Source organism: Aquarana catesbeiana, linkage group LG01 (genome assembly GCF_042186555.1).
Source record: "Aquarana catesbeiana isolate 2022-GZ linkage group LG01, ASM4218655v1, whole genome shotgun sequence".
NCBI classification, from domain to species: Eukaryota; Metazoa; Chordata; class Amphibia; order Anura; family Ranidae; genus Aquarana; species Aquarana catesbeiana.
Window position 1 is genome coordinate 580795515 of NC_133324.1, and position 144179 is coordinate 580939693.

General features: G+C 43.5%; 1 protein-coding gene and 1 long non-coding RNA gene across 3 annotated transcripts; both read right to left on the reverse strand.

Moving 5' to 3' along the window:
• Positions 1 to 7694: 7694 nt before the first annotated feature.
• Positions 7695 to 87896, reverse strand: LOC141106924 (17-beta-hydroxysteroid dehydrogenase 13-like). Its single transcript, XM_073597852.1, has 7 exons — positions 87499 to 87896; positions 31351 to 31458; positions 28188 to 28319; positions 24352 to 24458; positions 22228 to 22365; positions 9643 to 9759; positions 7695 to 8593 (listed from the first exon to the last, which is right to left on the reverse strand). Exons 1-7 carry the CDS (start codon positions 87706 to 87708, stop codon positions 8503 to 8505), a joined length of 903 nt encoding a protein of 300 aa, XP_073453953.1. The 5' UTR covers positions 87709 to 87896; the 3' UTR covers positions 7695 to 8502.
• A 24302-nt stretch (positions 87897 to 112198) lies between these two features.
• On the reverse strand, positions 112199 to 114298 carry LOC141106841 (uncharacterized). Of its 2 annotated transcripts, none has more exons than XR_012235747.1 (2): positions 114097 to 114298; positions 112199 to 112332 (listed from the first exon to the last, which is right to left on the reverse strand). It is a non-coding gene; the product is annotated as an uncharacterized lncRNA (long non-coding RNA). The 2 variants fall into 2 exon arrangements; XR_012235746.1 differs by having other exon boundaries at positions 114059 to 114298.
• Positions 114299 to 144179: the final 29881 nt, after the last annotated feature.

Sequence of the window (144179 nt, forward strand, 5' to 3'; positions counted from 1 at the left end):
TCCACCACACCGGTTGTGATCCACTCATATGGAGCCGCACTCACCAGAAAATATTGCCTTGCACTCTCATGCTTGGTGTGTAGGCAATATTAAAGCCCCCCCCCCCCCCCGGGGGACTTCTCAAGATACATGAAGTTGCGATCACAGCAGATGGAACTCTTCAATTAACAGCAATCCTCATCGTGAAGAGGTATACCGACATGAAAAGAAACAGTGCCTCCAATAGTGTGATAACGTTGAGAGCATTTATTGAAATACACACACAAGGTCTTCTATCATTGTACTCACATTCTTGCAATTTTAAAGGCATAAAAAGTAAGCTCTCTGTGACAGATAATGGCAGTGTACTATGGTCAAGGCGGACCCGGGATGCAACGGTTAGATCTCACCCCTCCCCTCGTTGGATCCTTAGCAATACGAGGTAGTCTCAGCCGACCAGTGTCACTGTCACAGGGAGCTTACTTTTTATGCCTTTTAAAATTGCAAGAATGTGAGTACAATGATAGAAGACCTTGTGTGTGTATTTCAATAAATGCTCTCAACGTTATCACACTATTGGAGACACTGTTTCTTTTCATGTCGGGATACCTCTTCACGATGAGGATTGCTGTTAATTGAAGAGTTCCATCTGCTGTGATCACAACTTAATTCATCTTGAGTAGTCCCCCGGGGGGCTTTAATATTGCCTACTTACCAAGCATGAGAGTGCAAGGCAATATTTTCTGGTGAGTGCAGCTCCATAAGAGTGGATCACAACCGGTGTGGTGGAGAAGACCTTTATAGCATTGGAAGATTGTTTTTCAGAGTCACTTTTCTGATGCACAGTACTTTGCATGGACTTTTCCTCAGTTTACCTATATAATATTGCATGGACTGTTTATTCATATGTATTATTTGTTACTGTTTTTATACTCTCCTGGTCACTAATGGAAAGGTAGAGTCATTTGGAAGTATCACGGACATTACATTGGTATAGCAAAATCACAAAATGTTGATGTATTCCATTTCACTAGCTATCACTACATATAAATCTTAGAAGAAAACCTGTTGGAGTCTGCAAAAGACTTGAGACTGGGGTGGAGGTTCACCTTCTGACAGAGTTTGAGCTATTTTGCAAATAAGAAAAGGCAAAAATGTCACTCTAGATGTGCAAAGCTGGTAGAAATATACCCAAAAAGACTTGCAGCGAAAGGTGGTTCTACAAAGTGTTGACTAAGGGGGCTAAATACAAATGCACGCCCTACTTTTCACATATTTATTTGTAAAAAGAATTGAAAACCATTTATCATTTTCCTTCCACTTCACAATTATGTGCCACTTTGTGTTGGTCTATCACATAATATCCCAACAAAATACATTTCCATTTTTGGTTGTAACCTGACAAAATGTGGAAAATTTCAAGGAGTATAAATACTTATTCAAGGCACTGTATGTGCTCTGGTACTGATTAAATGAGACAACTTTGGTAACATTTTACCCGTGGCAAACAGAAAAATATATTTCTTGCTCATACATCACGGGACACAGAGGCTTGGTAATTACTTAGTGGGTTAGATAGTACCTTCAGGTGATTGGACACTGGTAACCCTAATTACAAGAGGAGTTCCTCCCCTATATAACCCCTCCCATATGGAGAGTACCTCAATTTTTTTGCCAGTGTCTATGGTGGTGGGTCACATTGAAGATGTGCTAAGAAGAAAGCTCTGTTTGATGGTCTCTGCGAGGACCTAGGAGCTATACAACTGGATCCATACCTTGGGCCAATACTAAAACACTTAAGATGGATGGTACCTGGGCCTCATGATAAGAAGAAACAAGGTTTTGCCTGTAATGTCTCTCCTTGGAGGTCTGGGCTCTGGGATCCAGGCTTTGGTGTACTAATATAACAGGGGCACGAAAAGTTTCTGGCAGAGTCTTCTACAGGTCCAGGGAAGAGGATCCTGTGAGTAGGAACCCAGAATCCTGAACGTTGACAATGCTACCCGCCGTGATGGGTGAAGGCTGACAATCCTAAAGTTTACACATTATGGATTATCTTCTTCGAGTAGTTTGTATGTCTTACCTGGTTTCCGCCACTAGAGGGAGTAAGAGACATACTTGGTGTATACTTACATGCTTTCCAGGATACATGCTCAGTAAAGCTGGTCTAAGAAGCCGCTTACCTCCTCCACTGCAGGCTCTGCCACATAAACTGAAAGGGGGGATCCCACGCAGTCCTCAGGTGGTCTCCTTCTCCCCCTTCACCCCGGTCGCTGCCATGATGGTCCTATGTGCGCGCGCAAGGGGCGCGCTTTTTCATCCGGGGTTGGCGGGGAAGGAGGGGGGGGCGTGGTTGTGGCGCCGTGCGGTATGCACGGTGCACCAGCGTGCGGGCACAAAGCGCTCTTTTTTTTTAAAGCCCAGGACGCCAGAGCTCCTGTAAGCGGTGGGACACAGAGCTGTGGGCAGTAAGCATCTCTTTGGATTGGATCCAGGCAAACCTAAGACACCTACTCGGCATCAGGTTGTGCAGTTTGTAGCTAATGTTTATATTGTAAGACTATAGCACAACAGTGATTGCACTTTACACTAGTACCTCTGCTTTGCAGCTTAGGACTATGTCTCCTCGTAAGAGGGCTTCAGGGGGAGGTAAAGAGGCACCAAAAAAACACCGCCTACATCTAGGGGTTCTGGACATGCCTGCAGGATACCATCCCTCCCTGCAAGACTGGAGGCAGCCTCACAGGATGAGTCTGTACCCCTGTCAGGTTTTGCAGCCTCTCCCAATGCTTCAGTCCCTGTTTATGTCACAGAAGACGCTTTGAAGGCTGCATTGGATGGTTTAGAAGGAAGGATTACTACCTTTGTCACAGCTTCCTTAAAAAATAGCAGAAGAAGGGGTAGATCCCCTCCCTCTGCTTTGGGTTCCCTATCGGATGAGCATTCTGATAATGAGGAACTATCCCTATCTGAGGATAGGGATCAGGTGCAGTCGGACGAATCAGGGGAAGAGGAGAAGCTCTCTTCTACCTCCCAGGCCCTCAAAGCGCAGGTGCAATACTATACTGAACTGGTGCATTCCACATACAGACTGCGCTCTGCTGAGGCTGCCATTTCCCCTGTTTCCTCCCTGAGGTCCCGGAAATCCCCACAGGCTGCGTACGCCTTCCCAATTCATCCTTTACTGGATGAATTGTTGTATGAAGACTGGGGTCACCCAGATAAACAATTTTCTCCTCCTAAAAAGTTTTCTATGCTTTATCTGGTAGAGGAAAGTTTCACCAAGAAATGGGGACTCCCAGCCATAGATGCGGCTGTTTCTTGTGTGAATAAGAGCCTGACCTGTCCTGTGGACAATGCTCAAGTCTTTAAGGATCTAACTGACAAAAAGCTGGAAACTTTATTTAAAGCCTCTTTCTCTGTGGCAGGCGCTGTGGTCCAGCCTATGGTCGCAGCAATTGGCATGTGCCAGTTCCTCAAGGAACAAATGAAACAGGTGCTTAGCCTCCTTTCCACTGAGGAGGCTGAGGTTTATGCAGACCTTCCTAAAGCCTTGTGTTTTTATGGTTGATGCCATTATGGATTCTGCTCAGCAAGCATCTCGCTCACTCTCCTGCTGGTACACATGTGCAGGTCCCTTTGGCTTAAACATTGGGCAGCTGAGGCTTCATGCAAAAAATATTTAACTGGGTTCCCTGTTTGGGGATGATCTGGACAAATATATCCAGAAGATTACTGGGGGTAAAACCATGTTGTTACCTGTCAAAAGGAAGAGTAAACATTCTTCATTTAGAAGTTCTCTGTCCCCAGCCCCTGGAGCCTCATCCTCCAGGCAGTGGCGATGGCCTCCCCAATCAAATACTAGGGGAAAGGTCCAAAGTCAACCCCAAGAGCAAAAGAAACCTTGGGGTCCAAGATCTGGTAAACAGAACCCCAAAGCCTCCCTATGAAGAGGCGCCCCCGCTCGGCCGAGTGGGGGGAAGACTGCTGCAGTTTGCAGGTGCCTTGCGGGCAGAGATTCAGGGCAGATGGGTAGCCTCCATGGTGTCTCTGGGCTACAAGCTAGAGTTCTGGAAGCTTTCGCTATCTCGTTCCCTAAGGTCAAGAGTCTCCAGGGATCCAGAAAAAAGAAGGCCCTTACTTCTGGCCTTAGAACGTCTGTTATTCCAAGGAGTAATTATAGAGGTGGCCCCGGGAAGAGATACGGAGATGTCAGAACTATTCTGGATCTAAAAGACCTGAATCAATTTCTAGACATTCGTCCTTTCCGCATGGAGTCTATCCACTCAGTAGTCTCCACCCTTAAGGGAGGAGAATTCCTGGCATCAATAGACATCAAAGATGCATATTTGCATGTGCCAATATTTCCCGCTCACCAAAAAGTCCTAAGGTTTGCGGTGGATCGGCGCCACTTTCAATTTGTGGCCCTTCCTTTTGGTCTTGCTACCGCTCCTCGAGTGTTCACAAAAGTTCTAGCCCCACCCCTGGCAAATCTATGGGCTCAGGGCATAACTGTGACAGCTTATCTGGACGATTTGCTGCTCATAGAACAGCCCGTAACACGCCTAAGCCACAATGTGCTCTGCACGGTAAAGTACTTAGAGTACCTAGGCTGGGTCCTTAATCTAGAGAAATCCTCCTTGCAGTCCCTAAAAAGGCTGGAGTATTTGGGCATGGTCATAGACACAGCCAGAGTGGCAGAGTGTTCTTACCCAAATTAAAAGCAAGGGCCATAAAGATTTGGTCCGGGTAGTCACAACAAGGAGAAATCCCTACATCCGACTATGTATGAGACTATTAGGGAAAATGGTCGCCTCTTTCGAGCCTATCCCTTACACCCAGTTTCACTCGAGGCCTTTACAAAGCAGCATCCTCCCTGCCTGGAACAAGAGGGTTCAAGCCTTGGATCTTCCAATGTGCCTATCCCCAGGGGTGCACCAGAGCCTCAATTGGTGGTTACTGACCAAGAATCTTCTAAAAGGAAATTCGTTTGTCCCAGTTACTTGGAAACTCATAACCACAGATGCCAGCCTAATAGGCTTGGCAGCAGTTCTGGAAGAAACTTCCACACAGGGAAGATGGTCCAGAGCCGAAAGGCTCTTGCCCATCAACATTCTGGAAATTCGAGCAATTCATCTAGCCCTCAAGGTCTGGACTTTCAGACTATAGGGTCATCCTGTCCGGATACAGTCCGACAATGCCACGGCTGTGGCTTATATCAATCACCAAGGAGGCACCAGGAGCCTGGATGCCCAAAAGGAGGTGAATCACGTTTTTTTCTAGGCAGAAAGGCATATTCCTTGCCTGTCTGCAGTCTTTATTCCAGGGATAAAAAATTGACAGGTGGATTTTCTAAGCCACCAGCAGCTGTGTCCAGGAGAATGGTCTCTACACCCCGACATATTTCAGACCATATGTCAAAATTGGGGTACCCTGGATGTAGACCTGTTTGCGTCCAGGTTTAACAAAAAACTGGACAGCTTTGTGTCAAGAACAAAGGATCTGCTAGCACTAGGGTCAGATGCCTTAATGATTCCATGGGATTGGTACTCTCTGATCTATGCCTTTCCTCCAATTCCGCTTCTTCCGCTGTTCCTTCAGAGGATCAAAAGGGAAGCAAAGTCGGTTATTCTGGTGGCCCCGACTTGGCCCAGACGACCTTGGTATGCAGAGATCGTAAAGATGGCAGTGGGAAGACCTTGGGTTCTTCCGTTGCGTCCAGATCTACTCTCACAAGGTCCAATATTTCATCCTGCCTTACGAAGTCTGAATTTGACGGTTTGACTGCTGAGACCCACATTCTGAAAAGCCGTGGGCTCTCGGAATGAGTCCTTTTCACTCTGGTTAATGCTAGGAAGCCGGCCTGCATGCTCATCCACTACAGAATCTGGAAGACATATGTTTCCTGGTGTGAACCCAGGGGGTGGCATCCTAGAAAGTATTGCCTTTCTTCAATTAGGCATTGAAATGAGGCTAGCTTTGAGCACTACCAAGGTCCAGATCTCGGCCTTATCAGTATTCTTTCAAAGGCCACTTGCCTCACATTCCCTGGTCCGGGCCTTTGTTCAGGGGGCACTGCGCTTGAATCCACCAGTCAAACCTTCTGTGTGCCCATGGGATCTGAATTTGGTTTTGTCTGTTTTGCAAGAACAACCCTTTGAACCATTGCACCATGCTTCTTTAGATCTTCTGACAAAGAAACTGGTCTTTTTTGGTAGCCATTTCCTCGGCTAGAAGGGTATCAGAATTAGCAGCTCTTTCTTGTAAAGAGCCATATTTGATTATTCACAAAGACACCTTTTTTACCAAAGGTGGTTTCAGGATTCCATCTGAATCAAGATGTGGTCCTACTGTCCTTTTTTCCAGATCCGCGGTCCACGGAAGAGGAGTTGTTACACTCTCTAGATGTTGTAAGAGCAGTCAGTATCTACCTGCAGGCAACCGCTCAGATACGAAAGACTGATTGTCTGTTTATTCTGCCAGAAGGCCCCAGAAAGGGCCAGGCAGCGTCGAAATCCACTATTTCTAGATGGATTCGGCAAGTTATTATTCAGGCCTATGGTATAAAGAAGAAGATTCCTCCTTTTCAGGTTAAGGCACACTCAACTAGAGCGGTTAGTGCTTCATGGGCAGTGCATCACCAGGCCTCCATGGCTCAGATCTGCAAGACTGCAACTTGGTCTTCAGTCCATATATTCACTAGATTCTATCAGGTGGATGTAAGAGGGCATGAGGATGCCGCCTTCGGGTGCAGTGTGCTGCAGGCAGCAGTATAGGTCCTCTTGTCTGTTGGTGGTCTATGTATTTTCTGATCTGTGTCCCCCTCCCCTCAATGTGGGCATTGCTTTAGGACATCCCACTAAGTAATTACCAAGCCTCTGTGTCCCCTGTGATGTATGAACAAGAAAATAGGATTTTTAAATACAGCTTATCTGTAAAATCCTTTTCTTGGGAATACATCACGGGACACAGAGCTCCCGCCTTTCTTCGGGATTATACGTTGGGGTACTTATTGCTTTGCTACAAAACTGAGGTACTCTCGATGTGGGAGGGGTTATATAAGGGAGGAATTCATCTTGTAATTAGGGTTACCAGTGTCCAATCACCTGAAGGTACTGTCTAACCCACTAAGTAATTACCAAGCCTCTGTGTCCTGTGATGTATTCCCAAGAAAAGGATTTTACAGGTAAGCTGTATTTAAAAATCCTATTTTCTTTCGCGCTTTATAGAAAAAGGGTTTGCTATCTGAATATCTAATGACAAACGGATACAAACATGATAAAAATTGCATTTATATACTTTTCTGACAAATTTAAAAAAAACATCAAAACGCCAAGAGTTCAAAACTTGCAAAATGCCTAGATTAGTGAACTTTGTAGGATTTCTTTTTTATGTTCATCCTCTTTGGATGCTCTGTGCAGCAACTGTGAAGCTCTAAAATGAATGTTAAAAATGGCCCTTCAAAATGTGTACCTCAGGGTAAAGATCTGCTATGTGCCCAGCTAGTAATCATATAGACATATATAGTACTGTTTTAATCACAAGAAGTGGCAAAATAGATTTTGTTGTGTGTCATAACAAAGGCACCTATGCTCTGAAAATAACAAATTCAGACAAAAATAATAAAAATGAAACTTTCATATTCAATGCATCCAGTTTAAACTATTTGATGGCAAAAAGTAGAACAAAAAAACAATATAAAACACATGCATATATTATTATCTTGAAGGGTTTATTGTTAAAATATACATGGTTATAGGGCATATCTGTTTTGTTTTAAATCAGTAAGAATGTTATATTACTGATGCACTATGAGAAAAATGAAATATACACAAAATGTTAAAAAAAACTACATTTGCTACTGCAAGAGAGGAAAGTAAGCCAAGTAAATCTGAATCAAAGAATATACAGGACTATTCCCTTAACTCTATATGACAGTGTGTGGCTAAGCACCAGCACTGTCACAAATGAGGAAGGGGAGTGAGTCACATAGGCCCCCTACCTGGAACTACTACCAGGTACTTTTTGCTTGGAGTTAGCTGGAATAATGAGGAATGGAAGGTGAGTATATCCACAGGCAGTGCCGACATGGGAAAAGCACAGTTTCATATAAAGGCAGACGGCTTCTGCTGTGTTCTGCTGTGTTCTCACTCATAGAAAACTCATAGTGCTCTGGAAATCCTTTGTTATTTGTTGTTTATGTGTGAAAGATTGTGTATGAATACCAAAAATGTATGTAATATCAATTTAAAGACCTATAAACTAAAAAAAAAGGTAAAACTAATCTGACCTAAAAGCAAAGTTTTCCTTTAGACAAAAAACAAGATAAGATTATTGTTTGCTGCATAATATATGTAATTGCTTTAAGGTGTTTCTATGAACAAAATAATATGGCACATTATATGATAAATTTGGCCAGTATTAACAAAATGCAACATATAAATTGTTTATTGTTTGTCTATGGATTACCTAATTTTGTTTAAAAAATATCAACATTTTGTCAAGAATCTTAGAACTTAGAAGTTATTTGGTCTTGGATGCACTTCTGAAATCAGTGCTAAACTTTACATCTTGCATCTTGTTTATCCTTTCTATTACCCTCTGAGGAAGAAATCTGAAAAAAATAAGAAAAAACATTATATTTTGTAAATAGCTAGGTGATACATACTAATATTCATCCCTTAAGGAGAACTCCCATCTTAAAAACCTCTAGACGTAGATGAAATAACTGTAATTTATAGTATACATTAAATTTATCTTATGGTCAGTGGGTCTAAATATCAGGACCTAGCACATATCTGCTCTTAGACAGAATAAGCTGGCACCGTGCAAGTCTATAGAGATTTTGCCAACAACTGGCTTTCTGCAATGCAGTGCCATGAGAGCATAATTATGCAACTTTCTGATCTTCAGGCCCAAAAACTTCTGGATTTGGAGAATGGAGATAAACGAAATGCACATAATTAAGTGTACTTCACCCCTAAAAAGCAATGTTTTAGAATGCGGGACCCTTGGCTGATGTTGAAAAAGCATGCCAAGCACCCCCATTGACATTTATTATAAACTTGTATTGGGCAGCAATGCAAAAGAAAGGCCTAAACATCTCATATATTTTAGGATTAGCTTTAGTGGCTAGTCATCTTCTGCCAATCACCCCCCCCCCCCCCCCAACTCCATATGTTTTTTAGTCTAGCACTTTGCCCAGGAGCTAAATTAGTTGGCTTTTGGGCTTACAATCCTTCTACACAGCACTCAGTAAGAGCAATATGTAGCGGAACACTGCAACAAAATACTCCCACATTGTATTTACAAAGGAAGTGCTTGAGACATCATAACACTTCCTGTCAGTGCTGACCCAGTTCCACCCAGCCTTCTCCTGCAGCAAAAGATCATTACAATAGTAAACCACTGCTTGCTGATAGCTAGCGTTAATTCACTATTATTCATAATCTATTGGTGAAGAGGCGCATGGAAGGGCTGGATCAGGAAAAAAAAGGGTACAAAAATATGAAATTTTCTGTTCCCCCAAGTTCCAACACTTACATTATATGCTCTGAATGAGTTTGTGTTTTGAGATTGATGTGTTTATTGCATGAGGGTCCAGTGCTCACTTAAGCGAGTTCAATGGTATTCAGTATTTTAGTGATCGCAATCTTAACTTACTTTTCTAGCACCAGGTAGTTTTTCACGTAAGAAGGAACAAAAATCATTTTCTTATTTGTTAGTATTCCATCCACAAAACTCCTAGAGACATCTTCAGGTTTCAGTACAGGCCATAATCTGGAATTTAGAGAGTGGAAATAAAATTTCTCCTCAAAACATGCTAGGTAGATAATTTAATAGCTAATTTTAGTTTTTGGGTGGATGCTAGTTGCGTATAACTTAAGCGTTCAAATGGCAAGTTCCCAGCTCACGGAGCACACAGCAGTTATCACTAGGCAATCTCGTCCTCATTTTTTTGGATTCAACGTAGTTTATATTTGGTGAATACATCAGGCATGAGACTTTCATACAAGCAGCGATAGGTTTCAGGCAAAGCTCTGTCACTTCCTCCCATTTTCCATGTGCATCTATTGGCCTCTGAGGCAGTCTATCATAGTTACATAGTAGGTGAGGTCGAAAAAAGACACAAGTCCACCCTATGTGTGTGATTAAGTAGATCCAGTAACGATTTATTTCTAGTTGGTGCATCTACAATCTGACCCATAAAATTGTCCTGCAAGACATTTAGGAATTGGCGAGCCTTAGATGAATGTGTGGTTCCCTCCGCCCATTCTATGTCTGGATAATTAAAATCCCTCATTATGATAACACTTCCCATCCTTGCTGCTAATCCAAATTATAATCGGAGATCTCCCCTTCCTCCCTCAGGTTAGGGGGCCTATAGCATACTCCCAGTATTATTTTCCCCTTAGCTTCATCCCTTTGGAGCACTACCCATAAGGATTCCACCTCCTCCCTAGCTCCCTTAGTGATGCCATCTCTCACATTCACTTGTACATTATTCTTGATATATAGGCATACCCCTCCCCCTTTTTTGCTCTCTCTATCCTTGCGATACAGGGTATATCCTTGAATGGTTGCCAGCCAATCATGAGAGCTGTTGAACCAGGTCCCTGAAATTCCTACAAAATCATAGTGATGGCCCAATGGAAATGTATCGTGGGTGAGAAGCGGTCAGGCCCTAACACTGCGTGGAAGTATTAGAGCTTCGTCCATTTATAACAGTTTGGCAATCAGGCACAAAGGGGTTTAAGAAAGCTGATGCAGGTATATCTGCTAGCAACTTTATTTTTTTTAAATTAAAAGGATATATATAAGTAGCTTCTTAAAGCAGACCTTCAGTATTTTTTTTCAGCTTTCCATCTATTAAATCTTCTGCCCTTGTTGTTTTAAATTCGGATAGTAAAACATTTTTTCTGCCAGTAAATACCTTATACAGCCCACTTCCTGTTTCTTGTCTGACAAAAAGCCTAGGCTTATGACATCATCCACAGCTCTCTCTCACTCTCCTGAGAGTTTTCCAGGAAGGGGGGGGGGGTGAGTCATAAGAAGGCCAATGAGAGCTGCAGAGCTGGAGGTTTACCACTGTGTGAATCCAGGAAGTGAACAGGTAGCAGCTTCAGCTTCCCACTGTTAAAATGAATGCAGCCAGACTTAGTGGAGGGAGATTTCTGCAGCATATTTGGCAAGTACATAATCACAGTATTTATAAAATAATATGCAAAGTGGTTGGAAGGAAGCTTCAGAATGGCAAAGATGATTTTATTACAAATTATGTGAGCAGGCTGCAGTTCCTCTTTAATTTCTGTGTTAGGGCAAAGGCAGGATGTCATTGCTGGCACCCGTAGAGATATAAGAAAACAGTAAAAAAAAAAGTCATCTCTCGGAAAAAAAAACCCATAATTATTAGAGCTTGAAAAATTAGAAATGACAGTGTTCAACTTATGGTGTGTTTCCCTCCCATATGCAAAACAGCTACAAGCACTTTCACTATAACCATGTATGATATGCAGGAACTATGACAAACAACTGGGAAATGTGACACATGCAATTGCATGTCATAGCTCATGAATGGCTTACTAGCTGCTCACTGGTGTGTGTAGGTGCCCCCTTTCTGTTTGCTACTGACCCAATATAACTGTATATAAATATTAAGTACCTGTAATAAATAAATATTCATAAGGAAACATTTTGTAGCTGTTTAGTATGTATATAATTTGACTGGCTGCAGGGCAGGCACTACCTTAAGCGCCAGGAGAGGGGGTGGTAGAACCTGAATCCCCAGCCATTTGTCGGGTATTCGGATTTTTACAGTAGCACTATAGCAGCCAGGAGTGTGTGTACTTCAGTAAAGCAGACTGTCAGCTTTCCTGTGGAAGTGATACAAGCGGCTGTGAAGCCACCTATCACTTCCACCACCGCCGTGATGTGCCACCCCCGCTATGGCTAGGAATTTGTTAAAGAATTTTCTTGACTACAATTTCAGAAAATGCACCTGTAAGGCTGCAGACCTGCTGCAGTCATAGTGGGTGTCTCTGGGAAGGGTGGCGGGAGCTCAGCAAACTGACCTCCGTCCACTCAGCCTCCCTCCTGTACACAAACCAGCAAGTGAGGTGTAGGACGTCACTTCCTAGACCGGGATCAGTGCTGGGGAAGCAGCTGATGGAAAACGGTCTGTGTTCCACCAGCCACAGTGGATCAGAGAGGAGACATTCAGGGTATAAATAGAACCTGTCAACTGTATGCTATCACATAGGGGGCTATTGGTCCCCTATATCAGGGGTCCCCAACCGCCGGGCCGCAGACTGGTGCTGGTCTGTGGCCTGCTGCTGACTGGGCTGCACAGCAGGAGATGAGCAGCGACCGTGGTCTTCACTGGGCTGTCCTGCTGTGTGGCCATGCAGTGTGTGCTCCCCCTGCTCCTCTGCCCACCCGGCTGATTAATGTCATCCAATCAGCAGGGCAGGAGGCCGGAGGAGCTGTAGATCGGAATGTAGAGCTCCTCACGCCCCCTGCCCTGCTGATAGGATGATGTCATCAGGTGGGCAGGGGAGCCGGAAGAGGACACACAGACTGTTCATTGCCTCTGCCCTGCCAATGCTACAAGTCCTGTGCACTGCAAGGGAGGCAGACATTAGAATGGGGAACTGCAGGGCTTTTTTTCAGCCTCTGGCACAAGCTCTGTGCTCACCACTATCTACTACCCAGCTTCCCTGTGACAGCGCAGCTGAGTTAAGCCAGGATATCTCCACAGTTTTCCCTGCCTATGCACTCAGTGCAGAGAGAAAAAATGCACAGCATTTGCATCGTTCATGTCAGTGAGTGATGCTTTCCTTTGAACTGCAGCAGCTCAAAGTAGAGCACTTAGGAACCAATGACCTGCTCTAAATCTTGCCAGTGCCGCAACAGAATAGTAGAGGTGAGCACTGGTGAAGGCCTAACTTAATATTTATTTTAGCATAAAAGTCAATTCTTCTTCTCTGTTGATGGTGGGTGCAGAGGTGAACTGCAGGCAGGGTACAGGGGTGAGCTGTGGACAGTGGTGTGCAGAGGTGAGATTTGGACACGGTAAAGAGGTGAGCAGTAAATAGGAGGTGCAGAGGTGAGAAATGGGTGTTGCTTTTTTAGAGGAAAAGTTGTACAATTTGGACTGGGGAAGATTTTTACCTGGTAGGGAGGGACAGCACAGCATACATACAGAATAGCATACATAGATCATTGGTTTAACAATGTCCCTCTAACCCCCACTGTAAAATTACGCCACACCCACTCGATGACACAGACCACATCACTACTTCTCCTCTACCCAATCCCCCCTCCTTCCAGTTTGAGTTCCTGCACCTAGTCTATGAGAAAAAATATCCTGGAGAAGTGTCATGTCAGAGAGAAAAGGGGGAGGGGTAGACTGCAGGGGCACTGTGATGGGGGGTGGCTGTGATTGCTAGGGGCACTAATAAAGGGGACTGCACTGTAAAGGGGCACTGTAATCATTACAGTACCCTTTTAGAGTGCAGTCCCCTTTACATCACTGCCCCTCTTTACATTACAGTGCCACCTTTACATTACCGTCGCCCTTTTCATTACAGTGCCCCTTTTACAGAGCAGTCCCCATTTACATTAATGTAAAAGGGGACTGTGCTGTAAAGGGGCACTGCAATGTAAAGGGGGGCTGTGGACAGACTCCGTGAATAGCCCCTCCCTGGGAAAATTGGCTGCCGTGAAACTGGTCCCTGTACCAAAAAGGTTGGGGCCTGCTGCCCTATATGATAGTAATAAAAGTAAAAATAAATAAATGAAAAAATATATGTAAAAATAAATAATAAAACCAAAAATGCTTTAAGTATATAAGGAGACATATAAAAAAATTTCAATTTTTTTAGAGCCCCCCACACACACACACTCACACCTGCTTGCGTTGGGGCAACTACGTATGAAAACAGCGATTGTCCTACACATGTTATATATGAGACGTGCACGCCAGAGTGAGAGCAGTAATTTTAGCACCAGTGCTCCTGCGTAACTCTAAACTGATGACCTGTAGGGGCTTTTAAAACGCTGTGGGCGCACGCAATTGTAACTTTTGACATGGTATCTATTTACTCAGCACAACCTCATCTTTTATATTTTACCAAAAAAATTAGGTAATAAATTGCATTTATGTGTCCAGAAATTAACTTTAATGTATTTTTTACTGAACAGTTATGCTAATGTCACGTCAAATAAAAAATTAGAACTACCAACATTTTATTCTCTAGAGTGTCTGCTTTCAAAAAAACAGAAATACTTTCAGGGCTTTCAGGGCTTTAAGTAATGTTTAGGCCTAAAATTATTTTTAAAACATTAAAAATTAAAAAGTAAACAATGGCCCAAATACTGCCATTGTGGAGGAGGTGGTGGGACGATGGTGGGGGTGGCAAAATGCACCTTCGCCTAACTAGACAAAAATCCTTGCACTGGCCTGGACTGGCAGCCAAGGCCAAAAAAACTGTACAAATTATAACTGTTATACCGCGTACACACGGATTTTCCGAGGGGAAATGTTGGATGTCAGGCTGTTGGCGGAAAATCTGACCGTGTGTATGCTCCATCGGACAATTGTTGTCGGACTTTCCACCAACAAATGTTGGCTAGTATGTTCTCAAATTTTCCACCAACAAATGTGTGTTGTCAGACTTTCTGATCGTGTGTGCACAAGTCCGTTGGACAAAAGTCCAAAGTACAAACACGCATGCTCTGAATCAAGGACGAGCTGGAAGCGCTCGGTCTTGTAAAACTAGTGTTCGTAATGGAGATATCACATTCGTGACATGGCACATTATGAAATCTCTCAATGCAGCGCATTCGCTTCTTTTTTATAATGATATAATAATGAAGCTGCTTTGCTGCTGATATTCACAAATACGTTCTGACAAACGTATTTCTTTTTTTTTTTCTAGTGATCTCCAGAATAACATTTGTTTTAGTTTTGTGTGTCAAGTTACCACCACACCATTATTATCTTGTACTTTTTAACCTCAAAGATACAACTATGTTGGTGTCCCTTGTTAATTTGACATTGTATTTTTGAAATGTACGTGCCTACTCGCAAACAAACTGTCCTTTTTGAAGTAAAACACAAAGCCAAGTATTTGTCAAAACAAAAATGTTTAATTCAATAGGGAGCACAAGGACATATCAAAATAAAGAGGAAGGCAACGATGGAGAAACAGTTGGAATTGGTGAAGCCTTTGTACCCCAGGGCAGACATTAATTATTTGACTATCCAAATTGGTAACCTGGGGTGTCCATTTAATAGGGAGCACAATACAGTCCAGGACGCCGAGAGATCGGGAGCAGCAGCAGATGACATATATATCCAGAGGCTGTGGTCTTCCAACAGCCTGTGTTTTTTGCCAGACCACACCGAATCCAGGCCATCACTCTCAACACTTCCTTCCAGACTTCCTTCCATGGTGGGTGGGGTGGCTGTGTTGTTGGAGGTGGCAGAAGAGCATGGTCCAACTCACAGAGGTGCATTTGACAGGTGAGTTCACCCCTCGTCCCCTTCTTTAGGGCCTGAAGAATTATTTCCTCGCATATATTGCACTGGTCCTCCTTCATCTGTTTTAATTTATTTCCTGTCAGGCATCCACACGCCTCCTGGCCATCAGGGGGTGTGCTAATTGCCACTGTAGCATGGTGAAAAAAAAGCAGCCGTGGCCTACTCCCAGGTTCCTGAACTTTCTGGCCCTTTTGGTTGGAGGGCAGAGGGGAGGAACCTGCAATTCTGTCAGGCTGCTTGCCACGGCCTCTTCTTGGCTGAGGCTGAGACTTTCCTGTGTATGAAAATGGTACATAGTTTTAGGTTTTTGGTCATCAATCACACACAATTTTGAGCATGACTGTTGCAAATTGAATGTTAACAAATAGAAAAGTCTATCATTCTGGCCCCAGCATTTTTCATTCTTGTCCCAATCATTTTTGGCTACTACTGTCTATTGATATGTAAACCACTTTGTTAAATCAGAAATTTGTGATCAATAACATCTAGTTAACATCATTCAATTTTTGACAAGGAATATGTTCAACAATGCTATACCTGGGTCAGGCTGGGCTCCTCCATATCTTCTTCCTCGGTGGAAGGCCCAGGGTGGACCTCAGGAGCCTCAGCTGATGTTGAAGGAAGTGTTGAGAGAGATGGCCTGGGTTCCATCTGGTCGGACAAAAAAAACGCAGGCTGTGGTAGTACCACAGCCTGGGGACATATACGTCATCTACTGCTGCTCCGGATCTCTGAGAATCCTGGACTTTCTTGAGCTCCCTATTATATGTGCTCCTCAGGCTACCAATTTTCCACTTCCGTCGGATACACAGGCTTCACTAATTCCAACAGTTTCTCCATCGCTGCCTTCCTTTTGTTTGAATAGTCCTTGCATTTTACTTGCCAGAGACATGGCAGCTCCCTATATTTTTCTATAACCTCTGGCAGGAAATCTGGGGCCGTAAATTTATTAACCATTTAATCTGCAAGACACAACACAAGACAAATCCTAATGTCAGGCTAAAGTCTCCTAATCTTGTCCCAATATAGGCCTCAATCTATAAGCAGTATAGGCCACTAACCACTGATGCAACAATTTACAATTGTACCTTTGTTTCAACATCCCTTTCAATCTTCCGTCCTCCACTCACAGATCGTACCTATGGTCCGTTACAGCGACTGCTTGTTATGCTTTATATACACTGCGCATGCATCAAACTCCGCCCCTGTCCTTATTTCTAGTGTATTCTCCGCCTCTTCTCTTTTGGGCCAGTGGGAGAGCAAAGGGCTGAGAGTCAACAGGTACGTGCTAATAGCAGCAACGAGGAAAGCCCGGAGCAAGACAGTCCCCGATCCAGGAGGAGATATAAGGCCTCAAATATGTCCTTTGAAGAAATGGTGGAGATCTTAAAGAGGACAGACAATGCACTTGAAAGTGCACTTATAGGGCAAAGTGGATTGGCCTTTCTGAAATAATCCCCAGTGTGTCAGCATGTGCTAGCTCCCAGCTCCCATCATGGGGGATCAATGGACTTGTTTCCGGGGTGCAACCCCTTCCTCTCGCTTACTTTAGTTTGGAGGAAGGGGTTGCACCCACAAAACGCATACATTGATATCCCATGATGGGAGATAGCACATGTTGACGCACTGTGTGTTTTGGGGCTTTAGCAAAATAGATGTAGGGAAAAGACACACATTTTAGGCATGTGATCATGAGGGAAATCCAAATTTGGAGTCCCAATTTGTGTGCATCTTTAAAATTTGGCTTTTAGAGGGGTGAGCTCACAAGATCAACACAGTTTTGACATACTAATGTCTCATATGGCCTTCGCTTTAGCAAAGTCAAACTTTGTAAGTTCCTGAGTTGGGGATGTGTATGTTATGTTTTTAAACATGCCTGCTTAGCCACAAAAAAGGCAAATTAATGTTAAACATACATGTTATACACAAAGATGTTGGTTTGTTCAAAAACCGTTTATAACGCTCATGTGAATGTGCTTGGAGTAAAATGTTTTATACTCAACAATGTGTGGCTTCTTATTTCAATGCTCAATACCAGTGTATTTGTTAAGTTTGTGTAGTTACAGTGACAATGTGCTGTAAAATGTGCCAAAGTTAGGCCATTTTAGGGACTCCAAGCAATTAATTCAAGGAGTTGAAAAGGATGAATATTTTTATCATTAATTCATTACATACATTAACAACAATAACATTGTGTGTGTGTGTGTAGCAGACCCACAGCACAACATAATAGTTAGCTGAAGAAGAGATTGTCACCTCATGTATCAAATAAGTTATGTTTGCCCTATTGAAGAAAATGGCCAAAATTAAAAGGCCATTTGAGAACCTAGGAGACAGATAAGAAACACAAACAGTAATTCAAATGAAATATGAGTTTATAAAAAAAAAAAAAAAATATTGCACATCCGCAACATTTTGTTGTAAAGAAATTGCCCCTCTACCCACGAAGTACTCTACATATTTTTGCTTGAGTTGACGCTTTGAGGGGGGTGAGCCAGGACGGCCACTTTCAATAGCTGTCATCTCTGCGGTATCTGATGCAAAGTCGGCCTCAGTCAAAACTGAGGGCAGATAGCTGGCTGCATTCTTTCTTAGGTAGTTGTGGAGAATGCAGCAGCTCAACACAACAAGGTTCAGTTTGTATTCGGCCAGGTTGATGGATGTTAGGAAGACCCTGAACCGGATTGCCATTATACCAAAGGCATTCTCCACCACTCTTCTGGCACATGACAGCCAGTAATTAAAAACCCTCTGCTCTGGGGTCATGTTCCTCATGGGGAACGGCCTTATGAGATGTTCCCACAAGCAAAGACCTCATCCACGACAAATACGAAATTGAGGCCCTTGACATTCTCCTCCGGAGGTGGCAACTGCAATGTGCCATTTTGGAGACGCCTTCAGAACTCGGTCTGGGCTATCATTCCTCCGTCAGAGTTTCTGCTGTTCTTCACAACATCCAGGTAGAGAAACTCATAATTGGCCAACACCACCGCCAACATCACAATACTACTAAACCCCTTATAATTATATAAAAACAGTAGTGATCCTGCGCTACAGCAATAAGATATTATGAAGTCTAAAAAGTGATGAATAAATGAAAACAAATCAATTAATAAATTAATCTAGGGACACTTGGAATAAATAATCATAAAAAATGATAAAGAAGTCCATGCAGCATTAGAAAATCCTCTTCTAGTCAGGCATCTTTCTAGTTAATAGTTTTTCCAAAATGCTTTCCTAAAAGGGCTGGGTTATCTGCAAATCCTTATGAGTGAGAGATATACACAATCCAGAAAACGAGCTCACAGAACTCTCACCTCAATTTCTTGGATCATCAGCATGTATCTCTATTAAAGGATTATTTCTGCTGTTCCGACGGCTACCACCAGGGGGTCCTCCATTCCAGCATATGTTGTATCTATGTGGAAATTTATTCATCACTTTTTAGACTTCATAATATCTTATTGCTGTATTGCGGGATCACTAATGTTTTTATTTACTTTGCTTGTGTGATGTGAACACTACTAGATCCTGCTGCAGATAGATTTCATTGCACCTTAACTGCACTCTATTGCACTTTGATTGTTCACCACAATTTTGCAGTGGTTTTATTTGAATATATTTGCATATATTGTATGGTGTTTCTTTTTTACTTTATTAGTTATTTTTGAACACATCACAGTAGCGCAAAGGCTTTTTATTCAATTACCCTTATAAATATAGTAGTAAGACCCTGAGTTGGGTGGTGGTACGATCCTTACATGCTTCCCATCTATAGCACCACCACAATTGGGAAAATCCCACTGGTGATGAAACTGGGAAGCCACAGTCTGCCATTCCTGTGGGTTGGAAGGAAACTGTAGAGTCAAACAAGAAAAAAATCATTAGAACTTTTGCACATAACATTGCAAGCAGATTAGACACAAACATTCTTGGCCAACATAAGTATAACATTTATTGAAATTAGTATTTAAAGACAAAAGTATAAGGTCAACTTATTAGATTCCTCACCCCCTCTGGTGGCTCACTGGAAACATTTTAAGGTGGGGGGGGGGGGATGGGTAGATGTTTTGGACAGGTATCCCTCTCCACTCCATTGAGAGCTGAATGCATAAATAGTGTTTGTTACTTTGGCCAGCCCCTCCTTACACTATTGGCAGCCCACTGGACAGGTAAGAAGTGTCATAATCCAAAAATATGAATACACACTGTCCAAATTGAAGCACATTTTTACATTCTGCAATTAACTATCAAGATAATAGGAGAAAAAAACTTTAAACAGTACCATTTGAAAGTATTCAGGCAGGCCCTTGCACTACATGCTTTGGTGAATTCATCCATAAATATGAACACAAAAAAGGTAGGCATAGTGTGTATGGGTTTGGCAAAGTCAGCAGATAGAGTATTGGTATCGGTTGACTTAGCAGTTGGGGGGAGGGAGGGTTCCAAATTAGTTTGGGCCCCAAAAAAAAAGCCTCTTGCACTTGCCTGAATTTAAGGCCAACAATAACATTTGGACACATTTTAGGGGGTGTTTATGGAAAGCACTAAAATGTAGCTGATAAAAAACATTATTAAGTTACTAGGCTAGGTGTGTATGGGCCCAGGTTAGCATGCTGGGGAGGTTAGTGAAGGCAAATATGCATGAAGGACAAAAAAGGAGCATTAAAAGCTTACAGCATATTACAATCATGGTAATTATGGAATGAAGAAATTAATACAATACATTAGCAAACATTAAATACATAGAATGTGATGCTAAAGGATAAAACTTACCTGCATATAGTCCTTCTGCAGGACTTGAATGATGGCAGAACAGGTCTCTGGAATAATGATTCCCAGAGCCTGGGGGGAGATCCCAGTCATGAACTTGATGTCCTGGAGACTTCTTCCCGTCGCCAAGTACCGCCAGGTGGCGACGAGCCTTTGCTTGGGAGAGATGACTTGCTGCATGCAGTTAACCTGCTTAGTAATATAAGGGGTCCGTCATCCGGAGATGATTCCTGAAATCATCAGGATTATTCTCCTGGAGCTCCTGCAGGAAAGGCATATGACAGAATTGGTCACGATTAAGCAACCAATGCTTGGTCCAAGAACTCCTTCTCCCTCTGTTCGTGGACTGGATTTGGGTCAAAGCAATAACTCCAAGCCTAACAACAGCACGATCTCTCCGATGAGAACAACACATGGCTAGTAAACGAACTGCTGCTCAGAACGAACTGACAGAACGCACTGAAAATCAGAAAGGACCTGACAAGCACGATCTGAAATTCAGAAACGACCAGACAATCACGCACTGAAAATCAGAAGCAAACTATAAATAGAATGCACTGAAAAACAGAAACAACCTGACAAGCATGCACTGAAAAAACAGATACGAACCGACAAGCACATCCTGAAAAGCAGAAAGGAACTGAAAAGTACGAGGCTGAAAAGCATGAATCGTCATTCACCAAACTTTTACTAACACGAGATAAACATGAGATTAGCAGAAGGAGCCCAAAGGGTGGCACATGACTATTGTACTTCCTTTTTATCGGCTCGCCATACGTCTTGTACATCACTACATTCAAAATTGTTGGCCAACATTTGTGTGACCGTGTGTATGCAAGACAAGTTGGAGCCAACACCCTTCGAACAAGATTCCACGGTTTCGTTGTCGGAAAGTCCGATCATGTATACGAGGCTTTAGTGTTCCACAACTACAAAGGAATTTCCTGTTCAGGAAATTTTTTTTTTTTTTTTTTTTACTGAAAGACTTGTCTTTAGCTTCTTTATAGAGAGGTGAACCCTGCACTCCCTATCTACATCAAAAACCACATAGCTAATCTCAGACATGGTGAGGGGTACCTAGACAACCCCCCCCCCCCCCCACTCCAGCTCTTCTGAACGCTATTCCCCATACCCTTCTTCTTTCATCTAAACTCCCACACTATTCATCTCGTTTCCCCTTTTTCCATTTACTGTACTCTAGGGTGTTGTTTAAAATTCAAAAAAATATGGAAAGTATAGGGGAAATATGACAGTTGCAGACTTTTTATACTGGTCACAGACTCTGTAAGATCTACACAAGAAAATACTATCATAATGAGTTGGTTTACATCCAAGGCACACTAATGAAGAGGAAAACCATTGTAGCAAACTCTGAAGACGTATTTACACATATTTGACCACTCTCGTTATCATCAGATAATGGGCATACCATGAGATTTTAGGGGGATATCTATATAACAATGTACAGTATTTGTAAGTACTATATGATGCTATGCATTGTCATTGGCAAATTTTCTGGACTGCCTTTTAAAGTATTTATTTAAAAAAAATCTGTACCAGACCCAAGGGTTTTAATTTTTTTTTTTTTTGCATGAATGATGAAAATATTTGCAAAGCGATTTTTTTATTTTTTATTTTTATCAACAGACCCCTAAGTGACAGAGTATCCCTAGATAAGTGAAGCAAACTAAATTCCTGGTTAATAAATGTAACACCAGGAACCCCTGATGCTTGCTTTTAGGTAGATGACAAATCATTTTTAATCTTTACAAAGGTTGACTTTAAATGCAATAAATAAAATACCATTTTTAAATAACTGCTTGAAGTTGTCTTATACAATGTCACCATGGGTGCATAAGATGTAAAGTCTTCATTGTTTACTTGTGGTGTGGCACTATGTGTACATTATATAACAGTGTCAGGATTCTCACCTTGTACTTGGCTTTTGGACAAATCCTGTGTTCACGAACACTGGACATAAACAAGAGGTTTTAATACCATCTTTTCCAAGGGCAGCAAGTTCTGCAGTCATACACTCATGAAAGCCAACAGCTCCAAATTTGCTGGCACTAAAACCAAACATATAAAAAACTATTTGTATTTGCAGACATTTGAAGAAAATAATATTGTCGATGGCATTAGTACTGCCTTCAGCTTTAATAAACTCTAATTGAAGGGCACGGTAGTAATGCACTTAGGAGGTGGGGCTATATGCTGCACATTCATGCATAATATGTCTTCTGGATTGACTAGAACTGGTCATCGTTCAGCCTGGAAGACTGAGCGCATCTTTTGGAAAAATAGAGGTACTTCAGAGGATGGCTCCAGATTAATAATGAGTACTGAAGCCTCAGCTGCCCTGCCTGTGGGAAAAGAAAAAGAAAAAATGTTTTTGAACTCCATACAAATCTTTTAGTTTTGCATAGAGTGGGTAAGTGTTAAAAAAAAGTGCCTTCATATTTTGTTGCCGTATGTGCTCTGTTGGGACTTTCCTCCTCACTTCCACTCACAGAAACAAGAGGAAATAATCATAGCAAAGCTTCTAACCCTTTCCCACTATTTTTAAAATTGGAAAAAAAAAAGTTTTATTAGGGGTTATAGTTTGTGGTTCTAATTAAACAATTTGCCCTTTGAATTAAGAATGACTATCATCTAGATTAGGTCTGGTCCATCTACTAGCTATGAGAATTTTGATAGGCCTGTTATTATTTCATGCTTGTAGGTCTATACTGCTTCAATGGAAATCTCTTCAGGCCCCTACTTTAGACTTATGGAAGTCTGTGGTTAATAAAATGATAAGCATTGTACAAATTCATACTGTATGAATCTAGAGGTTGCCCTAATACATTTTCTAAGGTATGGGCCATCTGGACAGAGTCCGGGCATACTGTCCTAACAGTAGTGCCCTGTAATTAATTCCGTCTTGCTCTTTCTTATCTTATACTGATTAAGCTTGGTATAGTGTGGGAGAGTTGTCTCCTGACTTATGCTTGGATCACATCAGCAGCTTCAAGTAAGGTTCCCTTAGGCTCGATTCACACCTATGCATGTTGCTTTTGAGCGTTTTTGGAGGTTTTTTTTTCATGCTTGGCACGTTTTTGAGCAGCGTTTTTGTAGCGTTTTTGCCGCGTTTTTGCCGCGATTTGCGTTTTGCGTTTTTTTTTTTTTTTTTCATTTTTTTTACAGTCTTAAAAAAAAATTACAAAAAAAAAAAAAAACGGCAAAAACGCACCAAAAATGCACCAAAAACGCTGCAAAAACGGTGCACTTGCGTTTTTGATGCTTGTCCATTGAAATCCATTACATGCAAAACGCTGCTTTTTGCATGAAAAAAAGTCCCCGACCCTTTCCAAAAACGCAGAGATACAAAAAAGCATTGATGTGATTTCTGCAAAATACAAAATGCATCAAAAAACGCGCTAGTGTGAATGGAGCCTTAGGTTGGTTGCTAATTACTTAATCTGTGTACTTGTTTTATTTTTAATTTGTTTTCTCAAGCCTGGGTATGCCCAATAGGCTTTGTTTTGTAAAACTTACCTTACCTATCATCTGTGCCATGAATGGACAGCCATCCTTGACCTGAGCAGACCTCTTCTAGCTAGAAAGGATCATTATACTCAAGGTGAATTGTCAATCACTATTTTTTCCTTCAGATAAGGCTGGCATCAAGGCATTTTCAAGTTTCTGACTACCGTCTTATTTCTGTGGGTGCCTTTACTCATTCCAATGCATCTTTGGTATTATTAGCTAACATGATTTTTTCCATAAAGATTTCTATTGAACACAGAAACAGATGCAATTTACAAGTATTACTGGTGGCAAGCCTGTTACACAAATATGCAGAGGAAATACAAAAAAAGAATATAATTCTAATTTTTGAGTAAGCATAGATGAGACCTAACAGAGCAGAGCTAGAAATTTCTACTGCTAATGTAATTATAAGGAACACTTGCTAGAACTATAGTTTAGGGCACACATAATGTCCAGAGCCTAAGCAACCCATAGTTACCATATTTTATTACAAATATTGTGAAACTGGAAGAAAAGTCACTTACCAGTAGTCTACTAAATATGTTAGCCCAATATGACCGCAAACAGAAGCCACAGTAGCTATGTGTCCCCGATTTTTTCTCATCATTGCAGGCAAGAAAGATTTGGTAGTCTAAATTTAAAGGTTGATAAATATACTGATTTCAATATCTTTTTCTAAAATGTATACAATTAAAAACACCTTGACTAAACAACACCCATAAAAATGTTTTTGAAATAATAAAGTATATAATTTTATTTTACAGAAAACTTAAGGCTTTTTATTTTATAAAGATAGATGTGAAAGTGATCAGTCAGTATGCTTTCTGTGCTTCCTGCTTAGTAGTGCTGTACAATGGTTGTGTCTTAAGGATAGCTGTACATGGCCATTTTGAGACTGTTGACTCCCTACCTGCATCAGTGCAGTTCAAAATGGGAGTAAACTCCCATGTATGATGTTTACCTAGTGCCTCTAGATTATTGATTTATTTACAGAGAAATTTCCTTATGTGTTTCATCTACTCATTTGCTCTGGGGATTTAAAAAGATTTTACTCAATAATGGAGATATGGGATATGACATATATTACTTCCATTGCATATCCACCCCTATTAGAATGTTAAAACATACTTTTTATTAAAACCCTTTTTAGAACTGTATATCATTAAAAATATTTACAATTCTACCATGCCCATCTATTGTGTGTAACACCCAACACAATTTAGCATGCCTGTCTAAAACTTATTTTGCAAATTTTTCATATATTCTCTATTCCTCTATATCCTCCATTCCTCTATTTTGTTTATTTAGGAGTTCTGTCATTTTCCAGGTCGTCAGTAAAAAAATGTGCTCGGTAAATTTTTCATGATTTGTCAGTAAAAGAAATGCAGCGACATGCAAGGAAAATAAAAAACAGCATATTAGCTTGCACATGATTGGATGGTAAAATCATCAGAGCCTCCACTCATTTCAGATCTACCCCTTAGATTTAGAGTGACTACACTTCCAAGTGCACTTTCAGTGCAAAGTGGATTTGCCTTTCATAAATAACCCCCTTTGTGTCTCACAAGACACTTGCCGCATGACTCTGCACATGACCATCTGCACATGTCACTACTGGAATTCTATTTGAATATATACATGTGTGTGATTGGTTATTTTGAAAGAATACAAGTGTCTGGCTGATTCTGAAGCCATCACCTTCCTTTGTTATTCATGTTTACAGTATAAATAAAAGGAGCTGCTCATCCTAGGGAGGATTCTGCTAAGCTCAACGTGGTACCCCATCTATGTCTGTGTTACTTGGAGATATACAAGCGTGCTTTTCCCGGCAATATACAAGAGAGCTGTATTTGCGCTTTAAAGTGCAAAGAAATTATTTGCTTATAGGAGAAGCTTAAATTTTCCAGGACAGTTTACATGAAGGAATTTTAATGTTGTGCTGCATTTAGCATTTTTTTCAGTTGCTGTCTGAAGATCCCCAGTGCAAATGACCTTGTTGGTATACTAAACATTAATGCCCCTTTCACATGGCAGGGAATTTGTCCACTGATCCCCGGTGAGCAGGCGGATGGCTGGTCCATGTATGCTCCGCTTACGCAGAGCGGACACAGACACAGCTCGTCCTCCTCTATGGGCCATCGAATGTAAGGGGACTGCCTGTCCCTTTACACTTGACAGCCATCCGATCCACTGGACAGATGGGGAAAGGATCCCCCATCTGTCTGTTTTTAGTGAATAGAATCGAATTGCCCAGATTGTAAGCTCTAATGAGCAAGGCCCTCTGATTCTTCCTGTATTGAATTGTATTGTAACTGTACTGTCGGCCCTCATGTTGTAAAGTGCTGCGCAAACTGTTGGCGTTATATAAATCCTGTATAATAATAAATTGTCAGCTGGTGTCAACTGACACGTCTGTTGACATCCGCCGCTCCATAGAGGGCAATGGATGGTCCAGTCGGGTCTGCCTAAAAAAATGGACAGGAGGACCCAAATTGTCCGCCCCTGTGAAGGGCCCCTAAAGCGGAACTGAAGTCCCACTGTAATAATCAGTGAGCATAATCAGTGAGCAGTCAGATTTTTATTGCAGGAGACATGCAATCTGCCTGCTTGCTGTCTTCATCAGAACTGTTAACTGAGCTGCGCATGCAGCCTGGGAAATCCAGGTGTCAGGCTGGATAACAGCTTAGATGAGGAAGTGGAAACCAACAAGATGGCAGAGGGCTTCTGAGGGTTATGATTAAGCACAGTTTAGATGTGTGAAACGCGTCTACGTGACTAAATATCTGCTGTCCTGGTGTATCCTGCTGATTTTCAATAAAGGCATGTTTTTGGAATCTTTGGATGTGCAGCCATTTCTTCTTTTTCCAAGGGCTTCTTGTGGGATGCAGAGCAGACCGAAAGTGATGTAATCGGGATGTCAGGGGGTGGAGCTATGAATTTCAAGGCTGCCCAAGCCTCTTTCTCAAGCTCTTGTCATCTGAACTTTTCAGGCTGCAAGTTGTAGGAAGAGGCTTCAAATTACAGATGCATGAGCCAACCATTCAGGGATTACATACAAAAAGTGCAATTTCTTCTTCCCATGTGAGTTGCTAATTTGCTAGTGTTTCTCAGTACATTTAATGCTGCACTTAGTGTGGTGCCCCCTGGAGTGTTCTCTTGGTTCTGCAGGTGTATCCATCCAGTTTTTCTATTCTAGTCTGTGGTTCCCTGTTGTTGTGAGACTGTCCATAGAAAATCAGTGAGTTTGTTACTTTATAGCAGTATTAAACCCAAAAGCAAACATTTCTTATATTGCAGCTTACCAATTCTTAGATGTGATGGCTGCATCAGTTTTCTTTTTTAGACTTTCCTTCTTCTAGTTTCATCTGGTGATCCAGCCAGTAAGCCTGTTGTTTTTCAAAAGAACAAGCTCTCTACCAGATGTATCAGTTGCAGAGAGGAGACAAACCATTTAACACTGACAGGGTTGTTTACGACGATCAGCTTTTATTTATCTATGTAAATCTTTAGTCCCAAAAGAAAAAAAAACGTTGCTGTAACTGATTGGCTTCAGTGTGTTAGTGTATTTAAATATGCTAGCAAATTTAACACTCCACTTTCCCCAGACTGCCAATGCGGCTGTCTGCTGTTCCTCCTTTTCTCATTCATCCAGGGTGGGGGCACTCTAATACAGGAGGTGTGTTGCTGTCCAAATCAAGTGGAAACAGAGGGAAAAACTTAAAAGAACAAAACTAATGCAGCCACCATATTTAAGGATTGGTAAACTGCAATATAGCAGGTTTTTGGGTTTAATACCACATTAAGAAAACAAAAAGACACTGAGGGGCATAAAGTACAGAGACTTTACCTACCCTCTGCTTTGCATGAATGCCAGGCCATTCTGACAGCTACCCAGAAGTGTTGGAGTATGCCAGTTCACTTGCCTATCTTTGAACCCCTGTTGGCTAAGTGTTATAAAGGGTTGCCCCACTGGCCAATAGAAATGTGCAGGAGGCAGGAAATGGCAAGCAAGATCTGACAAACCCTGGAAGTGCCAGAGCTTTTCCAATCAGAGCAGCCTGCAATTTGGGTGAAGCAGTAGGTAATGAAATTGGCCCAGGCTATGTCCAGGCACTTTTGGGTCCCTGCATCTTATATGTGTCATCATTTTATTGTTTTCCTAAAGTAACATTAAGGTAAACTTTTACAACCTTCACACATGATGTGCACTAAACACATGGGCACATCAAGCAAATCTTTTTAAGGTTTGAACATTTTTTTGTAATCAGAAATTTTAGAATGTGCTATTAATGCTGTTAAGGTATCACAAAAAACAAAAACAAAAGATAAGTTGAATTTTGTTTAAATGTAATATACGCACCCAAAAATGAGCAAGGATGTTGACTTCAAATGTCTTCTCTATTTGATCATCTTTTAAGTTCAGAAATTCCACACCAAACACCACTCCAGCATTATTTATCAAGATATCCACATCTCCGACTTGTGACTTGACCTTTGTAAGACATAGAAATGAATCTGATTACATATATACTGTACATATATATACACATATATATGTATATAGACAGTATCTCACAAAAGTGAGTACACCCCTCACATTTATGTAAATATTTTATTATATCTTTTCATGTGACAACTCTCAAGAAATTACACTGTGCTACAATGTAAAGTAGTGAGTGTACAGCTGGTATAACAGTGAAAATTTGCTGTCCCCTCAAAATAACTCAACACACAGCCATTAATGTCTAAACCGCTGGCAACAAAAGTGAGTACACCCCTAAGTGAAAATGTTCAAATTGGGCCCAATTAGCCATTTTCCCTCCCCGGTGTCATGTGACTCATTAATGTTTCAAGGTCTCAGGTGTGAATGGGGAGCAGGTGTGTTAAATTTGGTGTTATCGCTCTCACTCTCTCATACTGGTCAGTGGAAGTTCAACATGGCACAGACATAAACCCTTTTGAGCATCTGTGGGGGCATCCTCAAATCGAAGGTGGAGGACTGCAAGGTCTCTAACATCCACCAGCAAAGTGATGTTGTCATGGAGGAGTGGAAGAGAACTCCAGTGGCAACCTGTGAAGCTCTGGTGAACTCCATGCCCAAGAGGGTTAAGGCAGTGCTGGAAAATAATGGTAGCCACACAAAATATTGACTCTTTGGGCTCAATTTGGACATTTTCACTTAGAGGGGTACTCACTTTTGTTGGCAGCGGTTTAGACATTAATGGCTGTGTGCTGAGTTATTGAGGGGACAGCAAATTTACACTGTTATACAAGCTGTACACTCACTACTTTACATTGTAGCAAAGTGTCATTTCTTCAGTGTTGTTACATGGAAATATATAATAAGATATTTACAAACATTTGAGGGGTGTACTCACTTTTGTGAGATACTGTGTGTGTGTGTGTATGTATGTATGTATGTGTGTGTGTGTGTGTGTGTGTGTGTGTGTGTATATATGTGTATATATATATATATATATATATATATATATATATACATATATACACACACACACACACTATATTGTCAAAAGTATTGGGACATCTGCCTTTACACTTTAACCTGATCACCACCATTACTAGTAAAAAATGCCATAAAGCTTTCCCCTATTGTGTAGACGCTATAACTTTTGCGAAAACCAATCAATATACGCTTATTGCGATTTTTTTTTTTTTTTTTTTTTTTAACCAAAAATATGTAGAAGAATACATATCGGTCTAAACTGAGGAAAAAAATTGCTTTTTTTAAAAAAAAAAAAAATTGGGGATATTTATTATAGCAAAAAGTATAAAATATTGTGTTTATTTCAAAATTGTCGCTCTTTTTTTGCTTATAGCGCAAAAAGTAAAAAACGCAGAGATGATCAAATACCACCAAAAGAAAGCTCTATTTGTGGGAAAAAAAGGAGGTCAATTTTGTTTGGGTACAGCGTCGCACGACCGCGCAATTGTCAGTTAAAGGACGCAGTGCTGTATTGCAAAAAATGGCCCGGTCATTGAGCAGCCAAATCTTCCGAGGCTGAAGTGGTTAAGGAACCATGCCTGTTTGGATTCATTTGTCTGCCACCTGCGATAACCTTTGTCCTGTATTCTGGTTCCCTATCATCTTTTCATCTCTGTTATGTCTCAACCTGACCTGGTGAGACTCACAGTCCTTTCTGCCATTCACCCAGTCCACTCCTATGCTGGGGTTTGTAGTCCTGGTCTACTTCTTCATTCATCCAGTACACTCCTGTCATGAGGTCTGCAGTCCTGGGGCCTAGTTCTATCTGCTGAATCCTTCTACTTGCTCCAATTCCATGTTCCAGCCTGCTCCAGTGTTCGTCTTAAGTCCCTCTCAGCAGCACAGTTCCTGTCTACACTGCTACCACTAGCACTCCCCTGCATTAGTCTTAACATGTTAGAACATGGTGAACCTAGTGGTCATAACCTGCGGGCAGCAAACCTCCCTGAGGGGATAACTAGAAGAACAGTGGCTGGCCCTTAGACTCATGGATCTTATGTCACCTGATCACTTGTGGGTTCACTCTATTCAACTTCATGACAGGGTGCTTAGTGTGTGATCCAACCAAAGCTGCAGAAGCAGGCGTAAGTTAAAGTGATACTAAAGCCTTGTTTTTTTTTTTTTTTTTTGTTTAAAATTTACAAAAATGTCATACTTACCTGCTCTGTGCAGTGGTTTTGGACAGAGCAGCCCAGATCCTCCTCTTCTCGGGTCCCTCACCGGCACTCCTGGCTCCTCCCTCCTGCCCCCACAGCAAGCTTCCTGCTATGGGGGCACCCGAGCCACTGCTCTCTGTCTCCATTTAGACACGGGACCGAGGCTCGGCCCCGCCTCCTCTCCCCTCATTGGCTCACTGACTTTGATTGACAGCAGTGGGAGCCAATGGTGCCCCACTGCGGTCCCAGCCAATGAGGAGAGGGGCAAGATCACTGGATCGAGATGGGCTCAGGTAAGTATTGGAGGGGCTGTTGCACACATAACAATTTGGACTTTAGAACCACTTTAAATTCTCAAGGCAAGATTACTATTTACAAAACTGTGTTATAATAAAATATTTTGCCTGTATATATTAGATGCTAATCTACTAAAGACAAATGGGGTGTTCACTTGGCAAGGAAATTTTCTTATAACTATAAAATATTCAAAATAAACTGTATTTTTGCTTGCACATAATTGAATGGTATAAGTCAGCAGAGCTTCGCCTCATTCACCAAACTATGGGTACATTCCCTTGAAAAGTGAACAGCCTGTTTGCCTTTAGTAAATCAACCCCTGAGGCTGGTCATATGTTATACAATTTTCTTGTAAAATTTTCCTTTAGATTTTCCAAAACCATATAATATGAGGTCAAATCTAAACACTTCAAATTTGTATGCAATCAGGCAGGCCCTGGCACTACATAGTTGAAGGTAAATCTAAAGGAAATTTAACAAAAACATTGTGTAATGTATAGCCAGCTTTAGAGTATTATTATATGTATAGTTTGTAATTTTTTTAAATATATATGATAAAAATTTACCTTTTCAGCTGCAGTGTAAATATCATTCCTCTTACTGCAATCCACTACATAAGCATAGGCTTTTGCTCCCAGTTTGCTACATAGATCAGCGGTTTCTTCCACACCTTCCTATTGGAAGTCAGGAAACAGAAATATTTTTGCTGTCCATTCATTAGTGTTTCAATTATTTTGATAATAATAATCATATTTTTTAAATTGCAAAAATTCACAACCACATTGAATTGAGCTTTTATAAATTACTGGGCTTATATCTTATTGTAATTGCCTACATGTATAGCTAAAAACAAATCCAGACCAATAGCAAGTTGAATTGGAAACTTACATTTTAGTTATAGGCCAACTAATTCGGCAATCATTTTGTCATTACATATGGCACGGAAGTAATATATACATAATTTTGTTGGGGATAGATAAGGCTTTCCTGCACAACATTGCCTTGCAAAAAATATATTTTCTTTTTTTTTTTACAAAGTGTTTTATTAATATTCAATCCGACAGATAAACTCAACAATTAGATGGTTACTTTGCATGTTGAACAAAAACAGATCAGAAAAAAAAAAAAGATGTGAAAGATCTGCAAATTCCAAGGACGGCATCACGTTGCAGCAAATAGGCAAATGTCACTATCCAAAGCTTTTTGGGAATCAGGAGTACACTGCATAGTGCATAAGAACAAAAATGTCCAAACATAGAACTGAACGCAGCTAAACACAAAACCTTATGGTCGATAAGTTTGCATGTAGAGGAAAATACAATACAAAATGTAGAATTAATATCACTGTAACCATCTCAACACCTGGCGGCCTAATATATTTAGGAAGTAAATATGGAAAATGAAACTAAAGGGAGAAAAAGGTGAGGGGAAGGAAAGAAAGCCAGAAATAAGAAAAGGGGGTAAAGAGGAAGAGTCCACAGAGTGTGGAGGGATGTGTTAAATCAAGAGAAGTGTGTTAATAAATCTGGAAAGTTGGATATATGTAACTCATGGTTGCCAAACCCAAAGAAATTTATCATGTGTATCTGAAAGGATAGCCGTCAACTTCTCATTTACCATAATATCATTCATATCGTTTTTAACCACCTCAAAACTGAGTACAGGTGTTTTCCATGCCCTCGCAATAGTTAATTTAGTTGCAGTAAAAAGATGCAGAGCTAGTTGACGATCCCGACGAAACGATTCCACAATCGGTTTGCAAAGAAGAGCTTTGTAGGGGTCCCTTTTGAGATTGATATGAAATAAGTTGCGGAGAAGAGTGTAGACTCTGACCCACAATCTGCATACCTTCAGACAAGACCACCAAATATGTGCCATAGTGACCTCTTGTGAACATCCCCGGAAGCAGAGAGGAGAATAGGTTGGAATAAAACAGGCCAGCCTAGCCGGTATATAATACTACCTGTATAGTACTTTGTAAGCATTCTCCAATATAAGAAAATGTTTTGAACACTTAGAAAGTACCATAGTCATGATCTGCCAACTGCCACCCTAGTTCGCTCTCTCATTGAAGATGATAAGGTCTTAATAGTGTTTTTTTAGAGGAGATTATCGATGAGTACATCAATGAATCAATGATATCAGGCCTGGGGAGTGAGGTAAGGCTCTACAGACGCTCTCAAAACTGCTGAAGAAAGTGCCTCAGTTGTAGGTAGCTATAGTGTTCTCGCAGGGGAATATCATAAAAAAGAATGCAGGGTATCAAATTTAATATCCTAGCAGGGGTAAAAAGAGAATGAATATCAACAAATTCATTGTCAGTCCACCAGGAAAATTGTTTAGGGTTTTCATAACCCAGTGGGAACAGTGAATGAAGCAAGTGAGGTAAGGGGATGAGGAGAAATCAAGCCCGCAGAGAATTTTACTGCATTCCACAGGCAGAGGGAGTGAGTTAAACAAGGTCATAATGTGGCCAGACAATGAAAAGGAGGGAACCAGAGCAGAGAGGGGATAGGTATAGGATAAGAATCCACAAGATCAACAGTGGCCCACAGTTGCATTTGGTACATTTCATGGAGGTGGGATAATGGGGCTATACTCGCTGCTGTACAATACGCTTGTAAGTTGGGGACTGAGAAGCCACCGTTGATCCTACGGGCATGTAAAACCTGCTTACTAATTCTAGGTCAAGTGGATCCCCAAATAAACTTGAAGAGCTTACGTTGATGTATACGTAAAATATGTGAAGGGACTGAGACTGGTAAAACTTCGAAAAAATAAAGCAGTTTCGGAATGTAAGACTGACATACGGCCTGCAATGATCCTAGCAAACCAGGACAACAGGGGATGAGTCCAGGAAGACAACATGGCAGTCAGTTTTCTGAACAAAGGTGGAGATTTGGCCTGATACAATCCATCATAAGTCGGAGTAAGACTGATGCCTAAATAACGCAGAGAGGACAACCAATGAAATTGAAAAGCCGTTAGGTCAGAAGGAGAAACAACTGACATTGCTTTTGGATGCTTTGACATGAGGTCCAGAGAGGGACGCAAAAATGTCTAGAGAATTATTTTATTTTCTATACAATCTAAAGACAAAAACATGCAGCAAAACAAAAAAGTATTTTGTTACCGTTCTGATTTACAATAAAATTACATTTATTTTTAAACGTATTTTTTATCTAATGTAACAAAAACATTAAAAAGAAAGGAAAAAAGTGTACATATGAAAGCTATATAAATAAAAAATGAATCAGCAAACAAATAATAGCTAGAGCAGGGGTAGGCAACAAGTGGCACGCAAAGCCTCTTTTGCCGGCACTCGACTGCCTCCCCATCAGCAGAGCAGAGCAGGGAAGTGTCTGTGAGACACAGCTTCTGCTGCACTAATGCATTCCAATCTCAGAATTCCCCACCCTGCACTAAGAGGGAGGCACTGTGCCCCCACACATTGTAAAAGATGGGAAACATTATTTGGTTCTCTAACTTTGCTGTAGCTGCGAACATCAGCTCTTGTGATGGGGGAGAGATTGGGTGCAGTTCTGCTGGGGGGGGTGGTCCCTGTTTCCAGGAGGAGGACTGTAATTGGCCACTTCTAAAGCCAATCACAGTCCTGCTAGCCCCACCCACCATCTGGAGGAAGATGACTCGCTTGGTTGCCATTTCCAATTTCAGAAAGAAGGGATTTCACTGTGATTGAGAAAACCACAATCAGGTGACAGTTTGTGGAATTACTTTTGAGCGTCTGGGAACTTTGTTGAAATATATATATATAATTATGTGTGTGTGTATGTGTCACTAACTACTGACCCCTGTTGTGGATTATTTAAAGCATCCCCTATAAGCAAATAATTCCATGCGCTAATAAGCACAATCATAGCTCTCTTGTATAATGCCGGGAAAGCGCGCTTTTTTATCTCCAAGTAACACAGACAGACGCTGGTATCACGTTGAGCTTAGCAAAATTCTGACTACAATGATCTGCTGCTTTTATTTATACTGTAAACATGAATAACAAAGGAAGGTGGTGGCTTCAGAATCAGCCAATCAGACACTTGTAATCCTTCAAAAGACCCAATCACACACATGTATATATTCAAATAGAATTCCAGTAGTGTCGTGTGCAGAGCCATGCGGCTAGCTTTTTGTGAGACACAAAGTGTCTCACAATTTGAACACTACTTACAGGGCTCTAAACACGATCGTGTGCACATTCCCACCGCTACCAATGACGCGAGCCATACTCTATCATGGCTCATTGGGCCATGATTTTTGTATGGTAATGCTATTGTTCCCATGTACACAGATCCGTTTGCTAGCAGCGTTAATGCAATCGCCATGAGGTGACCAGTCTCTTGGTGAGGCATAAACGGTCATCCCTAAAAGAGCAAACAGATCTGCCGGGAAGGTTTCTGCAGCCAATGGTCTTCCATTACACAAAACTGACAATGGGGGACATCTGACAACATACATTAATAAAAATTTCCACAACACCCCTCAGCTCTGCATCATCTACTCCCAACCTCTAAACTCGGCGTCACTTATTTCTGAACCTTTGCGTCACTTACTATTGAACCCCTGCACTCTGTGTCCCTTTAAGTCACAGCCAGTATTCTATTCAGTGCAATGAAAATCACGCCCAACTTTTGCTGCGGTGCTCCATGCCACACTTTTTCTCTGCTGCTGCTGCACACAGGCCCACTGCTTTCAGAAAATGCCCCTGACCTGAGTTCATCATTGTGCATACATTCCAGATGCTTGTATGTGACGTCACATACAAGCACGTAGGCTGGAATGCGAGAGGCAGATCAGCGTGGATGTGTGTGCAAGGACAGGTAGATGTGTCTCATCTCTGCTTCCTTGCACCACTCTGCATATCCCGCATATCATAGATGAGAAGAGGATACAGTGGTGGGGCAGATGAGCGGGGGGGTTCAGCGGTGGCACAGAAGAGCAGGAGGGTACATTAGTGGGGCAGATGTGCAGAAGGGTACAGTGGTGGAAGAGATGAGAAGGGGGTTCAGTGGTGGGACAGAAGAGTAGGGGGGTATAGTGATGGGGCAGATGAGCAGAGGGTTACAGTGATAGGACAGATGAGCGGGGGGGGTTCAATGTTGGGCCAGATGAGAAGGGGGTTACAGTGGTGGGACAGATGAGCAGGGGGTTTAGTGTTGGGGCAGATGAGAAGGGGGTTCAGCGGTGGGACAGAAGAGCAGGGGTGTATAGCGGTAGAGCAGATGTGAAAGGAGGTGCATTGGTGGGACAGATGAGCAGGGGGTTACATTGGTTGGGCAGAAGAGCAGGGGGGTACAGAGGTGGTGCAGATGAGCAGGGGTGTACAGAGATGAGACAGATGTGCAGGAGGTACAGTGGTGGGGCAGATGAGAAAGGGGGTTACAGTGGTGGGGCAGATGTGCAGGGTGATACAGTGGTGGGACAGATGAGCAGGAAGTACAGTGGTGGAAGAGATGAGAAGGGATAATGAGACAGAAGTGTAGGGGGGGGGGGTCAGTGTTGAAATAGAAGAGCAGGGGGGTTCAGTGTTGAGACATAAGAGCAGGGGGGGGTTCAGTGTTGAGACATAAGAGCGGGGGGGGTTCAGTGTTGAGACAGAAGAGGAGGGGGTTCAGCTTTGAGACAGAAGAGCAGGGGGGCTCAGTGGTTGGGCAGATGTGAAAGGAGGTACATTGGTGGGACAGATGAGCAGGGGATCACAGCGGTGGGGCAGAAGAGCAGGGGAATACAGAGGTGAGACAGCCAGCAACATTGTCCTGATCGCTAGCCACACCAGTACAGTGTCACCAGAGCCAGTGTAAGCCAGCAACATGGTCCTGATCGCTAGTCACAAGGGGGTTAGAGTGGTGGGGCAGATGTGCAGGGTGATACAGTGGTGGGACAGATGAGCAGGAAGTACAGTGGTGGAAGAGATGAGAAGAGGGTTCAATGGTGGGACAGAAGAGCAGGGGGGGTACAGTGATGGGGCAGGCAGATGAGCAGGAGGTTACAGTGGTGGGACAGATGAGCAGGGGGATTCAGTTTTGGGCCAGATGAGAAGGGAGTTACAGTGGTGGGACAGATGAGCAGAGCAGGGGGGTTCAGTGTTGGGGCAGAGGAAAAGGGGGTTCAGCCATGGGACAGAAGAGCAGGGGGTATAGCGGTAGGGCAGATGTGAAAGGAGGTGCATTGGTGGGACAGATGAGCAGAGGATTACAGCGGTGGGGCAGAAGAGCAGGGGAATACTGAGGTGAGACAGCCAGCAGCATTGTCCTGATCGCTAGCCACACCAGTACAGTGTCACCAGAGCCAGTGTAAGCCAGCAACATTGTCCCGATCGCTAGTCACACCAGTACAGTGTCACCAGAGCCAGTGTAAGCCAGCAACATTGTCCTGATCGCTAGTCACACCAGTACAGTGTCAACAGAACAAAGTGTAAGCCAGATAAACTGTCCTGATCGCTAGCCTCACCAGTACAGTGTCACTGAAGCCAGTGTAAGCCAACAACAGTGTCCTAATCTTTAGCTAGACAAGTGGCGGTCAAGTGGTTAATAAAATCTGCAAATTTTTAAAATAATGTAAATTACATTTGAAATTACATTACCTTGTTAAAAATCAGATGAGAATTTCGTGATTGGATTCACACATAATGTAAATACGAAAAACAATATTTACACAGGAGTGGTTTTAAGCTTTATTTGGGCACAGCCCATTCTGTGTGGAATTTATAATGTCCATTCCTTCATTATCTGATGTGCAGTATTGCATTATTTTTGCTTTACATAATAATAACAATAGTCTCACATTCTAAAAATATGCTAATCCGATTAGGTGCACAAACTCATGTAAAGGATTACTTTTTAAGACAGGTAAGAAATTGAACCTGTTACGTACAGACAGTGTGCATTCAGGATTGTGCACCTGCTCCTGTGCGCCTGTCAAATTTTGACATATGGTTGTATCTGTGCAGCCGCTACGTCTGCATCCAATTCCATAGGGTGCCTGAACGTAAACGGGGGCAAATGCAGAGGCCAAAACACATACCTCTTGCACGCAGTATGGGTGCCAGCACCCATCTTTATAAGGCCACAGGTCGTTTTTGATCCCTATTAGAACTAATGTAAAACATTAACTCCACTAACATGATGAAATGTATTATTTGAAATGGTTCCCGGACCTGCCTGGGTGTAATGCCCCGTACACACAGTCGGATTTTCCAACGGAAAATGTTCGATGGAAGCTTGTTGTCGGAAATTCCGACCGTGTGTAGGCTCCTTTTTTTCCATCGGAATTTCCGTCACACAAAATTTGAGAGCTGGTTCCATAGATTTTGCTGTCGGAATGTCCGATCGTGTGTACGTGGCATAACAGTGTATAAATGTGTTGTCCTTTAGACCCCTTTCACACTGGGGCAGTGCAGGCGTTAGTGGTAAAGCGGTGCTTTACCGCTGTTATAGCGGCGCTTTTCCGGCCGCTAGCGGGGTGATTTTTAACTCCCGCTAGCGGACAAAGAACAGGTTAAAAGCGCCCGAAAAGCACTGCTGCTTCGGCAGCGCTGCCCATTGATATTATGGGCAGGGGTGGTTTATACATCGCTCCCGCACCGCCCCAAAGACACTGCTTGCAGAACTTTTTTTTCTGTCCTGCAAGCGCACCGCCCCAGTGTGAAAGCACTTGCGCTTTCTTACTCAAATAATAAATTGTCACTGCATACATGCAAACTAAAGACTAATGAGACCTTAGAAAGTTCATGATACCATTAACCTCCTGACCTTTATGTTGGTTACCTGTTGCAGTTTTTTTGAGAGCATGTCAGAAAATCACTCTGCAATTAATCATTAAGCACACTGTACTACAGTGGTTCTCAACCTGGGGGTCGAATTTATGATTTGCCAGGGGTCACCGAATCCTGGGCTGTTCCTGAATCCCGCACTGCTCTCCCAACCTTTTTGCAGCCGCCCAGCAGGGCTGTCCCTGGAGCCTGTGCCCGCCCAGCTGGGCTGTTCCTGGAGCCCACGGCCTCCCACTCAGCCTCTTCGCAGCCGCCCATTCAGTTCACGGCATGGACTAGAGACTAGAGGTCAGCTGACTGGTGAGGAATGTGAAGTGGGAGGGGCTGGAGGAGACCCTATCTCCTGATTTGGGCATAGGTGTCACTGCTACGAGACACCACAAAGTCGAAGACAGTGAGTAACACTACCCGTAATTATAGTTGCCATTAAAAGTCCCCACTACAGTTCTCAGATCAGCAGATGAGCTTGATCAAGAGCACCTAAATTGGTTGATCAGAACTCCCCGCCAGCACCGCCAGTGATCCCAACTCCCTGCCAGCACTGCCAGTGATCCCAACTCCCCGCCAGCACCACCAGTGATCCCAACTCCCTGCCAGCACTGCCAGTGATCCCAACTCCCCGCCAGCACTGCCAGTGATCCCAACTCCCCGCCAGCACTGCCAGTGATTCCAACTCCCCGCCAGCACTGCCACTGATCCCAACCCCCCCCCCCACCAAGGAGTAAGGGAAGGAATAAAAATAGAGAATACATGGAAGGGAGAGGAAAAGAGGGAGAGGAAGAAAGAAAAGGGAGAGAAAAAAATAAGAGAAAGATCAAAAAAGACGGCTAGGGAGGGATGGGGGAAAAAAACCTGAAATTAGGATAGAGAGAGATAAAAGGGAAAGAAAGGAGAACAAAGAGAGAGTGGTACATCCTAAAATGTAACAAAAGGAGTTTTAATATTGTACAAGTGGAAGGGACTCAGGGAGCGCTAAATGTTCTTGGGTTAGCGGCGTAAATTACTTGTCTTGCTTTGGGTGCTGACAACCCACTTACGAAAATAATTTTACTGTTAGGGGTCCCCACAACTTGGGAAATTTTATCAAGGGGTCAAGGCACTAGAAAGGTTGAGAACCACTGCTGTAGTAGCTGTGATTTTTTGCTTCCAACACAGTTTTTTAAATGTGATATTCTAGACAGGCAAATAAATGAACAAGTCCTGACACAAAAGCTTTTTTTTTGTTTTTTTAAACAAACAGATCCAAATATAGTTTCTGATAAATGAGCAGTGCTGGAATGCCCTTTAGTCCTTGTACATATGGGTTTCAGTATGTAAAAGACCAGTGTGTGCAACAAGATTTGCTAAGCATCAATCAGCTTTGCTAAGACTTTATTGCAACCTTGATTTCCAGTTTGTGGATGTTATGCACAGATCTTAATGGGAATGCTAGCTGTCTTATCAACCACTAGGTGCCCGTGCTATAGACGAAAGACGGCTGCAGCGCGGCGCTCAATTACTGGGAGGGCGTCCCTGGACGTCCTCCTGTTTACTTGTTTCCCGCGTGCCGCCGCTGGGCACGCATCGGGGAAAATCTGTGTTGGCCGTGTCCCTTGGACACAGCCAATCACAGATCGTGCTAAATGACCAATCACAGCGGCCATTTAGCACTCGAATGGCATGTCCAATGTGGGATGATCTCAAATGTAAACATAAGAGATCATCTCTCATTGCCGGCTCTCCCTCCTCACACAGAGACCGCGTGTGAGGAGGGAGAGTGACCCGTGCTCCAGCGTGAGTGAACACTACATAAAATACAGTAAATACAGTGCCCACGGTACCCATCAGTGCCACCTGTCCCCAGTGCCACCTGCCAGTGCCATCTGTCCCCAGTGCCACCTATCAGTGACACCTGTCAGTGTCACATGCCATCTGTTATCAGTGTCACGTGTCATCAGTGCCATCTGTCATCAGTGTCATCAGTGCCACGTATTAGTGCATCTGTCATCAGTGCCACGTATTAGTGCCATCTGTCATCAGTGCCACATCAGTGTCACGTGTCATCACTGCCACGTATTAGTGCCATCTGTCATCAATGCCACATCAGTGTCACGTGCCATCAGTGCCACATATTAGTGCCATCTGTCATCAGTGCCACATCAGTGTCACGTGCCATCAGTGCCACATATTAGTGCCATCTGTCATCAGTGCCACATCAGTGTCACGTGTCATTAGTGCCATCTGTCATCAGTGCCACCTGTCCCCAGTGCCACCTGTCAGTGCCATCTGTCCCCAGTGCCACCTGTCCCCAGTGCCATGTATCAGTGCCATCTCTCATCAGTGTCATCAGTGCCATCTGTCATCAGTGCCACATCAGTGTTACGTGTCATCAGTGCCACATATTAGTGCCAACTGTCATCAGTGCCACATCAGTGTCATGTGTCCTCACTGCCACGTATTAGTGCCATCTGTCATCAGTGCCACATCAGTGTCACGTGCCATCTGTCATCAGTGCCACATCAGTGTCACGTGCCATCAGTGCCACGTATTAGTGCCATCTGTCATCAGTGCCACATCAGTGTCACGTGTCATCAGTGCCACGTATCAGTGCGACATCAGTGTCACGTGTCATTGTCCTGGTGCTCCAGGGCCTTCAAAAGTGTAATAGGTAGTCAACAAGTTAGATGTGTAATTTATGCTCCTAGAACACCTGATGGTGCTCCCTGCATATTGGGCCTCTCTATGTGGCTAGGCTGTGAAAAAGTCCCACACATGTGGTATCGCCATACTTGGGAGGAGTAGAAGAATGTATTTTTGGGGTGTTATTTGTGGTATACACATGCCATGTGAGAGAAATAACCTATTACAATGACAATTTTGTGGGGAAAAAAAAAATCTTCATTTTGCAAAGAATTGTGGGAAAAAATTACAACATCAAAAACCTCACCATGCATCTTATTAAATACCTTGGAATGTCTACTTTCAAAAAAGGGGGTCATTTCGGGGGTGTTTGTACTTTCCTGGCTTGCTCGGGTCGCAAGAAATGAGATAGGCAACCAGTACATCAGGTGTGATCAATTTTTTATGATTTGCACCACAGCTTGTAGACTAGATCTAACTTTCACACAGACCAAATAATATCCACTAATTTGGGTTATTTTTTACCAAAGATATGTAGCAGTATAAATTGTGGCCAAAATTTATGAAGAAGTGGGTTTAAGTGCCCAGTGGGCAAGTGGTTAAATAGGCTTCCAGTAAAAATCAGCTGCTGGCTTTGAGGTTTTTAACAAGTTTCAAGTAGCGGGAAAACTTATTGCCTAGACTCATAGAGGGGCCCAAAATCCAAGGAGCACCAGCAGGATTTTGAGAGGCATAAATTAGGCATATCATTTCCTGACAAAAAAAAAAAAAGAATAAGCTATTGCGCTTACTGGAACTGGAACGTCATTGAACGGGGCACATAAAAGGGCCAGGAGAGTGGTAGGGAACACCAAGTAAAATGGATGCAGCTCCTCTCAAATTAGGTCTTGAGATCTTAATGCACATATAAAGAAACAGCTGTTTATTTAAGCTGATTTTTGCCATCTAAGCATGGATACATTCATAAGCCCAATCAGAAGTCTGACCTATTTAGTATCTAATCATCATTAGAATATGTCTTTTACTTTTAATTTATTCACATTGTATTTCTTTGGTTTTTTTTAGTATGGAAAGTATTGGTCGCTCTAGGGTCAATTAACATTAGCCTTATGTATCCCATTGACACATGCAGTGTCTAGCACAAATTTTTGGTTAAACAAGAGTTAATAGTACTGGCCTCCTACCAGTAGGATCAGTAGGCCTCACTGGAACTCAGGAGAGCAGCAGTAGTGCAGCCACACCCTTTGCAGCTATAGTAGCTTCAACTCTTTTGTGAAGGCTGTCCACAAGGTTTAGGAGTTTGTCTAAGAGAACGTTTTACCATTCTTCCGGAAGCACATTTGTGAGGTTGGGCACTGATGTGAACAAGGCTTGGCTCGCAGTCTCTGCTCTAATTCATGCCAAAGGTCAGGAATCTGTGCAGGCCAGTCAAGTTCCTCCACCCCAAACTCGCTCATCCATGTCCTTATGGACCTTGCTTTGTGCTGGTGCGCAGTCATGTTGGAACAGGAAGGGGCCATCCCCAAACTGTTCCCACAGTTAGGAGCATGAAATTGTTCAAAATGCCTTGGTATGCAGACGCCTTAGGAGTTCCCTTCACTGGAACTAAGGGGCCAAGCCCATCCCCTGAAAAACAACTTTACACTATAATCCATCCTCCACCAAATGATTTGGACCAGTGCACAAAGCACAAAAGTCCATAAAACATGGATAAGTTTGGGGTAGAGGAACTTGACTGGCCTGCACAGTCCTGACCTCAACCCAATAAATTAGAGTGGAGACTGCGAGCCAGGCCTTCTCGTCCAACGTCAGTGCCTGACCTCACAAATGTGCTTGTGGAAGAATGGTCAAACATTCCCATAGACAGACTCCTAAACCTTGAGGACAGCCTTCCCAGAAGAGTTGAAGCTGTTATAGCAAGAGATGCCAGACAGCGGGCGACAACACAATGGAGGAAGCATTAGAAGAAGAGCGGCCTTTTTTTGTTTTTAGCGGGTAACTGGTGACGAGGGAGAAGACGGCACCGGGAGAAGACAGCTCAGGGCTTCTTTTTTAATAAGGACTTGTCAAAAACCTGCTCTTTTTTTTTTTTTTTTTAACATTTCACTGCCTTTTGGGGTGAATGAGTACCCAATACCAATTCACATGGGGGAGTGGGATCTGGGAGCTCCCTTGTTAAAATTCCAATAAGCCCCCGGCCCGCAGCCCCCAACAACCACAGCTCAGGGTTGTCGGGAAGAGGCCCTTGTCCCCATCAACATGGGGGCAAGGTGCTTTGAGGGGTAAAGCCCCCCAAAGCACCCATCCCTCCCATGTTGAGGGCATGCGGCCTGGTATGGTTAAGGAGGGGGGGGTGGCGCTCACTCGTCCCCTCCCATTCCTGACTAGCCAGGCTGCATGCTCGGATAAGGGTTTAGTATGGATTTTGGGGGGACCCCACACCATTTTTTAAAGAAATTTTGGCGTTGCAATTTTTTATTTTTTACATTCGGCTGTCAGCGGGGAACCACGCTGAGAGCTGATGACTCTTCGGTTGTTAAGGACGCAGCAGCCGGCTTCCCAGCCCGCTCCTTAGCAACCAGCTATATACCGTGTAATTACAGTGTGTTTAAAGAGAAATTTAAAAAAACGCAAACTGCATGTAAAAAAATGAGGGTTTAAAAACGCAAAATGCACTGCACAACGTAATCAAGTTATAAAACGCTGCGCTATCAAAATGATAAATATAAATATATAATTAATAAAGTGGTATTGTGCTCTCTCGTGACATGTATAAAATGTCCAAAATACTATACATTAATGTGCAATAAACTTCAATAAATAAATGAATTAATAAGAGTGCTTCAATAAGCCTGTGAAAAATATATAAAAATATTCCAAAATATTTGTGCAATATTCAAACAAATAATAAATAAATATTTCAAGAAAAAAATCACCCATGCGATTCAGTGTTGCATCCATGCAATGCAGTGCTCAGAACTGCACGAATCTGCCCCTTTGGCAGCCTCAGACAATCTGGATGACTTGGATACATTTGGAACACTGGGCATCTGAAACACTGGCGAAGAACACACAACAGAAGTAGACACTGACACAGTAGGGAGCACAGGAGAGTCTGGGGAGCAGACACAGGAGGGATCACACCTTCAGATTGGGAAACTGACACCTGGGGGGGCCCTCAGGACTAGCTGAAACAGCTCCACCAATCCCTTACTGCCCCCTACATTCCTCCTCCTCCATCCTCAGCAGTTCTTCTACCACCTCTGGCTAATTATGGATGGCTTTAGGGCAAAGGCTATAGGGGTGACCTAACTTGTTACAGAAATTACAACGAATACTATTGCAGTCCTTTGCAACATGCCCTGAGCCCTGACAGAGGGAACGTTTCTGCCCAGAACATGAGCTTGAAAAATGCCCCTTTTCACCATACACAGCTTTGGTTGTCCTGCATAAAAAGGAATCATGTCACAACCTATAAAGGCAGACAAAGGGATGTGCTTAACCACTACAATACAGGGCACTTAGACACCTTCCTGCCCAGACCAATTATCAGCTTTCCGCGCTGTCGCAGTTTGAATGACAATTGCGCGGTCATGCTACACTGTGCCCAAACTAAATTTTTATCATTTTGTTCCCACAAATAGAGCTTTCTTTTGGTGGTATTTGATCACCTCTGTGGTTTTTATTTTTTGCTAAACAAATTAAAAAAGACCGAAAATTTTGAAAAAAATAAAAGTTTTGCTTTTGTTTCTGTTAAAAAAAATTTAAATAAGTAAGTTTTCTCTTTCACTGATGGGCACTGATAAGGCGGCACTGACAGGCACTGACAGGCACTGATACGGCGGCACCGATGAGGTGGCACCAATGAACGGGCACTGACGGACACTGACGATGGGCACTGAAATGCGGCACTGATGGGCACTGGTAGGCGGCACTGATGGGTGGCACTCATATGCAGCACTGATGGGCATTGATAGGCGGCACTGATGGGCACTGATGGGTGGCACTGGGTGGCACTGGTTGGCACTGATGGGCGACACTGATGGGCAATGAAAGGCGGCACTGCTGGGCACTGCTAGGCACTGATAGGGTGGCACTGATAGGCAGCACTGATAGGTGGTTGTGCTGGGCACTGATGGGCACTGATAGGCGGCATTGCTGGGCACTGATATGTGGCACTGATACGCGGCACTAAAATGAGGCACTGATGGGCATCTCTGGTGGCACTGGCAGTGGTAGGCATTGCAGTGGGCACTGACTGGCAGCTGCCTGGGCACAGATTGGCAGCTGCCTGGGCACACAGTGACATTTCCCTGGTGGTCTAGGGGCATACCTGGTGGTCCAGTGTGGATCACTTCCCTGGTGGTCCTGGGCGGCTTCCCTGGTGGTCCTGGGTAGGATCCGAGGGGGGGCTGTGCTGATAAACAATCAGCACAGACCCTCCCTGTCAGGAGAGCAGCCGATCGGCTCTCCTCTACTCGCGTCTGTCAGACGCGAATGAGGAAAAGCCGATCACTGGCTCTTCCTATTTACATCGTGATCAGCCGTGATTGGACACGGCTGATCACGTGGTAAAGAGTCTCCGTCAGAGACTCTTTACCTAGATCGGTGTTGCAGGGTGTCAGGCTAACACCCCGCAACAACGATCCCCGCGATGCGCGCCCCCGGGGGCGTGCAGCGGCTAGATATTCCTGATCACGTCATATGATGTCTGATCAGGAATATTAAACCACTTTGCCGCCGTCATTCTGTAATAGGGCGGGCGGCAAGTGGTTAACAACATTACCCATGACATGCAGTTTTACTAACACTGTCCATCCTCCTGTCCATATCCCCCTATCACCTACAACTTTCCTCAAGGGGGCTTGGACGTCCACATATCTCCCCAACCACACCATCAGATCCGCAGCAGGAATGGACTCATTACGTACTAAAATGATGAGGTTTTCAAAAAATGGCTGGCGAGAGACTACTTTGGGTGGCAAATCTGCCCATCTTGGGGACTCCTTCTACCTCTGCTCATACCTCTCCCAAAAGACATCTAATCCGTCTGCCTTGACAAAGGAGAGGTCACAGAATAACTGTCCCTCTCACCCTCGGGACAGGTGCAGCCACCGCTGCAGCATAGGAAATAATGGCACTCCTTGCAACATCCCGCACATCACTTTTAGTTACAGACCCCTCTTTAGAGAAGGTAGAAACAACATTATTGTCAGAAACAGATGGAGCAGAGACTTCTGACACAGAAATATAATTTACATTACCCTTGGTAATTCTTATTTCATTAATTACCAGTAACAAAAGGGTTACCAAGAATGGAGATGTCCTTATGACCACTCTTCACAGCACAGAGTCTGCACACCCTTCACTGGCTTTCTGTACACAGGAGGGAGTCTCAGCCAGGAGATGAGCTTGCTCTCCGCCGCCCTCTACTGCACCATCTATAGGAACTACACCTCCATTATGCTGTATAGGCAAGTCGTGAACAAAAACTAGCCTATTCTGTCACCTGTTGTTTTAAAGGTTTTGTGGGGACATCTTTATCCTCTTCTTCATCCTCAGACAATCCAGGCATGGCAAACTTGAGACCATGCAAAGGCGATTCCATTTCTGTAATGAACTTTAGCATACCTGCGCCCTTCAGAGGCTCAGATGGATCATCTTGCTCCATAGCCTCCAGGTGCGGTGACAAGGGCACAGAACTTCCTTGGGCCGATTACATACTGCCATTCAAATCTGACTGCTGATCACCCACAGCCTGTCAGATTTTTCTCCACATTCTGCAGGCATACTGATACTTGGCACAGGATGCGAAGATTTTCCAGCGTGCTGGCCAGAAACACAGACCAAGCCCACAGATTTTTTTTTTTGCATTGCACTGACCTTAGCTTCTCACGCTCTGATGCCTGTACTCCACTGGTTTCTATGGCCCCTCTACGCATTGCACGGAAGCGATCATCGTTGCCATACTTTTCCTTGAAAACTCCGCTGGTTTCTTTCAATGCAGCCACCAGCAGACTGTTTTTCCACTCTGGCTTCCAAAGCCATTAACTTAGGCAGCATCTGTCTTCTCTTAAAGCTGTGAAGTTGGTTACTTACAATTTTTTTATGCTTGAAGTCAAACTTTAACTTAAAAAAAAATGTGTACCAAAAAAATGGTGCCTTGTGGGGATGAGAGCATATGAACAAACAGCTGCCCCCTTTAAAGTGAACGAATCACTGGAACTGTGCGAAATTATAAAATAAAGAATAAGGCGCTATACATGTTTATATAAAAAAACTGTCACTAAGAAAAACACTGCATCAAACTCAAATGTGCACATTAATGAGAAAATAAGCAACCATAAAGTCCATAAGTGAATAAATCCCAACACCGAAATGGAATGCTTTGAGATAAAACTTCTAGATCTTCCACCACGAGTGCTCAGTATTAGGGATGAGCTTCGTGTTTGAGTCGAACCCATGTTCGACTCGAACATCGTCTGTTCGATCGTTCGCTGAATTGCGAACGATATGGGCCGTTCGCGCCAAATTCGTGTGGCGCGTCACGGCCCATAATTCACTGCGGCATCGCAGTGCATTGCTGGCTGATGATTGGCCAAGCATGCACTATGACCCGCATGCTTGGCCAATCACAGCGCCGTCTGAACAGAGAGCCGTAATTGGCCAAAGCCAAGGAGGCTTTGGCCAATTATGGCTCAGGGGATTTAGTACACGCCCCACACTATATAAGGCCGCCTGCACGGCGGCCCTGTGTAGTGTGTGTTCCGGCATTGAAAGAGATAGACAGAGAGACAGTGTCATTTGATTTGAGTTAGATAGATTAGGCAGAACATTCAGTCAGTTTAGCTGCACTTACAGTGTATTGTGTATATATATGCATCCCAGGTGTTGCATATATATATATATATATATATATATATATATATATATATATATATATATACTGTATTCAGTTTATCTAGATCCGTTCCTGTTATCTTCTTACTGACAGGCAGGCCTGTCTTGTTACAGTATATACAACTACCTGAAGAAAATTACTGGTGTTCTTTTGATCCTATTAGTACCACAGTCAGGCAACTAGACTATTACAGTTAGTGCAGTGCGTCCTGCTGACAGTGTTCAGCTAAACCTACAAGTTAGTGGGGTGCGTCCTGCTCACAGTGTTCAGCTAAACCTACAAGTTAGTGTGGTGCGTCCACCTCACAGTGTTCAGCTAAACCTACAAGTTAGTGCGGTGCGTCTTGCTCACAGTGTTCAGCTAAAACTACAAGTTAGTGGGGTGCGTCCTGCTCACAGTGTTCATCTAAAGCTACAAGTTAGTGCAGTGCGTCCTGCTCACAGTGTTCAGCTAAAACTACAAGTTAGTGCTGTGCGTCCTGCTCACAGTGTTCAGCTAAACCTACAAGTTAGTGCGGTGCGTCTTGCTCACAGTGTTCAGCTAAAACTACAAGTTAGTGGGGTGCGTCCTGCTCACAGTGTTCATCTAAAGCTACAAGTTAGTGCAGTGCGTCCTGCTCACAGTGTTCAGCTAAAACTACAAGTTAGTGCTGTGCGTCCTGCTCACAGTGTTCAGCTAAACCTACAAGTTGGTATAGTGAGACCTCTGCACAGTGTTCATCTAAAGCTACAAGTTAGTGCAGTGCGTCCTGCTCACAGTGTTCAGCTAGATCCGTTCCTGTTATCTTCTTACTGACAGGCAGGCTTGTCTTGTTACAGTATTTACAGCTACCTGAATGAAATTGCTGGTGTTCTTTTGATCCTATTAGTACCACAGTCAGGCAGCTAGACTATTTACAGTTAGTGCAGTGTGTCCTGTTAACATTGTTCAGCTAAAACTACAAGTTAGTGTGGTGCGTCCACCTCACAGTGTTCAGCTAAACCTACAAGTTAGTGCGGTGCGTCCTGCTCACAGTGTTCAGCTAAACCTACAAGTTGGTGTAGTGAGACCTCTGCACAGTGTTCATCTAAAGCTACAAGTTAGTGCAGTGCGTCCTGCTCACAGTGTTCAGCTAAAACTACAAGTTAGAGCTGTGCGTCCTGCTCACAGTGTTCAGCTAAAAATACAAGTTAGTGCTGTGCATCCTGCTCACAGTGTTCAGCTAAACCTACAAGTTGGTGTAGTGAGACCTCTGCACAGTGTTCATCTAAAGCTACAAGTTAGTGCAGTGCGTCCTGCTCACAGTGTTCAGCTAAACCTATAAGTTGGTGTAGTGAGACCTCTGCACAGTGTTCATCTAAAGCTACAAGTTAGTGCAGTGCGTCCTGCTCACAGTGTTCAGCTAAAACTACAAGTTAGTGCTGTGCGTCCTGCTCACAGTGTTCAGCTAAAAATACAAGTTAGTGCTGTGCGTCCTGCTCACAGTGTTCAGCTAAACCTACAAGTTGGTGTAGTGAGACCTCTGCACAGTGTTCATCTAAAGCTACAAGTTAGTGCAGTGCGTCCTGCTCACAGTGTTCAGCTAAAACTACAAGTTAGTGCTGTGCGTCCTGCTCACAGTGTTCAGTTAAAACTACAAGTTAGTGCTGTGCGTCCTGCTCACAGTGTTCAGCTAAAACTACAAGTTAGTGTGGTGCATCCACCTCACAGTGTTCAGCTAAACCTACAAGTTACTTTTTTGCGAGCTCTGCACAGTGTTCACCTAAAGCTACCTGTAGAAGGTTGGTGGTGTTTTCCTGATCCTATCACTACCGCAGGCAGCTAAAAAAGCTACAAGTTAGTTTTTTGCGAGCTCTGCACAGTGTTCAGCTAAAGCTACCTGTAGAAGGTTGGTGGTGTTCTCATACTACAGGCAGGCAGTTGATTTTGCTAGCTGCAGTATCAGTACAAGCCAATAAGAGAGGGCAAGCAGGCTCTGTGTCTAGTGCTGGTCGTGGAGACGGTGTATCCTCATCAGCACGTGGCCGTGGGGCACGCTTGGCCTTTTTTTCGTCAGCTGGCCGTGTTGAGCCGCAACATGCGGAAGACTTGGTCGAGTGGATGACCAAGCCGTCCTCATCCTCCTCATCCTCTCTCACCCATGCCCAGGGTACTTTGTCTGGCAAAGCAGCGGCCTCTTCCCACGGCTCAATGTCATCAGTGACTCCTTCCCTAGCCCCACCATGTCCTCCTGAGGAGTCCCTCGAACTGTTTGACCACAGTGTTGGGTACATGCTCCAGGAGGATGCCCAGCGTTTGGAAGGCTCTGATGATGATACCGAGCTCGATGAAGGCAGTAACATGAGCACGGACAGAGGGGGTGCCCAAGAAGGACAACAATCTGGCAGTCATGCTCCCCCTGCTGCAGCATACTGCCAGGTTTGCTCCAGTGATGAGGAGGGAGGGGATGATGAGGTCACTGACTCAACGTGGGTGCCTGATAGGAGAGAGGAAGAGGAGGAGGAGGCGGCACATCACCAACGAGGCAGGATGCCCTCCAGGGGCCAGCCTAAGGGCAGCACATTGACTGCATCACACCCCAAAGCTCCACATGTGCAGGGCGCTGCAGTCTCTGCGCGTTATTCAAAAAGTTCTTTGGTGTGGGCCTTTTTTGAGACGAGTGCATCAGATCGCACCGCTGCTATTTGCAACATATGTCTCAAGCGTATCTCGCGTGGCCAAAACATCTCCCGCTTGGGTACCACATGCTACCACATGCTTGACCAGACATATGTTGACCTGCCATGCAGTTCGATGGCAAGCGTATCTAAAAGACCCACACCAAAGAACAAAGAGGACCTCTCCTTGCTCCTCATCAGCTGAGATCTCCAACCCCACTATACCTTCAGTCCTCTCTGAGACCTGCACTGAGAGGAATGAAGGTGTAGAATTAGGTGTGTCACAGCCAAGTACTTGTGGGCAATCTGCTTTTGGTACACCGACGTCAGATTGTACCAGGCAAATTTCCCTGCCCCAGCTGCTGCACCGCCGAAAGAAGTTTGCTCCCAGCCATCCACATGCGCAGCGGTGGAATGCTAGCTTGGCAAAATTGCTAGCACTTCAACTGCTGCCTTTTCAGTTGGTAGACTCTGCCCCCTTCCGTGAGTTTGTGGAATGTGCGGTTCCTCAGTGGCAGGTACCCAAACGCCACTTTTTCTCACGGAAGGCAATTCCGGCTCTCTACCGCCATGTGGAAGGCAATGTCCATGCCTCGCTGGACAGGGCGGTCAGCGGTAAGGTGCATATTACCGCTGACTCATGGTCCAGCAGGCATGGACAGGGACGTTACCTAAGTTTCACGGCGCATTGGGTGACTCTGCTGGCAGCTGGGAAGGATGCAGGACAAGGTGCAGTAGTGTTGGAGGTTGTTCCGCCACCACGCCTCCAAAATGCTAATGATTGTGACACACCTCTCTCCTCCACCCCCTCCTCTTCTTCTTCCTCCATGGCCTCTTCCTGTGCTTTGTCCTCGGAACCAGCTCCGTAGCTGTTCAAGGGGATACGCAAGTACGCAGGCCAAAAGATGCCATGTGGTGCTTGAGCTGGTGTGCTTGGGGGACAGGAGTCACACTGGGGCAGAGGTTCTGTCAGCTCTGCAGGGGCAGGTTCAGAGGTGGTTGATGCCACGCCAACTTAAGGCAGGAATGGTGGTTTGCGACAATGGCACCAACCTCCTCTCTGCCCTCCGACAGGGACAAATGACCCATGTGCCCTGTTTGGCTCACGTCCTTAACTTGGTGGTGCAGCGGTTCTTGGGCAGCTACCCGGGCTTACAGGATGTCCTGAGGCAGGCCAGGAAAGTCTGTGTGCATTTCCGCCGGTCATATAATGCCAGTGCTCGGCTGACGGACCTCCAAAAGGAGTTTAACCTGCCCAAGAACCGCCTAATCTGTGACATGCCCACCAGGTGGAACTCAACGTCGGCCATGCTGCAGCGGCTGCACACGCAGCAGAGGGCCATCAATGAGTACCTGTGCGACTATGGCACCAGGACAGGGTCAGGGGAGCTTGATTTTTTTCCCCACGCCAGTGGGCCATGATCAGGGATGCATGCACTGTCCTGTCACCATTTGAGGAGGCCACGAGGATGGTGAGCAGTGACAGTGCATGCATCAGTGACACTGTCCCCCTTGTCCACCTGTTGGAGCACACACTGCGTGGAATAATGGACAGGGCACTTGAGGCAGAACAGAGGCAGGAAGAGGAGGACTTCCTTAGCTCTCAAGGCCCCCTTTATCCAGACAGTGTTCCTGCGTGCCCACCGATCACACAGGAAGAGGACGAGGAGGAGGAGGAGGAAGATTGTGTCAGTATGGAGGTGGAGCCTGGCACTCAGCATCAGCAGCAGTCTTTAAGGGATCAGTCCCAAGAAACACATGGACTTGTACGTGGCTGGGAGGAGGTGGCTGCGGACCATGTCGTCCTTAGTGACCCAGAGGACTCCGGACCGAATGCCTCAGCAAACCTACGCTGCATGGCCTCCCTGATCCTGCAAAGCCTGCGTAAGGATCCTCGTATTCGTGGTATCAAGGAGAAGGACCAATACTGGCTGGCAACCCTCCTTGATCCACGTTACAAGGGTAAGGTTGCAGACCTTATCTTGCCATCGCAGAGGGAGCAGAGGATGAAACATCTTCGGGAGGCCTTGCAGAAAGGGCTGTGCAACGCATTCCCAGAGACTGGGAGGTTACAAACTCCTGTTTCTGGACAACGTGTTGCTGAGGCTTCGGGCAGTCAAAGAAGGAGTGGTGGAGAAGGTGGCCGTCTGACCGATGCGTTCAGACAATTTTTTGGTCCGCAGCTCCAAGGTATGATTGGTTCCAGCAACCATCGCCAGCGTCTGTTTTACATGGTGCAGGAATACCTAGGGGCAAGATCTGACTTGGACACCTTTCCCACCGAAAATCCTCTGGGTTACTGGGTCTTGAGGATGGATCACTGGCCAGAGCTTGCACAGTATGCAATTGAGCTACTGGCCTGTCCTGCATCCAGCGTTCTTTCGGAACGCACATTCAGTGCTGCTGGAGGCTTTGTAACCGATCACAGGGTGCGTCTGTCCACCGACTCGGTCGATCGACTGACCTTCATAAAAATGAATCAGTCTTGGATCACCACCAGCTACCAAGCACCTGATGCTGATGTAACCGAATAATTTTTTTTGAAATCTCAGATCCCTTCAAAGACTGCCTATACTGATGCTGAGTGACTATCCCTGAGAAATTATCCTCTTATTCCTCAATCATCATGCTGATAGCTTGTAGGAACATTTTTGGTTCTGGGCGCCACCACCAGTGCCTAAGGCACAATTTTTCAGCCCCTGTTTAACAGGGGCGTGTAATTACAATTTTTGATGCAATACTTTGCAGCAGGGCTTGTTTCTGCGTTACAACTAGAGTATCTGTGAGGGGTTGCAGTGTTGTGGCACCAGCACCAGTGCCTAAGGCCCAATTTTTCAGCCCTTGTTTAACAAGGGCGTGTAATTACAATTTTTGATGCAATAGTTTGCAGCAGGGCTCATTTCAGCATTCCAACTAGAGTATCTGTGAGGGGTTGCAGTGTTGTGGCACCAGCACCAGTGCCTAATGCCCAATTTTTCTGCCCCTGTTTAACAGGGGCGTGTAATTACAATTTTTGATGCAATACTTTGCAGCAGGGCTTGTTCCTGCGTTCCAACTAGAGTATCTGTGAGGGGTTGCAGTGTTGTGGCACCAGCACCAGTGCCTAAGGCCCAATTTTTCTGCCCCTGTTTAACAGGGGTGTGTAATTACAATTTTTGATGCAATACTTTGCAGCAGGGCTCGTTCCTGCGTTCCAACTAGAGTGTCTGTGAGGGGTTGCAGTGTTGTGGCACCAGCACCACCACCACCACCACCACCACCAAAGGCCCAATTTTTCTGCCCCTGTTCAACAGGGGCATGTAATTACAATTCTTGATCTAATATTTCACAGCAGGGCCCTGTGAGGGCTTACAGTGTTGTGGCCACAACAACACCTAAGGCCCAAATTTCTGCTGATTATATAGGGCAGGCCTCTACTTTCAAACATCTAACTTACAAACGACTCCTACTTGCAAACTGAAGGAGACAACAGGAAGTGAGATGAAATCTACCCCTACGAAGGGAAATTCTCTCCTGTAAGAGTTAATATGGGAAAAACATTTCTCCTTTCCACTGATGCTTTCCAATCCTTGTTCCACAAAAAAACCCAAATTTTCAAAAAACATTTGTCATTGGGACAAAAAGTGAGGTGAAATCTTCTGAAGAGGAGGAAAGACAGCAAAACAAATGTCACAGGGGTGATAACCCTTCCCTATGTTTTCCAAAAAGCTTAAAAAAGATTTTTTGGCTGGAGCTAAACACGTTAAAAATGTACCCGTTCAAAATTACAAACAGATTCTACTTAACAACAAACCTACAGTCCCTGTCTTGTTTGCACTGCCTGTATACTGCTGCTCAGAGTATATAGGGCCTGGTGGCCCCACACCTTTCCTTATTTTAATTTGGGTGCGGGGTTTAAGACCCAAAGGGCCTGGTAATGGACTGGGGGGTACCCATGCCGTTTGTCTCACTGATTTTCATCCATATTGCCAGGACCGGACATTACATTAAACCCGCAAGCAGTTTTAAATGAGATTTTTTCCTTTAAAAATGACATTTGGTGCAGGGACTGTTCTAAACACGGGAAACACGCGCCACTTTACAGGCATACTATAGACACCCCCCGGGTACGATATTTAAAGGAATATTTCACTTTTTTTTTTTACTTTAAGCATCATTAAAATCACTGCTCCCGAAAAACGGACGTTTTTTTGCATTGATACATGTCCCCTGGGGTAGGACCCGGGTCCCCAAACCCTTTTTAGGACAATACCATGCAAATTAGCCTTTAAAATGAGCACTTTTGATTTCGAACGTTCGAGTCCCATAGACGTCAATGGGGTTCTAACGTTCGTGCGAATTTTCGGTCCGTTCGCAGGTTCTGGTGCGAACCGAACCGGGGGGTGTTCGGCTCATCCCTACTCTGTATGAAGATGGCCACTCACCAGAGCTGTTTGACCCCTTTTTACAGGATGGTCAAGAAACACTTTGGGAACCCCAGACTGGTTCCACTAATGGCATGAATCCACTCCAATGGCCACTTAGGAAGGCTCTCCAGCCTTTGGGGTTAAACATCAATATTGATTTAAAATGTTTTTTAACTGATTATTGATTGCATTAATATATCTGTTTTTAGCAAGATTGGGTTTTTTAGATTAGAGCCCTGGTTTCTCAGGGTTTCTATCTTAATACCGATTTTTTTAGTTTAATGCACTTTCAGAAGTTTTTTATTGATATTATATAAACTGTTTTTGTGTATTATATTTTTTTAAAAACTTTTTTTGATCTGTTAGTATAGGCATGGTTGTATTGGCAATTTCAGCCATATGGATTTTCACCACTAGATGGTGCTGTCCTAATTGTTTCCTTCATATAGATAGAAGATTAGCGGCATGGTTGTATTGATTATTTCGGCCATTTGGATATTCACCACTGGATGGTGCTGTCCTAATTATTTCTTTCAAGTCGCAATACACCCATCTGACCTTACTTAGGTCTAAATTGCATCCATGCACCCAAATAGTTCATTTATCACTGTTTAGGTGATGGTTGAACACAAATACATTTTATGTATTAGTTTGTTCATTGGTACCTTTGTAAGTTTGGCTATTTATGTGCAGTGTGGGCAGCGTGTGTGCATCGATGCTCCCTAGAGGCAGATTCTGTATTACTATCTTCTCCTCCATTTTGGAGGAGCCCCACCAATAGCAGCCTTTCTATTCACATAAAAGCAAGCAGGAAGTGGGGCAATATCACTTCCTGAAGAGCCATTCACGGCGAAACATATGGCGGAGCGGAGGATCCGTCATTTCTGGGTCCATATTTGATGGCCCACACCAGGCTTTGCACCTTCGGAGTGAGACGTGGAATGCACGCTACCCCCAGGGATCAGTTGACTCACACACGCTGTTTACACCTAGTGCCAGGCCAGGCACTATCACATGTGAGTGTAACTGCTATCATTGAAAAAGAATATATAAAACACAAAGCGCTGTGATGCTAAATAGCTGATAATTACACATAAAACCAAGTGAGGCTGCTATCAAAAGAGAGTGTTTTCAGAGTCACTTAAAAAGAATAAATAATGATATTTGAAGCGCTTCACAATGTGCAAAAAAATGAATATATATGAATAAAAATAAATAAATAAATATAAATACTCAAATAAATCCAGCGGTGAGTAAAATTTCCTAAAAAATCCAGCAATTAAAAAATAAGGCATATGCAGGTTTTGCTATAGCAGTCAGCCGCCTTAGACAGGAGCAGATTCACTCCTCCCACGTGTTGCATCACAGTCACGTGACTTTTTCATTGAAAAAGTCACGTGACTGTGATGCAACATGTGGGAGGAGCCAAGGATGCTCTGTGCAGATCAGCAGTATCACACAGTGTACTGCAGTGAATCTGCTCCTGTCTAAGGCGGCTGACTGCTATAGTAAAACCTGCATATGCCTTATCATTATAAGGCACACGTGAGTGGATTGAAGTTTGCCTGTGTACCTTGGTATCCTAACTATTGCACAATGATTGTTTTTTTCTCTTATCTGCCTGTTAAATGAGATCTGTTTATGATTCTCACATTGGTTGTGAACAGAAGCAAAAGAAACATTGTTACTATAAATGTCAATGAGCACCTTAATTAAGCAAGTGTTTTTAAACAGCTTTGCTAGTGGGACCAGATCAAAGCTTTATACCAATCGGATTCTACACTTGTATAATTGATCCTTCTGAATACATCCCTATATATTTATCTTTATGTTGATTTTTTATGTGGATTTTTTTACACATTTGGTGGCACTAATTTTTTAATAATTTTTTTTTATAATTTTACACTATTTTGATTGCTGGATTTTTTAGGAAATTTTACTCTCCGCTGGATTTATTTGAGTATTTATATTTATTTATTTATTTTTATTCATATATATTCATTTTTTTGCACATTGTGAAGCGCTTCAAATATCATTATTTAACTGCTATCATTGCTGCTGTTTTTACTTTATTAAAAATTGCTACACTATGAGACTTTCATCCGTGTCTCCTGTGGAGTCATTTTTTTACATTCTAGCTCCTTACTGAGTGGCCATTGGAGTGGATTCATGCCATTAGTGGAACCAATCTGGGGTTCCCAAAGTGTTTCTTGACCATCCTGTAAAAAGGGGTCAAACAGCTCTGGTGAGTGGCCATCTTCATACTGAACACTCATGGTGGAAAATCTAGAAGTTTTATCTCGGAGCAGGGGCGTTGCTAGGTTTACAAAAGATCTGGGGCTAGAGCCCATAGCAGCAAAGTAAAGAAAGCCATACGCTTGGGTGGGCATAAACATGTATATGTATGCTGCGCGCATGGTACAGAACCCCCCCCTCAAGACAACAGTGTGACACATCCTGCGCTCTGAAGGGGTCAATGCTGGGACCTGTAGTCCTTCACTTTTGGGGGTGCACATCCCCCAAAATTGAATGACTACAAGTCCCAGCATGAACCTCTACTCTTTGTATGGGTCTCTCTGCAGTGCCCAGCTCCCTCATGACACACATGATGCATCCCCGGTGCTCAGGCAGCCTCACCTCAGACCAGACAAGTGCTCTCAAGTTCTGAGTTATTTTTCCCTTCCATTCGAGCATGCCGCCCGAGAAGATAGAGGAGTTGGGCGGAGCTCAACCACTCAGCGTGGAGCTCCGCTCCGAACGCTTGGGCCTCGGGCTCACGCTGTGTCACTCAGATGACAGGACATCACCGGTTGCTAGAAACTAGGCAGTTCTAGCAACCAGTACGCAGTGGCAGAAACAGGCCGAGATATTGGTTATCTGCACGACGCCCATCTGTGAGTAAATCAGTCCTTTTTTGGGGCATCAAATCGGCCCGGGGGGGGGGGGGGGCAATTTCTGCCCCCCAGCCCAGTCCGCCTCTGACAGCACCTCTGCACCCAGTAAGGGACTCGGGGCTTTGGGCCCCAGATTCGGGGCTAAAGCCACAATAGCCACCCCTAGCGACACCACTGTCTCAGAGTATGCCGTTTTGGTGTTGGGATTTATTCACTTACGGACTTTATGCTTATTTTCTCATTAATGTGCACATTTGAGTTTGATGCAGTGTTTTTCTTTGTGACAGTTTTTTATATGAACATATATAGCGCCTTTTATAATTTCAAGCTTTAACTTCGCCAGTACTTCTTCCTCCTTGGCAACTCTCGCAATCCTCACATAAACCTTCTTTCTGTAAGTTGCCAGGCTTTTGCCTTTTAGTTGGGCCTTTTCCCAGGTCCTCAAACACTGGTATGGGAGGACCGCTACTCTGGCCATCCAGGGGATCCTCCCCTGGGTCTACCCCAGGTTCCTGCATCCACTCTGGGTATAGGTAGTAATCAAGCTCCTTGGATCAGTAGGCCTCACTGGAACTCAGGAGAGCAGCAGTAGTGCAGCCACACCCTTTGCAGCTATAGTAGCTTCAACTCTTTTGTGAAGGCTGTCCTCTAGGTTTAGGAGTTTGTCTATGAGAATGTTTGACCATTCTTCCAGAAGCGCATTTGTGAGGTTGGGCACTGATGTGGACAAGGCCTGGCTCGCAGTTTCCGCTCTAATTCATGCCAAAGGTCAGGAATCTGTGCAGGCCAGTCAAGTTCCTCCACCCCAAACTCGCTCATCCATGTCCTTATGGACCTTGCTTTGCGCACTGGTGCGCAGTCATGTTGGAACAGGAAGGGCCCATCCCCAAACTGTTGAGTGCGCCACTCTAAAACAGAGGTAACGATCGGGTGACGGCGGTCGGTAATGGGGTGGCGTACTGATCGTTCCCAACAGATGGGACGGAACGCAACACACACTATCTGTTGGGAACGATCAGTATGCCACCCCATTACCGGCCGCCATCCCCCGATCGTTACTCCTGTTTTAGAGTGGCGCACTGTAAGCGCCTTGACATTGTGAGTACCCATTGTGGGTTTTTATTGTGATTTTAAATAAAGGTAATACATACTACACCATGAAGTTCTCTTTATATTGATATACCGAGGTATAAACTGGACTGCTGTGAGGAACAGAGGCACAAGTGTAACCTATCCAGGATCCAGCGTACAATACCGAACCCATAGAGGTTCTAAGGCGCATTTTGACCAAGCTTAATCGCAAGGTCACACACCCTAAGGTGAGGGGCTATCACCTGGGGGGGAGCACTTATATGAGCACAATGCACTTTAGTTTGTGTTCACTGAAACACATGGATGGATTTTGGAATGTTTATGGACTGTTAATTTGATCATAGCACTAAGCTACACAGCCCTGAATCGCACAGATGCAACACTGAATTACATGGATGCAGCACTGAATCGCATGGATGATATTTCTTTGGAATTTTTTATCTAATATTGTTTGAACATTGCACTATCACTGAATTACAGAGATATAGCACTGCATTGCATGGATGCAACACTGAATTGTATGGATGATTTTTTTCTTGAAATATTTATTTATTATTTGTTTGAATATTGCACAAATATTTTGGAATATTTATATATATTTTTCACAGGCTTATTGAAGCACTCTTATTAATTCATTTATTTATTGAAGTTTATTGCACATTAATGTATAGTATTTTGGATGTTTTATAAATGTCACGAGAGAGCACAATACCACTTTATTAATTATATATTTATATTTATCATTTTGATAGTGCAGCGTTTTATAACTTGATTTGATTATCTTGCATGAGACATGCGTAACGTTAGCAGCTGATCATTTGTAAAATACACTACTTTGGAGACCTAATTTGGTCAACCACCTGGAGGCTCACAGGATTATTAATTAGCACTGCACAACGTGCCTGTAAAACGAATCAAGCGCAGCCGCATAGATGTGAACCTAGACTGGGATGCCATTAAAGTTCATGTGCATGTAAAGGCAGGTGTCGCAATACTTTTGGTAATATAGTGTTTGTTTACATTTTTTTTAGAAACTACAAAAGTTTCCAGGTCAGCCAATTTGCATTTATTCCTGCGTATTGCCATTTCACATAGCCAGGCTACATTTATATTCTGGTTTTATTCCAATACACTGACGCCATTAAAGTGCTTATTCATCATTGTTGCTATATGATTTGTGAAGAAATTCATCTTCAATATTCACAATAGAGGCACTGAAATCACATCTCTTTGCCTTTTTAATTTCTATGAAGAGCAGAATCTTGTCAGCCTGCTAGTCTTCTAATGAAAACATAGCAGGCACTTATTAGAAATTAAGCTTGACGTCAGAGTTTCTGTTAGGATCCTTGAGACTATATTACTTTAAAGTGGATGTAAACCCACTCTTATGCCCTGTACACACGGTCGGACATTGATCGGACATTCCGACAACAAAATCCATGGATTTTTTCAGATGGATGTTGGCTCAAACTTGTCTTGCTTACACACGGAAACACAAAGTTGTCGGAAAATCCTATCGTTCTGAACGCCGTGACGTAAAACACGTACATCGGGACTATAAATGGGGCAGTAGCCAATAGCTTCTCTTAATTTATTCTGAGCATGTGTGGCACTTTGTGCGTCGGATTTGTGTACACATGATCGGAAATTAACGACAACGGATTTTGTCGTTGGAAAATTTTATAGCAAGCTCTCAAACTTTGTGTGTCGGAAATTCCTATGGAAACTATGTGATGGAGCCTACACATGGTCGGAATTTCCGACAACAAGGTCCTATCACACACTTTCCATCGTAAAATCCTATCGTGTGTACAGGGCATTATTCTTTCTAAACTACTGCCATAGTGGTTATCTATAAGGATATACATGCCTCCTACATGTATCCTTTCCTGTCAAATGTCTCCCCTCTGTCTGTTATGAGACCCTAAAAAGTGCAGATTCTGTGGGTGGGTCTGTTGTCCAGAGCTCGGTGGGTGGAGTCGTGATGTCAGTAGACTCCCCGCCCACCTCTACACTCCCCTTGTCAACATGCATTTTCTTCTGTGTATTTCTTACACTGAACTTCTGCTATGATCACCAACATCCAGTCAAAACCCAGAAAGGTCACCACATGACTTCAGCATGCCCAATCATGCAATCAGGCTTGTGCATGAGATATGTAAATTACCAAGGGGGAGGAACTTACTCCTATTTCTCTGTGTCAGTTTTTGTCTCACTGAAAAAAGATAAGAGGACTGCTCAGAGCTGGATTAACTCTTTGTGGTAAGACTGGGCACAGATGACATGAAATCCTATACTGTACAAGGTCCAAGCCTTAATTAAAAAATGTTTTCAGGGTTTACATCCACTTTAAAGAACAAACTAGAGAGCAGGGGTATGGCTTGTTAAAGCTTTTGTACTGTTCTCAGCAGGAGACTTAAGCCAAATGATGTGTGGTAGTAACTTTTTAATTTTAATGTACAGTATATAAACTTTTACTTGGCTTACATGTCAGAACAGGCTATCCTTTTTCAACCTTTTTGTGTCCTATGTATTTTGATCAATATTACACTTGCTGAAATCCAGAAGAAATAAGCAGTTTATCCTAAACTGGCATCACACATCTTAGAGAGTACTTTGTGACATTTAACATAATAACCATAGAAAACATTAAAATAAATGAGTTCCCAAACCATTATAGTTTCCCCTTGCAGTGCATGAGGTTCACATTAGCCCTTCTGTACTGGATTTTTTACTAATATTTTTCTAGTACTTGTATAGAACTGAGGAACTGTCCACATAAGTCCCTATCCTTAAACGACCTCCTAACTGTATGTCCTTATAACACTCAAATGCACACTACAGGCAATTTGTGGAGAGGAGGGTACCATTATTCTATATATATTACTATATACTATATACTAGTATGTTTTTTTGATTTGGGCAGGAAAAAATAGTACCTGGATGGAGGAAACCCATAGAAATGGGTAAAACATACAAACCCCATGCAGGACCCAAACCTTTAGAGCAGTAGCAGTGACCAATGCACCTTGAAGATCTAAATTAATGAAGTATTTGAAAACATACCCTGATATACAATTAAACACACATAAGCACATGTGCAGAGTAGAGAAAAATGACATTTCATTGAAATAGGAGCGGCCTGATAATCCTTTCGTCAAAAAAAAAGATTATAACTATTGCAGTTTCGAAAATTAATTTAAAGTTATTAAGTGTTTTATGATCAGACATGTCAGTTTACAGTTAATCCCTTTAGCTTGGAAACAAACTAGACTTTTAATTATGATGTTTATCTCTGCAGTTTTTCCACAGAAATTGGGCTCAATCAAGACTTTAACTGCCAATGTGTGTTGCAATCCTACGGTAATTAGAAAGTTAAGGTTCACATCTTTTAGGGCTTGTTCACACAGTGCATTTTATTGCAGCGCATAGGCAAGCATCACATGTAACCATACAAGCAGAGCAACACTGCTATGCCAAGATATGCATGAAGTGTTACTTTGTGCACTTCTTATAAAGTAAAAAAAAAAAAAAAAAAAAACGGTGTAATGCACTGAAACATGCATCACAATACCCTTTCTTCATGGATTACTGCAGCCAAATAATATAAAAATCAAAAAGTCGCGCTAGAAACTGAGGGTGACAACAGGAGGTGTCAAAAAAAAATCTCATAAAAATATGAGGGTGAGTGATGATCACTGAGTGAATAATAGAAAATTTTGTGCTTATCAATGTAATTAAACACTGTGAAAATAAAAGATAAATCTGAAAATGACAATTAGTTGATGGGACACAGATATTGACCACTATGTCCGAAAAGAGTAATCAATAATAAGTGACACAATCACTAACAGATGAATATCTCAAAATAACAGAAAAAGTGATAATGTGACACATCTATGGAAACTATACCATAATTCATATATAAAAACAATATAGAGATGAAGAAAAATAAACCCAAAAAAAGTCCATAACTCAAATGAAAAAATAATGATTAAAGTCCATCCATGCTAGATGACATGCATGAAACCAAGTTTGTCTCCAAGTGCTCTGTGAAAATGGAACATAAACTTGCTGTGATGACAGTAGAGTGCGCAGATAGACCTCCACCTCTTAATAAAAATGCTGCCTCTTACCAGATGGAATTGGTCTCTTACTAACAGGAGACCTAAAGGGCGGATGGCTGCAACCCCAGCCAGGGATCTTTAAAACAGGCGCTTGGCGTCCAAATCCAGGGACTCTCTCCAACTCACATCAGCATAAATGGAAATATCCCCATGTAAAAAACAAAGTGCTCCACATAGCATAAAATCCAACATTTTATTGATTGTAAAAATAAAGGTTGCACTTACAAAACCATTGTAGTTAAAAAGTGTATACGCGAAAGCCGGCCGGCTCCAAGGTAACCCGTGTCTTCCGGGTATGTGAATAGCGGTGTCGTCGGGACGTAGCTCCTCCTCCCTCCTCCCTACGCCGTTTCGTCACAACAGGACGTGGTTTAACTACAATGGTTTTGTAAGTGCAACCTTTATTTTTACACTCAATAAAACGTTGGATTTTATGCTATGTGGAGCACTTTGTTTTTTACATGGGGATATTTCCATTTATGCTGATGTGAGTTGGAGAGAGTCCCTGGATTTGGACGCCAAGCGCCTGTTTTAAAGATCCCTGGCTGGGGTTGCAGCCATCCGCCCTTTAGGTCTCCTGTTAGTAAGAGACCAATTCCATCTGGTAAGAGGCAGCATTTTTATTAAGAGGTGGAGGTCTATCTGCGCACTCTACTGTCATCACAGCAAGTTTATGTTCCATTTTCACAGAGCACTTGGAGACAAACTTGGTTTCATGCATGTCATCTAGCATGGATGGACTTTAATCATTATTTTTTCATTTGAGTTATGGACTTTTTTTGGGTTTATTTTTCTTCATCTCTATATTGTTTTTATATATGAATTATGGTATAGTTTCCATAGATGTGTCACATTATCACTTTTTCTGTTATTTTGAGATATTCATCTGTTAGTGATTGTGTCACTTATTATTGATTACTCTTTTCGGACATAGTGGTCAATATCTGTGTCCCATCAACTAATTGTCATTTTCAGATTTATCTTTTATTTTCACAGTGTTTAATTACATTGATAAGCACAAAATTTTCTATTATTCACTCAGTGATCATCACTCACCCTCATATTTTTATGAGATTTTTTTTTGACACCTCTTGTTGTCACCCTCAGTTTCTAGCGCGACTTTTTGATTTTTATATGATTTATGGTTTACTACTTTCTAGTCGCAGCTTATGCCAATTAGTGTAAGCGCAGTATTTATTTTTACCTTACTGCAGCCAAAAACTGATAGCTGCCTGCACTCTAAATCAGAGCATTTAGGGAGCAGGCAGTGTGAATGGGCCCTAAATCAAATTAAAAGTACATGTTAACTTATGCAGATAATGAAATTATTGCTTCCAAGAAGAAGAAAAAAAAGAAGAAAATGAAGTAAGATGGGAAATTTCTTGGCTTGTGTAGTTGCCTTGTAATATGTGCACTTTGCTTACTATTATATAGGCTAATTTAACATTAGGCAAGCTCTTCTGTTTTTACTTAAGGGTGAAATTACTGTATAAAACTGTTAGGGCATCGTCACACTCATGCATGCCTACTTGTTTTGTATGTCAACATACATTGTGTTGTAAATTTATTTTCAACGGGTACTAAATGCATCTAATCATACTTGCCTCATTCTTTACCCACTTGACCTCTGGAAGATTTACCCCCTTTTATGACCAGGCCATTTTTTTGGCGATATGGTACTGCATTAGTTTAACTAATAATTGCGCGGTCATGCCACGCTGTACCCAAATAAAATGTATGTCTTTTTTTTCCCCACAAATAAAACTTTCTTTTGGTGGTATTTGATCACCACTGCATTTTTTATTTTTTGCGCTATAAACAAAAAAAGACCAACAATTTAAAAAACAATAAAATAAAATAAAAAAATAATATTATTTACTTTCTGCTATAAAAAATATGCAATAAAAAATTTTACATATCAAATTTCTTTAAAAATTTAGGCCAATATGTATTCTGCTACATGTTTTTGGTAAAAAAAAATCCCAATAAGCGTATATTGATTGGTTTGTGCAAAAGTTAGTGTCTACAAACTATGGGATATATGGTGGAATTTGTAAAAAAATTTTTATACTAATAATGGAAGTGATCAGCAAATTATAGCGGGACTGCAACATTGGGGCAGACAATTGGAAACTAACTGATACTTTTGAGACTGTGGGAACCAGTGACACTAATACAGTGATCATTGCTAAAAATATGCACTGTCACTGTACTAATGAGACTGGCTGAACATCTAGGGCGATCAGAGTTAACTGTGTGCCTAAACAGTGTTTTTGTGTGCTGCTTTTACTCAGAAAAGTAATGGATTTTATTCCCTGTGGTTGCAGGACAGAAATTTGCACAGTCTATGGCCCGCTTTACTTCAGCTTGTTCAATTAAGCTTTGACAAAAAAAAATGGAAGCTGATTGGTTTCCTTACAGAGCTGCACCAGATATTTCACTCTCCGGTTTTAGTAAATCAGCCCCACAGTTTGAATACATACTGTTCATGTGAACTGTCTTGTCAAAAGATTGTCCTGTCAAAAGATTTGTTAATCTGTTCACCCAGTTTTGTGATCCAGAGAAACCCTGTCGGGCAGCATAACTTGGAATGCATTTAAATAGGACCCTTTGGTCCAGGACCTGTCCCAATATGATGACTGGAAAATGAAGGAGTGGCAGTTCTGAAGTGAGCTGATCCCTGCGCTATCCCTTACTGTAAGCATGGCCATATGTTAGACTGACAGCACTGTGTAAAGCAATAGAGACCTGATTGATCAATTGTTACCCTCCCTCTTCTATTCTGGGTGCTGTTATTTTAATGATTACAAGAAGCTAAGACAAAACAAAATGTAGGTATTATGGGGCACTGGCTTCCAAGATTGTGGATGATGGTGTGTATATATGTCAACTAGGTTTCCAAGATTGATCACTGATATGGAGAAAACAAATGTGTTTTTCTGAGAATCTTAATAAATCTTGTGCTCGGTCCTGGAACTTGGAGACTTTGCAGAGCTTTGAATGGGAATAAGCCTCCAATCCTAGTTCTTACCTGGAACCTATACCTCATTTTTAGTCTCAGCTGTGTACAGGCTTTTATATATTTAAGCTGACTGATGCTCAGGGTTCTCGCTCTTGCTCTATCTGCTGCGGGAGCCTGCCATTGCTGGATAAAAAGCTAAACACTGACAGATCACTGAATGGTACATGTGCTGTCTATTTGAGGAATCCTGTTGGTCAGGTGCTGACAGGAGTTTAGTGTAGATGCTCAAACAAGCAGATTTTTTTTTTAGCTATGGACAAAGCCCTCCTGTATTGAAACTGTGTATGTTTGCTGCCTTGCTGAATAAACGCTTAGAATCTGCTTGGACTGACTCCTGAGTATCCTTATCTCTTGCATGGTTTACTGATGCCATTACCAGTTTATGAGCCTATGCCTTAAAGAGACAGACACCTATAGTCAGGGCTTTTTTTTTTTTTTTTAAAGAATGGATGCAGGTACTCCCCCTTCTGAGTCACTCTTTGTCTCTGCCCCCTACCCACCTTCAAACACTGTCCCTTGGTTCCATCCTCTACCCACCTTTCAGTACTGCCCCTAAGTATCATTTTGTTAAGCTAAGTAATTTGTATAACTTTGTACTAAGGCTAAAGAAAGAAAAAAAGAAAAGGCGTACATTACATTACCGTCAGACAGGAATAATTAACCCCCCAGCAATAATAGACCCCCAGCAACAATAGATCCCCAGCAACAAAATAACCCCCCCAGCAACAATAATTCCACCTTAGCAACAAGAGGCCCCAGTCGGCAATAGATCTCCCAGCAACCAGCATCAATAGACCCCTTAATAGATGATGATAATAATAATAGATCCTCCCAGCAGCAGATAATAATAGATCCCTCAACAGTAGATCCCACCCAGCAGCAAATAATAACAATAGATCCCTCAACAGTAGATCTCCCCTGTGACAGCAACAATAGACCTTCCAGGCAAACAATAGATCCCCCAGCAGCCAGCCTAAATAGACCCCTCTGCACAACCCACCACCCCTTGCTATTATATACTGTGCCCCCCATAGCCCTGCCTATAGTTGAATAAAAGGAGGATCCTATAAAACAGCTTTTATTGTCAAACACTAACCAAATTTAGACTAATCATCTACTGCAAGAGCACTTAAAGTGATTGTAAAGACCTTTTATTTTTTTAAATAACAAGCTCCTCCCTGCATCAGATAACCCCCTAGGAGAAGCGCTCTCCCGGGGGATTACCTTGCGGGCGCGCTCCCGAGTCCAGCATTTGGCATCCATAGCCGCCGAACGCAGGACTCAGCCCCCCGCTGCTCACGTCATTGGATTTGATGGACAGCAGTGGGAGCCAATGGCTGCACTGCTATCAATCTATCCAATCATGAGCCGAGAACCCCAGGCAGAGAGAGAGCGCGTCCCCGTGGGTGAAGTTCGAGGGCTCAGGTAAGTAAAACGGAGGGGCTGGGGGCTGGCCTCTGACAGGTTTTTATTTTCACCTTAATGCATAGGATAAGGTGAAAAAACAAGAGGGTTCACAACCCCTTTATCCACCTGGCAGATACAACAGCTGACTGAGGCCTCCTTGGAGGGACAACAGCAACATAGTACATCATGAATGCTTTTCATGGCACAATAGCCACTTCCTCAGGAAGTTGTGTGGGAACACTTTAAAGCTGCAAAGTAACAGTCCTCTCTGGGGCTCTTAGAGTGTCACTTTACATCTTAAGTGCCCCAGAGAGTACTATTCCTCTGCAACTTTAAAGTATTCCCACACAACTTCCTGAGGAAGTGCCTATTGTTGTCTCAAAACACATTGATGATGTATTATGTATCTCTTATCACCAATAAAGAATAGTTCTTGATGCACAAACTCCCTAAAGTATTCTCTTCTATCCAGGGTGCTTCTGCAGACCACCAACTATTTTGCCCCTTACAGCATGTAGATTTTGTAATAAAAATTTTAAAGAGAAGTATGTGATTTTTTTTTTGTTGGTATCACATTTACCTAGGTGGATGAAGCATTGGTCCGATGTTGCATCTGTTCCCCGCTGGCTCTAAGGCTAAGAACCAGGCAATCAAACACAGCTCATTGCTTGATTTTTTCAGAGCTCCCTGGGAAGAGAGCTGGTGACTGTCAGTCACCAGCTCTCTGCTCTGCTTCCCCTGTCCCCTGCGCTCACTGAAGTGCTAGGCTGTGGAGGGAAAGGGAACGGACACCTCAGGCTCTCATTGGCTAGCTTAAAGGCTGAGCTGGGTGCCGGTCCAGGCATGTGGGCAGATCCTGACCATATGGTCACGATCTTTCCTGAGCCTGGACCGGCTCTGTGATGTCAGCCGACAGCGGGCTGCTGAAAACGGGTCATGGGAGTGCAGGACGATCTGCACTCCTGTGATCCACAAGAGAAATATAGCCAAACTAGCTTTGGCTGTACTTCTCCTTTAAATTCTATTATTTTAAAATAATTATCTCACTTATTTTTTCATGCCTGCCAAGAATTAAAATTTTAAATACCCACAAGGGTGGATTTACTAAAGACAAATAGACTGTGTACTTTGCAAATGCAATTGCACTAATTTTCATAAGAGCTTAGTGAATGTGGTAAAGCTCTGCTGATTTCTGTCATCCAATCAGCAAAATTGCTATTTTTTTTTTCTTGCGCCTGATTGGATATTATTTACAAAATGAAGCTTTACCACATTTACTAAGCTCTGGGGAAAATGAGTGCAACTGCACTTGCAAACTGCACCGTCTATTTGTCTTTAGTAGACCCCCACTTCTGATTTAACAATAGCATATTTTAAAACATGGTGCAGTCACAAGTACTGATTTAATCTACAGATTTACAACCAGAGAAAAACGTTCCCTGGACAAAGCTTACTGTGGCATCGGTTTGATGCCAACATAAAGTTTGCTTTTTAACTCTGGTTTAATCATTTTCAGGACTACAAATAATCAAAAGTTAGTGTGCTTTTTATCAGCGGTCACTTCTTCTATATTTGGTTAACCATTGGAATCTTAAAAAACAACTATAAATAATGGGAACATAAATAAATAAAATTATTCAAATACAGACATGATAAAATGTAGTTTTCGTAAAATTTTTGCACAAAGAATTGAACCAGCCAATCATTTCTTTATTTGCTGTGTATCAAAGTACTTTTTAAATAATGACTTAAAGAGAAATTGAAGACTTTTTTTTTCTCTCTCCTCATTGGCTCACTGGCTGTGATTGACAGCAGCAGGAGCCAATGGCTCCCACTCTGTCTCAGTCAATGAGGAGGGAGAGTCCCCGGAGAGCCAAGGCTCTCGTACACATCTTGCACAATAAAGACAAAGCAGAAAAATTATAAACGTACAGCAATATATATGGTTGCAGTACATATTGTAAGCGGGTGACTAAAAAAAAGTATCTATATGTACATACATTTTCCCAGCTTGAGTATCAGCCAAAAACAAGTGATATATATGCAGTCAAATAACATGTACAAATTAACTAGAAGCATATGCTACGTATCTATGAAAGGTGCGTGTTGTGTTCCAGAACTCCAAGACAACCCAGAGAAATTGAAAAATAAAAATTTAAAAAAGGCAAAAGAAAACCACATGCTATCCGAGAAGGTATGCTACCGGCACAAAAAAACTAAAAATGTAAATCAACGATCTAGTTTGCTGCAATCATATGTGCATGCCACCCTCCCTAAGGGTAGAATATTAAAGAATGATGTAATAGATGGATTGCGCTAACTTCTATAAAATATATATTACCACTCCTAAAATGTGAAACAAAATATGCAAATAAAAAACATATATGGATATTCTTAATGGCGTGCTTTTCTGTGCCAGCTATTTGTGTCCAAATTTTTTACACCACATCATAATCCTTGTGAAAGCAATACCGCTGATGAAGATACCTTACGATACTGCCAACAGCTATTTAAAGTTAAAGTGCTAAAAAATATTAGAGTAAAAATAAAAATAGGAAATGAAAATGAGATATGTGCCAATATTACTCTCTAACCATTAGATCTCAAATATCAACATATATGTGTACAACACAGTGCAATAAATGTCCTCAACATATATGTATACACCACAGTACACTGAATGTCCTAGTGCTGTGTCTCCTCACGGCGGCGTGCGTTCCAAACCTCACTTTCGTTAGACCGGAAGTGACGAGAAAATTTCCCAGCAGCCTCTATGTGTTTGGCAATACAGTTTGCGTCATCAGGAAGCTGCTGTGTCTATGCCCATCTTCCCATTTATACACCCTTTAATTGTGTAATATCCTATCTGCATGGCAAACAGCCGGAAGCGGCCGTGTCGCAATATCGGAAGTAGTTGAGCCGCCATCTTGACTACTGGATCCTATGCCCGCTTTCCCTCAGTAAAAATCTATTGCTGTTAGTTATTTATATCCCCACTGACTACAAACATTACCTTCGTGCTCTGTGTCACGCATTTAATATACTATATGGGCACCTCCTAATTGTCTACCGGGTTCCCCCATGCACACATATTTTTTAGCACTTGCACTTTAAATAGCTGTTGGCAGTATCGTAAGGTATGTTCATCAGCGGTATTGCTTTCACAAGGATTATGATGTGGTGTAAAAAATTTGGACACATAAATAGTTGGCACAGAAAAGCACGCTATTAAGGATATCCATATATGTTTTTTATTTGCATATTTTATTTCACAATTTAGGAGCGGTAATAAATATTTTATAGAAGTTAGCGCAATCCATCTATTACATCAAAAGCAAACCACACATGACCTCTATTACTTCAAATATAAAAGGACTAACGTAACAAAGTATTGTACCTATCCCTGAAGAATTCTATCCCTCACCAACTGGTGCGGTGCCAGGCCCGGAACATCTAGCCATGGTTGCCACATATAGAAATGTTCCTCGAAAATGTTACTCTGTTGATAAGTTAATTTCTTGCGAATGAGCATATTGTTCACTTGTTCTATACACTGTCCCCTAGTGGGCACCCTAGGAGCAAACCAATACCGCGCAATGAGCTTGCGAGCTGTATATATTAAACGTAGAACCATTGTATGTGCATGGGGAGTAAAAGATTCTTCCTCCAGTACGCCGAACAGACAGGAAACAGGATCCCTCGGAAGTTTAAACCTGTGATTCTGTGTCAATAACCTCGTTCCAATATCGGGTAAGCTTGGGGCATCTCCAAAGCATATGCCATGATCTCGTGCACATTTTGGGTAAATAGGCGTAGCTCTGTGCCCCTATTTATGTAATTGGACTGGAGTCCGGTATACCCTATGTAGCAAAAAGAGATGAGAAAGTTTGTGTGAAGCCGATACTGAGACCAACGGGGCAGAAGATAAACAGAGCTTCCACTTTTCACCATCAATCGCACCTAGGTCCTTTTGCCACCCACTCCTGCATGGTGAGACCGAGGCATCCTGTAGCGCAGAGAGAAGAATAGGGTAGCTTCTAGAAGTCATGCCTTTTGTCTTTCACCTGGAGAACATCCTGTATGACAGAATGAACAATTGGACATAATTTAAAAAAACGAGACTGGTAATGAAGAGCATGTCTCAACTGTAAGTATCGATAAAATTGAGTTTGGAAAAGCCTGCTTCCACAAAGGAAAAATGGGACCACCTGATCCTCTAGGAAGGAGAAGATGACTGACAGGGTCTAAGGGATCCACATGACTTCATCCTCCTATCTGCTGCAGTTGGGAGGCAAGATAATATATTCTAGAATGAGGGAGAGCTAGACCACCCTGGTCCTTACTATATTGTAGGGTTGATAAGCCTATCCGGGCCACACGTTTACGCCATATTGATTCCCTGAATTGGGAGTCTATTCGAGTAAACCATTTATGGGGAATCCAACACAGGGGAATTTTTAAAAACATACAACAATTGTGGAGCCCAGACTATTTTGATAAGATTAGCCCTTCCGACTACTAACAGAGGCAGTTTGCACCAGGTAGTGCATTTAGACCTAAATTTACGAAGGGGTGGATTTGGTTTAATTCAATATATTGAGTAGGGTTTGGGGTGACTTGAGTTCCCAAATAGCGAAAAGAGGAGACTATCTGCACTCACTGGGCACATTCCTGTAAGGGAGCGGTTAGAGGATCCACAGGCATAAGGACAGACTTATTACAATTAATGGAAAAACCCGAGACCTTGCCAAAGGCTCCTATAAGAGTCATGACCTCCCGTAGAGTTCCCTGAGTGTACCCAAGTACAACAAGGTGTCATCATAAAGGGAGATGACATCTACCCGATCACCCTGTTGAAAACCAACGATATTAGAAGACTGACGTACTCTTGCCGCCAAAAGCTCCGGGGCAAGAGCAAAAAACAGAGGTGAAAGAGGTCACCCCTGCCGAGTGCCCCTATGAAGCACAAAGGGTTCTGACAGTTCCCCATTCACTCTAATCTTGGTAGAGGGGTGTGCATACAATACCTGAATCCATTTAATAAAGTTAGTACCCAGACCCATTCACTGAAAAACTGCCCAGAAATAAGGCCATTCGACAAGGTTGCATGGCTGAAGGCTTTAGCTGTGACAGGGTTGAAGGCCTTAGCTGCATCAAGTGAAAAATAGCCCTATTGCCAGTGTTGTCTGCAGGTATTTGTAGGTTCAGGAATAGCCTTCTTTGGTTTAAAGCCGTAGACTTCGTAGGGATTAACCCTGACTGGTCCCTATGGACTAACTATGTACAACCTTAGCTAATCTAGTCGCCAGTGCTCTGGCCAATAACTTAACATCCGTTGTTAGCAGAGATAGGTCTATAGGAGTCAGTTTAAAGAGCATCTTTCCCAGGTTTAAGTAACACTATAATTATGGCTTCATTCATAGACATGGGTAAAGTCCCCAATTGAAAAGCATCATTATATACTTTCACGAGATCAGGTATTAGTTGATCAGCATGTTGCCTAAAGACCTCGGACAGGAGGCCATCAGACCCAGGAGATTTCCCATTTATGGGATTGTGCCAAAGCCAGGAGCAATTCCTCCCCTGGTAACGGAGCATTTAACTGCCGAGCATCCAAGGCCGACAAACAAGGCAATGTACATTCATCAAGGAAAATCAGCTATCTCCGACTCAGAGGGTTATACTTTGGAGGAATACACATCTACGTAAAAGTTACGAAATACTTAAAGAATATCATTGATCTGGAAACATAGAGAACCCTGAGCATCCTGAATAGTTGTAGTATGTGAAGAAGATTGTTCGTTATGTGCTAACATTACTAGCATATGTCCTGTAGTTTCTCCTTCCTCAAAATTCTTTTTAGCTGAAAAAAACACTTATTTTCAGCTAATTACAATGCCAGTTTTTTCAACATAGCTTGGGCCGCTAACCATGCCTGCTAGGTATTATCCGTTGGGTTGGCTATATAGGCGTCCTCTGTCCTCCATGCTTCATGAAAATAAATGTTTCTATGATTTGGTATCAGTCTTAATTTGAGAGAAGTTTAATAAACCGTCCCCTCATATAAGCCTTAACTGAGTCCCAAATGGTACCCAATCCCGCCGAACCAAGATTCTGACGGAAAAAGAAATCCAACTTAGCCTGAATTGGATCCAACAGCTCAACCCATAAAGGAGAATGGTCAGAGATATGTCTACCCTTGTAGTTAGAAGTGCCCACTAAGGGTAACATAGCATAATTTCCTAAACCCAAATCTATCCTAGATGATCCACCATAGGCAGCTGAGTAACATGAGAACATTTTGGTATCTAAGTGCTGTATCCTCCACACGTCAGTTAATCTGAGCTCCCCAAGCAAGCAAGCAAAAGGAGTAGGCCCCCCCACCCCCAGATGAAACATAAGAAGGGGGCGGTAATTTGTCACACCGAAAATCCAAACAGTTAAAATCTCCTACCGCTAAAAGCGGAGTAGCTGGAAATTGTGCCAGAAAGCTTGCCAAAACCTTGAGGACCTCGGATGAAAAGGGCAAGGGGATATAAATCCCCGCTATTATGCATGTTAACCCATGAATATTACAACAATAAAATATAATGACCCTCTGAGTCAATAAGAGAATAGACACATGAGAAGCTGGTTGCCTGACAAATGAAAATACTCACGCTCCTGGAGTAAGAGGAATGAGTAGCATGATATTGATGGCTAAACAAACGAGAATTAAAACAAGGTTGGGGTGTGGGAGTTAAAGGATATCTAAAGTCTAATTTTTTTTTTCAAGTCATACATACCACCTCTGTGCAGTTGGTTTTGCACAGAGTGGCCCGATCCTCTTCTTCTGGGGTCCCTCATCGGCACTCCTGGCTCCTCCTCTTCTCATGTGCCCCATGCCCCATTGGTGAGCTGCTCTCCCTCAGGGCACTCGTGCAGGTGCACTCCTGTGTCCTGCTGTTGCGTCTATTGACAGAAACAGCAGGACTTAGCCCCGCTCCCACGTCATAGGATTTGATTGATAGCAGCGGGAGCCACTGGCTGTGCTGCTATCAATCTATCCAATCAGGACCTGAGACACTGGCTGGAGCTGGTGTGTTCATCTCTGTCGCTGGAAAGACCAGGTTCAGGTAAGTAAAAGGGGGGCTCTGGGGGGCAGCTGCATCACAAGAGGCTTTTCACTTTAACCAGTTGCCGACCGCTGCACGACCATGTATGTCGGCAGAATGGCACGTGCAGGCATAAGGACTTACCTGTACGTCCTTGCCTGACGCGGGCGGGGGTCCGATCGGACGCCCCCCCCCCGGTGCCTGCGGCGGTCGGATTATCGTCAGGGGCGATCAAAGGTGAGGGGGTCGCCATCGCTCCTGGCGAATGAAATGCTTCCTCGGCTTCTGTAATGTAAACAGAAGCGGAGGAAGTGATGTCATCTCTCCTCGAGCTGGTCTTTTCGTTCCGGCGCCGAGGAGAGAAGACATCCAAGTAAGTTTGCACCAACACTACACTTCCAGTAGAACACGCAGGCACACTTTTCACCCCCCCCATCACCCCCCAGTCACCCCCCGATCACCCCCCTGTACCCCCTGTCACAGTGACACCAAAAGCAGTTTGTTTGTTTTTTCTGATTATTGCATTGGTGTCAGTTTGTGACAGTTATAAGTGGTAGGGCAGTTAGGGTTAGCCCTCTTTAGGTCTAGGGTACCTCCTAATAAAGTTTTAACCCTGTGATCAGCCCCTGTCGCCAGTGTCACTAAGCGATCGTTTTTCTGAACGCTGTATTAGTGACACAGGTGACGCTAGTTAGGGAGGTAAGTATATAGGTTCGCCGTCAGTGTTTTATAGCGACAGGGACCCCCATATACTACCTAATAAAGGTTTTAACCCCCTGATTGCCCCCTAGTTAACCCTTTCACCAGTGATCACCGTATAAGTGTTACGTGTGACGCTGGTTAGTTAGTTTGTTCATTATAGTTTTAGGGCACCCGCCGTTTATTACCATATAAAGGTTTAACCCCCTAATCGCCCGGCGGTGATATAAGTTAAGCTTTTAGGGTCAGATAAGGTCTGTGTTGCCCCAGGCAGCGTCAGATTAGCGCCAGTACCGCTAACACCCACGCACGCTGCATACACCTCCCTTAGTGGTATAGTATCTGAACGGATCAATATCTGATCCGATCAGATCTATACTAGCGTCCCCAGCAGTTTAGGGTCCCCAAAAATGCAGTGTTAGTGGGATCAGCCCAGATACCTGCTAGCACCTGCGTTTTGCCCCTCGGCCCAGCCCAGCCCAGCCCACCCAAGTGCAGTATCGATCGATCACTGATACTTACAAAACACTAAGCACACATAACTTCAGCGTTCGCAGAGTCAGGCCTGATACCTGTGATCGTTAACAGTTTTTTGGTAGCATTTTGATACAGTCACTGACAGTCAGGAGCTTTTTTGCCTGTGAGTCTCACTAGTGTACCACTAAATTTAGAGCCCAAAATGGCAAATCGAAGGTACACTAGTGAAGAGGCCTACACGTTTCTGAGCATGACAGATAGTGAAGAGGAAGTCACTCATCTGTCAGATTCAGGCTCAGAATATGATCCTGTAGATGACAGCGGCTCCATAACAGATAGCTCTGACGACGGAGTTGTGGTCCCTGCCAAGGTCAGGCGTACCAGACCCCAAACTTCTCCTTCTGTCCTTGATGTGCAAGAACCGCAGGGCTCTCGTTTGGAGCAGAGCAGTACTAGCGCCACTATTCCTTCTGGTGAACTGGCAAGCACCAGCGGCCTAGTACACCCTGGTCGTACATCCAACACTGCAGTATCACGTGGTGACGTGGGGAGTCCCATAAGTGCAGTTCAAGCTGGTGAGGTGGCAAGCACAAGTAGTGTCCCGCTGCCACCAAGAAGACAAACACAGGCCCATCGTGCCCATAGTGCCCTTCCTGCTGCATTCGCCAATCCTAATTGGGAGCCCACCACTTCTGCAGCACCCGTACTTCCCCCATTCACTGGCCAACCCGGCATTCAGGTGGAAACAGTTGATTTTACGCCACTTGATTTTTATTCACTGTTTTTCACCGACGATCTCTATAGATCTATTGTGGACCAAAGCAATTTATACGCTGGTCAACACATCGCCACTATTCCCCAGTCCTCCCTTGCCAGAGATTGGAGACCAATTACGATCTCGAATTTAAGCTCTTTCTGGGCCTTTCCCTCAACATGGGCATAACTAAAAAGAGTGAGTTGCGGTCATATTGGTCCACTGACCCAATTCACCATATGCCCTTGTTCTCTGCCTCCATGACCAGGGCACGATAGGAGCAGATCTTGCGGTTCATGCACTTCAACAACAATGAACTCTGTTGTCCTCGTGGAGACCATGAATACGATCTGCTCTACAAAATTCGGCCCCTCGTAAACCACTTCAACCAACGTTTTGCAGACTTGTTTACTCCCCATCAAGTTGTCTGCGTTGATGAGTCCCTGATTAAATTTTCTTGCCACATGTCATTCAAACAGTACCTTCCCAGCAAGCGTGCCAGATATGGGGTCAAGATGTATAAGCTCTGTGACAGGGCCACAGGCTATACATGTAGTTTTATGGTTTACAAGGGCAAAGATAGTCACGTAGAGCTGACAAAATGCCCTGACTACATAGGAAGCGCTGGCAAGATTGTGTAGGACTTGGTGTCACCCTTATTCGGAAAGGGGTACCATTTATATGTGGACAATTATTACACGAGCGTGCCACTTTTTAGTCACCTTTTTGATCATCAAATTGGAGCATGTGGCACTGTGCGATCTAATCGCCGGGGCTTTCCCCAGCGGCTTGTAGATTCCGGTCTTAGGCTGGGGGAGAGAGCCTGCTTAGTAATAATTTGCTCGCTATGAAGTGGAGGGACAATAAGAATGTTTTCGTTCTTACCTCCCTTCATGCAGACACGACGGTCCAAATTACTACAGCGACTGGTGTTGTGGAGAAGCCTCTCTGTGTCCACGAATATAACCAAAATATGGGAGGGGTGGACCTCAACGACCAGTTGTTGGCGCCGTACCTAGTTGCCTGTAAGGCCAGACGCTGGTACAAAAAAGTGTCTGTATACTTATTTCAATTGGCTTTGCTGAACGCTCATGTGCTATACAGAGCCTCAGGACAGACTGGATCCTTCCTTAAATTCCAGGACAAGATCGTCAGAGCCCTTCTGTATCCAGACGGCGCTCCACCTCACCTTCCCCAACCAAATGCAGTAAGCCGGCTGCATGAGAGGCATTTTCCTTATGTCCTCCCGAGTACCCCTACCCAACAAGCCCCCCAAAGAAAATGTTCTGTCTGCAGAAAGCGCGGATATAGGCGTGACACCCGGTATTATTGTCCCTCCTGTCCTGACAATCCTGGTCTATGCATTGGTGAATGTTTTGAGCGCTACCATACACTAGTTGAGTTTTAGCGTAGGGTACAGCATTGCACAGACTAGGACACACTTTCACAGGGTCTCCCAAGATGCCATTGCATTTTGAGAGATCCAAACCTAGAACCGGTTACAGTTATAAAAGTTACAGTTAAAAAAAAAATTTTTTTTAAAAAGTAAAAAAAAAAAAAATACACAAAAAAATATAAAATAAAAAAAACAAAAATAGTTGTCGAATTATTGTTCTCTCTCTCTCTCTCTATTCTCTCTCTATTGTTCTGCTCTTTTTTACTGTATTCTATTCTGAAATGTTTTATTGTTGTTATGTTTTATCATGTTTGCTTTTCAGGTATGTAATTTTTTTATAGTTTACTGTGTTTTATTGTTAACCATTTTTTTTTTCATGTACACCATTCAGCTGCAGCGCGGATTTATTTATTTTGACAGCAACAGTGTTTGCTCCCACGATACATAAAGCCGTGACTCCAGCACTGTCGGAGGTGATTTCACCACCACAGTTACATACTTCAGCATATATGCCGAAGCGTGGGGGCAGCAGTGGGCGGAGGAGCGATTTGTTCCTACCTTTTGCGGGAGGATGCCCCCATGCTTCGGCATATATATATTTTAGGCACAGGTTGCGTTAAATGTTTTATTTTTTACTATGTTTTTTTTGTATTTGCTTTGCAGGTATGGTAAGTCTTACTGTTATACTGTAATATTACTTTGTTTTATTGTTAACCATCATTTGCTTAGCAGGTACGCCATTCACTTGCAGCGCGGATTTATTTATCTTGACAGCAACAGCGTTTGCTCCCATGATACATAAAGCCGTTACTCCAGCACTGTCGGAGGTGATTTCACCACCACAGTTACATACTTCAGGATATATGCCGAAGCGTGGGGGCAGCAGTGGGTGGAGGAGCGATTTGCTCCTATCTTTTGTGGGAGGATGCCCCCATGCTTCTGCATATATAAACAGTGCATATATGCCCATCATTAGAAGTGGGTGGATGAAGGGAGGTATTCTAATGGTGGGCATACCCACTGATCAATCTCTTTTTTTCGTTCAGCCCACAGGCTGCATGAAAAAAAAGTTCACAATATATGCCCAACAAGGACCAGCAAGGTACTGGTATGTTGCTGGACTTTAATGCCCCGTACACACGGTCGGATTTTCCGACGGAAAATGTGATAGGACCTTGTTGTTGGAAATTCCGACCGTGTGTGGGCTCCATCACACATTTTCCATCGGATTTTCCAACAGACAAAGTTTGAGAGCAGGATATAAAATTTTCCGACAACAAAATCCGTTGTCGGAAATTCTGATCGTGTGTACACAAATCCGACGGACAAAGTGCCACGCATGCTCAGAATAAATAAAGAGATGAAAGCTATTGGCCACTGCCCCGTTTATAGTCCCGACGTACGTGTTTTACGTCACCGCGTTTAGAACGATCGGATTTTCTGACAACTTTGTGTGACCGTGTGTATGCAAGACAAGTTTGAGCCAACATCCGTCTGAAAAAATCCTAGGATTTTGTTGACAGAATGTCCGAACAAAGTCCGACCATGTGTACGGGGCATAAGTGGTTATACCAGAATGATGCCTGCAGGTTTAGGTATCATCTTGGTATCATTCTTTTCAGCCAGCAGTCGGCTTTCATGTAAAAGCAATCCTAGCAGCTAATTAGCCTCTAGACTGCTTTTACAAGCAGTGGGAGGGAATGCCCCCCCCCACCGTCTTCCATGTTTGTCTCTGGCACTCCTGTCCCAACTGTGAACCTGAGAATGCAGCCGTTGATTCGGCCAGCTGACCATAGAGCTGATCAGAGACCAGAATGGCTCCAATCATCTCTATGGCCTAAGAAACCTGAAGCTACGAGCATTTTATGACTTAGATTTCGCCGGATGTAAACAGCGCCATTGGGAAATTGGGAAAGCATTTTATCACACCGATCTTGGTGTGGTCAGATGCTTTGAGGGCAGAGGAGAGATCTAGAGTCTAATAGACCCCAATTTTTTTCAAAAAAGAGTACCTGTCACTACCTATTGCTACCATAGGGGATATTTACATTCCCTGAGATAACAATAAAAATGCTAAAAAAAAAAAAAAAAAAATGAAAGGAACAGTTTAAAAATAAGATAAAAAAATAAGAAAGGAAAAAAAAAAAAAAAAAAAGCACCCCTGTCCCCACCGCTCTCGCGCAAAGGCGAACGCAAGCATTGGTCTGGTGTCAAATGTAAACAGCAATTGCACCATGCATGTGAGGTATCACTGCGAAGGTCAGATCGAGGGCAGTAATTTTAGCAGTAGACCTCCTCTGTAAATCTAAAGTGGTAACCTGTAAAGGCTTTTAAAGGCTTTTAAAAATGTATTTAGTTTGTCGCCACTGCACGTTTGTGCTCAATTTTAAAGCATGTCGTGTTTGGTATCCATGTACTCGGCCTAAGATCATCTTTTTTATTTCATCAAACATTTGGGAAATATAATGTGTTTTAGTGCATTAAAATTTTAAAAAGTGTGTTTTTTCCCAAAAAAATGCGTTTGAAAAATCGCTGCGCAAATACTGTGTGAAAAAAAAATGAAATACCCACCATTTTAATCTGTAGGGCCTTTGCTTTAAAAAAAAATATATAATGTTTGGGGGTTCAAAGTAATTTTCTTGCAAAAAAAAATAATTTTTTCCATGTAAACAAAAAGTGTCAGAAAGGGCTTTGTCTTCAAGTGGTTAGAAGGGTGGGTGATGTGTGACATAAGCTTCTAAATGTTGTGCATAAAATGCCAGGACAGTTCAAACCCCCCCAAATGACCCCATTTTGGAAAGTAGACACCCCAAGCTATTTGCTGAGAGGCATGTCGAGTCCATGGAATATTTTATATTGTGACACAAGCTGCGGGAAAGAGACAAATTTTTTTTTTTGCACAAAGTTGTCACTAAATGATATATTGCTCAAACATGTCATGGGAATATGTTAAATTACACCCCAAAATACATTCTGTTGCTTCTCCTGAGTTCGGGGATACCACATGTGTGAGACTTTTTGGGAGCCTAGCTGCGTACGGGACCCCGAAAACCAAGCACCGCCTTCAGGCTTTCTAAGGGTGTAAATTTTTTATTTCACTCTTCACTGCCTATCACAGTTTCGGAGGCCATGGAATGCCCAGATGGCACAACCCCCCCCCCCCCAAATTACCCCATTTTGGAAAGTAGACACCCCAAGCTATTTGCTGAGAGGCATGGCGAGTATTTTGCAGACCTCACTTTTTGTCACAAGTTTTGAAAATTGAAAAAAGAAAAAAAAAACATTTTTCTTGTCTTTCTTCCTTTTCGAAAACAAATGAGAGCTGCAAAATACTCACCATGCCTCTCAGCAAATAGCTTAGGGTGTCTACTTTCCAAAATGGAGTCATTTGGGGGGGTTTTGTGCCATCTTGGCATTTTATGGCCTTCAAAACTGTGATAGGTAGTGAGGAGTGATATCCAAAAAAGTCCCACACATGTGGTATCCCCGTACTTAGGAGAAGCAGCAGAATGTATTTTGGGGTGTAATTCCACATATGCCCATGGCATGTTTGAGCAATATATCATTTAGTGACAACTTTGTGCAAAAAAAAAAGTTTGTCATTTTCCCGCAACTTGTGTCAAAATATAAAATATTCCATGGACTCAACATGCCTCTCAGCAAATAGCTTGGGGTGTCTACTTTCCAAAATGGGGTCATTTGGGGGGGGGGTTGTGCCATCTTGGCATTTTATGGCCTTCAAAACTGTGATAGGTAGTGAGGAGTGAAATCAAAAATTTATGCCCTTAGAAAGCCTGAAGGCGGTGCTTGGTTTTCGGGGCCCCGTACGCGGCTAGGCTCCCAAAAAGTCCCACACATGTGGTATCCCCATACTCAGGAGAAGCAGCTAAATGTATTTTGGGGCGCAATTCCACATATAACCATGACATGTGTGAGCAATATATCATTTAGTGACAACTTTTTGTAAACATTTTTTTATTTTTATATCATTATTCAATCACTTGGGACAAAAAAAATGTAATATTCAATGGGCTTAACATGCCTCTCAGCAATTTCCTTGGGGTGTCTACTTTCCGAAATGGGGTCATTTGGGGGGGTTTGTACTGCCCTGCCATTTTAGCACCTCAAGAAATAAGATAGGCAGTCATAAACTAAAAGCTGTGTAAATTCCAGAAAATGTACCCTAGTTTGTAAACGCTATAACTTTTGCGCAAACCAATAAATATATGCGTATTGACATTTTTTTTACCAAGGACATGTGGCCGAATACATTTTGGCCTAAATGTATGACTAAAATTGAGTTTATTGGATTTTTTTTATAACAAAAAGTTGAAAACATCATTTTTTTTTCAAAATTTTTGGTCTTTTTCCGCTTATAGCACAAAAAATAAAAACCGCAGAGGTGATCAAATACCATCAAAAGAAAGCTCTATTTGTGGGAAGAAAAGGATGCAAATTTCGTTTGGGTACAGCATTCCATGACCGCGCAATTAGCAGTTAAAGCGACGCAGTGCCAAATTGTAAAAAGTGCTCTGGTCAGGAAGGGGGCAGGAAGTGGGAAGTGTTTAATGCATAGAATGCATTAAGTTGAAAAACCTTGAGGGTTTACAACCCCTTTTAAGTGTGTCTCCTGGAAAAAAAGAGCCTCATCCACAAATACCACAAAATACTTCAAGTATTGATGTTAAAGGGGGCAATACATGGTATTAAGAACTGGGGTATCTAAACTTTTGATCAGGGTCATTTGGGTAGTTTCTGTTGCCACTATGATTTAAAAAGCATAAACACGGTTGATTGATAATATATGGCTTCAGCCAAACACTAACCATGAGTGAAAGAAAAGTTTTTGAGTTATCGTTCATATTCTCTGAAAAATGGGCAAGAAATCATAAATTCTGCCAGGGTATATAAACTCACGAGCACAACTGTATATACAGTCTAGTGTGTGTGTATATATATATATATATATATATATATATATATATGTATGTATGTATGTATGTGGGTGTGTATATGTATATATATATATATATATATATATATATATATATATATATATATATATATATATATATATATATATATACACTCTGCATTCAGTGTAGCCTAAATCTACAGTGCATTGGTGTACAGTTGCTAATACAGTGCAGGCGATGATGAAAGAAGGGACCCCAAAGTTGCCTCCGATCCTGACAAATATCCAGAAAAGGATTAAAGGATATGAGCCTAATATGGAAGGTAAACCTGGATATGAGAACGAACTGTTCGTGGTGAGAGGATGCATGGGGAAGGGAGGAAGAGCTGACCAGAGGAATATTGCAGAGAAGGAACGTATACTTAAATCTGATACCGTTCCTGCGGTACGGTAATGACCATGAACCCCTAGCTTGTGCCTCTATAGTAAACGTGGAGAAGTTGTGAGCGTAGCAAAAGGGAATCGCCTAGAGCACTAACTGGTAACTGAGCCAAGGGTAGGAGACAGGAAGTCTGAAACACCACGAAAACCTGGCCGGTAACTGGTAGCCATGCCAAGAGAACATCCCGACTACCCTTATCATGGCTTAGAGAGGGTGAGTTGCAAAGAATGGACAGACTGACAGGAGTTTGTAGGGGCCTGAAATGCTGGTCACCTGATAGATACTTGATACAGAGGCAATATGCAGCGAAAGCCAGAGACACGAACCTATGAAACCTTCCCACCCTTGGTAGAAGCCCTCAGAATACTCTGGATAAAGAACCATAGGCCAGATCGATCACCTGTGACCAGGCTAGCCCCTAGTTCCACATGCCACTGTGAAGAAATGCCAACATGGCCTGCAGGCGCCCAGAGAAGAGCAGGAGCCGGGGTCGCCACTGACACCTCCGCTCTAGCCGAGCGGGCTATGATCCCCTCCATCCTGCCTAACAATTATAGCATGGGCGTAAGAGCATATTAAGTACCGCATGAAACTGGGTTAAGAAACATGCGTAGAAACATGTTCTGCTGGTGGATGGAAGAGGTTGGGATGGAGTTAGGAATAACAGCCTAAAAAATACTGCCTCCAGCTGAGGCCAGGAGAGGGGTACACCAGTGATAAAACTCAGCTATGAGTTTGGTATGGTCCCACCCCTACCTGATGGAGTGCTACCATGCACTGAACCCCCATGCCACGATGGAGAGACGAATGAGAATTTGTCGCTTCCGGAACACGCATCTTGCCCCGATCTAAGGAAACACAAACTAGAGAAAAGAGAACCGACAACCAACCCATGAACAACACCCCTTTGTACCTGACAAGTATGAGGATGTAGGTGCAGAAATGACAAGACCAACAGCGAGTGAATGTGAACCTAATGACAACACCACCCTAGTGTATGCAGTAAGCGAGCCTGAGCAACCTGCAGCACCAAGACAGGTAATTAAAAATGAACACTCGGGGCTGATGTACCCACAGACCGTGGTGGGTAGTAGTAAAGATGTAAAGGTGAATGTGCATGTGTGACGTATGGTATACGGGCGAGAAGATTATGGGACGACAATAACTTAAAAATGAAACCTCAGCCCGTATGGATCCGTAGACGTGACAGACTCTGGATGTGAGCCTTAGCTAACAGAAATGCTATGAAATGAAAGGCTACGACAGAAAACAGAGACAGATAGCAAACTGAAACCCTCAGGGCTCGTGTACCCACAGACCGTGGTGGGTAGTCATACAGTTGTAATGAAATGAACGTGCACCGTATGACGTATGTTATGGGCGAGATGATTGTGGTCAAACATTTAAAACTAAACCTCAGCCCTTATGGATCCATAGACGTGACAGACCCTGGATGTGAGCACTAGCTGACAGGAATGCTGCGAACTAAACGCTATGACAGGACGATGCTATGAAAGAAAGCTACCCAGGAAACTGCTACGACAGGAAAATACACGGACGATACACCCCCCCATGCTGGCGTGACTAGGGAGAAGAGGGAGAACGGACACCCCCCCTCCCCCCAGCGTGAGCACCGAAGAAAGCAGGCGGCGCCCCCTCGAAGATGCCAGATAGAGCATGTAACGAGGGCAGACAGTCCTCCATGTCATCGGGAAAACGGGGGCCGGACATCGCCCCCAGCCCCCCCGGCATGAGCACGGGCAGGCGGCCCCTTCGTGATGCTGGATCTGCATGGGGAGAGAGGAGCTGGCGGGCGGCAAATCACCCCCCTCCCCTGGCGTGAACACTGGCAGAAGCGGATGCCGGATTTTGCATGGGGAGAGAGGAGCGGCCGGGCGGCCGATCACCCCCCCAGGCGTGAAACACCGGGAGAAGTGGGCGGGCGGCCCCCTCATGATGCCGGATATCCTTTGGTGAAAAGAATATTTCGTCTCCTCGGTGGTGCACCGAGAGAGGAACTACCACCACTGTTGCCGCCGACCGTTGCTCAGCAGGGACCCGGAAGTAACGCGTGTCAGCGTGACCCGGAAATGATCCGACAAAGGATCTGATGGAGGAGGAGGAGGGATATATAGCCCTCAGACTCCTCCTAAAAATCCAGGCTAGCCTGCGGCCAGCCTTCAAACATGTATAGTTTCTACTACACTTCTGGTGGTGTACACAGTATACAATACAGTGCAGCCATTGTACACTCTCTAATACACTTCAGGTGGTGTACACAGTATCTAATAGAGTATAGTGTGGTGTTGCAAAACAAAAAATACATCATGTCCGGAAAGCCAACAAGAAGAGGCAGACGCTCACAGGCCACTAAAAGAGGGCAAGCAGCCTCTGTATCTACAGTCAACAGTGGTGGTCGTGGACATTGTGCATCCTCTGTAGGTGACCGTGGGGCATGCTTGTCCTTCTTTTTTGCTGCTGCTGGCTGTGCTATTGAGCCACAACATGCAGAAGAGTTGAAGTGGACTACAAAGCCGTCCTCATCCACTGTCACCCAGGTTCAGAGTAGTTTGCCTTCCAACGCAGCTGCTAAAGCGGCCTATTCCACTGGCTCCTTGTCCACATTCACTCCTTCCGTAGCCTGACCATCATGGAGGAATCCCCAGAATTATTCGACCACAGTGTCGGTTATATGCTGCTGGAGGATGCTCAGCGATTTGAAGGCTCCGATGTTGGTTCCCAGGTTCAGGAAGGAAGTAAAGTGAGCCTAGAGAGAGTAGGTGCCACAGAAGGACAAGAAACTGGCAGTCATGTTTCACAGCAGGGCGCGTTCCTGCGCCCAACAAGAGTATCTGTGAGGGGTTACAGTGTTGTGGCACCACCACCACCAACCAAGGCCCAATTTTTCTGCCCCTGTTTAACAGGAGCGTATAATTACAACTTTTGATATAATATTTCACAGCAGGGCCCGTTCCAGCACCCGACACGAGTATCTGTGAGGGGTTACAGTGTTGTGGCACCACCACCCAAGGCCCAATTTTTCTGCCCCTGTTTAACAGGGGCATGTAATTACAATTCTTGATATGTTTCACAGCAGGGCCCGTTCCTGTGCCCAACAAGAGTAACTGTGAAGGCTTACAGTGTTCTGGTACCACCAACACCTAAAGCCCAATTTTCGTCAGGATATATAGGGCAGGCCGTATAGTATATATACTGCTGTTCAGGGTTATATAGGGCCTGGGGGACCCCACACCATTTTTTTTTAAATTTGGGTGCGGAGTTCCCCTTAATATCCATACCAGACCTGAAGGGCCTGGTATGGATTTTGGGGGGGGGGGTGGGAACAGCCACGCCATTTTTTTTTTTTTTTTTTTGTATTTTTATCTATATTGCCGGGATCCGACAATACATTACAGCTATGTTTTTGTTTTGTTTTTTGTGCCCACTCGTATATATTTCATGACAAATGCCAAGATTCACATATTGCAATTTATTAGTCAGACAAGGAGGAGGGGTTGAGCTTGTAGGGTAAGTTGGTCACTGCCTCACTACCCTTCCACCTAGCTTTCAAGTGGGTGTAGGTAAAGTAGAGAAGCTAACTGGCTACTTAGTGATAGGCAGCCAATTAGTGCTTCGGTCTCACACAAAACCCACGCTCAGCCATGGTACGGAGGTTTATATATATATATATATATATATATATATATATATATATATATATATACTCTTTGCTGTACATTTGCATTGTCGGTATGCAACAGCCTGCTGTATATACACACTGGATTGTTAAACAATTGAGTGAGGAGTGTATTACACTAGCACAGACACCTGTTCACTTTTAACTATCTATTTTTTTTCTGAAATACAAAACCTCTCGTACAAAGTAATTTCGATAGAAATGTTTTTACTTTTTTTTATATAATATCTAAAATACTAAGCCAGTACAATGACACTGTTATGCATACAGCCTGTACATATATTTGTAAACACATTGGCATATGATATAATAACCTAACAATAATTGAAATACAATACTCATTTACTTACCTTGTTGATATCCCATAACACCACAATGCTTTGTAATTTGGCAAACTCCAGGGCTACAAGTCGCCCAATTCCATGTCCAGATCCAGTAATCAATACAATGTCTCCACTAACAGATTTCTTTTTTGCTGGAATAAATAATTTGACAAAGGCCTCCAGGTATGAGTAAATGGCAATGAAAAACAGAGCTATAAAGTCTAGAATGATCGCCATGTTTCCACTCTGAGTCTAAGTATACAATGTCCACGTCAGAATCTTTTCTGCTGGACTTATAAAGCAGCCTTGCTAATATTAAACAAACATGTGTTGGTGCCAAAGATATTACACAAGCCAAGAACAGCATGTAAAATCTGGTAACAGCCATTGAATGATTAACATCTGTGAAGATTTCTATACGCGGTGTTTGCTCTACTGGTTTTTATATCAAGGCAATTATAGGTGATTAACTAAATAATTTCACACAACCTTTTCTTGTCAAATTTAATTAAAGGTACATGATCGTCAAAACTAAAAATGAAACTTTGCCCAGCACTCCCCGGGTTCTTCGGTTCTTATCTCTACTCTTTATGCATCTTTAAATGGTTGATTATCTTTAACTTCACTTTTCAATGTGGCTTAGTGGGAGCGAGATCTGAAAGCCCTCGCTGAAAGTACCTACTTGAACAATGCAGCCATTACCCCAGTCTTGTTTTTGTACTTTTCTTTGTGGCCTTTGCAGTTTGAATAAGCCCATTCTGCTTATGTACTACGTTGTTTTTCTTTTTTTTACGTTTATATGTTATCAGTATCTCAGTCAACCTTTAAGCAGATAGTCCAGGGGCCCATGTTTTGCTGCCATTGAGATGCCCCTCGCAGAAGGATGGCCCACCAGGTTTGGGTAGGCTCTCATTCCGCAGATGGGTAGCCTCAATCCTCAGTTATAATTTTTACGCACCCTGGGGTACCCAGGTTGGATGCGGAAGCTATGGTGCCTGGCGAACCCATATTTGCACTTACATCACAACTATCTATAGCCCATGGGACTTTTGTCGAGTCACCAAGGTAAAATATAAGAAAATGTATTACATGAAAAAATACATATATTATAAAACACGTATCATTATACATGTATACCAACAGTGAAAAAACATCATCAAATGGCATTCAAAAACCTTCAAGTTTGAAAAGACCTCAACATATGACAACTGAGCTGATGCTGTCCATCAATCAAGATGGTCTGTGCTTAAATTCTCTATGCGTTTCGCCAGATAAAAACTTGCTTCCTCAGGAGAAGCACACAGGGATATCTAAAGATAGAAATCACATGAGAGGTTAAAAGGTATAAAAAATGAATTTGAAAAAATCCCATCCGGCTTCATGTTAGCAACTTACATAGTTATGAAATGTCCAAAACCCTTCGCGTAGATAAAATATAATGAACTTATAATAAAAATTCAATAACTAAAACTTCCAAATGTGTAGCAGGCCATGAGGGGGACATCCCAGATGCAGAGCAGACTCTACCCGGGAGTTGTAGAGAGGCGGGGAAGATGGAAAGAACAGGTGCCCACTAAGTGGATCTCCAGGCGTCCCAACAGATCACAATGAAACTTTGATTTCCCTCTCATAGAAAATGGTACAGCCTTGTTATTGAGGTTAAACATCGAGATTCTCTTGATACCTTCTAATGTTCCCTTTTTCTCTATGTATTACCCTGTTCACATTTGCTGTGTGGCATGTATCGCTTTATTTTTCTTTTGTATGAAAAATGTTTCTTAAATAACATTAAAAAAATCTGGGGGGGGGCTTCTGTACACCATCTGTATGTAGAACACCTTTAAATAGCCATATTGCAGTGCATTTTGCAGAAATTTACAATGCTACAGATTGGAAAGGAAAGTCAGTTTTTAATAACATTCAATTACAAAATACCTTGTGTCGAGATTGTATATGCCATATTATTATTTTTTTATTTGCTAATTTTTTTTACACGAAAGTGGAATTATCCTTTAATTCTTAACTACAGTGCTTATAAAATAGTTTAGTATTATTATTATACAGGATATCTATAGCACCAACAGTTTGCACAGCGCTTAACATAATGAAGGCAGACATTACAGTTACATTACAATTTGGTACAAGAGGAATCAGAGGGCCCTGCTTGTTAGAGCTTATAATCTAAGAGTTTATTTAATATTAGTTGCACATTAGTTTGTGGAACATCATTGCAATTCTTCAGTTTAATTTGTCTTTTGCTTAACCACTTCAATACAGGACACTTATACACCTTCCTGCACAGACCAATTTTCAGCTTTTAGCGCTGTCGCACTTTGAATGACAATTGCGCGGTCATGCTACACTGTACCCAAACTAAATTTTTATCATTTTGGTCCTACAAATAGAGCTTTCTTTTGGTGGTATTTGATCACCTCTGGGATTTTTTTTTCTGCTAAACAAATAAAAAAAGACTGAAAATTTTAATTTTTTTGTTTCTGTTACAAAACTTTGTAAATAAGTAAGTTTTCTCCTTCATTGATGGGCACTGATGGGCACCAATGAGGTGGCACCAATGAGGTGGCACTGATGGGCACTGATGATGGGCACTAATATTCGATACTGATGGGGAACTAATAGGTGGCACTGATATGCAGCACTGATGGGTGCACATACGTGGTACTGATGGGTACACATAGGTGGCATTGATAGGCGGCAGAGATGGGCACTGGTAGGCGGCATGGATGGGCACTGATAGATGGCACTGATGTACACTAATAGATGGTACTGATGGATGCCAATCAGTGCCAAACAATAATGCCTGTCAATCAGCGATGCCCATTGTGGGCACTGATTGGCATCGATTGCAGGCACTGATTGGCATCCCTGCTGGTCTAGGGTGGCATACCTGGTGGTGACATTCCTGGTGGCATCCTTGGTGGTCCAGTGTGGGCATCCTCGGGGGGGGCTGCGCTGATCAATCAGCGCAGACCCCCCCTGTCAGAGGCGCATCCGATCGTCTCTCCTCTACTGGCGTCTGACAGACGCGAGTGAGGAAAAGCCGATCAACGGCTCTTCCCATTTACATTGTGATCAGCCGTGATTGGACACGTCTGATCACGTGGTAAAGAGTCTCTGTCAGAGACTCTTTACCTAGATTGGAGTTGCGGTGTGTCAGACTGACACACCACAACAACAATCGCCGCGATGCGCACCCCCCCAGTCATGATATCGAAACCACTTTGCCCCCCCCCCCACGGCCCTCCGATGTTTCTTCGAGCTCTCCCATGCGATCGAGAACCCAGAGAAGGTATCCTCCAGCGCTGGAAGGAAGCCATAGAGAAAACCGAGGGACAGATGGTCCCCGGCAATCTCTGACTCTCGGAGGCCCTGATCTGATGCTTTTCACCTGGAGGAGAGACCCCACATCTTTCCATAAAGAGGACCTGCCACACACTATTCCTATTACAAAGCATGTTTACATGCCTTGTAATAGGAATAAAAGTGATCAAATTTTTTTTTTTTAAAGGGAAAGTCTAAAAAAGTGTAAAAAGAAATAAAAATTACCAAAAAAAATTAAAGCGTCCCTGTCCCCGTGAGCTCGCACGCAGAAGTGAATGCATACATAAGCTGCGTCCGCATATGTAAACAACGTTCAAACCACACATGTGAGGTATCACCACGAATGTTACAGCGAGAGCAATAATTTTAGCGCTAGACCTCCTCTAAACATGTAACCTGTTAAAAAAATTTAAAGCGTCACCTATGGAGATTTTTAAGTACCAAAGTTTGGCGCCATACCACCAGTGTGCGCAATTTTAAAGCAAGACATGTGAGGTAACATTATACAAAAAAATTGGGCTAACTACTGTTTTTTTTGCTTTTTGTTTTTTTTATTCATGAAAATGTTTTTTTTCCAAAAAAACTGCGTTTGAAAAAGTCCTGCGCAGATAATGTGTGACATAAAACGTTGCAATGGCCGCCATTTTATTCCCTAGGGCAGTAATGGCACCCCAGGTGTTTTGGAACTACATTTACCATAATGCTCATGCACTCTGCAGTGTAGTTGAGCATCATGGGAAATGTAGTTCCAAAACATCTGGGGTGCCAAGGTTCGCCATCACTGCCCTAGGGTGTCTGCTAAATATATATATATATATATATATATATATATATATATATATATATATATATATATATATATATATATATATATATATATATAATATTTGGGAGTTCTGAGTAATTTTCTAGCAAAAAAATTATGATTTTTACATGTAGGAGAGGCGTGCTGGAATTTGCGCGGTATGGAAGTGGTAACATATATGTTTGGACTGCTACAGTTTTTGTTCATTGTTTGAAGAATCATTCAGTATATACGCTTGAATTGCAACAATGGACTCCATTCCAGATGACATGCAAATTCAATCTCTTTCAGTAGTTATAAAAAAAAAAAGAGGAAGCTAAGCATATGGTTCAAAAAAATGGCTACACAACCATAACCAAGTTTTTCACATGTCTCTCCTGTGTAGATTACAGAAAAAAAACCCAGATGACTTTTGAAATTATCTACCAATGAATAGTGAGTGCTTCCACCAACTCTTGACTGCCCTGACCCCATACATTCAAAAAAAGGAATACCTTTCTGGGGGATGCAATCAGCACAGAACAAAGATTACGGTTCCTTGCGACAGGGAGAAGCCTGCATGATTTAAAGTTTAGCATTGACATCTCACCTCTAGCTCTAGGACTCATTATACCGGAGAACTGCAGCGCTCTCATCAAAGTGATGCAGGATGAATACATAAAGGTACAGTGCATTCACCTATATATCTATCTACCTATATTTAAAAAAGGAAAGTATTAAATGTGTCATGTGTATAGATATTTTCTTTGTGCTACTATATACTTAAAGATGAGAAAAAACTAAACTATTTCAGGACAGCAAGTTCTCCCACTTAAAAAGATGAGAGAGGCCTGTAATTGTCATCATAGGTATACCTCAACTATGAGAGACAAAATGTGGAAACAATTCCAGACAATCACATTGTCTGATTTTTGAAAGAATTTATTTGCAAATTATGGTGGAAAATAAGTATTTGGTCAATATCAAAAGTTCATCTCAATACTTTGTTATATATCCTTTGTTGGCAATGACAGAGGTCAAAGTTTTCTGTAAGTCTTCACAAGGTTGTCACACACTGTTGCTGGTATGTTGGCCCATTCCTCCATGCAGATCTCCTCTAGAGCAGTGATGTTTTGGGGTTGTCGCTGGGAAACACAGACTTTCAACTCCCTCCAAAGGTTTTCTATTGAAACCTTGAAATGCTTCTTACGAAGCCACCCCTCGCCCGGGCGGTGTGTTTGGGATCATTGTCATGCTGAAAGACCCAGCTACGTTTCATCTTCAATGCCCTTGCTGATGGGAGGAGGTTTGCACTCAAAATCTCACGATACATGGCCCCATTCATTCTTTCATGTACACGGATCAGTCATCCTGTTCCCTTTGCAGAGAAACAGCCCCAAAGCATGATGTTGCCACCCCCATGCTTCACAGTAGGTATGGTGTTCTTTGGTTACAACTCAGCATTCTCTCTCCTCCAAACACGACGAGTGTTTCTACCAAACAGGTCTACTTTGGTTTCATCTGACCATATGACATTCTCCCAATCCTCTTCTGGATCATCCAAATGCTCTCTAGCAAACCTCAGACGGGCCCGGACATTTACTGGCTTAAGCAGGGGGACACGTCTGGCACTGCAGGATCTGAGTCCCTGGCGGCATAGTGTGTTACTGATGGTAGCCTTTGTTACGTTGGTCCCAGCTCTCTGCAGGTCATTCACTAGGTCCCCCCGTGTGGTTCTGGGATTTTTGCTCACCATTCTTGTGATCATTTTGACCCCACGGGGTGAGATCTTGCGTGGACATGCACCCCCCCCTCTCTGCAGGTCATTCACTAGGTTCCCCCTTGTGGTTCTGGGATTTTTGCTCACCATTCTTGTGATCATTTTGACCCCACGGGGTGAGATCTTGCGTGGAGCCCCAGATCAAGGGAGATTATCAGTGGTCTTGTATGTCTTCCATTTTCTAATTATTGCTCCCACAGTTGATTTCTTCACACCAAGCTGCTTGCCTATTGCAGATTCAGTCTTCCCAGCCTGGTGCAGGTCTACAATTTTGTTTCTGGTGTCCTTCGACAGCTCTTTGGTCTTCACCATAGTGGAGTTTGGAGTGTGACTGTTTGAGGTTGTGGACAGGTGTCTTTTATACTGATAACAAATTCAAACAGGTGCCATTAATACAGGTAATGAGTGGAGGACAGAGGAGCCTCTTAAAGAAGAAGATACAGGTCTGTGAGAGCCAGAAATCTTGCTTGTTTGTAGGTGACCAAATACCGTATTTATCGGCGTATAACGCGCACTTTTTTCCCCTTAAAATCAGGGGAAAGTCGCAGGTGCGTGTTATACACCGATCCCCTGCGATCCCGAGCTGTCACAACTTCAAAATCGCCGACCGCGATTTGAAAATGGCGCCGCCGGCGCTGAAATACACAGAGCCGGTCCTCAGCTCTTTCCAGTGGCTCTCGTTCACTTTCGGCTCCACTCGTAGTCCCGAGCAGAGCTATCCGAACCTACTCGGCTAGGTTCGGATAGCTCCGCTCGGGACTACGAGTGGAGCCGAAAGTGAACGAGAGCCGCCGGAAAGAGCCGAGGACCGGCTCTGTGTATTTCGGCACCGGCGGCGCCATTTTCAAATCGCGGTCGGCGATTTTGAAGCCCAGGATGGCAGGGACAGGGGATCGAAGGCTGCACTGGGGCAAGGCTGCACTGGGGAAGGCTGCACTGACAAGGCTGCGCTGACAAGGCTGCACTGACATGGCTGCACTGACAAGGCTGCACTGACATGGCTGCACTGACAAGGCTGCACTGACATGGCTGCACTGACAAGGCTGCACTGGGGAAGGCTGCACTGACATGGCTGCACTGGGGCAAGGCTGCACTGAGAAGGCTGCAATGATGGGCATTTAAATGTAAGTTTTTTTCCCTTCAACTTCCCTCCTAAAAGTTTTTTTTTCCTTAAAATTCCCTCCTAAATTGGGGTGCGTGTTATACGCCGATAAATACGGTACTTATTGTCACGGAACGCCCCACACTCCGCTTGAGTGCTTCCGTCATATACCACTTCCTCCACGTCTGTATACAGATAACAGATATTCCAACCTCTCTGAGCATCAAGACAAGGCGACACTTACTTCACTGCTACCATGAACTCACTTTATTCAGAACCAGAATACAGTCTTATATACACAGGCGAAGATTACTCTAAATACAAACGTAACCTAATTAACATGAGCTAATTATCTCATCCTTTATACAGCCTAGGTGGCTGAGACATGACCTTTTGCCCAGACTTGTGGTCACCGAGCTTCACACAGGAATATAAACACAATAGCTGGAGCTAATTACAATTAACAATACAAACATAACCTAATTAACCTAATTAACATGAGCTCCAATAGGAGTCGTCCCGTCTCCTACATTGTATAGAGGACAATGTGATCAGCTCATTCAATTAACACACATTACCATAACCATCAACACAGGGTTAATTAGAACAAACAACAATGAGTTGAATACCTTTAGAACCTAGACTAAACTTATTTACATTAAACCCATTATAGCTGACATCAGACAGGTGAGTGGAGATGATGACATTAGCATCTCCTCACAGGATGTGTCCCAACAGTATAATTCAGTCTTATCATTCTAATATGGCATATAAAGGGTTCCAGAGTCTGTGTGTTTTGGGGGGACATGGAGCTGAATCCAAAGTAACACCAACCCCAGGGTCCCCAGGCATACAGCTCACAGAGAGCACCATTCCCCCAAATGCTAGGGCCCATAATCGGTGGGCAACAGGCTTGCACACAGTCCTCTCCAACAGCCTCCGCTCTGGTCATGCCCGTGACATTTCTCCCCTTTCGGCAGGAGACTAACACAGGAGGAGACCCCAGACGGGTTGACTCCGAAGTTAGTAAACAGCTCCAGTCCTCTACTGCCTGTACCCACACAGTACCCCAAATAAATTGTTCCAAACAAAGCATTACTCACCCAGCCAACCTCTGCCTCTCTCAGAGAACATATCTGCCGCTGGGGAGAGGCCTGGACTGGCCTTTCTCCCTGGAATCCTTTCTGCCGCTGGAGAGAAGACAGGGTGTCTGGGCTCACTCTGTCATGCTGTTGGGGATCGGGGCCCACTGTCCAGCATCCCTGGGGTATACAGGTGGAGACTGAAGTCCCATCCACCTTCACAGGAAATCCATCCTCTGTTAGTTGAGGGCAGAGTATAGCAGTCCTCGGCCCTGTTGCCAGCCCTTCTGCTGGAAACCCCACACCATCTGTTCCGGCTAACTGTTGGAGAGGGAGGCCGACTGCCCCGCCTCCCTGGAACTCTGTAGTTGTTGCCGGTGCTGGGCAGAGGTTGGTAGCACTCTGCCCTGTTGCCAGCACTTCTGCTGGGGACTCCGCATCCTCTGCTCCGGCTAACTGTTGGGGCAGGAGGCTGGCTTCCTCCACTCCCAAACTGTGTAGCTGCCATTGGGGAGGTGAGCCGGCTGCTTCCTTTTCCATTCCCTCATCTGGCTGCTGGGATGACATGTCGATGGTACTGTCTCCCAGGTACACGGATCTTTGCTGGGGAGGAAAGCCCACTTCCTCCACCCTGGCCAACTGTTGGGGAGGGACAACACACACCTCCTCTCCCTTCTCCCCCTGTATCTGCTGCTGGGAAGTGATTGCCATCTTCTCAGCCTGAGCCTCCACAATTGCTGCAGGTGTGGGGCAGAGGTCTTGGACCCTCTGTCCGGTTGCCAGCACTTCTGCTGGGGGTTTGCCAGGTGGTTCCTCCTCTACAGAAACGTCTATTAAATCCCCAGTCTCCGGAATTGGTAAAAGTGTGGGACAGAGGTCTTGGACCCTCTGTTCAGTTACCAGATCTTCAGCTGGTATTTCCTGATAGTCCCAGGCAAAGGGAGCCCAGCCCTGGCACTGAGCAATGTCTAGCAGCCGTCTGTAGGCGATCTCTAGCTCCCATTCCTGAACGGCCAGAAACTCCAAATCTTCCTGTGCCCAGTGCACTTCCGAAATGTTCAGTAGCCCTTCTCTGAAATCCATGATTTTGTCCACCCGCCGCTCCAAATCACTCCCAAAGTTAGGGTCCCCTGTCAGCTTCACAAACAACAGTCCCAAGCCGCCGTAGCTTAAGCCTTCCGTTGGGCTGTCATCCGCTATCCAGGGACATGCTTGGGATACATGCCACCGGAGGGCTCTGTAGCTCTCATCCAGCTTTATCTCTGCCCAGACCAGCCTGCTTAATTCAGCTGTCTGCTTCTTGTGTGGTTTTTCTCCCAAAAACCGCACCCGCAGTCCGTACTGCGACCAGTACCTTTCCTGGATGGAGGGGAGAACTTTTCCCTGGTGTCGCTGCTCACGGGCTAGCGCTTCCTTCCAGAGTTTGCAGCGAATAGAATCACACCATCCCAGCAGGACCTGCTCCGATACTGGTCCTCTGTGCTGTATCTGCATCTCTCGCAACCTCCTTCTGAATTCCTCATCCATGGCGGCTGGTATCTGTACCTCTCCTCTCCTGCTATCTGGACCTTGGATCCAGATGGAAGTTTGGATGTCCCAGACTTCAGGAAGCTTTCCCGCTGCTTGCCACCAATGTCACGGAACGCCCCACACTCCGCTTGAGTGCTTCCGTCATATACCACTTCCTCCACGTCTGTATACAGATAACAGATATTCCAACCTCTCTGAGCATCAAGACAAGGCGACACTTACTTCACTGCTACCATGAACTCACTTTATTCAGAACCAGAATACAGTCTTATATACACAGGCGAAGATTACTCTAAATACAAACGTAACCTAATTAACATGAGCTAATTATCTCATCCTTTATACAGCCTAGGTGGCTGAGACATGACCTTTTGCCCAGACTTGTGGTCACCGAGCTTCACACAGGAATATAAACACAATAGCTGGAGCTAATTACAATTAACAATACAAACATAACCTAATTAACCTAATTAACATGAGCTCCAATAGGAGTCGTCCCGTCTCCTACATTGTATAGAGGACAATGTGATCAGCTCATTCAATTAACACACATTACCATAACCATCAACACAGGGTTAATTAGAACAAACAACAATGAGTTGAATACCTTTAGAACCTAGACTAAACTTATTTACATTAAACCCATTATAGCTGACATCAGACAGGTGAGTGGAGATGATGACATTAGCATCTCCTCACAGGATGTGTCCCAACAGTATAATTCAGTCTTATCATTCTAATATGGCATATAAAGGGTTCCAGAGTCTGTGTGTTTTGGGGGGACATGGAGCTGAATCCAAAGTAACACCAACCCCAGGGTCCCCAGGCATACAGCTCACAGAGAGCACCATTCCCCCAAATGCTAGGGCCCATAATCGGTGGGCAACAGGCTTGCACACAGTCCTCTCCAACAGCCTCCGCTCTGGCCATGCCCGTGACACTTATTTTCCACCATAATTTGCAAATAAATTCTTTCAAAAATCAGACAATGTCATTGTCTGGATTTCCACATTTTGTCTCTCATAGTTGAGGTATACCTATGATGACAATTATAGGCCTCTCTCATCTTTTTAAGTGGGAGAACTTGCATAATTGGTGGCTGACTAAATACTTTTTTGCCCCACTGTATTTACAATATTGTAACAGCAGTCAGCCTAAACCCATGTATAATGTTTATATTTATGTTGCATGTGCATTTATCGTATAACTATAAATTTTATGTCTTCTATTTAACCATTTCAGTACCAGGCACTTTTACCCCCTTCCTGCCCAGGCCAGTTTTCGACTTTCATCGCTGTCACGCTTTGAATGGCAATTGCGCGGTTATGCAACACTGTACCCATATGAACTTTCTTTCGGCGGTATTTAATTACCACTTGGTTTTTTATTTTTTGCTTTGTTTCTGTCCTTCTTAATAAGTTTAGGCCAAAATGTATTCTGCTACATTTTTTGTGTGACAATAACCCAAATCAGTGTATATTATTTAGTCTGTAGGAAAGGTATAGAGTCCACAAACTATGGTATATATCTGAAAATCGATCCATTGTGATGTACTAACAGCCTATCTCATTTCTTGAGGCCCCCGAAAACACCAGGAAAGTATAAATATCCCCCAAATGACCCCTTTTTGGAAAGTAGAAAGTCCAAGGTATTTAGTAAGAGGCATAGAGAGTTTTTTGAAGTTGTTATTTTTTAGGTGTGTCCTGAGGAAGTTCCGGTATACAGGAACTAAACATGTAGACGCTGATCCTGGGACATGAACCCCCTCTTATTGGCTCAGCCACCATGAATTCCAGGGTTTTTAACAGGATTTTTTGGTACATAGTGTCAGGAAAGGTTCTCTCTGCTGGTAATATCAGCCATTTGGCATGCAGTACTGAGGCTCACCAGCAGGTGTCTCCTGACACTTTGGAGCTGTCAGAAGAGCTTTTCCCTGCTGGTATTATGTCATCTTTTGACCGCAGTATTGGCGTCCACCAGCGGAGGGATCCTGGCAATGTGGAGCAGGTATTGCCTTCTGCAATCAGGCTTCACCTGACCTTGTTAGCAGCTATTGTATAAATACCCGGCAAGTGCACACTCATCTTGACCTGGTATTGTTCTTGTGCCCTGACCTGCAGCCTGTTTACCTGTTTACCTGATGCCTGATTCCTGTATTCCATATCCTGAATCTGTTATATCTGTTCCTGTATCCCTGGATCTTTGCCTGCAGCCTGATCCCTGCCATCTTGTTCCCTGTCTGTTTACTCCTGGCCCCCCATCTACTGATATCCTGTTTATGACCCTGGCCTGGCTTGACTACAATTCTGGTACTCCCTTTTGCTACATATGTTGGTTGGTTTATTATCACTGTTTGGTTGTTTGGTTTGTTCACTCTGTTTGTATTGGTGGTGTGTTCACATTTATATGTATTTACCTTAATAAACTTACTTTCACCTATTTATGTCTGGTTCACTCTGTTGCAGTCCACACAGTTCTGGTCTTATCTGGTATATGACAAAATACCAGGGCCATCCCTGACTGGAAGTGGCTGTACAGGGGAACCATTTTGATTCAGTTTGGTTGCAAACATGAATGCCGATGAGGTTATTTATTTTTCTCTGCTGGCATCTGAAAGTGGTGATTATTGCGGCCAGGCTTTGAAAGGATGGACTAGTGACCAGTTGTTTGCAACTATACATTTGGCTCTCTCCCTGGTCGATCAGGGTTATATATTGTTTGGGGAAGTGCAGCCTTTGATCAAGATCTGTACTGAGCTGGCCCTGCCCTGTATTCCAGAGGGCCATGATGATTTCACTCCTTTTGATATGAATCAGGTTGTATCCCTAGTATGGCTTTTTGAAGATGATCCCGCCAATTTTTGTGAGCACTACTCAGCCTGTTCCCCACAGGTGATTGCTGAGTGCATTGTGTCTGCTCAGTCTTTTGTTAGACAGGGAGTTTTAAAAGCACAGTTTGTGCAACCTATACTTTCAGCATGGTCTGACATGGTGCAATCAGCTCCAGCAAAACAAACCACCTCTGCCACCAAACACTAGCCTACTCAAATGTATGTTTCCCCATCACCCATGTCAACCTCAGTTGCAGCCCAGTATACGCTGCTACCAACCAAATACTCATATCCGGTCTCTGCTCCCTGTACCTATCCTGCATTCAAACCCACCTGCCTCTTCTCAGCTGCCTACAAACCCACAAGAACTTCCCCCAGCTACTGTTACCTCTTCTCTACCATATCCCAATCCTCCTTTCCAGTCTGCTGCACCCCTCACCTACAGAGCTTCAGTGGCTAAGCCAAAGAAAAAACAAAAGTTTTTTCCAACCAAGATGATCCTGCCAGTAACCCAACCTGCCTCCGCACCAGCTAATCCAATCAAGTCTGACGTCCCAGTGCTTGCTATCCAGTCTGACGTTCCAGTGCTTGCTGTCCAGCCTGACATCCCAGTGCTTGCTGCCAGCCTGACGTCCCAGTGCTTGCTATCCAGCCTGACGTCCCAGTGCTTGCAACCCAGTCTGACGTCCCAGTGCTTGCAACCCAGTCTGACGTCCCAGTGCTTGCAACCCAGTCTGACGTCCCAGTGCTTGCAACCCAGTCTGACGTCCCAGTGCTTGCAACCCAGTCTGACGTCCCAGTGCTTGCAACCCAGTCTGACGTCCCAGTGCTTGCAACCCAGTCTGACGTCCCAGTGCTTGCAACCCAGTCTGACGTCCCAGTGCTTGCAACCCAGTCTGACGTCCCAGTGCTTGCAACCCAGTCTGTCTTCCCAGTGCTTGCAACCCAGTCTGACGTCCCAGTGCTTGCAACCCAGTCTGACGTCCCAGTGCTTGCAACCCAGTCTGACGTCCCAGTGCTTGCAACCCAGTCTGACGTCCCAGTGCTTGCAACCCAGTCTGACGTCCCAGTGCTTGCAACCCAATCTGACGTCCCAGTGCTTGCTATCCAGTCTGACGTCCCAGTGCCTGTTATCCAGTTTGATGTCCTGATGTCCACTTTCCAGCCTGATGTCCTGGTACCCGCCTTCCAGCCTGAGGCGCCAGTGTTCCAGCCTGAGGGGCCAGTGTTCCAGCCTGAGGTGCCAGTGTTCCAGCCTGAAGTGCCCGCTTTCCAGCCTGAGGTGCCCACTTTCCAGCCTGATGAGCCCGCTTTCTAGTCTGATGTGCCCGCCTTCTAGCCTGATGAGCCCGCTCTCCAGCCTGATGAGCCCGCTCTCCAGCCTGATGAGCCCGCTCTCCAGCCTGATGTGCCCGCCTTTCAGCCTGATGTGCCCGCCTTTGAGCCTGATGTGTCTGCCTTCCAGCCTGAGGTGCCCGCTTTCCAGTCTGATGTGTTCCTGTCTGCTGTCCAGCCTGATGTGTTCCTGTCTTGCTGCCTAGCCTGATGACCCGGAGCTTGCTGCTTAGCCTGATGACCCGAAGCTTGCTGCCCAGCCTGATGACCCAGAGCTTGCTGCCCAGCCTGTGCCCGCTGCCCAGCTTGATGTGCCTCTGCCCGCTGCCCAGCTTGAAGAGCTTGTGCCCGCTGCCCAGCTTGATGTGCATGTGCCTGCTGTCCCGCTTGATATGCCTGCTGCCCAGCTTGAAGTGCCTGTGCCTGCTGCCCAGCTTGAAGTGCCCGTGCCTGCTGCCTAGCTTGAAGTGCCTGCTGCCTAGCTTGAAGTGCCTGCTGCCCAGCTTGAAGTGCGCGTACCCGCTGCCCAGCTTGAAGTGCCCGTACCCGCTGCCCAGCTTGAAGTGGCCGTGCCCGCTGCCCAGCTTGAAGTGGCCGTGCCCGCTGCCCAGCTTGAAGTGGCTGTGCCCGCTGCCAGCTTGAAGTGCCCACTGCCCACCTTGAAGTGCCTGTGCCCGCTGCCCCACTTGATGTGCCCGTGCCTGTTGCACAGCTTGATGTGCCTGTTACCCAGTTTCATGTGCCTGCCGCCCAGCTCGATGTGCCTGCTACTCAGCTTGAGGTTCCTGTGCCTGCTATCCAGCTTGACGTACTTATTGCCCAATCTGATGTGACTTTGCCCACTGCCTGGCTTGACGCCATTGACTTTCCCCAGCAACGGCTATCTGGCGCGTCCGGAGGTCGCTCCTTCGAGGGGGGGTACTGTCAGGAAAGGTTCTCTCCGCTGGTAATATCAGCCATTTGGCGTGCAGTACTGAGGCCCACCAGCAGGTGTCTCCTGGCAGTTTGGAGCTGTCAGAAGAGCTTGCCCCTGCTGGTATTATGTCATCTTTTGACTGCAGTACTGGCGTCCACCAGCGGAGGGATCCTGGCAGTGTGGAGCAGGTATTACCATCTGCAATCAGGCTTCACCTGACCTTGTTAGCAGCTATTGTATAAATACCCGTCAAGTGCACACTCATCTTGCCCTGGTATTGTCCTTGTGCCCTGACCTGCAGCCTGTTTACCTGTTATCCTGATGCCTGATTCCTGTATTCCATATCCTGAATCTGTTATATCTGTTCCTGTATCCCTGGATCTTTGCCCTGCAGCCTGATCCCTTCCATCTTGTTCCCTGTCTGTTTACTCCTGGCCCCCCATCTACTGATCTCTTGTTTATGACCCTGGCCTGGCTTGACTACGATTCTGGTACTCACTTTTGCTACATATGCTGGTTGGTTTATTATCACTGTTTGATTGTTTGGTTTGTTCACTCTGTTTGTATTGGTGGTGTGTTCACATTTATATGCATTTATCTTAATAAACTTACTTTCACCTATTTATGTCTGGTTCACTCTGTTGCAGTCCACACAGTTCTGGTCTTATCTGGTATATGACACATAGGCCCTCAATTCCATCTGCCTAGCTACTTGGATTGGAGAGATCAGCCATCTCTGATTATACTGGATTACATCAGCTGATCAGCACAGACATCGGCACTCAAGTTGAGGATATCACCTGCAGGAGAGCTATATCTACTGGGATAAGGCTGAGTGGCTTGTTCATCCATCCATCTGTGGGAGACTATGAATGGTGCTCCGTGAGGTCTGTGAGTACACTTGTTATGAAAGGAGGCATGAAAGGAAGCCATCCATTGTTTAGAATTATCATGTGTTCTCCTGTAATTGGTCACAGCGACCATGAGGCCCCCGAAAACACCAGGAAAGTACAAATATCCCCCAAATTACCCCTTTTTGGAAAGTACAAAGTCCAAGGTATTTAGTAAGAGGCATGGCGAGTTTTTTGAGCAACACAATTGGGGTTATTTACGAAAGGCAAATCCACTTTGCACTACAAGTGCAAAGTGTACTTGAAATTGCACTGAAAGTGCACTTGGAAGTGCAGTAGCTGTAGATCCAAGGGGGACATGCAAGGAAAATAAAAAACAGCATTTTAGCTTGCACATGATTGGATGATAAAATCAGCCTCCCCTCATTTCAGATCTACCCCTCAGATTTACAGCGACTGCACTTCCAGTGCAATTTAAAGTGCAGTTTGCACTTGTAGTTTGCACTTGTAGTGCAATGGATTTGCCTTTCCTAAATAATACCCAGTGTGCCAACACACCAGCAGTGTATTGGTACACTGATCAGTCATCGGCTGTGTCCGATTGACACAGCCGTTGACAGATCGTGCTGCAGCACGTCTGCGCATGAGGTGTGATCCAGCACGTCTGCACGTGAGGTGTGAGGTGTGGGATGACGAACATCCCACCCGGCCGTCGTTTTGCTCTATAGGGAACTGGTTAGAAATTGACCTAACGTCTATGTCTATTTCATTTTCATTTGAGGAGTGGAAGAAAGTTGCCAAGGAGTTCAATGAACAATGAAATTTTCCTAATCGCGGTGGAGCTATTGACAGAAAACATGGCCGTATAGCACCACCACCAAATTCCGGCTCCTATTATTATAATTATAACGGAAAATTTATATCAAATACTTACCGTAATTTTCCTTTCCTGATGGACTCCATGGCAGCCTACGTATGGGTTAATCCCGCCTCTCATACCTCATAGGACCCCACTCCCATAAATCTTTGCTTCTAGTCAGAGACCGTGTTCCGTAACTTAGCCTACTCCAGCAAATGGGAGGGAACTCCTGCTGCCATGGAGTCCATCAGGAAAGGAAAATTACGGTAAGTATTTGATATAAATTTTCCGTTTTCCTGACAGACTCCATGGCAGCCTACGTATGGGAAATGACTAGCCATACACTCCCGGGTGGGAAACTGGTTCAAAGAAAAAAAGGTTTATTTGGCACCGTCAACAGACAAGACATGCAAATCAAAATTAACTGAAGACAAAGAAGCCGGTTCTACGCAATAGTGCGTCATAAAAGTGTTGATCGACGACCAAGAGGCCACTTTGCAGATTACTTCCAGGGATACATGACGGGAAGCTGCCCATGACGTAGAAACGCTCCTGGTAGAATGAGCGGTCACCGCTTCTGGGGGAGCCAAACCCTTAGCTGTATAAGCCCCTTGTATAGCCTGAACGATCCAAGCCGCAATGATTCTGGAGGAAGCACGCAAACCCTTGTTCTTTCCTTTGAAATAAACGAACAAATAATCGGATCTTCGAAAAGAGGCAGTGGCTTGAAGGTACTGCCTTAAAACTTCTCCCACATCCAAAGGATGAACAGTAGAGTCCTCAGTTGCCCGAAAAATTGGAAGAACAATCTCTTGATTCTCATGGAATACAGATGTTACCTTAGGATTTGATCCTAGCATAGGAATCAAGACCACCCGGTCAGGGAAGAAGGTGAGGAATGGTTCTTTACATCCTAGAGAACTGATCTCAGAGACCCTCTTGGCCGATGTTATGGCCACTAGGAATACAGCTTTGAGAGAGAGATCTTTAATAGTTGCCTGATCCACAAGTTGTGTTTCTTTTTCCGAAAAGAAATCCAGGACAAGAGGAAGATCCCACTTGGAAAATCTTGGTTTTCTCTGAGGTCTGATCCTTATTGCTCCCCTGAAGAACTGCCTCGTAAGAGGGTGTCTGGCCCAGGATATACCTGTGAAGGCAGAGATAGCAGAAACCTGAACCCGCAGAGAACTTACTGATAAGGATAGATCCAGGCCTGTTTGCAAGAAACCAAGAATATCCTGAATCCTTGGGTCAGTACAGGAACCATCAGTGGTGGAAACATAATCTGCAAATTTCGACCAAATTCTTTGGTAAACTCTATTGGTACCTGGTCTTCTGGCATTCAGTAGAGTCGAAATAGCCGCACTTGGACACCCTAGGGCTTCCAACCTTCCCCTCTCAAGAACCAAGCCATCAGATGGAGCTGGGATGGACATGGGTGAAGAGATGTCCCCTGTAATAGGAGATCTGGTCTGGCTGGGAGAGGAATTGGATTCCGGTAGCTGAGTTGTAGTAAGAGGGGGAACTACAGTCTGTTGGGCCAATATGGAACAACTGCCACTATTTTGACCTCTTCCCACCTGAGCCTCGATAGGAAACGCAGAATGACCGGAACTGGTGGAAAGGCATAAGCCCTGTAGAATCTCCACAGGTTCGTCAGGGCATCCACTCCGAAAGCCTGGGGACAACGACATCTCGTGTAGTACTTTTCTATTTTGTGGTTGCAAGGGGACGCAAACAGGTCCACTTCCGGTGTCACTCCCAGAGACAGGATCCAACTGAAGACTTCCGTGTGGAGAGACCACTCGTTGTTGTCCAGGACAAACCTTGAGAGAAAGTCTGCCTGGACATTTTGAACTCCTGGAAGATAGACAGCCGTCAGATTTGATAGGTTCGTCTGAGCCAAGGACATGATTGGACTCACTTCCTTGAGTAAGGAGAGACTGCGTGTGCCCCCTTGTCTCTTGATGTAAGACACCGCTGTCGTGTTGTCTAGCCTCAGGAGGACTGAGGCCCCAGATGTTAAGTGGAGAAAGGCTCGTAGCGCACAGAAGGCAGCTCGAAGCTCCAGGACATTCGAAACTACACCCTGGGATGGGAAATCCCACTTGCCCTGGGCTATCTCCGTCAGACAGAGAGCGCCCCAGCCTCTGCTGCTGGCATCCATTGTCACCGTGATCCAGGAAACGGGTGCTATGGAATGGCATTTGAGGAGATTCTTCCGCTGCAGCCACCAGGGGAGACTCTCCCGCATGGACGGGGTTATCCGGACAAGATGGTCTTGAGAACCTGGAACCCACTGTTGGAGAAAACCCTTCTGAAAGGGGCGCATCCTCCATTGAGCCCATTTCACCATGGGGGCCGTTGCCACCATGGTGCCGATTATCCTGAGGCACTGAGAAGCTCTGAGTAGGGGTGATGACATTGCCAGATGAATTCTGTCCCGAATCAAAGGGATTTTCTCCAAAGGCAGAGAGATGGTACTCTTCATCGTGTTGAACTGGGCTCCGAGGAATATCAGAGACTGTGTCGGATCTAGATGACTTTTCTCCCTGTTCAACAGCCAACCGAACTCTGTCAGGGTAGAAATGACCTGATCTCGGTGTGACAATAGTTGATCCCTGTCCTGCGACAGTAAGAGTAGGTCGTCTAGGTAGTGGTGTAATCGGATATCCTTGACTCTGATCAATGCCACGACAGCCAGTAAGAGCTTCGAAAACACTCGAGGCGATGTTGTAAGCCCGAATGGGAGACATGTAAATTGGAGGTGTTTCTGACCTACCACAAAACGTAGGTACTTCTGGAAGTCTCTTGCAATTGGTACGTGAAAGTAGGCATCTTTCAGGTCTATGGAGACTAGCCAATCTCCTGGATGTACTATCTGACGAATTGTTAGCAGTGTCTCCATCTTGAATTTTTCCTTCTTGATGAAGGAGTTCAGGTGTGTCAGGTCGATGACTGGCCTCCAGGAACCGCTCTTTTTGAGGACCATGAAAAGGGGGAATACACCCCTTGAAACCTTTCTTCCAAGGGCACCGGGATGGCAGCCCCTTGAGTTATCAGAGAATCCGTGTACGACAGAAGAACTTGTTTCTTCTCCTCCAGGTGAGGAAGGACTGTGGGAAGAAACCGGTGTACGGGTGGATTGCAGAACACCCACGAATGGCCTGATGAGACTGTCTTGACCGTCCAGTAGTCCCTGATCGAAGCTGCCCAGACGTGCTGAAAAAGGAGTAACCGAGCCCCAACTTGCTCCGCCTGGACAGGCTTCATATCAAAAGGACTTAGAAGCCTCCCGTCCACCAGAAGAGGTGGTCTTTGAGTACTTCTGGCCAGAAGGTTGATTTCTCTTCCAGTTCCTCCTGAAATCACGGCCCGGCCTATAGCGGCGGGCATCTCTAGCGTGTTCTTGATCTTGCCTGGGTTGAGATCTTCTCTGACCCAAGAGGCGACGATCCTGAGGTAAGAACCCTGACTTACCCACTGTAGCACGGGTAATGGCGGAATCAAGTTTGTTCCCAAAGAGGGAAGAACCCTCAAAGGGAATTCTACACCAAGCCTGTTTAGAGGCAGGATCCGCAACCCACGGGCGCAGCCACAAGGCGCGCTTGGCCGTGACTGAGGAAAGCATGACCCATGCCACTAGGCGGATAATATCCAGGGAAGCTTCCCCTAAGAAGACTGACGCCAGTTTCAGTTCATGGATTGGTGAACTCTTGACCAATTCTTCAGACACACTTGCTAAAGCCGCATCCACATCGTCCGACCAGGACTCCATAGCTTTTGACAGAGCTGCGAGGGCTAAGGCTGGTTTACAAGCCATACCTGCCGTGATATAGATGCGTTTAAGATCAGTATCGATCTTTCTCTCCAGACCATCCTTGAATGAAACGGTATCTTCTAGAGGAAGGGTGACATGCCTCACCAACCTCATCAAAGCAGCATCAATGAGCGGAGCCGACTCCAGATGCTTTACCTCTTCACTCTTAAACGGATACATCTTAGCCACTTTGGAGATTAGCGAGTTCTTCCTCTCGACTTTACTCCACTCATCTGAAATGATTTCGCCAAGCTCTCCCAGGAAGGGAAAATTTGGGTGATCCTTCTTGAGATGTTTGAAGTATTTCCTCTGTTTAGAGGGTGCTTCTACTGGCTCTTCCCATCTCAATGCAACTTTAACCGCCTTAACCAAAGGTGGCACCAGGGAAAAATCAAAACCCGCGCCAGGATCATTCAGCTCAGTCTCGCTTTCCGAGGATCCACTTAAGGAGGGACTGCGTCTAGAGGGACGACCTCCCAGGAGCTAGCACTGGAGCAGAAGGAGAGATAGCTGGACGATTGGGATCCGTTCTGATCAGGGATTCCTGAACCACTTTTCGGACCAGAGCTTCTACCTGCTGGTCTCCAGCTCCTCTTTCTTTTGCAGCTCTGGAGTAACATAGCTCACAGAGGGATTTACCTTCTGGGACCTGAGCTCTACATCCCAAGCAAAGTCTTTTATCAGAGCGGCTAGAATGGCGGTGGGAGTGACGCCCAGATGTAGACTTGGGCTCTTCACTATGGCGTCTAGAAGCTGATCTAGAACGCCTGGAACTTGAAGATTGTTTTTGATGATGCGATCTGGAACGATCGGTATCTTCACGTGCTGAGGGCCTATGTTCAGACCTAGAGGGGCTGTGGAGAACAAAAGGAAATAAACAGGATCCTAAAAGAAACAATCCCAAAAACAGACAAGCAGAAGGAAAAAACAAATTCCTACCTGCAGCGTAAGGGTTGGCCACTGGGGGGGCGGTGACACGTCCATAGCAGACAACCTGGTATCTGAAATGAACAATCCCCAGTCAAACACAGGAATCAGAGAGAGAGAGAGAGAGGCTTGGACAGCCAGCAGCATAGCTTCCTACCTTGCCAGAGAATAAACACTGCACCGGGAAGCCGCCGTTTTCACCCGCAGTCATCCCAAGTAATAGCTGCATTCTGACAGCTATTTAAATTTGGCGCCGCTGATGACGTCACCGCGCCCCCAGCGTCGTCAAGCGGGGCTCGCGCGCATGCGCGACCGCCGCCATTATCCTGGAACTGCGCACGCGTGAACCAAGCCTCGTTTTCAGATGAGGCTCGCAGATGCGAAGGGAACCCGGAAGACGCGGCGGACTGGGACGCAGATGCGTTCCAGCCGCCATAGAGGCCAGGAAATACACAGGAAAGAAAACGCCACAATACACACAAAAACAGCTGCCATATATGTAATAATAATGGAGCATACGATACCACCGCACGATCCTGGTCCAGCCTGATTTGGGGACGATCATCCACTGCATGGCCGGGCTTTTATAAGGTGGGGCCTCCTGCTAATAGCAAGGACGTTTGGCCCAATTGCCGCTTGCCTGCCAATGGCAAGGCTATGAAGCTCTTCATGGCATCGCATAAGTTGCCCGTATCCACCCTGCTAATAGCTGGGACTGCTGGACTCCAGAACCGCCATCAGAACCACCGTGCAACCAGGACCGGACCGCAGAAACTTTTCATAAGGTAAGATACACCTTGGTCCTAGGAGGAGGACAAAAAAGGAACACGGTCTCTGACTAGAAGCAAAGATTTATGGGAGTGGGGTCCTATGAGGTATGAGAGGCGGGATTAACCCATACGTAGGCTGCCATGGAGTCTGTCAGGAAAAGGGGTTTTTCAACATTATTCTGCTTGCAGTGGTTAATGCCAATTAACCAGAATCTGAATAGTCATACTTCACTTATTTGTTTAGCGAAGCTAAAGCTTTTTTTTTTTTTTTTTTCGGTAAATGTACCATATTACTGAGCAGGTCAGCATCCCTAGTCTAATCTTCATTTTAGCAAAGGTGACAGGCTCTGTTTATTTCAAAATGTAGGCACAATGACTTCTGCATGTTTAAAGTGATAACCCATAGTAAGAGCATTAATATTTTGTGAAATATTTATGTTAATATTTCCAGTTTAGAATATTTTGCTATCTGCTGCACATATGTAATCAATATAGGAAGTAAAACATGTTTCATCCCTTTTTTGTGGAGGTGATATGAGTGTTTGTTTTGTTAAAATTGCATTTTTTTCACTCTCTATGCTGTACACATTTGTCTATAAGGCGTTTGCATACTTGTGCAAGCATGTGTAATGAAATGTGTAAAAATTGTTCTATAAATATTTCTCATAAGAACAATCCAATGAAGAAAGAAGACCTGTATAATTATTTCTGTTCATTAAAGTAACTTTTGTATGTGCCCTCTGTTTCAGGGGAGTGGAAAAGGGGGCCCAAAGGAAAAATATAAAGGAAAACAAACATTTTTTTTCTTCTGTACATGCCCTGGCTCTTTAACATCCTAACATCTAACATACTTACACTTCTGTCGTATTTTTTTGCGCCAAGCAATACAACCTATGTTATATAAGGGACCGCACTTGCTTGCGCTGCTTTTCCTGAAATTACAGCAGTTTGATTTGTGTCACTGGTTTACAGGTATGTGTTTGTTTTACAATTCTTAAACATTATCAACACCCCATTAAACTTCTGCTCATTTATGCAACATCATTTTTTTTATTCACTCTCCACAAAACAAAAGCGGTACATGTGCATTATGTTTGGATTTTCCTGTGTAATCATTGTTTGAGGATGTGAATATCTCCTTATACGTCAATCCTAGTTCAGATTTTTTTTGTCTTGGTGTTGGTATAATTATATGGGGTGGGTGTTTTGTTATTGATGAATATACCACAAATCAACATAAATGTATGTATATGTGGGTGTGTATATGTACAGCATATCCTCTAATGTTTTCCTTTTTATATTTTTCCCCTTAAAGCACTTTGTAATATGACATAACATGCCAATCATCTCTTATGTATTTTGGTGTATTTTTTTAGCTCTGCCTGCATGTACTTGCTTTTGTTTTTTCTCCCCTTTTTTTGTAGATTGGACATTGAAAAGGCAGTGTACAGTCATATAATGAGCAAGGTGTGTGAAGAATCCATTTAATGTTTTGGTCCAATTTTTGGTTATATGACTAATGTATTGACCTATCACCCATTAAAATACATACACTATGTCAAGCTACCTTTCAATATACCAAAATAAATATTTAAACACTAATAGCGCTTATATATTCTGAAAGTCTTTCAAACTTGATACACAGTCCACTTTTGACAAAATAGGCAGCCAAAATGTGAAAAAGATGAAGGAAAATCCGCTCCAAAAGAGAAATGTTCAGGGTAAATTATAATTAACCGCTTGCCGCCCGTCGGCTGACATATGACGGCCAGGTGGCACGGCTCTCGTTCTGGGAGGGCGTCATATGATGCTCTCGCCTTCCCAGCCCACCAAGGGGCACGCGCGCGCTGGCAGCGACAATCGCACGCGCCCACCATGTCACTGGGCACCCGATGCGCATGCCAGGCGGCCTCGATGTTCCTCGGGCACCCACGATTGCCCGGTAACATGGCAGGACCGTGGATCTGTGTGTGTAAACACACAGATCCACGTCCTGTCAAAGGAGAGGAGACCGATGTGTGTTCTCAGTATAGCGCAACACCGATTGGTCTCCTCCCCTTGTGAGTCCCCTCCCCCTTCAGTTAGAAACACTCTCTAGCAACATGATTAACCCCTCAATCACCCCCTAGTGTTAACCCCTTCCCTGCCAGTCACATTTATACAGTAATCAGTGCATTTTTATAGCACGGATCACTCTATAAATGTAAATGGTCCCAAAATAGTGTCAAAAGTGTCCAAAGTGTCCGCCGCAATATCACAGTCAGGATAAAAATCGCAGATCGCTGCCATTACTAGTAAAAAAAAAAAAAATGCTATAAATCTATCCCCTATTTTGTAGACGCTATAACTTTTGCGCAAACCAATCAATATACGCTTATTGCGATTTTTTTTTTTTTTTTACCAAAAATATGTAGAATAATATGTATCGGCCTAAACTGAGGAAAAAATTTATTTAAAAAAAAAATTGGATAATTATTATAGCAAAAAGTAAAAAATAATGCTTTTTTTTTCAAACTTGTCTCTCTTCTTTTGTTTATAGCACAAAAAATAAAAACTGCAGAGGTGATCAAATACCACCAAAAGAAAGCTCTATATGTGGGGAAAAAAATAATAAAAATTTCATTTGGGTACAGTGTTGCATGACCGCGCAATTGTCATTCAAATTGTGACAGCGCTGAAAGCTGAAAAATGGCTTGGGCAGGAAGGGGGTGAAATTGCCCTGTATTGAGATGGTAATTACTCCAGACGATTAACCATCACCGCATTGCTTGAATGACAATCCCCCAAAAGAAATTTACTTACCAGATATTACTGGATCTTTTGCATATCTCTGGGTATGTTGTTATCAGCAAGCCTCTGTGAATCTTCATCCAATATTAGTGGGAAGGTTTGTGGATGTCAGATGGCTAAAATCAGCAATCACTGCATCTTTCCATCTGTATATTGCTCGTGACAAGCAAGAAAATAAGGGTGCACATAGTGTAATCCAATTTTCCAAAAGGTATGTTTATTTAATAAACCCTCATAGATCTAATTAAATCTAAGAGCCAGGTCTTGTCCCGCCTCCCTTTAGGAATATGGGGCCGAGTCAATTTAGTAAAGATGGTACTACTGCCTAAGGTACTGTACGTCTTATGGCATACTCCAGTATATCTACCCCTTAAGTATTTTAAACTATTAAAAGCACTACTTAAACCATTCATATGGGGGAAATCTAGACACAAACTCTCATGGCAAACACTTAAAAATTCAACGGACATGGGTGGAACAGCACTACCTGATTTTAACCATTATTATATTGCGTCACAGCTATCCCAACTATTTCACATTGATAAAACTGACAAGGAACGCTTTCTCATTCTGCTGAGCCCCCGTTAGGCTCAGCATACTGGGGACCCAATAAACAGGATAGCGGTGGGTGTAGGGAACACACAGTCAAAAGATTATAGACATTCATTGCTATATCATTATAGACGCATATGGGAATTGGCTTCTTCCAAACTAGAGACACCATCATTTAATGACTATACACCACTTTGGCATAATAACAAGCTGTCCAGAACTCAGACATATGGGCAGCCAAGGGCATATACTATTTACACCATCTGTTCACAAATGGAACTTTTAAAACATTTGAGGCACTTAAGATGGAGTTTCAGATTCCGAATCAAATGTTTTTTTGTTATCTCCAGATCCGTCATGCGATCCAAACGCAGTTTTCACGGGGTCTTCCTCAGCCCTCTCCTAATTCTATTATAGCCATAGTCAAGGATACAGACTCAAAAAAACTCATATCCTGTTTTTACAACATGTTATCCACCCCTACCTCTGCAAAATTAGCTTACGCGTTGAAACCAAGATGAGAGAGGGAGGTTGGGAGGATGGAGGACGAAGAGTGGGAGGAGGCCTTGGAAACATGCAAGTTGGTTTCACCCAAACTTTCAGACAGACTGTCCCAAATCTTTATACTTCATTGTGCATACCTCACTCCTCTTAGGGTAGCTAGATATAAAAGAAGTCAATCCATCACATGTCCAATGTGTAGAATTGAAACAGGCACATTCTTTCACCTTATATGGTCTTGTCATAAGATACAAGAATACTGGAAACAAATAGTTACCTTCTTACATGACGACATGGGGTCCCCATTAACTCTTGACCCAAAGCAAAGCCTACTGGGGATTTTTCCGGATGTACTAGATAAATTCACACTAATATTCTTACATGAAACTTTATTTTCAGCTAGGAAAATTATTGCCAGACAATGGATGAGATCCGAACCCCCTCAATTGGTGGACTGGAAAAGAGACATTAACACAACCCTTCCATATAAAAAATTCCTTTATATTAACAGAGGTTGTCCAAATAAATATAACAGAATATGGGATAGATGGTTACAAGAGTCTACGACATGCACATAAATAGTGCTTATCCCGATACTTACTAAGTATGAGTGTGGAAATATACGGATTATATCAGAACCTAAAGAACTAACTATATGATAGAAATATACGTGTATCATGTTCTTTGTGTACGGAATATCTTCTGTATGATGTTAAATATGTGTACCAATGCTTTCCATATATTATGTACAATCTTGCAAATAAAAAGTTTGTTATAACGTAAAAAAAAAAAAAAAAACCCTCATAGATGTACACTTACAATAAAAACATAAGTTAAAAGCATAAGTAAAATTATACTTGTGAAGTTGCTCCCTCCTGATGTACCTCTTCGCTACATCAGTGATCCCGGGTAAGGTAAACTGGAGAGCCGACAGCTTGATTCAGTGGCATAGGTTGCTGCGTGATCAGGCCCTGACTAGTTTCCTCATTGCTTTCGTCAGAGGGCGTGGCCACACAGCGCAGCTCCCAACCTTTTATACACACACGAGCTCATGGGAATTAACCCGCTCTCGTATGTTAATTTTGCTATTTGAGCGGTTCTCGCCACCCATCCTAGCTGCACTCGCAAACAATCCTTTAATCTTATAGGGCTATAGTGCATTCTGTATAACTAATATAAACATTTACAAAAATATCTCAAACATACCTCCTATACTAAAAAAAAGGAAGTGTATATTTAAACCCTATGTATTAAGCATAATCAGCACCACAGTTAACTAGATCAAAACAATCGGTCCACAGATCATGATCTTGCTTGATCGCATTGTGTATGACAAAAGGATTCATTCATTAGTGCAAAAAGGATTAACAACCAAATTAATAGCGCTAACCCAAAAGTGATCATGATGTATAATTCTGTGTATTAAGCATAATCATTACCACAATTATCCAGATCAAAAACAATCGGTCCACCGATCATGATCTTGCTTGACTGCACTGTGTATGGCAAAAGGATTTATTCGCCAGTGCAAAACGGATTAACAGCCAAATTGTGCTAACCCCGAAGTGATCTAAATGTATAATTAATTTATAACATGTTTAAAATCCTAATAAATATAAAATCATTTTCATGAGACAGAGCGCTGCATAGGAACTTATAATTACCTCATAACCTTTGCATGCTAATAAATTCCGCAAACAAATATTTTTGATATGAGTAATATTAATTCATATTCAATTAGATACATAAGAGCCACATATGCCGCTTACTGTTATTATACTGTTTTCATACATTTTTTAAAAAGTATTTTTAAATGTAGTTTATAACAATAATTACAACCCCAATGTGCAAGAATAATAGCACTACCATATTAGTGTCACCCAAACCATTTATCAAAGGGTAAAAACTAGCAATAGAACATAAATTAACAGATTCTATATTATATTATAATATTGAAATTTGACTCTTTAAAATAATAAATTCATCAATATATACTAAAAACTAAAATGACCCTATAAATAGTTAAAAATCACTAATTTAAACAATTTAAGTCTAACTCAACGTTCATTCCTTGCGGGCTAAGGGTATCGGTTAAATAAATCCATTTCGCATTTGAATAATTCCCCTACCCTATTACTTCCTCTCCAATCAGGATGCATTTTTTCTATACCCCAGAATTTTAATCCTGAGGGATCACTGTTGTGTTTGATTTTAAAATGCATAGAAACGCTATGTTCATTGTAGCCAATCTTAATATTATTAATATGCTCAGAGACACGTTTGCCTAAAGTGCGTTTGGTACGACCTATGTACATTAAGTTGCAGGGGCATTGAAGTGCGTAAACGACATAGGTAGACATACAAGAGATGAAATCTTTTATTTTAAATGTCCTAGAGTTTGCAGTCAATTGAAACTCAGTGACTCCTCTCAATCTCGTATGCACTTGTCGGCAAGATATACATCTTTGACAAGCATGAAAGCCAGGACTATACCAGAACATAGTAGGTATAATGGTGGATTTAGTATTTTTTTTAACTACTTTGTCCCCAAAAGATTGACCTTTTCTGTAGATAAAAATTGGATTTTCTGGAAGGGCTTTGGTTAAAATTTTGTCAGTGCTTAATAATGCCCAATATTTTTAAAAAATCGCTCCCACCTCTTTATACTGAGCATGATAAGCACTAATAAAGCCCCATTCATGTTTGGTGTCTTTTTCTTTATCTTTAATCTTATCGGCCAAGCAGTCTCTTTGGGGTACTTTCTGCACATCATTAATAGTTTTATCTAGGATAGCAGTATTATAACCTTTCTCCACAAAACGTTTTTTTTAGGACTTAGTGCTTGCCTTATGTAATCTGTATCTAGAGAGCAATTACTCCTAATTCTTATAAATTGACCTTTTGGGTACATTTTTTATCCATGTCGGGTGGTGTCCACTGTGGATCGACAGATAACTGTTGCGATCAGTCTGTTTAAAAAAACATTTAGTGACCAGATGACGGTCAATCAGCATCACAGTGACATCTAAATGGTTGATGGATTCCCGACTCCACTGGCATTCTAATTTGATGCTATTGTTATTAATATTCAGGTCATTGATAAATGTAACTAAGGAGGATTCTGAACCCCCCATATGAAGAAGAGGTCATCAATAAATCTTTTATAGAACAAACGTTCTCTTTTGTGTTGTCCATATATAAATTGATCCTCCCATGCACTCATGAAGAGATTGGCTAGTGATGGCGCAAATTTTGTGCCCATTGCAACGCCCTTAATTTGTGTGAAATATTTTCCTGAGTATCAAAAATAGTTATGACTTAGACAATAGTCCAATGCCATACCTAAAAATTTCATTTGAATGAATGGTAGGTCATCTCTTTTACTTAAAGCCCAATTTAAAGCTAGTAGGGCATCTTCGTGCTGTATTATTGTGTATAACGAAGCAATGTCTGCAGTAATTAGAAATACGTCTTGGCCATCTGGAATGCTAATACTTTTCAATAGTTGCAAAAACTGCTTAGTATCCTTCAGATAGGCTTTAGTATTAATTACACTCTGTTGTAAGAAAAAATCTAGACTCCTGGCTCCCAATCAGCGCTCTTATAGCAGGGGGTGGGGGCGTCCCCCTGTCAGAAAACAACAGCTTAGTGGGGGAGATTGCTGTACTAATGTTGGATCGTTAGTACAGCTACAGCAGCTCTGACTGGAGCTGACGGGTTTTTTTGTTCAACCCACTGGGTTGATTGGAAAAAAGACTCATAGTATGTACCAGGCTTTAGGAAAATGCAGCCAGTCCTCTGTGTTCACCGCCTACTAGCCCATGTGAATTAACACCTTCCTGTCCAGCCTATAGCAGATTGAAGACCTGGATGGTGGCTTTACTGTTCTGAGTGGACATTGTATGACGTCCTCTCAGAAAGCGCGGCGCAGCGGCACCATCTTTTATCGGCTGTGTCCACCGGACACAGCCAATGACTGATCAAGGTAACGGCTCACTGCCGGTACCATTTGACTGCTGTGACCAATCACAGCAGGTCACATGACAGTTGAAAAACAATGGATGGCTTCCTTTCATGCCATCCACTGTGTACAATTGTGTTGCTAGCTATGATTGATCAATGTGATCACATGGTACAGACACGATAGCCCATGTGTCCCATGTGATTAGTTTTGACCAATCACAGATAATCACAACAAAACAAACTGAATGAATCAGTTTCATTCACTAAAATGCTTGTTTATAGCAATGTAGTTCACTGCTATAAGCAATCATAATGTGTAAAGAAAATGGTAATGATAATATTACATTGCTCCGATCACAGTGTGTTAAAAAAACAATCATAAAAAAAAACTGTTAACAGTCAGTGTCCCTGATCATGGCCACACCAGTTACAGTCAGGTCCATAAATATTGGGACATCGACACAATTCTAATCTTATACACCTCCACAATGGATTTGAAATGAAACTAACAAGATGTGCTTTAACTGCAGACTTTCAGCTTTAATTTGAGGGTATTTACATCCAAATCAGGTGAATGGTGTAGGAATTACAACAGTTTGTATATGTGCCTCCCACTTTTTAAGGGACCAAAAGTAATGGGGCAATTGGCTGCTCAGCTGTTCCATGGCCAGGTGTGTGTTATTCCCTCATTATCCCATTTACAAGGAGCAAATAAAAGGTCCAGAGTTCATTTCAAGTGTGCTATTTGCATTTGGAATCTGTTGCTGTCAACTCTCAATATGAGATCCAAAGAGCCGTCAGTGAAGCAAGCCATCATTAGGCTGAAAAAACAAAACAAACCCATCCGAGAGATGGCAAAAACATTAGGTGTGGCCAAATCAACTGTTTGGAGCATCCTTAAAAAGAGAGAATGCACCGGTGAGCTCAGAAACACCAAAAGACCCGGAAGACCATGGAAAACAACTGTGGTGGATGACCGAAGAATTCTTTCTCTGGTGAAGAAAACACCCTTCACCACAGTTGGCCAGATCAAGAACACTCTACAGTAGGTAGGTGTATGTGTGTCAAAGTCAACAATCAAGAGAAGACTTCACCAGAGTGAATACAGAGGGTTCACCACAAGATGTTAACCATTGGTGAGCCTCAAAAACAGGAAGGCCAGATTGGAGTTTGCCAAACAACATCTAAAAAAGCCTTCACAGTCCAAGGAACAAAGTCTATGGACAGATGAAACCAAGATCAACTTGTACCAGAGTGATGGGAAGAGAAGAGTATAGGGAAAGGAAAGGAACTGCTCATGATCCAAAGCATACCACCTCATCAGTGAAGCATGGTGGTGGTAGTGTCATGGCGTGGACATGTATGGCTGCCAATGGAACTGGTTCTTATGTATTTATTGATGATGTGACTGCTGACAGCAGGAAGAATTCTGAAGTGTTTCAGGCAATATTATCTGCTCATATTCAGCCAAATGCTTCAGAACTCATTGGACGACGCTTCACAGTGCAGATGGACAATGACCCGAAGCATACTGTGAAAGCAACCAAAGAGTATTTTAAGGGAAAGAAGTGGAATGTTATGCAATGACCAAGTCAATCGCCTGACCTGAATCCGATTGAGCATGCATTTCACTTGCTGAAGACAAAACTGAAGGGAAAATGCCCCAAGAACAAGCAGGAACTGAAGACAGTTGCAGTAGAGGCCTGGCAGAGCATCACCAGAGATGAAACCCAGCGTCTGGCTATGTCTATGCGTTCCAGACTTCAGGCTGTAATTGACTGCAAAGGATTTGCAACCAAGTATTAAAAAGTGAAAGATTGATGGATGATTGTTAGTCTGTCCCATTACTTTTGGTCCCTTAAAAAGTGGGAAACACATATACAAACTGTTGTAATTCCTACACCGTTCACCTGATTTGGATGTAAATACCCTCAAATTAAAGCTGAAAGTCTGCAGTTAAAGCACATCTTGTTTATTTCATTTCAAATCCATTGTGGTGGTGTATAGAGCCAAAAAGATTAGAATTGTGTCGATGTCCCAATATTTATGGACCTGACTGTATATAATGATGCTGTACAACACTAGTGACAGTATATTAAAAAAAGAGATTTAAAAAAAAAAATATTTCTTCATTTTCCAAAAAATTATGACAAAACAATTACAACTTCTTAAAACAAACCATGCCTCTTACTAAATACCTTAGACTGTCTCCTTTTCAAACAGGGGTCATTTGAGGGGTATTTGCACTGTCCTGGCATTTTAGGGCTTTATGAAATTAGTTTGTCAGTACATCAGGACTGATCAATTTTCAGATATATACCATAAGGAGATGAGAGAGAGAGAAAGAGAGATAATAAATACAGTGGAACCTCGGATTGGGAGTAACGCGGTTACTGAGCGTTTCGCAATATGAGCACTGTATTTTAAAAAATTCTAACTAAGTTTGTGAGTGTTGTCTTGCAAAAAAGCAGGATTCAGGCCAAAGTGGTGTGCAGTACCGCGTTTGGCCTGAGGTGGGGGGTGCCGTAGCCGTTCGGACCCGTTTGGAAATGCTCGGAAAGACCCGGAAATACTACAGTCCCGAGCCTTTCTGAGGTTTGCCGAGGTCAGCCGAGCTGTCCTTGGGCCTTTCCGGCTGTTTCCGAGGCTCTCTAGAGCTCCCCCGCCTCTGGGCGCATGCGGTATTGCATGCCATTGACATCAATGCGGAACAAATTATTTTCGTTTCCATTGACTTCAATGGGAAAAGTCGCTTTGATATGCGAGTACTTTGGATTATGAGCATACTCCTGGAACGGATTATGCTCGTAATCCGAGGTTCGACTGTATAATTATATATGTGTGTGTATATACAGTTAGCTTGTTATATTTTGTTAGGACACTACTTCCCCAACATTGTTTTTGGGGGTGAAACAGTTTGTTGTTTAAAGTGTCATTGAACCCAAAAGAGTGCATCCAGCAGTGATCACTGCAGGTAATCGCTGGCTGTTTGGACAGCCATGGATAGCTGCAGCCATTGGAAACCTGCCATTGAAGTGGTCTGTAAATCTGCAGGCTAAGGTTGGTACACGAATAATGGTAATTAGGTTAGTTTTTTGCTCTTTGTTGCTACTGGTACACTCCGTTCCTAACAGGAAGTACAGCAACATGGCTTAAATAATTCAAGGGAAGAGCAAGAGTTTGTCAAGAAACTGAGTATCAATAAATTGAGCAAGGGATCAGTCCAGGAGCTATCCAGAACTTCAGGTGGTCCAGTAAAAACAGTAAGATCCTGATAATTTTTCTGAATGTCATTTACAATGCACAGTCATCCCATAAGGTTTCTAGCACCTATGGATGATTTGATTTTTGCCCCCAAAAAAACTTGAATTGTACTTCAAGATAAACCTTGCTTCATTTCTAAGAATTATAAAAAACAGCTTAATAAATTAATCTTTATTTGGTTTTGGCAATGTAACATCTTGAAGATGAATGCACTACCATGCCTTCTGTAAGCCCTTCCCATTCATATCTTACCTACAGGCTCTGTAATTATATTTATATTTTTAAAGAAACAAGTTTGCCAGGATTCATGCATTGCTAATTTCTTGATCTACACTGCATGCTGACAGTGACTTTCCACATCTTCTGCTATATTATGCAAACACCAAACTTGCTGGTTGATTGGTGTATGTAAAGAGAGGTAAAACTATGGGTCCATAGTTAAAAGGAAAAAAAATCTCTTTGGTGTCCCTCCTTAAAAGCAAGGGCTTGCATGACTTCATGAAAACCCAAAACACTATACTGTATGTCCATCCATCTGAATACGTGAAGAATACCATGACACCATATTCGGCTAGTCTATCTTCATTATTCCTAATCAATTGAATTCCTACATTTTACACAGGTTTATTGGATACAATTTTCATTTACCCCACGCAAAAGCAAAAAACTGCTATTTTGAAAGAACTATACAAAACAAAAAAGTCTGGCGCTAAGGGTCCAAGAGGAAAACTCCCTCCATGGTGGTGTGCAGTGTTGTACTGGGGTCTGCACCAGGAGCGGTGCTGAAAACAGGCAAAATTCAAGACCACTAAAACACGCTAAATGAGATCGCTGGTGGATGGTGCAGATTGCAAATAAGTACACTGAAACCAGTTCCAGTGACACCGGAACATGTGTAAAATAGGTAATGCGTTTATTAATAACAAAACAATGGGTAAACAATAGGGATGAGCTTCGAGTTCGAGTCGAACTCATGTTCGACTTGAACATTGGCTGTTCGCAAGTTCGCAGAACAGCGAACAATTTTAAAAGTCTATGGGAGAAATCAAAAGTGCTAATTTTAAAGGCTTATATGCAAGTTATTGTCATAAAAAGTGTTTGGGGACCTGGGTCCTGCCCCAGGGGACATGGATCAATGCAAAAAAAAAGTTTTAAAAACCGCCGTTTTTTCAGGAGCAGTGATTTTAATACTGCTTAAAGTGAAACAATAAAAGTGTAATATCCCTTTAAATTTTGTAGCTGGGGGGTGTCTATAGTATGCCTGTAAAGGGGCGCATGTTTCCCATGCTTAGAACAGTCTGACAGCAAAATGACATTTCAAAGGAAAAAAAGTCATTTAAAACTACTCGCGGCTATTGCATTGCCGGTCCGACAATACACATAGAAGTTCATTGATAAAAACGGTATGGGAATTCCCCACAGGGGAACCCTGGCCAAAATTAAAAAAAGAAAAAATGACGTGGGGGTTCCCCCTAAATTCCATACCAGGCCCTTCAGGTCTGGTATGGATATTAAGGGGAACCCCGGCCAAAATTAAAAAAAAAAATGACGTGGGGGGTCCCCCTAAATTCCATGCCAGACCCTTCAGGTCTGGTATGGATATTAAGGGGAACACCGCGCCAAAATAAAATAAAAAAACGGCGTGGGGTCCCCCCAAGGATCCATACCAGACCCTTATCTGAGCACGCAACCTGGCAGGCCACAGGAAAAGAGGGGGGATGAGAGAGCACCCCCCCTCCTGAACCGTACCAGGCCACATGCCCTCAACATTGGGAGGGTGCTTTGGGGTAGTCCCCTTGTTAAAGGGGGCTTCCAGATTCCGATAAGCCCCCCGCCCGCAGACCCCCACAACCACCGGCCAGGGTTGTGGGGATGAGGCCCTTGTCCTCATCAACATGGGGACATGGTGTTTTAGGGGGCTACCCCAAAGCACCCTCCCAATGTTGAGGGCATGTGGCCGGGTACGGTTCAGGAGGGGGGTGCTCTCTCGTCCCCCCCCTCTTTTCCTGCGGTCTGCCAGGTTGCATGCTCGGATAAGGGTCTGGTATGGATTTTTGGGGGGACCCCACGCCGTTCTTTTTTTTAAATTTTGGCGCGGGCCTCCCCTTAACATCCATACCAGACCTGAAGGGCCTGGTATGGAATTTAGGGGGACCCCCCACATCATTTTTTTTTTAAATTTTGGTTCGGGGTTCCCCTGTGGGGAATTCCCATGCTGTTTTTATCAGTGAACTTCTATGTGTATTGTCGGACCGGCAATGCAATAGCCTCGAGTAGTTTTAAATGACTTTTTTTCCTTTGAAATGTCATTTTGCTGTCAGACTGTTCTAAACAGGGGAAACATGTGCCCCTTTACAGACATACTATAGACACCCCCCAGGTACGAAATTTAAAGGGATATTACACTTTTATTGTTTCACTTTAAGCATTATTAAAATCACCGCTCCCGAAAAAACTGCAGTTTTTAAACCTTTTTTTTGCATTGATCCATGTCCCCTGGGGCAGGACCCAGGTCCCCAAACACTTTTTATGACAATAACTTGCATATAAGCCTTTAAAATTAGCACTTTTGATTATTCATATTCGTGTCCCATAGACTTTAACGGTGTTCGCGTGTTCGAATAAACTTTTTTCCTGTTCGCATGTTCTGGTGCGAACCGAATAGGGGGGTGTTTGGCTCATCCCTAGTAAACAATAAGTCAATGGTGGTAAAGTGCAGAACTCTCCTCAACCACACTGAAAAGGTAGAACAAGGCAAAGACTCACTGGATGGAAGTCGTCCTGCATGCTGTTTGGTGTGTCCCTGCTAGGCTAGACGGTGCTGCAGTGGTTTAATTGTAAATACAGGTAAGCCTATAGTAAGGTATACTGTCATCGGTGCATGCGCACTGAAGGAATGGCCCACTCGTGCCGTTTCTTCAGGACCTGTGATCAGTGACACCCGCGCGCATGCGCGGGAGTGACGTCATTGCGGCTCTGGCCAATCACAGCACCAGAGCCCATGAACCCGGAAGTAACTCCAGAAAAGATGTCGGCCATGGGAGCAGCGTGCGGGCGGCACTGCAGGGCATCGGTTTAAGGTAAGAATTTTTATAATGAGCTAGTATGCGATGCATACTAGCTTATTATCCATTTGTCTGCAGGGTTTTTTTTTGAACTTTTCTCCAGAGGTTTACAACCTCTTTAATGCCATTGTGCTTGTCAGCAATGGCAGTGGCCAGATGGGAAGAAAGCCCTGGTGAAAAGGAGGGGGGAACCGCCGTGCCTGTCTAAGGACTACCGGAGGTGTAGGCAGATGAACACATAGTGTGGAAGGCAGCCACGCTGGGGAGGACGGTGGATCTGACAAGCAGCTTTGTAAAGAGAAGAGAGAGCAGCCTGGGCGTGATGTCATCCACTCGGGAAGTAGTCGTCTGGAGCGAGGTCTGAGACACAGGTGGAGAGCAAGCGTGGAGGGAGAGTATGTTGGAATGGAAGTTGTTGTCCTGACAGCGTGTTTCGGGTGTGGCCCTTTGTCAAATCACGTGACTGAGACAGCGAAAGAGATTTAAATAGAGAGGCAGCAACTCATATTTAACAACCGCAGCATAGTCCTATATAATTGCATTTAAAACATTTCAATGGTAAAGGTATAATAATAATACAATTATTTATATGATCAAAAAATATACTTATATTGGCACAAATACAGCAGAGGGGGATTGGTGGAACACAACACAGCTCAACCACATATGGTTCAATAACAAAGGTTAGCATTAAAAATTAAATATTAAACAGACCTGCAACTACATAAATGGTCAATTGAATAATTTCTATTGACACAACCCCTGAATGAAACGAAAAACTAATGATAGCTGGTGATAGGACAATAAAATACCTATCCAGACATAAAAAGGTGTCAGAAAAGTATATAGTAAAAATTGCTCATAAGATGATTGGCAGAAGCACCAATAATCCCTCATGGGATAATTAACAGAAGTATTCAGGTCCCTATAACTGGTTTCTATCAATGGGCCAGGAGTGCTATGACAATGGAAAAGATAGGCTTATATACAAAAGTGAGAAAGAAGGCAATCCAAAACACAATGCGTCAAGGAAAACATCTGGGATGAACAGAGGAGTGGGAGCTAAAGAACACTGTGCACTTTCAATTCCTCGTTCAACCCGTTGGGAGATAAAGTTGCCAGTTTGTAAATTCTCATAGCAGAAAGAACCTTTTGTTGGCAGTCAGAGAGTCTGGCAGTCGGAGCCAGGTATAAACTCTATAGCTGCTACCCTTAGGCTCCGAATGTTCTTGGCATGGTTAATTTTGAAATGGTAAGGAAAACTATGTTGAATTAAAAACAAAGGAGAAAGAATGGGACTTTAACCGCTTCAGCCCCGGAAGATTTTACCCCCTTCCTGACCAGAGCACTTTTTGTGATTCAGCACTGCGTCTCTTTAACTGACAATTGCGCGGTTGTGCAACGTTGCACCTAAACAAAATTGACATCCTTTTTTTCCCACAAATAGAACTTTCTTTTGGTGGTATTTGATCACCTCTGCGGTTTTTATTTTTTGCGCTATAAACAAAAAAAGAGCAACACTTTTGAAAAAAAACACAATATTTTTTACTTTTTGCTATAATAAATATCCCCCAAAAATGTATAAAAAAACTTTTTTTTTTCCCCTTAGTTTAGGCCGATATGTATTCTTCTACATATTTTTGGTAAAAAAAAATCACAAAGTGTATATTGATTGGTTTGCACAAAAGTTATAGCATCTACAAAATAGGGGATAGTTTTATGGCATTTTTATAATTAATTTTTTTTTTTACTAGTAATGGTGGCGATCTGCGATTTGATTTTTATTGGGACTGCGACATTATGACGGACACGTCGGACAATTTAGACACATTTTTGGGACCATTGGCATTAATACAGCGATCAGTGCTATGAAAATGCTGATTGATTACTGTAAAAATGTCACTGGCAGTGAAGGGGTTAATACTAGGGGGCGATCAAGGGGTTAATGTGTTCCCTATTGTGTTTATAACTGAAGGGGGGAGGGGACTGTGCAGGGGATGACAGAACGCTGTTCATACTATGTATGAACAGACGATCTGTCTGTTCTCCACTCAGGGAACCGGAAAATGTTTACACACACAGAAGTCAGTTCTCAGTGTGCCCCGAGTGATCGCGACCGCCGGGCACTCACATCAGCTCTGTGGGTGAGTAGGCGCCCCCTAGTGCCCAAATATGTTACCGACGTAACATGACGGCGATTCCCGCAGCCGAGCCATGTTGCCGCAGTGCAACTGCAGCGCCTGGTCGACAAGCGGTTAAATGAGGCTTGTTACTGTAAAATTAAGTGTATAGGGTATATATATAATGATAAAAACCTTTATTGTATCACACGCAGTTCCGTGGTCTAGAAATGCATGATAAAGTTTTCAAAACATAAACACAACCATATACAAATGGGCTGACATAATAATACAAATATACCATGGACATACAGTATCTCACAAAAGTGAGTACACCACTCACATTTTTGTAAATATTTTATTATATCTTTTCATGTGACAACACTGAAGAAATGACACTTTGCTACAATGTAAAGTAGTGAGTGTACAGCTTGTATAACAGTGTAAATTTGTGTCCCCTCAAAATAACTCACACACAGCCATTAATGTCTAAACCGCTGGCAACAAAAGTAAGTACACCCCTAAGTGAAAATGTCCCAATTGGGCCCAATGTGTCTATATTTTGTGTGGCCACCTTTATTTTCCAGCACTGCCTTAACCCTCCTGGGCATGGAGTTCACCAGAGCTTTAGAGCTTGTCACTGGAGTCCTCTTGCACTCCTCCGTGATGACATCACGGAGCTGGTGGATGTTAGAGACCTTGCGCTCCTTCACCGTCCGTTTGAGGATGCCCCATAGATGCTCAAAAGGGTTTAGGCCTGGAGACATGCTTGGCCAGTCCATCACCTTTACCCTCAGCTTCTTTAGCAAGGCAGTGGTCGTCTGGGAGGTGTGTTTGGGGGTCGGTATCATGTTGGAATACTGCCCTGTGGCCCAGTCTCCGAAGGAAGGGGATCATGCCCTGCTTCAGTATGTCACAGTACATGTTGGCATTCATGGTTCCCTCAATGAACTGTAACTCCCCAATGCCGGCAGCACTCATGCAGCCCCAGACCATGACAATCCCACCACCATGCTTGACTGTAGGCAAGACACACTGTCTTTTTATTCCTCACTTGGTTGCCGCCACACACGCTTGACACCATCTGAACCAAATACGTTTATCTTGGTCTCATCAGTCTACAGGACATGGTTCCAGTAATCCATGTCCTTAGTCTGCTTGTCTTCAGCAAACTGTTTGTGGGCTTTCTTGTGCATCAGCTTTAGAAGAAGCTTCCTTCTGGGACGACAGCCATGCAGACCAATTTGATGCTGTGTGCGGCACATGGTCTGAGCACTGACAGGCCGACCCCCCCCCCACCCCTTCAACCTCTGCAGCAATGCTGGCAGCACTCATATGCCTATTTCCCAAAGACAACCTCTGGATATGACGCTGAGCACGTGCATGCAAGTTCTTTGGTCGACCATGGCGAGGCCTGTTTTGAGTGGATCCTGTCCTGTTAAACCGATGCATGGTCTTCGCCACCGTGCTGCAGCTCAGTTTCAGGGTCTTGGCAATCTTCTTATAGCCTAGGCCATCTTTATGTAGAGCAACAATTCTTTTTTTCAGATCCTCAGAGAGTTCTTTGTCATGAGGTGCCATGTTGAACTTCCAGTGACCAGTATGAGAGAGTGATAGTGATAACACCAAATTTACCACACCTGCTCCCCATTCACACCTGAGACCTTGTAACACTAACGAGTCACATGACACGGGAGGAAAAATGGCTAATTGAACCAAATTTGGACATTTTCACTTAGGGGTGTACTCACTTTTGTTGCCAGTGGTTTAGATATTAATGGCTGTGTGTTGAGTTATTTTGAGGGGACAGCAAATGTACACTGTTATACAAGTTGTACACTCACTACTTTACATTGTAGCAAAGTGTAATTTCTTCAGTGTTGTCACATGAAAAGATAGAATAAAATATTTACAAAAATGTGAGGGGTGTACTCACTTTTGTGAGATACTGTATACATTGTATACGATGATAATGCATAGTTATACATATACACGCAGCTAGATACATACTGTCAGTGGTGGAACAATCAGGGTTGCAGAAGTCGCACTTGCGACTGGGCCCTGGAGTACCTGCACTGTTGGGGGGGGGGCCCATGCAGTGTGCAGTGTTTCCAGCCTTGCATTATCCCCGTGATAGTTCGAGAAAACAGACTGCTTTCTCCCGTCCGTGAGACAGGAGAATCAGTGTGTACATTTAGGGGCCGATGGCTGCAGCTGAGCGGTGTGCCTCTGACACACATCTCACATAGCCCAGCGAGTTCACGCCTCCCTCCCAGCAACGGACGGGAGATGAGCGATGATTACAGCTCCGCCTCCTCCTCCTCTCGCCCCTGTTCTCCCCCTGTGTCTGCCCAGCTGGCCCACTCTCCCTGTGTCTGCCCAGCCAGCCCATTCTCCTATCCCGGTGTACAACTGTGAAGGAGAGGGAGGTGGGGGGGGTGTGCATGGGAGATATGAAGAACAGCAGTCAGCAGCTACACATTCCAAGCTGTATAAACTTCCAGTGAGCACTGCATTTTGCTTTATACTTTGATCGCTGAACTGTCCCTTTCTCTCTACTATCTGTCTCCCTCTCCGCTCTGTTCTTCCAAGATCCAGTTAGCACTTATGCAGTCCATATATTGATCACTTTTTTTTTTTTTTTTCATTTGGTCATTACACTGAAAAAAATATATGATCCAATTCCCCCATCTACACATTCCAGGTGGATGGGGGAATCCTCCAACAGTGGACCAGTGGGAGAACAACCAGGGTTGCTGTCCTGGCACGCTATTGACAGCGCCGGTGTCTGTCTCCATGGCAGCAGCAGTGCATTAGGACCCAGTGCTGGCTACTTGGCGCACTAGGCTGACAGGCGCATGCGCAAGAGGACCAGTACAATTGCTTGTAGACAGCCAAGATCCCAGCAGGTTGCTTAGCAGCGGTAACACTGCATAGCATTCTCTGACATGCTCATCGGGATGCGATCCAGGTGATGCTCCCAGTCAGCTCTAATGTTAAATGTGATAGTAAGTTTATTGATCAGAACCTCCATCTTAGTGGCATGGAGCCCACATGGCTGCTGAACATATGGTTGATATATATGTGATTGTAAAGTTGATAAATACTGTGTTTATTAGATCCTACTGGGAGCATCACCTGGGACACATCCCGATCGGCATGACAACAGAGAAGGCTGTGCAGCGGTACTGCTGCTAGGTGACCAGCGGGGGCTCAACTGTCTACCACCAATAGTGCCAGCCCTCCCCCTGCATGCATCCATCAGCCCCATAATGTAACCAGCACTGGGTCCTGATTGACTGCCGCCTGACACCAGACCAACGCTATCAATAGCAGGGGCATGACATAAAGAGAGATTGGGGACGCCCATGGTGGTAGAATGCCAGGACCCAGTCACAAGTGTGACCTTTGCAACCCTGGTAGTTCTGCCATTGTACCCTTAAATGGAGTTCCCTGGTGTGCTGGTGACATGTCTATTGTTTTCTGCCACCGTGCGGTGGGCCCAAGATGGTAGGAAGGGGGCCCACTGCAGAACACATGAAAGGGTCATGCTGCAGGACCATAACAAAGGGCCCCACAACAGGAGTAAAGTGCCCCCGGGGTCAGTGGGGAGGGCCACGGGAAGAGAGAAAAGTGCCCCGGGACCAATGAAATAAAGGGGGGCCAGGGGGCCCTTCAAGGTTTCTTGCAACGGGGCCCTGAAGGCTCTAGTTACGCCTCTGCATACTGGATAAAAAAGCCGAACTGTCGTGGCATTACATGAATATAGAACTCTATGCATTTCGTGAATTACATTCACTCATCGGGTGTATAGATGCAATAATTCTGTCAAGAAGCCCATGCCAGCAACCAAAATGGTAGTTACAGAACTTCAGTTCCTGTTGAGAGATTGCCGAGGGTGCGCTTGCACGCGCCTTTGCGCACGTCTGTGCTCGCGCAAATGCGCATGTGCGTGGCACGGCGTGCAAGTGCTCATTGTGACAGTCATTTAAACAGGGTCAGTACCTGGACTCAGTGCTGTCTGCTCTACAGCGTTCCCTGTGTGACTTTGCATTACTTTACCTGACTCCTGTTCCTGTTGTGCTTGCTTCCTGACATTCCTGCTTCCTGCCTGCATCTGACCTCGGCTTGTCCTCCACTCCGCATCTGCCTGTTCCTTCTGCCACTTTACTGCCAGCCCGTTGCTTAACCGGCCTCTATCCTGACTCCGCTCCTGCCTCAGTTCCTGATGTGCCCGCTTGTGTATGACCCAACTTGCCTGTACCTGCCTTCTCTTCAGTCTTGGAGGTGCCACCATCCCTCCTGCAGCTGCATCAGCACTTCTGCCTGTGGGGTCCCAGTGCCAGCTTGTTCCAGCTTCCTGTTTACTGTTGTTCCTGGACTTCTACAATACCTACACCTCTACAGTTCAGCCAGGAGTTCCAGTCCAGCCCCAGGTTCAGCGATCCTGCCAGACACTCGTGCGACTCTGCATCTCAGCACTCCCTGTCAGCTCTCAGGGGCTCCGAGTCAGAGCTGTAAGAGAGGCTGTCCTCTGCATATCAGGCTCTACCATCAGGTACATGACAAATTCCCTTTGTAAAAATCGAGTGAGGGGAAAATTTCTGAAAATTCCAAGAAAGTTCCCCTAAAAAAATGTGAGTAAACTGATACTTACAGATCAGCTTGAGAACTGAACCGGCTCCCATAAGGACAAAGGGAATGGAAGAGGGGGCCCCCAACATATGCTCAGCCCAGAGCTGAGGCGGGAAAACCCAAACCAGATCAAGGGGTCAGCTAAATGGCAGGTCAGGTCATCACAATACAATCCCCACGTCCCAGGGGGCCTGCCTGTGTGAAGATGGGAGGAGACAACCCACACTCAGCTGGTCTGCATTATTGCTGATCAGCTGTGTGTTTGTAACGTATATATATATATAGTATGTTCATTCTGGGCTATGCAGAGCAATGGAGAGGATGCTTTTTGGAGCTGCTGCTGTGTTGGAATTCAACATGAATTAATATCATATTTCTGGGGGCTTACTTCCTGGTTGATGTAGCCAGGTGGCCTAGGTTGGAATGTAGCCAATTAAGCCTAACTCTGCATGAAAATACTGACTCCGATCTGTCGATGAGAATTCCTGATTAACTACTCTGCAAGCAATCTTCAAAGAGAGTTGGGCTGGCAATGGGAGGGGGTTTGGATGAGGTGTGACTGAGGTTTGTAAAAAGGGCTGTTGCAACCAAAGAGCTCTCTTTCTTCTGATGCTGGCCTTTGCCTGAGCCTCATGGCTCTCTCTCTCTTCCCCTTTCTCTTTGGATCATGGCTTGGGCCTAAGCCTCATGGCTCTGGCCCTCTTCAACATCTGAGTATAGCTGATAAAAAGCCTCACAGAGAGCCTTCTGATAAGTATCCTTGACATTCTTGTATTATATGTTCTGATTGTAAGCTTTGTAATATTGTAATATCTTTCTCTAGTATTTCATGTTAGCTTTCTTATTTCCTTGGGAAATAAATAAGACTTTATTTTATATATATATATATATATATATATATATATATATATATATATATATATATATATATATATATATTTATTGTACCATTTACTTCAATTGGCACCCCAGAAAGCGTGCGGTAATCCTAAAAGCCGCATAGAACCTACAGGAGAGAAGTGCTCAGATACAAGGCAGCTGATAAAGCCATAGAAACCGGAAGGGCTGTTAGTGTGGTAAGTCTTTTCTATGGATATGCAAGAGTTTAATTGTTTTGAATGATATCAGGTAAGAGTGGTAATGAATGAAGAATATTGAATGCTAGAAGAGCGATTCGTTTTTTTTTTCATGAGTTGTAAGAGCTAAAGATAATTGAGTTTGGTTTATTACTCAGTGCAGTGTTGGAACGTTAGTACTAATAGAATTGTGTATTGTGTGGATTGTATAGTTGTGAAATGGAACTTGTGTATACATATGTTAAAAAGCACGCCTCTGTCAGTTATCATTCATGTGCAGATGGACCTCTTAAAAGCCAGTGTAATGTGGGGGCGTGGCCTGGAGCGGCATGGTGTAGGACGCTAGGGAACAGAGCTCCGCCGGCCGTATATCCGCTATATAAAATCCTGGGACTATCTGGAAAGCTGACCACCCGAAAATCATCCCCACTGCTTTGGGAACCCCCCTGGATCATGTCACCGCCGGGAAAAAAAGCCAACTCTGCGGTTGTAAAGCTGGGACAGTACCGCCGACAAGGAGCTGAGTCTCAGGGAGAAGATGGCGCCGCCATGCAGGGGGAGGAGGGGGCCGTTGGAGCAGACACTACCAAAGTGCTTGAAGCTATAACAGCATGCCAAGAAGCAATAGCAGCCTGCCAGACCACTGTCACAGCTAAGATTGAGGAGGTGAAGGTCGACATCTCTCTTGTGAGACAAGATTTCCAGAAGCTAAGAGAGAGAGTGACGGAGGCAGAGACTAGGCTGAGCAATGTGGAGGACTCACTTCCCCCGCTGCAGAACTCCACAGCAGAAATGCAATCCCAGGTAAATCAGCTCATGCAAAAGCAAGATGAAATCGAAAATAGATTGAGGCGATGCAATTTAAGATTTATTGGCCTCCCTGAGGGAGCAGAGGGGAGGGATCCCCCCACATTCCTGGAACACTTGCTATGTGATACATATGGGAGAGATGCCCTTTCCCCTACATTTGTAGTCGAGCGTGCACACCGACTGTCCGGGAAAATGCCACCTGCTGGAGCGCCCCCACGCACGTTTATAGCAAAGTTCCTTAATTTCAGAGATCGTGACACCATTCTTCGTCTCAGCAGGGAAAGGGGCAACATTCCCTTCGGTAATAAGATGATCGCGGTCTTTCCAGATTTCTCCGCTGAGGTTCAGCGCAGAAGGCGGACCTTCACGGAGGTCAAAAGGCGTCTCCGAATAAAAAATATAAAGTATGCTATGCTTTTCCCAGCACGTCTACGCGTTGAAGGAGAGGACCGGGCGCACTTTTTTGAGGATCCGGAGGCGGCCATTGCATGGCTGGAGCAAAGGGACGCACACAGATAAGTGACATTATCATTATTTCATGTCTTTATTGAACCCTTACTTACTTGCGAGGGAAGCAGGATACAAATCCTCTGCAGCGTAGCAAAGCTGTTACCCCTACTAGACATGGCATTCACTGACTCTGACTTTCTCCCTCACTTTGCCCCCAGCAGTGAAAAAGTGAGCCATGGCCGTAATATAACACACTGCTACTATGAACCCCTATTATGCCGTTCAAAGGGCCATACTCGTGTGTGTTACACCTTACAGCATAAATACCTGTTCGTCAGGGAAAAGCTCTGAACTGGTAATGAGTCTACGAATGCAACAATCTGACTGCTCAAACAAGTATCACAGGTATATACCTAACGCATATCCGCAAGCTACCTGTTTCCCACCATACCTATTGGAAATGTATACCTGCTCAACAGACCCCAAGCAAGATCATCTAGACCACTACTTTCATAGGTCAGTAAATAGTCCACATTCATTTCCGGCGGGGGATGATTCTCCCTTGAAAATCTCACTAATGAAGGTGAGCTAAGTCCTGAGATGTGTAACGGTACTCAGCGTAGTTTCGCCCCACACATCAAAACCTACGACCTGAGATGGAATAATCTGTTCGCTGCTGTGCTGATATACTTTTCCGTTTGTAACACTACTAAGTTTTCATCAACCGCAGTGCTCACGTCTATTAGTCGTTTTTCACTGAATCTTTTTTCCTCAGGTCGGACATTGTTCATGCCACGTTGGCAGTTTGGGATGAAAGCCCGCACTAGTTGGGGGTTGTGCAGGGCGGGGAGGGGGGAGGGGGGATTTCAACAACGGAGAAAATTGATATGTTGCTATGTACTAACCACGTTCTTACATCACCATGACAGATACAATTTACTAGTTGAAACTGTTTATTGCCCGGGGATCTGTGTCGCCATGTTTGCTATGGTGGGCTCTCTGAGGCCTGGGGCTCGTCATCTCTATCATTTACCTCAATGGCCACCCTGAAATTGCTCACGTGGAATGTCCGTGGTATTAGAGACCCGATCAAGAGGTCAGCAGTATTTACACAGCTTAAAAAACAAAAGGCGGATGTGATGGCTCTAGTGGAGACTCATGCAGAAGGCATGGCCCACAGAACACTCAAACGGCCTTGGATAGGGTGGGCCTTCCACTCGGTACATACCACACATTCCAGGGGTGTGTCAATTCTAATTACCAAAACCACGCACTTTGAGCTTCAGGGTTCGGAGATTGACCCACTTGGTAGATACGTGTTCCTAAGGGCCAAACTATATGGGGAAATGGTACTCCTGTTAGCGTTCTATGTCCCTCCACCATTCACCTATGAGGTAATCAATGTTGGGTTTGACTATATGGCTATGTACCCTACTATCCCAGCGATATGGTTGGGAGACTTTAATAATGTATTAAACCCTGCGATGGATAGAATGAGCAGCTCAATGCCTCTGTCGCCCTCTTCCTATATAACAAGATTTGCCAGGTTACTAGATAACTTTAACCTCATAGACACTTGGAGGATCAGAAATCCCACCACTAAAGCCTATTCTTGCTTCTCCACACCCCATCGTGCTATGTCCCGAATAGATCTCATACTGATGTCTAAAACTCTTATTCCCAGGCTTGTAGATACAGGGTTTTCTCCTCGATCACTATCAGATCACTGTCCCTACTGGGCCTCGGTCGCTTTGTCTTGTGGCCGTCCGCCAGCTTCATGGAGACTAAATCCTTTTTGGCTGACGTTGCTCCCAGAAGATAATGACCTCTCAGAGGAATGGGAGCAATACTTCAAGACAAATGATGACTCGGCCACAGTACAGTCGGTATGGGAAATGTTTAAATTACACGCCCGCATGAATCTCACTAGGCGCATTAATCAAATTAAAAAAGAATCTGAGTTAAATATTGAGAGGGCAGAGGAAAGGGTACGGGAAGCAGAGAGAGGGTTTCTTAATGATCCCACCGCTGATAGAGCTAATGCTCTTAAATTATGCTCGAGAACACTTGACCAATTGCAATATGAAAAGTCCAAACGAAAACTTTTTTTCCACAAACAGAATTCATTCGAATACGGGGAAAGGACTGGGAAGCTTCTGGCCCATCTAGTCCATTGCGAGGAGAGACCTCCTGTGGTGATTTCACTACGCTCCTCTGATGATGTACTGGTGACGGAACCTAGCAAAGTTTCAGATTTATTTAAGGAATTCTTCAGTAATCTATATATGACCACAGTCACGAATGACACATCCAGTATGGAGTCCTTCTTGGAGGGACTGACGATTCCTCAGCTAAGTGCAGAACAGGTGGAGGAACTGGAAGCCCCACTAACATCAGATGAGATATCCAGTGCTATAGCAGGATTCCCCAAATCTAAGGCCCCGGGGTCCGATGGTCTACCCGTGGAATTCTATTCCACTTATTCAGACCTATTAATCCCCAGGCTCCTTAAATTATACAATACTATCTTTGAGAACTCTGAACTACCTGCTTCAATGCGAGAAGCAACTATTGTTGTAATCCCCAAACCGGGTAAGGACCCACATCTCCCGGAGTCCTACCGTCCTATATCTTTGCTTCAGGTGGATGTGAAGATACTCGCAAAAGTGCTTGCCATCCGCCTGAATAAGGTTATCTTGTCCTTAGTGCATAGTGACCAGGCCGGATTTATGCCAGGTAGAAACACCTCCTTCAATCTCAGAAGAGTATTTATCAATTTACAAGCCAATCATGATTGTCAGGGATCCCGTGTGATTGTAGCCTTGGACACAGCCAAGGCATTCGACTCAATAGAGTGGAGATACCTGTGGACCTGTCTTGGCAGCTTTGGCTTGGGGCCCAAATTTATAAAATGGGTGCAACTTTTATATCAAACGCCGGTTGCAAAAGTGTTGGCCAATGGTTGGCCATCTGGACAATTTCCTTTGACCAGAGGTACAAGACAGGGGTGCCCTCTGTCGCCACTGCTATACGCGCTGGCGGCAGAGCCACTCGCGATAGCTATTCGAGCACACCCTGGGATTATGGGACTCGGTAGAGGGGAAGTGATGGAGAAGATCAGCATGTACGCGGACGACACACTTCTCTATTTAGATGATTCAATCAATTCCCTACCGTTAGCGCTAGATCTAATTAAACAATTCGGCATGTTCTCTGGTCTTCGAATAAATTGGGACAAATCGCAGATACTCCCTCTGGATAGTTTTCCACCACCTAAGAGCAGGGCCCTGTTACCTTTACAAAGGGTAGACGTTATTAAATATCTGGGGGTGAGGTTGACTAGAGACCCAGCAGACTATATACCATTAAATATAAACCCACTTTACGAAATGCTTAGACAAAAAACTCAGATTTGGGCACGCCTCCCCCTGGGAGTAATGGGCCGTATAAACATAATAAAAATGGTCCTTTTACCCAAAATTTTATACATGATATGGCACTCACCAGTATACTTAATTCTCAGACACTTTAAGTTAATGGAAGCTATTCTAAAACCATTCATATGGGGCAAAAACAGGCACAAAATTTCCTGGCATAAGTTGAAAAACCCAACAGATTTAGCTGGTATGGCCCTCCCGGACTTCAACATATATTATATGGCAGCTCAACTAGCACAAATATTCCATGTGGATAAGGTTGATAGGGAGAGATTCCTTAGTTTTCTATGTCCAGAATGGTCTCGCAAGACCCAGGATTCAATGGTAATGATAACAGGGGGAGTAAAGGGGGTACCGAGGTTGGATAACCGTAGATCAATATTATACCAATATAGGAGAATATGGAAACTTGCTTCGGACAAGTTAAGCATACCAGCAGTACATGACTTTACCACTTTGTGGCACAACCCAGACCTGCCCGAGTTCTTAACGATCCCGGACAGCGAGGTGTGGAGCTCCAAGGGGATTTTTTACTTGTCTCATATCATCAGTAATGGTAAGCTGAAGAGCTTTGACAGGTTAAAATCCGAATTTATGCTTCCAAACCAATTATTCTTCAGATATCTGCAGCTCCGACACGCCTTTCGATCACAGTTCCCCACAGAGGATTCCACCTCAGTCGGCAATCCCCTCATGGAATCAATAAAATACCCAGACCCCAAAAAATTGATCTCTCAATTTTACATTATGCTGACAACACCGACAGCAACCAAAACTGCATATGCATTGAAACCTAGGTGGGAGAGGGAGGTGGAGGTGGGCAATATGGAGGATGATGAATGGAGTGATGCTCTTGATGCCTGCAAACTGGTATCTCCTAAATTATCGGATAGGTTGACCCAAATTTTCATATTACATAGATCCTACCTCACACCATATAGAATCTCTAGATATAAACAGAATCAGTCTATAACATGTACAATGTGCAATCAAGCAATAGGCACATTCTTTCACTTAATATGGCAGTGCCCAAAGATCCAGGCCTTCTGGACCCAGGTGGTGAGATTCCTGCATGACACAATGGGCTCTCCTATCACATTACAACCCAAACTGTGTATTTTAGGAATTTTCCCTAATACAGAGATCAATAAATTCCAAAAGATATTCCTTCAGGAAACACTCTTCTCTGCTCGAAAGGTTGTAGCCAGACTTTGGATGAGACCTGATCCGCCAGAGCTCAAACACTGGGTTGCAGAAGTAAACACAGTATTGCCCTATAAGAAACTCACATATTCACACAGAGGGTGCCCAACAAAGTATGAAAAAATTTGGGACAAGTGGCTTAAAGCACCTGAAACCTGCATGTGATATGTAAAATTTAAAAAAATTGTTATAATAGGACGTACAGACCAATAGCCCTTATGTAAGAATTCTATATGGGAGGGAGAGACATTTAATGAAATTACAATGTGTGCACAGGATCTGGAATGGTTTTTTTTTTCTTTTCTCTCACTTTGTTTTTCTTTTTGATACTTTATCTTTTTTCTGTTTATTATACTGAATGTCATTGGTGATTCATTAATATAAAAAAAAAAAAAAAAAAAAAAAAAAAAAAAAAAAATTATTAACATAACATAATACATATAATTTGGGGATAGACATAGCGAATTGTTTGTTATTACATATTGTAATGCTTGTAATGTTTTTTTTTCTGATACAAGAAATGCATGACTGTATACATGTTTACCTTATTTTCAATAAAAAATATTTGGAATGGAAAAAAAAAAGCCAGTGTAATGTACTATTGTCTCAGTGTCAGCAACATAATAGCAGATTATTGGGTAAACAGCTAAAAAAGAAAGTGAAGAAAGAGAGGTTGGCAAATGAATTTGCAGTGTTGCCCAGAATTTTATATCTGAGCAAATGGGGGGGGGGGGGGGGGGGAATGGGAAACAGGGAGGAGACGTCTCAGGGAGGACATAGAGAAAATCAGTGAAAACCTTCTAAAGATTGCAACAGCCTCCAGTAGTGAGATGGATGAATTGTGGGCTACAGCAGGCAATTTGTGAGCTACAAGAACAGCTTCAGAGGTGCAGCATGAACTGTGATATGAAGAGCAAACATTTAGAGTCATTGCGAATAAAGTTGTCAGAGATGGAAGAGTTGGTTATGTCTTTAGAAAGAAAATTAGCAAATGCACACTCCCAGCTTCTTACTAAAGAGCAATGTATAGTATCGCTCAATGAGCACAAAGGAACATGCCAACTTGCCAATATCTGCACAGTCAATGAGAAGAAGGGCCGAGATGAAACATAGTCAGCTATTGCACCTATAGCTTCGAAGCAGAATAGCAGTTTGATTACAATCCAAGAGAGACTTACTTTGTACCAGATTCTGGGTGAATTTAATGCCCTGGAATCACCAGTGAGTCTGTCCAATAAATTTGAGGCTCTAGTGCTTAAATTCCATTTGAGTAATGAGGATGCATGCTCTCTTCTAAAAGCATGGCTACCAGGACCTTTGGCAGGCCAGTTATCTGCACAGGTTAATGATAACTTAGCAGATGCAGAGGTGCAGAGGAAAGAGTTGCAGCGTATTGTGAACAGTCGTGATAATGGCATAAGTGATTTGCAACAAATTAAATTTAGGAGAGGAGATGACCCAATATTGTTCTGCAGTGAGCATCTTGCATTGTATACGAAAGTGTTTAACTGTCCTGACTTATTGGAGGATGATGCAAGTTTCATATACTCAATGGCCAATAAGTGTTATGTAAGCTATCCCACTAGAATGGCTCTGAGAAATGCTAGGTCCTACCAAAATTTTGTCAATATCCTGCAAGACTTCTGTCAAGAGTCCAGTGAAAGGAAGTACGGGTCGAAGGTAGATGTATCCGTAATAAACAGAGGTACATGAAGGCAGATAGAGTTCAGACGTTCTAAATGTAATAGACATGCACAGAGAAGTAAAGCCCTTAACATTGCTAGCATGGAGCAGGAAACCCCAGAAATACAGGTATCTGAAATGAAAACCCCCACCCAGGACATAGCATAGCACAAAGGCCTGACATAAAAGATAGCAGCTGGAACAGATCACACAGTCCTAAAGAAGAAATAATAAATGACAGCCCACACCCTAAACACGGCCAGCAACAAGACTGGCTGAACATTCCAATATTTGCCCCCTGGGCTAATCTAACATTCTGGCTTGTATGTAGTGGGACACAAATTGCATTGCCATTTTTCCTGAGTAATATGGCAAAGTTTACCAATAATGCCTGCTTAGTATAAGAAAATATGGCAATTGTTCCCCTAGCATTACAATTAATGGGAAAAGGCTTGGGGGACTTAAAAAGTTAATTGTCATGATAACTTTGTGTAATCACTGTCTTTGTGTTCCTTTTCCAGAGACCAGGGAAGAAGTTAAACTGGTTTGGATACTAATGTTTGTGTTTTGTTTGCAGGTCCTTCAAAGTGAGAACAACAGTGGGTATATTTAGCAGAACAGGGGTTAGGTTATTGTAAATGCATAATCGATCACATGGTACCATGAGCTCATTAATTAGTAATTGTTTGAAAACAATGAAAACAATAGTCAGGCATTAATGGATTGGGAAAAGTCCATGGATGTCTTTAATTAAAAGTTGAGTGTTTGTCATTGTTTTATGGTGGTTGTCTTGTCATGTTGTTTTTGTGTGACAATGGCCAGATTTTTATTTTTTTTATTAATTTAAAAAAAAAAATTATATGTTTGGTATTTGTTTATTCATTTATTTTATTTCTGTTTTGGTTCATTTGAAAAATTATTATGTTTAGTCCACCTGAAAGGGGGGTAATTGGCTATGCCCTCAATTAGCAGCTGAATAGATGGTCATAGGATATGTCCTCCAGCTGGATACATTTTGTTTAAGACAAGAGTTGGTAGGAAGCCATTCTAGCTGCTGGAGTTCATTTTTTTTTCTTTATTTTTATTTTCATTCAGGTGGAAAGAGTTCCAAAAGGTTTAGGCTGTGTCCACCTGAAATGGGAGTTAGTGCATAAATCTTAAAGATACAAATAAATGCATTGTTATTTTTTAGTGTTTAAATTGAGAATTTTTGAGAAACAACATTGACGTTCGTTTTGTTTAAAATTTTTGATCATAACATGGGGATCCATTTTAGAGTGGGTTCAGCCTAAAGAGGTCATGGTGGTTTTGATAGTTTGGTCAGAGTTGCAGAAGCCAGGAATACTAAGTTCCTGGGTTCCAAGGAAGGAACTATAAATAAATGTAGCAAGTGAGCAGATATTATGGATAAGAATTTGATTCTGCTCTTGTTTTTCATTTCAGGTGGAGCGAGATTGGAGAGGTCTCTGGAACATGGCATGGATGACAGATGTTCATCTGGTTGGCAGTTTGTCTGTGCAATACCACACCGCAAATTTGTTCTGATAAACATCAGGAGAGAAGGGACAAAACAAAAAGATTCAGTTTAATACTTGTTTTTTCTTATGGACAATTTAGTGCTAATGCTGAATCTGAAAGACTGTGCCTATCAACAAAACTTGTGAAACATTTTTGCCTGAGTCTCTCCTGATGAATGCAAACGTGCTATTAATACATGTGCAATGAGTTGGAGGTTGGGGGAGGGATATAACACATTCAATCCGTCAGAACATGAAATGTAAAAATGCGTTTGTTTTTTTTTTTTTATGGAGGGAGGAATTGAAAGAAGAAAAGGATTTTAAAATGTGACATGTATTGACATAATGGGATTAATATGGTGCAGGTACCCAGGAGGCTGGCACTTGCATAATAAGGTGTCGGTTGGCCAGACTAGAGGGTGCCAGGTGACACATCAATGGGCTGAAAACTTCCTTGTAGGGGTGGTGTCTCAATCTTAGCAGTCCTGTAGAGAAGCTCTCGGTTACTGGACATGTGGGACACCAGAACTGGACATGGGGGAGATACGCTTGGTAGATGTCTCACCTGAGAGGTTGAAACCCTGCACAGGTAATGCCAGTGACCACACACAGGAGCATGCTCTGTTAAATAAAGGGAACGCTGGCTACCAGGGTAAGGTATGCCTTCACCACATGGCGCTTCAGCATCTCACCGTGGTTGATAAAAGCCTATTGCCCTATATGTGCTGAGTATACACTGAATCAAGTGCGGTCATTGTACCAGTGGCTTACTCCTAGAGATGTGCGGACACAGGATGAGGTTCACGCAGGATATTTATTTCTGAGGAGTAACCGGAAGAGGAGGGATGTATTCAGCACTATATTAGGGGGGATAGGGATGGACGTTGTTAATGGAGTGGACATCGGTATCCTGAGGAACAAACTCTCAGCCATAGCTTAAGCGGGGCTTTGTTACTCAGAGAGATTGGTGGCATCCTTAATAACATTCAACAAAGTCACATAAACACCCAGGTTAAAGTGGCTTCGGATTTTGTCAACCATGTTGAGAGGTTGGTAGAGAGTGTGATGGTATAGGACAGAAATCTGTCATGGGCTCTGGCGTGCACGCAGAGACAGGTTGATATTTCCCTCTGTCGGAAACATGACCATGACGTCCTTTGTATGCCAGGTCAATACATGGTGGTGAACGAAAAATGTTGGGAAGATATTTCACTCTGGGTTCTGGATGGAGAGATCATTGATGGGAAGGAAGCACCTCGGTATTTTTTGGGACATAGATGAGTTTGTTTCTTTGTCCCAAAGGATACCGATGTAACGTTAGTCATGGAACTAGTGTGTTCCTTGAACCTGACAATAGGTAGAGGTTCATGGTATACCCTGGGCATGGTCTCTGGAATCCAGGCACAGGGATTGAATTTTGTGATTTATCATAGTTTCAGGTTTATATATGTTAGACTAGATATTTATATAGAAGGGTCTCCCATTTATCTATGCAATTTGAGGGACAAATTGATGGTAGGGTCTTTGCATACAAGTTAGAGACTTTACTGCCAAGTCAGAACCCTGCAATACCGCTGACATGCCAAAAGTACAGTAGGAAAGGCCATTGTGAGCAAGCCTGCCTAATCCTGACCCGTATTTACAGTAAAGGGTTATAGGAGGTTGGGAGTGGGTTGCGTAATTGGATGGGACACATATATATGTATATATTATGGTAATGGGTTGATTTATGCTATGGTGTAGTGTGACATGTGTATTTTAGGTTAGTAATATGGGTGAGAATGGCCCTCCTCGAGACTCTGTATCTGAAAACTGGTTAATATGTTGCTCTGAATGTGTGCTGGTGAATGGTGAGTGAATGGACACCCCTTGCCTGTATTGCATCCCGTGCTGAAGATACCGAAGGTGTTGCAGACGGTCCTCTAATTGGAAGTAACCTTCCTGAAGTCTTTGGACAGCCTGGGTAAGGAGTCTGTGACTTGTTGACATAAAGCTTCCAGCGGGGAGAGACCTCTGTCAGCCTCTGGCATAGCTGTTATATACTGTCAGGTACTTGGTATAAGGCCGAGATGCTGGGAGGGCTTCCCTTGCGGCCGAGTGCAGCACACCCCTGGAGGTGGTACAGGGGAGTGGTGTCCACAGAAGCATGGGTTGCCGGATTGCTGAAGCTGGTTGCCAGAAGCTTGCTGGAACAGGCCAGGTATACTGCAGGGCAGGCATGCTTGGATGGTCCAGGAGGTGCGGACCAGTGGGGTAGACTGGACAGCTGGGTCGGGTGCCAGGCCAGGGGTCATTCACGGTAAGACAGTCCAGAGTAGGCGCAAACAGGAGCCAGCCGGGTCTTTGCACAGGAGATAAGTAAGGCAGAGTCCGTGAGCCAGGCTGGGATCAGATGCAGGGAGAAAGCAGGAACAAGACAGGATACAAGCTAAAAGGTCAAAAAATTTAAGGATTCCCCCAAGGGTTTTTTAGCAGCTATGTATTCTGATCAAGAAAGTTTATATCGTTTATATTATTGTAAAATCTTTATTGGACAAAATTAGTACAAGAATGGAAATAGGATTTAAAATATAAATTCTGGCTACAGGTGTATACAATCATGTTCCATTACAGCTGTCAATTATTACACAGTACAACTATCAATTTACAGTACATTACAAAAATTATATCCACACGAACAACCCAAAGCGTTTGAACTTATTTGGTCATAGTCTTCTTCAGGGGTTTTGTTTGGCTCTAAAAGGATATATCAAAACATCCATATGTTCAATACCTCATATTCTGTGAGCATTTGTGCATGTGATATATGAGTAAATTGATAATTACCGCTCAGGAAATGGAACTATACCCTATAGCCATAAATTGTTTAAAAAGATCCCAGCGGTCCAAAAATCTCCACACGCCGTTCCCACCTCCTCAAGATAAAGCCCAGGTCCAGAGGGCTTGCAAGGAGCCACACATGTGGACCCTCCTGGGACGGGGAAATGTACAGCACCTGTAATGTTTTACAATAATCTCAATGAATTAATCAATGAAATGGTAAAGGTGTAGTAAAATAAAAATGATCACTTTGTCCATTTGCAGTACCAATGAAACATGCTGAGTCTGTTAATGTCCATATATACTAGTTCGTTTGGAATTATATATTGTTATTTATTTATAGGATGCCGTTTGGTTTTAGATTCAAGTAGTAGTTGTTTTAAAATAAGAATCAAATTGGAATTTTTTATTTTTGGTTAAGTACTATTAGAATTTCAAATGTAAAAGCCTAAATTAGCTTCTATTGTGATCGGGGGGGGGTTAAGTGTATGGAGTGTATGTGAATGGAAAATGATGATTATGTGAAAGGAGTGAAAATAAGTGCAATGAGAGGAATAATAAGTGCCATGTATATCTAAGTGGATGCTAGTGTGTAAAAAGTGAGTGAACAAAATATGTGAAAAAAGGAGTTCAAAATTGTGTAAAACAATAAATAAAAGTAAATAAATAAATAAAATAACCAAGCACAAAAATACACAAAGTTACCTTGGCTGTTAGCCCTGGTTCACACAGGGGCGACTTGTCAGGCAACTTAGCCGCCTGACAAGTCGCGTCCCGTTCTGTACTACTACTACTAACCCGACTTAGAAAAAGGTTCCTGTAGTATTTTTGAGGCGACTTCAGGCAACTTGCATTGACTTCTATACAGAAGTCGTTTTGCAAGTCGCTGCTGAAGTC

Excerpts from the sequence above, each read along its gene's own strand:
- LOC141106924 (XM_073597852.1), bottom strand. The coding sequence starts at position 87,708 with ATGGCGATCATTCTAGACTTTATAGCTCTGTTTTTCATTGCCATTTAC. Across the intron at positions 31,459-87,498 it reads TGTTATGGGATATCAACAAG|GAAGGTGTGGAAGAAACCGC; the intron begins GTAAGTAAATGA and ends GACTTCCAATAG. Across the intron at positions 9,760-22,227 it reads GTCCAAAAGCCAAGTACAAG|ATTATGGCCTGTACTGAAAC; the intron begins GTGAGAATCCTG and ends TCTAAATTCCAG.